Source organism: Chelmon rostratus, chromosome 12, assembly GCF_017976325.1.
Source record: "Chelmon rostratus isolate fCheRos1 chromosome 12, fCheRos1.pri, whole genome shotgun sequence".
Taxonomy (NCBI): Eukaryota; Metazoa; Chordata; class Actinopteri; order Chaetodontiformes; family Chaetodontidae; genus Chelmon; species Chelmon rostratus.
The window spans coordinates 15,900,323-16,042,933 of record NC_055669.1 but is presented as its reverse complement, the minus strand read 5'-3'; the positions used below and the strand labels follow the sequence as shown (position 1 = coordinate 16,042,933).

Sequence of the window (142,611 nt, the reverse complement as noted above, 5' to 3'; positions counted from 1 at the left end):
TCCCAATACATTTCCTGTTACTGTTTTTATCCTGTGTACATGTTTTCAGACTTGAGGATATTAACATTATGCGTTGTATCTCTTTTGCATCAGGGTCAGTGTGCAAATATAAATGAAGAATTGTATCGACAGCAAAGGAGCTCAGAGCTAACTAACCAAAAGCTTCAGAAAGAATTTAAAGATGCATCCTCAGCAACAAATGCTCTGGAGACAAAAACTGAGGTACTGATTAAGCTTAATAGTGATAAATCTTTGCCTAAGTTATGATTTTACATCAAAAAAGCAACTGTTTATGAAACAAGGTATTCAAAGTCAACTGCATTTGTGACTAATCTTTGGTTTGAATAGAAAATCAAGAAATTGACAGAAACTTTGGAAAAAATTCAGCGTGAACACACGAACATATTAGACAACCTGGAGAAGGAGAAAAAACTCAAATGTGACCACCTGAAAGCTGCTCAGGTAAGAGAATAAAAGTTAAGGGTTGTATAAAACAATTCTTCTTGAGTCAAAGAATACTCACAAAATCAGATTTACTCTGCAAAGCTCATTGGGCACAAAGCAAGTCACAGCTATTTATCTTGTCATTCTTTTTGCAAAATAATCTCTTGCTCTAAGCACTTTGAACAAAATAAGTTTAACAGTAACATTAATGCTCCTGTTTGTTTACAGGATATACACACCGCCTCTATAAAGAGGCTTGACAACACTTTGGGCAGGATCAGTGACCTTGTGAAGAAGAGTGAAGAATACAGAGATGCTTCAAATGAAGTTGAGAAAATAATTGAAAGCATGCCAGAGGTCATAGCGGAACTTCAGTAAGTTGGTTATACACAGGAAACACTCAATAAGTAACGGGATATTATTGTTAGATGACACTCAACATTTCCTCAGCCTTTTTGAATGAAAATGTATTAGTAATTAAAATACTCAACCTTTTTTCTACAAATGTTTTGTATTTGTTTGATAATCCATTTGATAATGAGTATTTTTATGTTTTTTATGTATTTTCTTAAATGAATGCTATGCTTTGAGTATGAATTTCTACCAGCTGTGATAAGTGTATCAGTGGGAGCACTGATGCAGTAATCATATATTTATGATACTCAAAAATGATTTTAGGATTATAATATAATTTTGTGTGTTTGATTTCTACTTCCAGAAGTGTTTTTGATGTGGTGGAATTTAAAAACAAATCAGCTGCACTCATAATGAGCACCTTGCAGTCTGATATTAATAACTGCCAACAACGAACACAGCGATCCATGCAGACACACACTGCTCATGTTACAGCAAGAAAAAAAGAAATGGAAGACACCAAGGTAACAAAATGTTGCTCACTATAACTCTCTGTAAAAACATGCCTTTTTTGTGTCAAATTCTGTGCAATCAGAGACAAGCTGTAAAAAACATCTCATTGTTTATTTGTTTGTGGATTAGTGTCAGCACATTGCTTGTCACAATACTTCCCTTAAGATGCAGAGAAAAGAGCTGTGTGCAATTAAAATTACAAGCCATGGTCAATCTTGTTTAAGTGCTTTTCCCACAAATGACAACTCACTGTTGTTATAGTCTTTTGTCTGGACGAATTTGATGATGCGTGTCGTGGTGAGATGCGGCACCCATTCTGTTACCTGTAGGCCAACATTTTCAATAGCAATTTCAATGTAAGCATACAGCTCACAGCATCGAATACACATATAATCTGGACTTATTTTTTTTAATGTCAGAAATAGGATCATGTAAAAAAGTGAGTGCACTGTGCACAGAACGGCATGTATTTGAACACTCCTTTGTAAGAGAAGCCCCTATTTATTGTAAGGTTTTCATCTGCAGGATTATCAGCCCCAGCCAGAGCCTCTTTGCTGATGGGGGTTTCACATGGCTTATCTAATGTGAAATCGCCATGTGGTATATAGTTTCATTAAACGGTGATCAAGAATGCATTAGTTCAAAACAAGAAAAGGCAATGGAGCTTAAGCCGCCATGCATCCAAGTGCAGCAACTTTAAAGAAGTTGTTGGCGTGAGACAATTTAAGAATTAGAAGTCTTCCTCATAGACACAACTCCCATTAGCCAGATAAAAGTTAGCCATGCAAAAAAGGGTTTAGTCTTTTCACTTGACGAAATACGATGATATAACAACAATACTCCTCACCAAATAAAAAGATCAGAGCGAGTCTGAAATTCGAACGAAATTGGTCACTTTAATCATTGAGACCAATATAAAGCACACATAATGTCTTCATTAGCATAACATAATAAGCAGAGTGTGCATTCAGAAATCACAGTGCATGAAGCAGAATGGTTAGGCACTGAAATATTTTTTAAAAAAGAGATTTCTTCTAAAAATGCTGACCAAATACTATGCTCCTATAACCTCCTGAAGGTTGCAGCTGCTCTTTGCTCTAGAAACTGAGACAGGTCAGTATAACTAATAGCCTGATGGGAATTTGAACGTGGCTCTATTAAATACAGCCATAACATGGTTATTTTTAAAGATACATATACAGGGTATGTCAAGGTGAAATAGGTTGACTTGTTTGTGCTGTGCAGTCCGTGGTCATGTCTATTCAACCCAAACGTATCTGGACGTGTTCTGTCTTTCATACATGCACCTATTTTTTGATTTGATCAGGTCTTGTCGTTTGCCGAGCACAAAGTAAACAATGCAAACTGCCGACGCTATCAGTTTCTTATGGGCAATGAAGTGTAATTTGTTCCATTTACACTTCACAACAGCATCAGATGGGCTTTGTCAGTGCTGCATGGAGTAATTAAACCTGAAATCAATAGCAGGCATTTGTCATGTTTACAGCCCCTCTTTCTGCTGGGTTAAACTCATCACTTTAGTGCTGTTCTGTTTTACTGCAGAGACACACTTCATTATGTCTGCAGGTAGACTTGAGATATTCACCAGCCACATCTCCTGTACTTGGGAAACATTGTTCAAATGAAAAGAGGACATGCAGAGAGACACATACTCACTGTGATTTATTTGCTTGATTTCCCAGAAAAGTGTCCATTGTTGTATGCCTGCTATTTATATATTAAGGAACAGCACAAACACAGAAAGCATATATTGTATTGTATGCACACAAAGCAGGCCAGTGGTGCAACAAAAGTATCTTCTAAGTGGTCACTGTGGTGTTGCTATACAGTATGTACAGCACTGAATATTGACTATCCAATTCCCTTCATGTGTACATAGCAGACTGTGAGTCATGAAGACATTGCTCTATCTTTAAAGATGCATTTTACATCTGTCCTGAACTTAATGCAGCCTCAGCAGTTGCTCTTCTGCCAGTGTAGCCATGGCCTACTGCAAATATTAGTAACATAAATCCATTTTGTGTACTGGTTGGTCTAATTGTAAAATTCACATTTAAGTGTGAGACGTTAAGGTTCCAATCCTTGTCATTTTTTTTAGTAAACTGGTGACAGCTTGGGACATACCATTCAGATACACCAGATCGGTATCAGGGCTGATACTGGCCTTGTCAATCAAGACCTGACTGAGCTACGTTAAATATGGTTTCTTTGTTAAAGTCATAAAATGTATTTTTTCTGATATCAGTTACATTCATTTAGTCACTTGAGGGACACCAACTCAAGTTTTTAGCGCCACAGGATCCTTGGCCTCATTTTACTTTACAGAAAAATTAATCCAGTGAGATTTGCAGAATAAGAGATACAGAGTAGTTTGAGATAAGACGAGCACGATAGCTACAAGTACGTCCAGCCCACCTTGTGCCTTGGTGGTTATTTGATAGCTACTGTAAACTCAGTATTTACCTTCACTGTTTTACCTAAACCTTTTGTTTTCATGTGTTTACAGCAAGCACTAAAAACTGCACTGAAAGAGAACAACCAGCTGTCAAGAGAGTATGAAGGTCTTAAGAAGATCCTCATGGAGGCCAAACAGGAGGCAGTGTCTGCACTGAGCGAGAAAAACCATGCACATAAATCTTTTCATTATTACACACAGGTATGATTTATATAACCTTTTGTTACATTTACTATCTCTCACCCCCTCTCTTTTTAATTATGCTTTATGACTTAGGATTTTTGTGCTTTTATCTTGTGTTCTGTCCCCTCACATTCGATTCCATGCTACTCTTCTTCGCACTAGATAGCTCTTCTTTGCATGGGCAGTAATTTTAAGAAGGTTTTAGTTTGGCAGCCAGTGAGGAGGTTACTGCAGCAATCTAATAATGAGTGGAGGAGGATGATGGATGTGACATAATGTAATGATAGCTATGTAGTTTTGCCACCAAGGGGAGTAAAGAGAAAGGTTGATGGTACATGTAAATACTTTACTTTTTCCATTTTCTTGATTATGGTTTTTGTGAGGTGGTCAGAGGTGAAACGTTTTATTATCAGGGTGTTACAAATTTGCCTCTGCTCACTGCAGCTCACACACACCATTGGTTAGGGATCAGCAGCAAATACAGGTTAGGATCAGACAATGAATGTGCCTTCAGTGCTAAAATAGCATCAGAGGTCTTGACTAGTTGAGGGAGACAACTCAGCACCATTTTTCTGTTTAATCTTTATAGTTTTTGACACTATTTAACTGGAATAGAATTACACATGACAACCATAACACCAGGAAGAAGCCACACTGATTCTTGCAATGAAAAGTACATATTATTTGTTCCAAAAATGACTAATACCTTTACTTGAGCAATTCCTCATCTAACTGCATGAATGTTATCAAGTGAAAAATGCATGCAAAAATAAAATCCTGTGGACAGGATTTTCCACGCTCATGATCAAAGCCTGATTTTCTTTTACTCCGGATTCAGCCTTCACCATTTTTGTTTGTTTCAACTCTACACTTCTACAACAGCAGCCTCTCGGCAAGCATTTTATGCCTGAATTTAGTTTTTATAACAAGCTTATAATCAAAAATGTTTCTGAAATGTAGATGAAGGCCTATTACATCTAATCTGATTTAAACAGGGACATTCAGATACTCTTCTTTCCTGTTTTAAATGTACAATTATCCTTATAATGTTTGCATTTTATGTCCCAGTTAGTACATATACTACACAATGTGATTGCACTTAATTGATTTGTTTGTAACTGGAGGCAATAAGGTAAAAGCATTTAACATTGTCAGGATCATTTGAGAAATCAGAACATTACTGCATGTGTGTGAGGTGTCTCACACCAGTCATTTGTGTGTTTGGAGAGCCTATAATCTCTCTTATTATATTCAACTGAGGGGCACAATGAAAAGCATATCTTCAGTATCTTTTTATAGAAATATGATCCTGACATCTGACATCCCTGACATATAGTTCAAATGACAAGTTTAAAACGACCCTAGCTATGCTTTTAAGACAACCACTATACAGTGCATATTTCTATTATTATAAATACATTTCCATGCAACTTGCATTTTTGAGCAAAACCATACACATCTTAAACAGCTCCACTTTGACCGGCTGTAACAGTAGAATGCTACCTACGTATTAATGCATCAGTAATATTAAGCTAATGATAGAATATACAATGGTTCATTTTTCTTCATAATTTGTGCATTTTTTATTTACATATTGGTAATAATACTTACTATATACAGTATACTGACCAGACTTTTTTCATGCAGGACCTTTACATGTAATGGATTATTTTCTGTATTGCAGTATTATTGTTTTTACTCAAGTAAAGGATCTCAACACTTTGTCCACCACTGATGGTAGTGTATTACATATTCCATATTTATTACCACTGTCAACCAGAACAGGTGCCACCCAATAACCATCATCATTGCAGATTGCAGCTTCAACCACACAACTTAAACGTACTGCACACAGTTTTTAACTGATTATGAAACAGTCTCAATTTAACACTGATGTCTTTAAATGTCGTGGATAAGCCAATGAGACCATCAGCAGGAACGTTGGCGTAACGTTGGCGAGAACATTCTACATAGCTATTCTTAATGCCCGTCACTGGCACGATTCCCCGCGAAACCAGACAATAAAGGAAGAGCCCACATTTATATTTTCCCAGTCAATGTTTTGCAGTGAGTAGAAGCCAGTTAAAAGGAAACAGGAGAAAATGTTTCTTTTAAAAAATTTCGTCACATGTGTTGTGGTTATGGCTGATACTGCGGCAAGACCAACAAAGAAAAAAGAAAAGTATTGATTCCTTGATTATTGAAGGAAAACAAGCTAAAAGGGACAGTGGTAGAACACTGGCCTGGCAGAAACACAAGACAGCCCAGCTCATTCATTCAAATGATAGAGAGAATTGCAGGATTTGAAGGGATTCAAAACCAATCCTGAATTTGCCCTCTTCCTCCTCGGCAGGTATGTAATATGGGGAATTTTGATAACTTTAGCTGTCTCAAAAATTACTGAGCTACTGAATTGTTGTTGTAGGCTTACATGTAACAAAGTTCAGTTTGTTTCACCGTCCTCATATTACAGTTACTAATCTTACATAACTACAAATACATGCATTACCTCATTGCTACATGCCCCACAAACCGATGTGTTTAAAAAAGAAAAATTGCAGTGGACATAAGGTATTTCTTTCTTTCACTCGCTTCCAAAACAAACATAGATGTTTACTTATAGATCTTTACGACGCGAGGCTGTGGAAACACTACCATTTTTGTCCACAGGGGCTGCCAAAATCCACAGGAAATTAAAGTTTCTTGTAGTTGCTTTAAAATGTATTTATGTGGCATACAAAGGCTTTGCCTGTCTGTAGTGGAGAAATAATGTTTGATTTATTCATTGTCCAATCAAGACACACTTTAGCTGTTTTATCTAATATTAGAGCTATTTCTTTTCAAGGAGAGGTGTAGTAATGTTAAATGTGTTTGCATTAGGATACTTCATCAAAACTACACTCAAATAAGCAAATTCTAATTTGTAAATGAAAAAAAATGCATGATTAATCAGCATCTTATACCACTTGCCAGTATGTGCCTCTTATAAAGATCCTTTTGATTCTACTGTACATGTAAGCATTGCTTTGTTTATATGGAGGCTTTCAGCTCTTGGGTTTTAACAGGGTACACCATAAAGAGCATTCTTGTTATTGTCTTTTCTTCAGGAGCTGATGACTGAGCTAATTCGCTTTAGTTTTCAATGCACTGGGGAACACATTGCCAAGCAATGATAAGCTTTGTAGGAAGAGTAGAGAGATGGAGGGGGAAGAAAAGCAATGGCATCTATCAGAATTTAAACCTCTTTGCTTGAAACTGTGTTCAAATAATAAAGCAAGCAGCATGTCTTTCCAAGAGACTAGGAATAATTTCTGGTTTCAGTGGGGGGTTCATGACTCTGTGTGTATGTGTAAAATATGTCTTGAGGGGATTGGTATAAAGTTAAACTGGGTGAAGTAGAAATATTTTACTCATCAGCTTTGCAGTCACAGAGTTTGCCTCGGCTAGAACAAAACTGCTGAAGCATTTAGAGAAAATTAACCCCCCATCCTGGCAGCCAGATGTGACTGGATTCTGATGAGTGCACACGAGTGGGCAGAGAAACCAAGAGACTGTGAAATTCCTGTCAGGCCCGTGTACTGCAGAATGGGCTATTGACTGCTTTCTCTATTCCCCTCCATCATTCTTCTTGAACACTGCCATTAATTTCCTCTCCTGCCTTACCAATTCCTTTTCTCTGCCTTCTCTCCCCCTAGCTCTCTTTGTTGCAGAAGAGGATGCACAAAGCTTTGGTGAAATACTTCAAACAACGCAGCCTCTACAGCCAGGCTGAACTGGACCGGTGCCAGGCTCTTTCTCAAGAGACCGACCAGAAAATAAAAACAGCCCAGGTATTTGTACATATACATGTAAAACAGGCTGGAAAACTTCACAAACTGTCACAATTCATTTAAATGGTAAATCCCTTTATTCAACTTTTATCCCAGTGTAGGTATTCTACCAGATGGAAGCGTATTCTTTTGCATACTACAGTAACTCCATGTTATGCTTGGCATTGTTTGAGCCTCATCCGGCTAGTCAGTTGCCTTGTGTCTTCTTTGCCAAGCAAGGGCAGCCAGGCAAGCATCCACCAAGGCTTTGTGCCTCGCTGCTATGGTGGAGTTAAAGACGCCACTCTTACATTACAGTCTATACATTCACTCATCAGATCACAGACCGATGTGATGGATGATGTGTCTGCTAGAGTGCCTATGCTGTGACTCCACGTCTGAGGCTAGCTCTGCCTCTCTGGATAACTCTATATGCACAAAACATTGTGCTTTGGTCACATCACATTAACATTTGAGCCTCTTTAGCCATTTAGCAGGGGCATTTGTGACGTTTACGGTTAATTCGGAGTGAGTTCATTGCACCACATGGAAGATATCTGTGTTGCAGCCTCTTCTTTGTGAGCAGAATAACCTTCTGTCTGTCTGGCAGAAGAGTAGCAGCATATTCTACAAGGTTGAGAAGTAAGGATCTTCATTTAGAGGATAATCGGTGTCTAATCTGTGCTGTGATGTGAGATGAGGTCAAAGCGGACAGAGAGACAGTGATGAATCTTCATGAAATGTCCTGTCCAGCATTACCGCAGCGCCAGGTGGCATGTAACCATGCTATGAACTACTTCCACCTTTTTTACTTTTTCTTTACCTTAACACTGGGACATCCCAAACTCCTAACTACCCATGTCATACAGTCGCAATCTGTGGTTTTTACATTTTTTTTGTGGATTTAGTTTTTGTTTACCAAAAATTTAATTCAGCGTCAGTAGATATGCTGGAGGCAAAATATGCTCCGATTTGATTAGAGATTTTCTCAGGGAGTGCCCAATGAAAATACTATTAAGTGGTTTCCTACTCAGTTCCTCCTCCTCTGACTGCTGACATGTTTTTTTGATGGGTCTGGTCCAGACATTACAGGGAGCAGCCATGTCTCACTGGCCCAGCCTCAAAAGGCCCCAGCAGATCACAGCTCAAGGCAGGGAGGAGTAGGGCACAGGGGGAGGAGCTATCAGAGAGCTGCAGAGTGTGAAGGACAAAAGAGCTGGTGTATTCAAGCGCACCACACCGTCACCCGTCACAGCTCAGCACAGGGTCCATCAGAGCAGGCAACACTCACTTTAAACAGGCTCCTCGTGAACAGTCCAGCTCGGGGTCTATCCTCCAAAATGTGCACATGTAGAAAAACCTTTATGAGAAAAGAACAAAACCTTTATTAGTTTATACAAAGGCATAACCACACAATTTGCATGATCACCTAAATATTAAGATCTTTAATGTGATCCACACTGACAGTATGCAGATAGTGATAATGCATGTAGTATTTCAGTGGATCAGTGCTTAACACAGAGATTTACAATTATATGATACACAAATTATCAGTATGGTTGCCACTTTGTAAGAAAGAATCGAAGGAATTACAACTGATAACTGATATTGTAACTGGAGTTAAACCAAGCTGAATCCTGACGAGGCCTATACTAATCCATCATGTCCACTTAACCCCACAAGAAGAACATAAGAGAGGTCAGGTTAGTGCTTTCACGGCTAACGCGTACTTGAAACAGACGCCAAATGGCAGTTCTCTCAAAAGTAGCTTGAGGGGAGGAAGGCCGGGGAACCCTAGGGTGGGTGAGTGGGTGTGGGTGGGGGGTTGGGGGTGGGAGTGGGGGGCGGCGGGCTGTCATCCTGTTACACTCCTGCCAGAACTGGCAGTTCAGTTTTGTGTTCTGCGAGTTTACACTAGGGATGGCATAATTGACAATGGCTAACAGCGGAGAGCAGTGCAGAGCCTTGTTGAATGGCCAGTAATGATTGGAGCAGACGCCCACTGCCCCAGTCCCAGGGGACAGTAATCCAAGATCCTGTTGCTGATATAATTGTTAGTCAGAGAATTTCTGCATGGCTAGGCCGGTTCAGATTCCCAAGCTGGTTGACAGTGCCAGGCAGTTTAATAGAAAAACTGGATGCTGAGGTTTTTAAAACAGAAGAGCACTGAACCTGGACGTGGTTCACCAGGAGCCTCTTGTTCTCCTTCCCCACAAAAATAAGAACAAGATGGTAACTTTACTCTCACAATTGCAGACCCACCATCAGCCGTGTGTGTGTGGGATGCACGCAGAGTGAGCAGTTTGTGTTACTGCCTCCTGACAAAACGCAGCATTTTCTTAATTAGCCTGTTTCCATTTATTGTATTTGTCCCTTATTTAAACAGGAGGGGTTGTCAGAAGAAATTCAGCTCATCTCTGCGCTCCTGCAATCCTTGACAGATGAGTCTACTACCACTGATGATGCCGGGGTGAACAAACAAGCCAGTCCAGATGCCACTGGATCGAATGAGTAGATGCCTTCACTTCAAATAGCAGTGTAATTGGACATTCACCTGTACCAGACAACTTACTTACCCTAGCACGCTTCACTATTCCCCCCTCTTTACTTGCAGCAAATCCATAACAATGAAACAGGTGACTTTCATGCTGCTGTCAGGACTGATCTAATTTTAGCTGGGTGAATGATTGCAATTGGCTTTGCCTCATCAGATAATTAATCTATGTCACCATTAATTGGAAAAGAGAATAATTACAGGCAGTGTTGACAGAAATTCTACGCTTCTCCAGATTTCAAGATCTAATTACAACTAGTGAAACCCTGTGACCTTAACTAGCACTTAGTACACCTTGGCCACCTTGACCATGCCCATGTGAAGACCACTGTCTCTTTGAAAGACCCTGTTTTTGTTATCACACCCCACACTCTTCACTCACCTCACTCTCTGAAAGCTGTCTCCCTCAATCACTTTTCAATATTCAATCTTAATTTTGTGGAAGTTTAGCATTTTCAATGAGCTGGAGATGAATGATTAATGAATAAATTTAAATGCTTCATTTTGTCCATGGATCATTAGTTAAGTCCTTTGTGGGAAGGACCTGAGAAAGGAGTGAAAATTATTGAGACATTAGCCTGAAGCAATCCAGGGGTAAATAGTGTGCACAAAAGGATGTTGTGTGTGCACTATCCACTGGCTTTCTAAAGAACCCTGGGGAAACACTGTTTTCAATTTGGAATCTTAACTGAATCACATTTAGTACTTGTACAAAATTGATTTTTGTTTCATCATATCAACAATGTCATACTAATGATGCACAACCCAAATGCCAGTTCCATGTAGACTTAAAAAGTTAAGTAAAATGTTTCTTGCTGAACAGTGCTTGTCAAAATCTTTACATGCTGGTTACATATTTTGAATGTAGTAAATAATAAGTGTTGTATAATCACATGCTGTTGATTTTCTGTGCAGTTTTACTGGTCTCAAGGTTGATGCTTAAAGGCTGCTCCTTAGAAATATGTGTTGCCCTCTCCTTCTGTCTGTGTCTGGTTGATAGAGATGCTGTTGTTTTGTTGATATGCCAGATGCCTCTCCAATTCGTGGGGTCAGTAGGGGGCAGTGTGAACACAACAACCTTAGCAAGACATAATTGACTACAGCATGGTCCAGTTTAGTATCTTTACATGGCCTTAGCATTCCATCTCAAATGAAGGATTACTATTATTCAGTCGATTTGAATATACAAAATATTTTTTGTTGGAAAATGAAATATTTAAACTTTTATAGTCTCTTGTCTGAGTAAAAGTTTTCTGTAGCTTTGAATTAAATATCCAAAATTATATCATACATTCACAAACATGCAAGCATAATGGCACAGACACGGCATCTCATATCGACTACTAGCAAAGCCACGATGCCACTAGATCTCCAAAAGCACCTTGAAGAGAAAAATGTTCGGCCCGTCTCATATTCCTTACTGACTATATGGTAATATCTCAAACGAAAGTGCCTCCCCAACACATTTATCTACTCTCTTTGCATCCAATCAATCCCCTAAATAAATGAAAGTGAGCCACAACTAGATGTCATCACATTTATCTGCAGGCGTGCCTCAAAGTGCACACACCTAAATGCTGCTACTCTAAAAGCGGGTGGACTGTGGAAATACTGATGGGGTTATTTGACAGCTCAGATGTATTTTTTTCTATGTTAGATGTTTGTTTCAGTATGATGAGGATGGAAAATACAGCACAAGTCTAAATGTGTTGTTGAATTCTGTGATACATCAAAGCTGGTTTAGAAGATTTTTTTGTAGTTTTGTATAAAGGTATATTTTGCAAGAGGCATGTTGGGAAAATCTGATTTACAGGCAGCATGATTCTCAATTTCAGCCTGGCGCCACCATGCAGACGATGGGCCCGTTTCATTCGGATTCACCTCAGTGATCGCTTCTGATCGCTGACGTGAAGCCAAGTGAACGCTCTGTCTTCTCAAGCTAACCAAAATTCTGTTTTGAGATCTTTTTAAAAGCAGGAATATGGAGGTGTCCACTCTAACCGTCCTGTCTTTGTTCATGAGCAAGTGGAGAGTTGAGCCATGGAGCTGATGGAGTCAAGGAAAGAATGTGAGTGGAGAGAGGTGCTACTGTGTCTAAAATATCAATGAGGGAGATGCTGCCAAGTTTTGGAGTACACAAGAGGGAACAGGTCCTCTGTTAACATAGAGTAGACCAGGCTGTTCTGCACTGCTTTATATGGTCACTGATAATATCTTTTATCTTATGCAGAACATTTTATTTTATTTTAACTGCATTATTTTAAACAGTGTACTGTTCAATCCCTTCAGTATTTACATGCTGCAGTTGGTTATTAGGGAGTGTGTTCCTTTTAAAGTTTGGGTGACTACAGCATCTGTCATTCAGTCATACAGCACAGCTTAACAATACACTGGAACAGTGTGTTTGCCCAGGTGAGTCTTTAATGTGGAACTCTGCAGAAAACATGCCAAACAAATTCATCAGTATAACAATACATGTTCCTTGTGTTTCCACACTCATTTGATTTCAAAGATATTTATCTTAACAGGATAATAATTTGTGAAAGTCTCTGACATTTGTGGCTAGCTAGCATGATAATAAATCCATGGCTTGGAACATTTTTTAGTTAATTAGAGTCAATCAATCCAAACTTTGCTCACTTACCGGTGTGAAACCGGAGTATAATGAGCAGAAATCAGCATGGTGATTGGAAAACACAAATTACAGCTGTTAAAGAGAAACTCATCCACTTTTCTTCTGTTGATGCCAATGCCTGCTGCGAGGATTTAAAATTAGCATGGCATTCCTTTAATGGATGTTAGGGGAATGTGCTCCTCTATAATTAAAAAAAACCTGTTAATATCCTCACAGGCTAAAATAAGAGGGGTTAGTATGATTATATGACAAAAGGACATATCGGTCAGCTGATTGTTGAACCAAAAAGCATATATGTAATTTTGTCTAGACTAGTGTATGTATTAGAAAAATATACACCTAAATTATAAAACACTGCTTGCATAAGGTACATGCTATTTGTGTGATGTAGTAGTTTTCCTGTTTATGTGTATTATGAGCAAATGAAGTGACACTACATAATGGTGTGTGACCATACCAACGTGGTGGTCAGCACTGCTGCTTCAGTAAGATCATGTGGCATATTAATGAACTCCCCTTATGGGACAGTCTTCTTCTTATGGCTCTGTGTATCAGGGCTACATTCATATTATTCTTGACATATTCCATGCACCTTACATTCATGGTGTAATGATGTGAGTAATAACCTAGTGATGTTAACAGCACCCTACCTTTATCTATAGTATGATGTGACCCGGCTGCTAGTGGCCACAATGTATATGACCTCACCGCTGGATGTAATTTCCTCTCAAGAGCTCTTGGAAAGGGAGAGCTTATGTTGTTGAGCTCATGTCGTCGGGGCTGGTAACAGCAGCTTGCCATTGTATTAATTATTGTCAGGGAATCCAAGGGGTGTAGATAATACAGAATGCACTGGTTGGTCCCATTTGTTTCACTTGTCAGTGGAGTGAATAATTGGGAGTGCTGACCATATTAGACACAGAGAATTTCTAAAACATACGACTCAAACAGTTGCAACACAAAAGTATGGCTGGGAAATTAGAAAGCTTAATGTCTGAGAATTTCAAATCAGTATGGAATAATTTGCTGGCTTCCCATTGCCAAAGGAATTTACTGAAGTTTAACTCTGACAATAGTCGTTCTGATACACTTTAGAATATTATGCTAAATTAGAGAAACCTCGTTTATCATTGTATTTTACATGTTTTTTTTCAAAGAGGGACTGTACATAGTACTTCAGCATTATATTTCCTTTGTTAAACATGACATTTTAGAGCCTGCTGCATTTGCTTCTCAGATAAGTGTCAGATATTTCGCACCCCAACTTCATTCTTTAAAGGCTTGAGAACATTGATACAGTTTTCGTAGAAGGGGGTTGCTAATACAATGGGGCTCATCTTGCAATTCTCCCAAGGAATAACTATCAGTCCTGCTACAGCAGCTTCAGCGTCCCTAGGTGACCGCGCCACTGAGCCCGTGCTCGCTCCATCGCACCCCACTCCACGCCTGCTGCCACCCTGAAGGTAGATGCATCACGCTGGGGAGACTGCGCAACAGCAGCCCCCTCTCCCTCCAGCCCCCAAACCTCCTCCACGGCACAGTGGCCTCCTGCGGCCCCTACACATCTCTGGGTCTCCACCGCAGCCATGGTCCCTACAGTCCAGACTCTCCCTCAGGTGAGTCTCCATACCACCTCCATGTCTCCTCCCACCTGAATGGCACAACTGGTATCCTTTTGTCATTTGAGAAATGCCACACACACACACACGCTCCTGTGCTCACTCTGAAGGGGACACCGCCTGTTCCTTTCTGCTCACCTCCCGGCTGCCGGCTGACTCTCTGAGCCGTGTCTGTGGTGGCTACGCCATGTGTGGGGATCTAGGGGTTTCAAACAGCAGGCCTCCCATACTCCCTGAATGGCAAATATAAGTGCCTCCAATTTCTTACACTGTGGACGGTTTATGAATTATCTGTGACTAACTTTGATCTGAGATGACAAGCAGGCGGTGATCAGTCACAGCATCAAAATTTACATCAGAAATATTTCATCAAGTAAGCACGTGACTGCGTCCGTTCACATTTCCAGATTGATCAGGATAAACCGCAGCTGCTATGTTGCACTTTAACTGACCCTTTCACTTCGTCCTCACCTCTATGAATTAAACTCATGCTTCAAGTGAACTCATTTGTTCCTTTCATGTCGAAACTACAAGCTGGTACAACCGCTGCCACGAAAAGTTAACGTTACAGTTTTACTGGGAGTCACAATCACAGCCCCTTAAACCCCTGTTTCCATATCCAAAGCAGTCAGATCACATTATAATATGATTTCACACATAATTGAGAACTCTTCTACAATCATATGAAATACATGACAACAGATGTGGACTCAAAGGAGCCCTGCTTGTGTTTTGAGATATAGTTAACTGGAACGGGGGAGGGGGTGTCTTTAATGTAAATGTAACTACTGATATAATGCTGCATTATAATTTTGTATTTACTGTAAGATGCAGTTTGCATTAATCTTGTCTCTTTAAAGATGCTTCCTGCAGCATCTTCTGCATCCCCCCTTTATTTTTTTAGCAGACAAAAACCTTTAAACTAGAACAGTTTCACTAACACATAAATTCCAACTTTCACTTTATAGGTTGCCATACCACACCACACTTAGTTAACAAAATATTTTACAAACAAGATGATATCACCCTCTCCATGATATTAATATGATATGTTCTCTGATCTGTAAACAGCTGGTTATCTTGCTTTTCCACGATAAGAGAAAGTGCTGAGGATTTACGCTTGGTGAGCACATTTGGGCTGAATCTTTCACACGTCACAAATTGCAGATGGGAAGCAGTGATCTTGAACAGCCGATCACATTTCCGTGACCATCTGACACCTTCCATTTAGGAAAATAATACTTTCTATCTTAGCATACCCCTCTGCAGCAGCCAGCAAAAGGAATTATGCCTGGTAGACTTTGCTTTTCACAAGTTTGGAGCTTCTCCTTTTGTTTTGTTCTGTTACCCTGATTAGATTAAATGTTCACTGTTTAATCAGTTACTCAGAGCACCGAAATGTCTATGGTTTGTGTTGTTTAATGTTATTTTTATGTTATAAACAATGATATATTCATGCTATAATGTAAGCATTACACAGGAAGTTGTGTAGTAGCTGAGGGTAAAATAAGGAGCTTATTATAGCATTTCACTGTACGCAGTAGATAATCAGTGGCTGGGATCTATGTGTACCCTTTTTTTTAGCAGCTGTGTCTTTGAAAACTCATGAGTGAACTACAGTATTTAAATCTCATGCAAGTGTTGTTATTTACTCTAGTATCTTCCCCTCTTGTGTCTCCATAATGTTGAGGACAAAAAGACTTTTTACCCATAGAGGTAGATATGGTATCTGAGTAATATGACAGATAAATATGAGTCGGGTTAACTGGTACAGAGAGTTGTAAATCACTGTGGTGTGATTCTTTGTCTCAAAGGGTTTAATTAGTCTAGAAATTCTTCTCTTATCTGATGACCCCCCCCCCCCCCCCCCCCCCCGCCTCCTCCCTCTGCACACTGCAACAACTTACAACCATAAACGCCCTGCAATCTGAAGACCAGTGGCCTCAGGAGACTGACTTGCTACAAAGAGCTGAAAGAGTTGGAAATGGTCATTTTATTGCGTTAGAATAGCTCGCTCGAGACTTGGGTAATGTAGTGCTAACTGAGTGCTAGCACAGATAACAGTATGTGACTCCAAAGTGAAATACAGCAGACTACTGTCATGCTCTGCCGTGTCAAGTGAAAATGAGGCAACACAATAATAGTAGTAAACAGCAAATACAAACTAATACTACAGTATTTTAGTTTTCCTTCAGTGGTGATTATTATTTGAGATGCAGCACACAATCTAATCAGTCATCTCACAGAGTTCATGTACAATGAATTTGCTCAGTGCAACTACAAGTGGGGGATGTGCAGGTTGCGTGCTTGTCAAATACTCAAACATCAAACTATGTTCTGGTTCCATCTATTATAAATGCTACCTATATGTGGCCTGTTATTGCTTGACGCTAGCATGGTGTTGCTCTATTTCATAGTACATGAACAAACCCATTTATCCCTATCTGTCATTTCATAACTTGTGAGGTATCTGTCACTTGTGGTCCCACGGGAGTTCTGTATGGACGCTTTTTTTTTACTCTAATTGAGCTCTTTATTTAATTGACAGTTTAGTCTTTCCTAATAAGTAATTCCTAACTGTTGGTATTGATTGGATTTGCCAGAATGTTATTTTATCTTATTTTGAAACTGCAACCATCCGGTGTCAACCTACTAATGATCAGGATTACATTGCCTGATCATTCATGGACAGGGTCATCGGAAGGATGCGGTCTTAATTTAGATAATAAGATTACATGGCTTTGTTTCCAAGTTTTTAATTGTCAGCGTACGACACGTCAAGCCTCAGTTTGGAGCAGGACAGAACTGAAGGGAGTTTTTATACTGTGGTTGAAGTAAATGAAGCTCCCGTAAAGTATTATGACAGTAACTACATGTACAGGAATGGTGCCTTGGTTCTTTTAGTTTGTTGGTTGTTTGTGATAGATTGTTATGAATTGCACTATAAGATCAAGTGGGCATCCACATAAGACAACAAGGAGCCTTTTTTTCATTATTTCATCAGTCAACTTGTTTTAATGGATAAAGGCCTGCTGTGTGGGCTTTGTGGGTCTGCGGAGGTGCAAGTGTGAAGCCATATGGAATTTAAATATGCAACCAACACTGCTGTGCACTGGTGGAGGCTGTATTAGGTTTCCAACCTTTGTGTTTGCAGGCCCTCTCCTACACCTCAGGTAGTGAAACAATGGGCTGATCAGATAAGATAATAGTACATGAAAACAAAGCATGTTATATCAGACTTTATTTTTCTGCTTTTTTCTGTTTTATGAGTTCACATCACTTTGGGCATGGGTCGTGTGTCATGGTGATGCTTTTGTAACACAGGAATGAAAAGGGGAGATTTTATAGGCTTTAACTCCACATTATAAACAAGGTGTGTACATTATAGTGCATATGCTATTTATGATGCAGATGCAAAACTTGAGTTTGTGTAGAGCACCTTCTTTTGAAGGACTAGCAGGAGCAGAATGAGATGAGGGGTTATTTTGGCGATGGAGATTAAGGCAGGGGCTTTTTGTCATTTGTGCGAGACAAGCCATTCATCCATCCAGTTCACAGCCAAAAAAAGGCTGGTCCCAGAAATTAGCAGTTTCAGCTCAGCAGCAAAGTCGTCGGGCTGTGAAGGCAGAGAGAAATTGACTAATTAGCAATGCGCACTAAAACTTGACGGTTCTCTCTATAACAGCGAGGGAAAGACTCGGTTTTTCTCCCCCTTTCTCTTTTCTTTCTTCCATAGATGTTTGAAATCGCAGTCATTTACGCTCGACAGTTTTTACAATAGCCTTGAGCCATAATTTTGCGAGTCTCTCCAGCATCCATACCCCTGCATGGTCTCTCTCCACCGGCCATGCACGACCGTTTCTCTCCCCAACCGTGGATTTCCTATTACTCTCGTTACGACTCACTGAGCCCCAGGCCCAAGGATAATGATGTGTTGTTTCTTGGTAGCATAATTTGTCACACGTATATTTCTTCTTCTTCTTCTCTTGCAGAAAGCACAGCTCCCTCTCACACACTCACACACTTCTTGTTAATTCAGAAGAACAAATGATCAACGTCAACAAATAACCTGAAATAGTGACTTTATGAGTTGGAATCAATGGTTATTTTGAGCCGCCACCGACCATAGACTTTAAAGGAAAGGACACTTCTTTTAAAGGAGAACAAAGGAAAATTCAAGTGAGATTATTTTGGGAACCTGGAGCTTACTTTCTTTTTTTTGTGTGTCAAGAGCTCAAGTCAGGTAAGTTTGGCTCCTTCTCAGGCGAGCTGCTCACATCATTTAGTTGTGACAGGCGCTTTTAGTGAATCTGGCGACAACGTTACAGCACGCTCGTGTCAAGTTTACACACACCACGCACATAGAAATAGCTTTTGTAATGCCTATGAAACAATCGATCTGCATTTTACATTTAACTTTGCCGAAAGCTGCATTTCAGTGAATATTTGTCGATACTCACGTCCGCGTAACTCAGGCACTGTCGGCTAAAGGCGAAACGCGCCCGTGCTGCTGCTCGGAGACAAACTAATTGCTTTTGTATGACTCCGTAAACCTGTGCGATGTGTAATGTCCTCATTGTGGGGGGTGTGCAGCACGATAGGAGAAGGGATAAGTGTTAGCTGAATGCTGCATGTTATCCGTCCACCGTTGTCTCTTTTTTCCTCATCCGACAACTTCAGCCGCGTTACCGAGAGGGGGGGAGGACGCGCTGCAGCATCTCCGTATCCTCGTTTTGTTTTGACAGCGCCCTTCAAAACCTCAGCCTCCATTTAAATCACCTTTCTCTTGAGTTGAGAATGAATAAGAGTGGCACGCTGTGGGAACTACTGCGTTTTTGTTTGCTGCTTTACGACCAGAGCTCAAAGTTGAAAGCGACTGACGCCGTGGTGGATGTCGATTCTCGCCGGCAGGCATGGCATGATGGTTATCCCCCGCTGGATGGACGCGAGATCCGCTCTATAACTTACTCGAGAAATCGTTTGCTTTTGTAATAGTTGACTGATAGCGTCTGTAGGCTACGTGTGTTGTGCAAATAAATGACCTGAGGTAAATGGCTTGCATGGTTTATTTGTTGCCTAGGTGGCGTTCACAGTCAGGAAGTCATGTCCAGATCGGGTGATAGAACATCCACCTTTGACCCAACACACAGTGACACCCTGCTGCACGGGCTCAATCTCTTATGGAGAAAACAGCTTTTCTGTGATGTGACTCTCACTGCCCAGGGACAGCAGTTCCACTGCCACAAAGCTGTGCTGGCATCCTGCTCCCAGTATTTCAGATCTCTCTTCTCTTCCCATAATGTAATCAACAATGAGGGGAGCAAAGGGGACCAGGGCAGCAGTGGGACCCCCTCATCCTCTCCTGACGACAAGCTGGTGACCCCTAGTGCCAGGCCCATCAATAACCTGGTCCTCCAGGGCTGCTCCTCCATTGGACTACGATTAGTACTGGAGTACCTGTACACTGCCAACGTGACTCTTTCCCTGGACACAGTGGAAGAGGTGCTGTCAGTCAGCAAGATCCTCAACATCCCCCAGATTACCAAGCTCAGCGTGCAGTTCCTCAACGACCAGATCTCCGTGCAGAACTACAAGCAGATCTGCAAGATTGCTGCACTCCACGGACTGGATGAGACCAAGAAGCTGGCCAACAAGTACCTGGTTGAGGATGTGCTGCTGCTGAACTTTGAGGAGATGTGTGCCATGCTAGATGCTCTGCCACCTCCGGTGGAGTCAGAGCTGGCTCTGTTCCAGATGTCAGTCCTCTGGCTGGAGCATGACCGGGAGACTCGCATGCACTATGCGCCGGACCTTATGAAGAGGCTGCGCTTCGCCCTCATACCTGCTCCAGAGCTGGTGGAGAGGGTGCAGTCTGTTGACTTCATGAGGAGTGACCCTGTGTGCCAGAAACTACTCCTGGATGCCATGAACTACCACCTAATGCCCTTCAGGCAGCACTGCAGGCAGACCGTGGCCAGCAGGTGAGGATGAGACAGACAAACATACACAGATACAAAGAGACAGATACACATATATGAGTTCACCCACACACACACACACATAACAGCAATGAGCTGTGTGAGAGTGGACGGAAGGCGATTAAATGCCTCCCACTTGTTAAATTTGAACAAATTGCCAACTCAAGTATTGCCCACTCGCTCAGATACTGGTCCCGCTGCCTGTGTAGTCGAGACCATGGAGGTGGTCAGTCAGAGATGTGTGGTTTGAGGCCCAGCTAATGGGGATTGTGGGGGTTTTCCTGTACAAGAATGCCAGCTGCCAAGGGGCTTGATCTACTCTATGCTGCACTGTACAACGTTACCTTATGTTTTAGTGAAGGAAAAACAACTCTTTATTTCTTCACACATCTGTGTAATTGCTCTCTAATCAGTGTAGACAAGATGCAGCAAACTAGATAAAGGTTATGCGTTCGATGTGTAACAGCTCTCATGAATACAATTTGAAATGCTGTAATTAAATTGTTACCAGAATTACATGGTAATTACTTAATAATTCTGGTATAAGTACAAGGATACTCCAGCTGTTGAGGTCACAATAAACAAATATTGGATACAGTCAGAGGGAATTCAATATTTCTTGGTGTTTACTATATTTGAGAAAATGCACAATTTATCAAATAAGGGACAATTCGACATTGCTCCCAATGTTCAAGTTAGACACACGTGTCTCACACAAAAACAGGCCAAACTGCATGTCTTAATTCCATGTTTGTCCTGATCAGCACTTTAAGGAGCTGGTAAGTAGAAACACATGGTCAGTAAGTCGACTGATTGACGGTGCTGTTATCAGGTTTTGTTTACAGAGCTGACTGTACAGTCAAGGCTGAAAGTCTTTTAGTAGTAATGGCATCAGTATTTGAGTATTGAATTCACTGCATACATCTTGAAAGAGCAGAAAATTAGAGCCGTGACACTGAGCATCTCTTTAAAATCCAAATTTTCAAAGAATCTTAAAGTGAAATAATTTGGCATGTATCTATTTCCACTTTGACCCAATAACATATTTATCCCCACATGTGGACCTAAATGAGCAAAGAATCAGGAATCCTCATAATTAGTTTCACATGCCACTGTTTCTCTCCTCTCTCAATTAATCACCATTATCTATGTCCAGGGGCTCATTTGCATATGAATAACCCCCAAACACTTCAGAGTGGGCCAGTAGCAGAGAGAACGTAGCAACGCAACGGTGATTTTCCCAAGCATAAAAAAAATAAAACATGAAAAAGGAAAAAGGTGAATGTGACTGAATATAAAGGCCAGCTACTCTTAATCTTTTTACTGCATATTGTGATTAATTGCTAGATTTGTTATGAAATCCATTAGGGGCCAGATAATGGTCATTAATGTAAAGTAAAGTGTGCAGCTTTTAGGTTATATTTCATATAGAAACAGCAGGAAATATCTCACAACTGGCTCAGAGATGTCACATGAATCACTGCAGCCAATGAAATGGAGACAGTGTATAGGCAGGTTTATGTACTCAATTGCGCTTTCAGCCTCCAGCATGGCACCCTGCATGACTGTCCTCGCTTCACAGCTAATTGAAAAGATATCTGTAGAGTACAATAACCATTCAGTAACACATCAAAAGGATAAGTACACTGTTGAACAATTGTTTTTGTTAATCATGGTAAAACGTGCCCACATATTTCTTGATTACTAGTCTCAAGTTCAGAACTTGGACCCAGACAAGGAGCTGTTATTCATTTAACCATGCACTTGTTCTTTATTTCATCGGCTGATTGTTTCATTCATACATTGTGCATTTTCAGAGTGAAAAATCAAAACATGCTGGGTAAGTGCTGTTAATGCTATCAAAGTAATTATGTAAATGAAGGAATTAAAGGTGTCTAGGTTCAGGTTGTGCTTATTTTGGCCTTTGGGTGTTTATTCCAAGCCTCAATACCTGTTTTGTTCTCTGTTTCCTAACACTTGTTCACACACTCACATTTTTGACATTACAGAATCCGTTCCAATAAGAGAATGCTGTTACTGGTGGGTGGTTTGCCTCCTGGACCTGATCGTCTCCCCAGCAATTTGGTCCAGTACTATGACGACGAGAAAAAGACATGGAAGATCCTCACAAGTGAGTAGCAAAGCCTCTGCTGCCTTTTTTTTTTTTTTTCCTGAGGCATCTTGTGTTAGTGGCTTTTATGATGAGAGGAAGTTGTTCCTATGGATGACTTTAACACAGGTTAATTTCCACAGAAAATGAGGGGAAGGAGTTCCCTAAATCCTTTAGGTAATAATGTATCACTATCACTTTTAATATAAGTTTTTAATCAGAGCGTGACTTCACAGCACTGTGGAGCTTCATGCCCGGTTTCCCTTGTTTTTGCTGAAATATGCTGGCAGGATGCATGATGAGATTTACTTGAATCTAATGATCTATTGTGGCAGATAGAGAACAATAATGAATGGCGTCTTTTAAAAAGTAGCTTTTAAATGTAGCTTTATTATACGCTCACATTGATCAATACATGAGACTGAATTACCCCAGACTAAAATGCTGCATGGAATTAGCCTGTTCCCCTATGAGTTAAATACCAAAGAGATGGACGGGGTCAGTGGAACACACCAGCTGTAATGTTGATACAAACATTCACAAGCAAATAGATGATTTTAATTGACTAAATAGCAAAAATATAAAAAATAAAGACATATCCTATAACCTGCAAGAATTTATGCTATGGTACAGCTTATGATATTGATTTCATGTTGCAAGTTGTCATAGTTTCCCCCCAAAAAACTGCTCCATTTAAAGAGGACTGTTTATATAGAACATCTTTGGAGCCTCTGTGAGTTTACCAGACACATTCCTGCAGCACTCACCTCTGTAAAGCTCTTTTTTCTCCCTGTCTTCCCTGACCTTTTAAGGCTCACCACTATATTGTTGCCATATTGCAAAGGTCAAACAAGAGCTAATGGGAAACCATATTTGTGCTTTGCATCATCATTGCCAGACCTATTGAGTTTTTGTCCTTTTGTTTTGGTTGCAGCCATATCTCAGCAGTGTCTCTTCATTCGTACATATTAGCCATAGGGTCTGTTTTCTGTCAGCTTGGTACTGTGCAGTTTATGTTCTCACTTTACGGCACAAGCTTTTAATGAATCTGGTATGGTATTTCGCTTGTTGCTTCTTAAAATCATAGAAAGTTTCTCCCTCTGCTCAAACATTTATTGGCAGTCGTTTGCTATTTTAGCTCATGTTTGACCGGATCTGTCAGGGTACATTTTCACAACAGGAGCCATGCATAAACAGCAGCCTGAATCTCTCTGGTGTTTATATTGTCATTTTCTCATTTAGCTCACACTCATGGGAATAAACCGCAACAAGCAAAAGGTCAACAGGGATTTCCATCACTCAAAACTAAAAAGTTAACACTCAAATGGTCCGTGGCCAAGTGGAAGGACAAAACTGCAAAATCATCCCCTTAACACATCAGTGACCATCTGATGTAGCCTCCACACAATGGATGTGGAATAGAAGATTATTAACATTCAATCATAACTTTTCAATGAGGCGAAACCTGAGAGGGACAGCCTTTGATTAAGACATTCATCAACACAATTTGGGAAGAATCTGATCCCTCTCGTTGTGTGGGATATATCTACTGCTCGCTGATTCCAGTGTAAAGTTTGCCATCTAGTGTACCCACAGCAGCGTGGACGAACACAAAACAAAGGCAGGCGCAGGCTCAGCAGGCTCAATGCTGGACTATTCTCCCCTCGTTCTTTAAACCAACCTGATATTGAAATCTCCCACATGGAAATGGACCTCGTCCACACAGCGTGGCCTAGAACAAAGGAATTCAGCTCAGTGGGATGCAATTGTAATGGTGTTAAAAGCACGTCAGAGCTCGAGCAGCAGTGGTGCATTAGCTGTGGAGTCATTCAACCAACCCCGACTGTGCCTCTATGCAGAGGTTTCTGACTCCCTCTAGTGAGCCCCAGAGCTCACTGTAGACTGGAGTGATGGCGTCCATCTCGTAGAGGACATGCTCATCCTGCCCTCCTATGGCTGTTCACACCCAGGGTTAGTGGAAGTGGAAGATTTCAGGGACAGGGGACAGATAGGTAGATTAATTTCTATTACTCATTCTCAGGTTATAATTATCAGTAAATTCATACACATTGTAGAAGAAGAAATAATTGATGTGTGTTATTATTTTCACTGCACAAGACTATTACAGTGGTCTTGATTATTATTATAGCTTGCCACTTATCCCACTGTTCACCTGTATCTGAGGGACACGTAGAGGTACGGCAAATGTCCCAAATCCTCCCACAGCACTCCTCATACTGTAGCCTGTGACATACTGTAAAGCCGTAATCTTCTTTTCACGTGGGTACAAGATGATTTTTAGTATGAGTACAAGTCGCGAGACATCAAATAAAAAGCCGCCCATCCGTGTCCTATATACTGCTGACTGAATGATAATGTAAATAGCATGTAAGGGAATTTGGCAGTCATATGGCACTCGTCTTTGAGGTGCACTGGAGGCAGGCAACCTAATCCCCTCGTTCGAGATAAAGCTGTGTTTAGTGTATGTAGTATTAGTTCCTATCTGAGACTCCCCTCCCATAGAGGACCGGCACATGTCAGCCAGCCAGAGTGAGATTGCAGGGAGAGGCCAATTGGAAAGAAATGAGATTCAAGGCTGTCTAATTTTGCAGCAACTGTGATCCATCAGGCGTTGTGGAGGTGACAGTGGAAATGACTGATGGAGACAGACAGGTGGGCTTTAACATTTCACTGATTTGTGCTCAAAAAGCACCGGGCCTGAGATTTATTGAGTGAACACGATCATGTTCATTATGACTGTCACCTAAGACCATTTCTCTACATCTCAATGGGGTCACTTCAGCAAAAGAAGATGGAGAAGAAGGGGGAGGGGGGCACAAAAACATACACAAGGGAAAAGCCCCCACAAGGTGTTGTGCTGCAACTGTGGGCTTGTAGCTGTTTATGCCAATGTGTGCTAACACAGGATGAGGAAGGTGATACGTAAAAGATCATATTTATTGAATGTGCTCTTGATATTATTAGATGATAGCTGCTATGGCATAGATAGATAGATAGATAGATAGATAGATAGATAGATAGATAGATAGATAGATAGATAGATAGATAGATAGATAGATAGATAGATAGATAGATAGATAGATAGATATTGCCGGAAACAAACTGCAGAATGTGTTACTCAGCCTCATACTTTCATTTGTTCCACTTTAAGAGTCAACAGGCTTGATTCCCCACAAGAAATCACTTCCTGTAGATGGATGAATGGAAGGTTACAAAACAAAAGCAATGAGGAGGGGAAATAAATCCTATAACACGTTGGCCTGTTGTGATGAGTGCACTGCAAATTAAATCAATCTTGACATTATCATGTACTATGAGCACTCCTTGTCAAACAATAGGACACGCAGCGCAACAACATGAAAATAGTCAGTGACTGACAAACACCGCCAGTGCAAATATCGCTTATTGAAAATTAAGATAACATTTAGTAGATGTTGTATAAATAATTCATTGTTCAGATCAGGAGACTTGTATCAGGGATCAGCAATTACTGTTCAACCAGCGCTCGTTTTTTGAAGCTTTCTTCAATGTAGTTTTACAATACTAAATAAAATTGATTTATACAACTTTTTTTATTTTTTTAAATATCTGAGGGAAGATGTGTTTTTTTGGTACATTAAGTGCTAACAGAGCTACAGCAGGTTATGTTAATAGTCATTTGACAAAAAACACCCAACTCTCTCAGATTGCATGTTCTGTGTTGCACTGCAAGACTGGACATGTAATTGATAAGTTATCCACACACAATGAGCAGCGGCTTTATTCATTTTATTTGTTTATGGATGAATGAAAATACTGTTTTTGTTGTCCTGTTATATTTATTGGCTTTGTATTAGCCTTGTGTTTATAATGTTATTTACAGTAAATGTATAAGCAATCATATAAATGATATGATGCTACTGACCAACATCATTCCCATGTTTAGTGATTGACACTCTTGATTTTTGTGCCTCATTCAGTAATGCCTTACAACAGTGCCCATCACTGCGTGGTGGAGGTGGAGAACTTCTTGCTGCTGCTGGGTGGAGAGGACCAGTGGAACCCCAATGGTACAGTAACACCACAGACTGAACGTCTTGCTTTCCAGTGACAGCACACAGCACATTTGTCAGTGTTTACTTCATTTAGAGAACACTCTGAGCCAGAGTTGAGTTAAGTTCAAACCCATCATAGTTAATGTAACACTTTGAGATAGTTTCAAACACTCATCCTTGAGCCAGATCAGCTCTGAGTGGACAAACAACACTCCAGTCAACACTTGTCAATAATTGGCACAGAAAAATAAATGTTATTAACACTGAAATATTTGTGGTGTAGAAGTGTCAAGAGTGCTTTTTGTGAAATGGTGGAAACACGCCACCATAGTAAGAAACAAAAACTGTAAATGATCAAAAAATCTGTCTTTTTGTTGTTATTCCATCAAATATCAACAATACAGTGCAACAGTGCTGCACATGGTGAAAGCAGCCGTGTTTATTTAGCTCCATACAACACCATCATCTGAGATCATTTAACATGTTGTAAAAAGAGTAAATTACAAGACTTCAGTCAACACTTGCTAACCAATGATGGTGAAAAGCAGCACTGAAAATCATTGTATGTGTGGTGATTTTCAGATAATATGTTTATATAAATGGAGTCACAGTTTTGCATTTTGTTTGTACTGTATGTAACAAAGAGTTAGCCAATTAGAGCTGGGCACTGCTGTAGTCTGGACTCAGTGGTGGAAGAAGTATTCAGATTCTTTACTTAAGTAAAAGTACTAATAACACAAACAAGTAAAGGTTCTGCATTCAAAATGTTGCTTAAGTAAAGTAAAAAAGTATAAATTGTGGCAGTTTAACCTGCAGCAATGCATCATATCCTGTGAGATCAACATATGTTTGTAGCGTTGCTGTCCTGTGAGAAACACATATCTCTAAAAAGTCAACTTTTCATAAAAGAAAGTCCTGTTTTCTGCTTTGTGACAATGCATTTTCTAAATCATCAGATTTGGAGATACATGATTTTCACTGGACAGGAAAGGTATGAAGAATTGTAATCTGGAAAGAAACTAGTAACTGAAAGTGTCAGACTAATGTAGTGGAGTTAAAAAGTACAATGTTTGCCTCTGAGATGTAGTGCAGTTAATGTTTGCATAAAATGGAAATACTAAAGTACATGAAACTTAAATAAATGCACTTAGTTACAGTTCACCACTGTATGTATTGTCCCATGAGGGCTCACTCAACTAAGTTATTTGAGTAATCAGTGCCATTGATCTTGACTGTATCTGTTTTGCAGGAAAGCACAGCACTAATTTTGTCAGCCGCTATGATCCCAGATTCAACAGTTGGATACAGTTGCCTCCGATGCAGGAGAGGTAAGTTCATTTGTGGTTATTATGCATTATTCATGCACATGTACAGGCAATCTGCACTGAGGGACTGTAGGATTTTTAGGTGTTTTGGAAGAACGGCACAAATATTATTGACTTGTAATAACTCATATATAAGAAAAACAAACAACATTGTGGTAAAATGAAAATTGATTTTTTTTTCAGTTACATAGAGACATTATATAATGCTTTCTATTATTCTATATGTATTGCCATTATACTTTGTATATTTTTGAAGTTAGAATATTAAAACAAAAAAGTCTTATGCAAAAGTAAGTACACCCATTACACTGGCAAAAGAGCAGCTGCTCACAGCTGGTAAGTATGTAGCTAGCCCTGAGCAGTTAACCTATTCCAAATCTATCCTTTCCACCTGACACACAAACTGTGGAAAATCCTACAACTAAACTCGTCATTGTTGGTTTAATGATGTTGTCTGGTTGACACCTCCTTCCTCAGGAGAGCCAGTTTCTTCGCCTGCCGCCTGGATAAGCACCTGTATGTGATTGGTGGTAGGAACGAGAGCGGCTACCTCTCCAGCGTGGAGTCCTACAACCTTGAGACTAACGAGTGGAACTACGTGTCGTCTCTGCCGCAGCCTCTGGCCGCCCATGCAGGAGCAGTGCACAACGGCAAGATCTACATATCAGGTCAGGAGAGAAGCTGTCACTGAGTCACACTTATTATCCAGCCTTCTTGTGTCAGGAAAAACCTGTTGAGCTTCCTGCAAATTAGTTGTCGTCACTCTGCTACGTAATATGTACAGAGCTTTTTTTAATATAAGGTACCTGATGTACATTGCTCAGCATTTGATAAGTTTTTGGCATATCTGCTAACAAGATCAATCAATAATCTTTATTACCACAGTTAGAAAATGTATTGCTCTCATATTAAAGCGGCAGTGACCATAGACAACAATACACACATATGCAGTACAGAATAGTAGAGTGCAACGTACAGGACTTTTATTCAAGTCCAAACTTAAGGTAGCTTTACTTTTTAGTATTTTGGAGAGTTTTGAGGGAAAATATTGTACTTTTTATACCATTACATGTGTTTGACAGCTGCAGTAAGTAGTTAGTTTGCAGATTAAGATTTGATATACACATTACACAGCAGTTATATTAGGTAGTTAAATTAACCTTCACCAAGACCCTTTACAAGATTAAAGTGCTGCTTACAGAGCAATGAATCAGCATTTGTAATTAATTAACGTAATTACCAATTAATTAACTCAATAATAACATAACCCTAACACGATTCATTCTGTGTGTTATGTAATGAGAACTTACTGTTAAATGTTGCTGATAATGCTTTGGTACTTTTGCTTGAGAAAGATTTTGAATGGAAGACTTGAAGTAATGTAATGGATTATTTTTATATTATGGTGTTGGTTTTTTTTTCTCTACACAAATCTAAAACAAGTTAAATATAATTATTCACAGAGAAAAGCGCAAAACTCCAGTATAAGTTACAGCTTATGTTAAATGTTAACATTGCCAAAGTATCACAAGCTGCATTAAAACAGAGTGCACACATATTAAAGACAATACAGAAATATAAATATTGTGTTAAAAGAGAATTCCACCAATCTACATTACATTGTTGGACTCAAGATGGACAGTATAAAAAAGCGCGTCAAAACCGAAGCAGCAGAACCAAAGATATTATCTTCTCTAATTCCACACAGTCTTCTTCTCGACCTCAACATTACACACAATGCAACTTGTCTGCTGACAGAGAGAGAGACAGAGATTCAGGTGTGTTATGCTTGTCGTAGCTCCACACCCCCACGTTTTTTTTATTTCCCAATTTGTAATCTCCAGACCCAATAAATGTTTAGCTCAGCACCATCTGGTTACACAAAAGGCTTTATACAACTTTTTTTTCACATATGCAGCAGTGCTCTTATGTACTTTGATGTGTGAAATCAGTGGCGTTCCCCTTAAATCAAGGACAAGTGAGCACTACATCTTTCCATCCTCTGTCCAGGCACCCTCCAGCCAAACACCAACGTCCAAATGGCAGACTCCTCTCTGAAAGGCTGGACGGAAAAAAGACATGATTTAACCCCTTTTTTACCCTTTTGATTTGATTCTCACAGGGTTTCTTCAAACTCACAGGTTGAAGGTGCCATGAAAGTACAAAGGATTTGAAACCGACTCCATGTAACTCCGGTATAAAGTCTATAGCAATACTTCTACTGTCTGAAATCTGTAATGATTTCTCTTGTTTCAGTGACATTCAGATCAGTCAAAGACTCATCACACCAACACAGAAAATCATAAAGTAAAATCCCCCTCCTCCAAAACTCTATCACTGAATCATCTGTGAGCTTTATGATGTGACTGTTGTACTGTATTATGCAGCGCGCCAGTCATTACAGTATGAATCTAGAAGGAGGGAACAAAGGCACCAACCTTGAGTGGAACCTGTGTTTGAATAGAGCCGGTTGGAGAAGGCGCCATTAACTCTGACGCACTGCGATCTATCAGACTCCCTCTCACCCCCCCAAGAAAAAAAAAGAAAACAAAACGTCTCAGCAGTGATACAAAGAAAGTTAAAAAAAGAGCCAACTTGTAGAGAAAGAAATCAATCTATAATTATTAATCATATGCTAAGTGATTTATGTGTTACCATCGTGTTATCATTTTACAATATATTTCAACGTGGGAACCCTGGTAATTGAGGTTTAGCAATAAATCAGTTGGTTTTTTAAAATGAGGACTATCATTGATCAGCATACTCGTGGGTCAGTTTGCCCTGCAGAGATATTAGATAAGCAGCCAGTGTGTCACAGTTTTAAAGGCATAGTTCTGTGTTTCCCTGTTGCAGGAGGAGTTCACAATGGAGAGTATGTGTCGTGGCTCTACTGTTATGACCCTATAATGGATGTGTGGGCTAGGAAACAGGATATGAACACAAAGCGCGCCATTCATGCTCTGGCTGGAATGAACGACCGCCTATATGCTATTGGTGGAAACCATTTGAAAGGTAAGTACTCGAGCATTTCAGGAAATGAACAGAAAACAGGTCAAGACTGCTACTTTTTTTTTATTACAAAGCTGCGTGAAAGAGATGCTGCCATTATGAGCAGGCAACAACGGCCTTTATTATACTACCATAGCGACCCATAGTCCCTCCTCTCTTTCACACATCATTCAAGGTACAAAATGAAAAAAACTGGACTAACAGCTACATTGCTGTTATGTGTTGTGCATTTCGGATTCGATCAGCAAAACTCAATGCTGCCATTCGAATGGGAATTACGAAAAAGATTAATATGTTTCTTTGAAATGCAGTCTTTCCCTACTAATTTAAAAGACTGTTAAATGTACATTTACTGTACATGGTGTACAGTTTGCAAACTCTAATTGGCTTTTCACTGCCACAGATTCAAATTCAGCACATGCAAATGTTCCACAAGTGCACTGAGATCTGTCATCACTCTTGTCTCTGCTTTGTTTTTGTGGGGTGTGGATGTAGGCTCTTTACAGTGTGGGTGGGTGTTTGTTCATTCATTTCAACGTAAAGCACATTGAGTTCATTTATAGTGAAATGAGCTATATTAATAAAAGTCCTCGCCTTCGTTTTTTAGCAATGCTCAGGTACTTTCAGGAAAGGCAGACGCATGTAAATATGATCGAGCCGTCTTCAGAGGCCCTCAGAGGAATGAGGAAAGAAAACAAAGATTCTTTGGACTGATCCAGATGTCAATGTTTCATCTCCTTTTTTTCTCCTGTATTTACCTGCATATATAGTGGCTATTATGTTGCTCTATATGTTGAGCAACAGGTTTAAAGAAACAGGCAGTATATTAAACTGGACCTACTGTACAATGACAGGACACTGCACACGATACACTGCATTCAAAACTTGAATTCAAATCATAACTATTACTCTATAACAAGTGAAATCAAACAAATTGAAGTTTATCACCATTATTAAATCTCAGCCAATCTGCTTCATCAGGACCTTGCGGCCGTGGTTTGAACAGATTTTATTTGTGGTTGCCTGGCAACTTAAGCAAACACACGACCCACGGCTGCCTTCAGATTTTTGATTCAAATGTTTTTAAATCCTGATTGGTGCACAGAGGTATGTGACCTCACCTTTTTTCCAACCGGGTCCCACTCGCCGAAAAAAGAGGAAGAAGAGTCCATTAAAGTCAAACGGCTTATTGCTGCACCCCGAACCTACAATTACAGGGCATATTAACTGCATGTGATACACTGAGGTACTGACATTTTCAGATATTTTTCCTCCTCTCTCACAAAGGTTTCTCCCATCTAGACGTAATGCTGGTGGAGTGTTACGACCCGAAAGCTGACCAGTGGAACATCCTGCAGACACCCATCCTGGAGGGCCGCAGCGGCCCGGGCTGCGCTGTTTTAGATGACAGCATCTTCCTTGTCGGGGGCTACAGCTGGAGCATGGTATATTCTTACACATCAGATTACATTATTTTAGATTACAGAATAAAGCTGGCAAAATTCTATATGTTTGTTATTATGAACAAATCCCCTGAAAAGACTAAAACCAACAGTGTGACCTTCTGACTCCTCTACCCTGTCTGTGGCTCAGGACAGGAATATATACTTTCACTTCTTAAAAAGGCTAAATACTTTTCTTACACACCTGGACACTGTTACTTAAACAGTAATAAGAACTGGATTTATGGTCTATGGACTATTTCAGCTGCAGGTTAGGACACATTTGGCAGGATGGTATATTTGGGACTAACCGAAAATAAACTACAGTGTGTGCGTGTTCATGGAAATGAAGGAAGGCGACCGCAAGTACAACACTGTGGCTCATTGATGTGTTTTTAATAATGTTTGGACAACAGTGGAATCCGTTGCAAAGAGCAATAAGATATGTCCAACTTTGGCTGCACTCAATACGTGTTAGTTTTGGTCTTTTTATGGAATTTGTAGACAAAAGAAAAATCAAGAAAAACCCCAGACTTAGTCTTTAAACTTGTCCCTGCTGTTTTTGACTACATGCATTCATATAAAGCAGAGCTTTTCCATTCCACACTTACCAAAACAGCACGAAGAGGAATGAAGAGAATGACTTGATTTTCTTTTCTTCCCCCAGGGGGCCTATAAGTCTTCTACCATCTGCTACAGCCCAGAGAAAGGAACATGGACAGAGTTGGAGGGAGAGGTGGCAGAGCCCTTAGCAGGCCCAGCCTGTTCCACTGTCATACTGCCTGCCTGCCTTCCCTTTAACAAATGACAACTAAGGGCGCGTGAGGGCGAGGGGCAGCAGAGGGAATGGGGGGAGGACCATCAATAAGCAAAACAGTTGTCAACAATTTTGTGACAAACCCTCCGGTCAGACGACGGGGGTGTGTATAAATTATTTTTTTACAGGTTTGACCAGAGCACTTTCGTTATTCCCAACTGAAGGTTTAAAAAAAAAAGAAAAAAAAAAGAATAAGAATTGTGTAGCTCATGTATTTAAACTCATCTGTGTTCTGAGAAATGGTCAGTTTCATATTTGATTTAAACTGGTAGTAAGTGTTTTTGGCTTCTCTTCTATAGCACGCATAGTGTTGAACTGAATTATAGCTTTCAAATCCATTGTATCTTGTATTCAGTAGAGGCATAATTCAAGCAAAACGCAGTGTTGTTTCATGGGCTGACACTGGGAGGAAAGGTGATCAGTCCCAGATTGTCATGGGGTTATGTTAAACTAGGGCTGGGTGAGTTACATTAACCGTGATGATCAAAGTGTATAAATATTCCTCATTGCTCATGTTACAACTCATCTTTCTCTGGCTGGACTGTGCACTTATCCTGCTGCATCACCTGGTCACATCATTATGCAGCCGTTTTGTTGTCTCTCTGAAAACAAACATATTTACATGGTTAAGCATTTCCAGAACCTGCATTTGTCATTATTCAACAGACATGGTATGAACAAAAATACAGTGTGACAAGACCTGCAAGCAGAGGTCCAAACACTAAAAAAGACGCAGTTACACACTGATCTTTATGAGGATGTCTCCATGGAGCCCAGCCCTAATTTTTAACTAACTATCTTCAGAATTCACACCCAAACTAAAGTCGTGTTTCTGTATAACTTGTTGAACAGAGAAAGTTCCTCACAGGTTATCTGCTTGACAGAAAAAATCTTTGCCAAATGTTTGTGGCTACTGTTCTTCATGCTGCAAGCAAAACAACTTAAGGTTCACCACTGATCCTTAAATATTCATACAACGCACTAATGTTCATATTAATTATACAATGATGGTACAATCAAATTGTAACTGCTAGCCAGTGTATTTATGGGTAGCATGTTGGGGTAAACAGACGGAGAGGACGTTAGTTTGGTTTGTTCTCTTTAACAAGTTAATGCCTGAAGGGTTACCTTGATGGGAGTTTAATCTTTAATGTATGAAAAACAAACAGGCATACAGTGGTCCTTAATGCACTAGTAGTGAACTTTTAATTCAGCACTTTTAATTCACTAAAATGTAAATTAATGAATGTGCTGTGTTTAAAATATGATCATCAGTACAAATGAATCTAAGTCCAGTCTAGTCTACGTTATTAGGTTCATAAAGTTGACTCTAAATATCGATGCAGTACCTGTTGAATTCTGTAAAGATTTGTTGATTTCATTCTTGTACATAATCGCTTGCAGTGAAACATTTTTGTGCACTCAACCTTGGATTTATTCTCAAATCCTGTTATGTCCTTTGCATTTTAGAATATGAAAATAAATTGACTCTTGATGATTAAAATACATTTCTCAGTTCTTTGACGTGTTAGACAGAAAATAAGATAATGTAGAATCTTGTGTGACTAGATGTGAGCGTGATTGATTTATTTATGGGAACAGCTGAGGCCTGAGGCATTATGTGTTCAGGCTGTCTGTCTATACATGCGTAGATCCGTTCCATTCTTTCGAACATAGTATCTCAGTAACACCTGAGGGAATCTCTTGGACTCAAGGGTGAACTGATTAGATTTTGGTGGTCAAAGGTCACACTGACCTCTCAAAATACATCTTTTGGCCATAACTCAGAAATTCATATGGAAATTATGACAAAAATTTCACACAAATGTACATATAGCGTAAAATGAGCAAGTGATGACATTTTATAACCAAAAGGTCAAAGGTCAACTTCACTGTGACATCATAACGTTGCTGCTTTTCTATCCATTCTTCATCACCATAACTCAGGAACAGAAGGGGAGATTGTGAACATAGTTCACATTTGGTCAGATATTGAATTGGTGACACTAATTTTGGGCATCCAGCTTCAAAGATCCATATTTGAAGCACTGTAGTCCACCACAAGCTCCTTGGTTCTGCTGATACTGAGGTTCAGGTGGTTGTGATGAAGCTCTCTATCAGTCATCTGTACTGCATGCTTCTCACTGGAAATTATTCACTGGAATCACACATGTCAATATAGAGATAACCTCCATGTCAGCAAACGGTACAGTTCAATACCTTCTAGTTTTGAGATAATTCAGCATCTTTTAATTAGTAGACATACTGTGACAAAACTGACTTTGAGATGGACTTATGACACAGGAAAACATACTTCTATCACCACATTTTTCAAATGATTCTAAATTTTTTTGGTACTTTTCTCTGAATATTTTTCTGCCTCAAAATGTAATCACATGAAACAACCCAGAGGCAAAGTCATTCATTGGTTGAACTGTTCACCAATCAAGCAGGAACTGCTTTAATTTGAAGGAGTTGCGAACGAAAACGTTTTAGAGGCAGATCTGTGTAATAACTCATCTAAATGATTAAAACACAACGCCACACTTTGATAGAATGAAGCTCAGACACGCAGCGAATGCCAAGTGTTCACAGCTCGTACAGACATTTGAAATGTTTCGATACATGAGCAGGAACATTTTCCCCTCCTGCTCGCCGAGTACTGAGCTTGCAGTTGTGTCAAACTGCAGCCAGACTTCGATACTCCGCTGCAGTCGACTCGACTGGACTGCAGGCTAATTAACGTCAACACGAGTTAAAGAGAGATTAATTGAACTTTGAGCTCACCTCAGCAGCCCCTAACACATAGACCGACTGTTGTGGATGATACCAATCTAGACTTGGCTCCACACTCTGAGCCTACAAAAGGTACAGTTATTAATAAATCTCACCTTGAAACACCTTAAGATGAGAAAAACACAGCATTACACCAAGTGGGAGTCTGTACCAAGCGAACCTGATGTTTACCCTCAGGGCAGCCTCTCATGCCAGACCAGATTTGATTTGCCAACCATTTACTACCAACTGTCTCATGCACCAAACAGCATGCTGCCCCCCCACACACACACACCCCAACCACACACACACACACACACACACACACACAAACACCTGATGGTTTATTTCTAACGCCTTTTTTTTTCCTTTCAATGGCAGCAGTTTCTCTGCTTGGCGTCTTCACTTCATGCATCCGCTTGGCCATGTGCCTAGAGGATAAGACGGCAATTATTTCCTCACAGAGATGATTCTGCTAGATTACATAAATCCATATCTAATTCAGACAATATGGCATCGGGATGTTGGAAAACAGTCTTCTTCGTGTCGCATAATCTTCAGAGACGTGTCTGACAAACGCCACTGAGACACTGCAGGGTGTTTGAATGCCTCATCTAGTCAGTGGTAACTGGACTTCATCACTACAAACAGCTGAGGGGCACAAAGATTTGGAAAGCCGGGATAAAAATCAAGAGGTTTAGACAGAGAAACTGAGACTGGAGTCTGTGTGGATTTGAAGTCTTCATTTACCCTTCGGTGTTGGTGGCGGCAGATGGTTTCTGCTCTGCTCTCAGTCCCACTGCTAACACCTTTTCCCCAGCTTAGGGAATAACAGGATTGGTTAATATGAAGACGGCTGGCCTTTTAATTAAGTACACGGGCCGTCATGGCTCTGTTTTAATCACAGAAAAAGTCCTTGGCGCTAGTTTCATAATAGTACACACAGGACCCACTTTTTGTGGCCTGGAAAGGGCTGAAGAAATTCTTATCTATGGAATTTATGTCTCTTATCATATAAACAGAGCTGGAACAAATAATTTAATAACTTGTTTTCAACACTAAACAGCTGCATCAGGATCACCTGTTTTTCTGGACAAAGATGGATTTAGTTTTATAAAATGAACTTCTTAATTCACATTATCACAAAACCTTTATGTTGCATCTATTCCTGATAAGGATGTAACATCAGATTGCCTCTCCTGATGTGGTAGGATCAGCAGCCAGAGCCATTAAGCACACAGCATGAAACATTAAACTTAAATCCCACTGTACTTCACCTCCCCCAGCATCTTCTTTTTAGCATTAATTTGTATGATTTTTATCCCTGCATGCAGCACCTCTCTGATCTGCGTTCTGCACCTCTGATTGTTTGTCACTCCACTTTTTCTTCCGACTTGCAAAGTTCTCTGAGAGGGAGAACAGACTTAATCTTACTTAAAGTTTACAGAGAAAGAACTTCAGATACAGAGACTGTTAATATACTGAAGTTACAAGCAGAAATGTGCTATAATCAAACTGCCTTGATGATTGTCGATGGTACTTTTGTGGGAAAGTGAGCATCTTCCGACCTTTTCATCTTGCCTTTTACTCAAATTCACACATTTTCTACTAAAAGCTCAAAGATTTCTTATGCTTAAACTGGAACGTGAGAGCATCTCCTGTAAAAAACAGTTTCATGCATCTTCCAAATCAGGAACGCAAGAAGAGATCGTTTACATACAGCAGTTAGATCACTAAAAAACAATCAAGTGGAAAATATATGCCAATTTTAGGGGGGATGCTCCTTTGCCTAATGATGGAAAGTAGTAAAGCATCTTTTAATGTTCATATTTTACTTGCTTTAAAAAAGAAACTACTGAACATGCGTGAAGTTTAGGTTAATAAAGTTGACGTTAATTTTTGTGCTTTATTTTATTTACGTGGGTTCAGGTGATTAATTCCAAAGAAATTCTAAACCAGATGTAGAGCAGACCAATTTAGAGTTTTGTAGGGGAAAATGTACAGTTTCTCCACAGCCAAGCATTCATCTGACATACAGGAATAGCACTACTTACAATAATAAAAAAGAGATGAATGAATACTCCTTTAAAAGGAGCAGCTTTTCATGGAAATTCTGCTACAAATGTCTTAAACTCAACAAAACTAATCAAAATAGCAATCTATGACTTTTAATATGTTATTCTTTGGTTTCATCACTCCTAATGTCTCTAATGTTGTAGTATATCCAGTCCTCTTTTTCATTTGTTGCAGTACAGCACAAAGTAACAAAGTACATTTACTCAAGTATGGTATTTGTGAATAGTTCTGAGGTACTGTACGTATACTTTACTTTAGTATTTACTTTTTTACAGTTTTTGGCCTGAACCAGGTTTGACGTTAAAGTGGCACTCTGTCAGTTTAGCTTTCTGGTCCAAGGAGCAAAAAATACTTGCACTCAACTATATTTCAGCGGCATATACTGTATTTTTTTTTTCCACCACTACAAATATTTAACAACTAAAGTCACTTTACAGATTAAATTTTTATACACAAATATCATGTTATTGAATATACTGCTATAGGCTGCATGACCCAACAGTTTAGTTTGGTCATAAATGATTATGCACTTTTATATTAAGCACTCATACATTTGAATGTATGCATATTGTTGGTATTATTATTATTATATTAATATATTATGACATAATATATATGACATTATAATATAGAATCTAACACAGACAGAAGCCATTTTGCTTTCAAATATTGTAAAAAATATTGTATCTAATAATTTAAAATGATGCCTTTTACTTGTATAATTGGGCATTTTCACTCTGCTGTAGCCAATTCCTTCTTTTAATGAACAAAGAATCTGACTACGTCTTATTTGCTGTTTATTTATGTTTGTTGGGGGGGGTCAAAGAAATACCTCAGGTCCCCACACAGGCTCGTGCCGGCCCTGCTATTACACAAACAGATGCGCTTATATACTGAAGAACCTGCAGGAGACAGAAATATGAAGAGCAGGTGAGGCTGAAGGTGAAACCTGCGCTGTTCACCTTTGATGTCGGTGCAGTTCTTTGTCCGCTGAGCCCGCGGGGCGTCAGGTATGCGGCTTTAGTCCACCATCTAGTGGATAATTATATCGCAGCCAGTGCATCTGCGCTCACACCACACCGCCGTCTGAAATGAGCAGCGTGCGGACCTGTTGCATTCATCATCCTCAATAAAACCCGCCTGGTCTCTGCACAGGTAAACAACTTCTCAGCCGCTGAGGAATTGTGCGAATTAAGTCATCAGACGAAGTTTTGAAGGAAGAAGCCATTAATCCTGACCCACATAAAGTGACTCATATCACCGCAGCCAGCCAGTGAAGATGGTTGGGATTACTTCCATGCCTCGCGCTTGTCCCCATGCCTGTTTACGTTCACGTGAGCTACACTCCCCTGGCTCCCAGCCACCCCGCGGTATTTATAGCCAAACAGCCCTAATCATCACTCAAGGAATCCTCGCGAAATCCTCCTGCAGCCACTGAACTTGGGACCGAGTGCTGACGGGCTGAATTTGGGATCCACCTGATCGGGGCTCTGCTGACGATGAAGGAGCGCGCGTCGCCTCGAGGTAAAGCCGTCAAATTCATTAATCATTTCATTGGTTAATTGACATTTTCTTTTGCTTCCTGTCGCGCGCGCCTCATCCACGCGCTCCAACATTTTTAGCATCTTGTTCGTCTGTTTCCACTCATGACCGCTGCTCCGTGTGTTGTTGTTGTTTTTCTTTGTTTCTTCACTTGCGTAAAACACTTAACTCCACCAGAAGACAAGAAGCAGCATCCTAACGAGTGCTTGTTAACAGGCCACTTAATGTATTTGTAAAACGACTGCAGACCCGCAGCTGAACCGCACAAATGAGAAGAGGGGAGTGTGTGTGTGTGCGTGTGCGTGTGTGTGTGTGTGTGAGGGGGTCCGCCTGTTGTTTCCTGTAGGCTCTATAGTGGTTGCACTAATTAAAGCAAAGGAGATCACAGCCTGGAGCTGAAATTATTTGAATTTAAAATAGAATAGCATCTCCACTAAGGTGTTTGAACTTTAATGAATTACACAGCGAAGGTGGATGCCTCTTGCAGCAGTAATTACTGCCTGTATGCACTCTGCTGTTGGCTTATTGATGCTCTTTTCCATGCAGCAGCCTCACCAGCGCTGCCATTCGTGCTTGATTCCATTTGTCTGAATAAGTCACCCAGATGTGATGGGTTCGCGTCGTCTGCGCATGCATCCCAGCTTGTTTGCCCTGCTGCTGTTTGAAGGTGCGCCTGGTGATACAAGCGCCTTGACATTTCAATTCCCCCACAGCTCCAGCTGCAAAACCCGCCAGATAATTCAAGGCGCCACGAGGCTTCGCATATCTTTTGAACCCGGCCATCAAGCCACCCGTGTGAATGTGTGCGTTGACCTTGCAGCCTCTCCCGCCTTTCGGGCGAGCTGCGTTTGAGGGCAGAGCTCAGCTCAGACTGTGTCCAGTTCATGTCTGAGGAACCCTGCCGCTGATGAGTGACTCACTGTGCCTTTGCTTCAGCTCTCCCACACTCAGTCATCTTCCTTTCAGCTGCGGCTCAGTGGAAACAGAATTGTTTCGTCTGTCTCTGACTGTCTCGCCTCAAACTTGCTGTTTTCCAGCCTTGCCACATCATCTCCCTCATATTTCCCTCTCTCTTAGTTACACACGTCTACGCTTAGCTGGACAATGGCAGCAACAGCAGGATAATGGTTTAAAAAGGTCTGTTGTGTTGGGTTCAGGTTTCTGGAATCATGAGACTGATTAAAGTGAGAAATTATAAACCGTGGTCGATGCTTTTTGGATACAGAACATCTCACCTCTCTGAATGTGCCCTCATTACTTTTGCTAGAATCACTTTCTGTACAAAGTCTTATTCAGCTCAGCTCGTGATTACTGGTACTATTTCTGGATGGCTGCTGATTCAAAGCTTTTGTTCATCCACTCACATGCACTGCTAGCATCAAAGATCCCAGTGGCTGCGGTGATCATTTCGAAACAGTGCAGTCACTCTGAATTTAAGCTGCACTGTTTAGTGGGAAAATGCAGTTTTTGTTATCGGATCTGTCCGTTTATCTACATCGTGTGTCACACTCAGATTCTACAGTCGTCCTTTAAATGATGGCAGTTTGCTTTATAGAGAAAACCAGGAGTGTGCAGCCATGCTGGCCGTTCTGTGAGGCTGTACTTAGGCACAACTGTGGTTTGAGTTAAATTCTAATATCGAAGTGTTCACATGCTCACAATGATAATGCTCACATGCTGACGTTTATCAGGTTTAATGTTCACCATACAGACTGTCTTAGTTAAGCTCATTGGCATACTAAGGTTTGCTTATCAGTGCTAAAAACAAGGAGCAGCTGAGGCTGATGAGAAGGCTGTTAGTATTGCAGATATTTCATCAAAGTATTTGACAAATATGAAACTCTGACCTGGTGCTCGATGAAAAGTGAAGGCATCAACAAAGGGATTACATTTTATGCTGAGGGAGCTTGAACGTCTGAACCAAATGTCATGGCAATCTGTCCTGTAGTTGTTGAGATATTTCACCTAAAAACATCTGCAGCGAATTTTATGCCAATCCATCAAGTAGATGTTGAGATTTTTTTTATTTATTTATTTGCACAGTACAAATAAAGCAGCAAAAACACAACAAAGGAGATATGCAAATTGTGCAGGTGAGATTTAGTTAAAAAAAAAAAAAAACCTACAGGCTTATAGAGGGAATCTCTATCCAATCTACGAAAATGAGAAAACAAGCGACCAAAAGATCAAAAGACAAACATGCAGCAGGCAACATAAAACAGCAAAGAGTTAATAAATAATGTAATGAGGGTGCGTGTGCTGTAGCGTATGTTTGTGTGCGGGCGTACTGAAGCACACTTGTGTTCTGTCAACTCATTATGAAACACAGAGAGAACGGTCAATCATAGGCAGATATGATCAGTTGGGATAGTTTAGTTTGGTCCATCAGACCGTTCTGAAGCCTGGCTTTGAAATTCATGAGAGAAGCAGAATGAGATGCGGTTTGAATAGAACTGTTCCATAGCTGAGCCCCCTTGTCTCAGAGGTATTTGACTGGATGTGTGATGACTCTGACCTACAATTCATCCGATTCAGATGAACATTCATCTGTCTGTACAGAGTTCAGAGCAATCCATCCAATCACAGCAGAGATATTTCAGTCTGGATCAAAGTGGCGGACTGACCAACATTGCGGTCCCTGGAGCCATGCCGCTATTGTGGCTAAAAATAGACAAACAGAGAGGGGACATGCAGGATGTGAAGTGTTTTCTGAGCAGTGTTTCATGAATGTGTTTAACCACCATTCAGTCATAATTTTTCCGCCTCTGTACCCTTTTTTTTTTGCAGCATTATGGTGAAAACGCCAACTGTCCTCTGCAGAGATGCTCACCAGTTCAGACCAGTCCCTGTCCCACTCCCTCACACCCAGCCGCCACTCTCCGTCCAGCTGTGGTCCAGGTGCAAAGATGCACATCCAGTCCTCCCTCTCCCTCCCCGAGCCTGAGGCCTGGAGGAAGTCCAGCCCCGCTGCCCGTCACGGCCTGGCGCAAGGAGCCCGCTCCAGCTCCCTGCAGGTCCCTCATGCCGTCCCGGAGTACCTGGGGCTGCCCCCTCGAGCAGCCAGCTTTGACGTGCCCAGCGGTCGCGAGGAGGGCTCGTCCGATCAGGGCTCGGGGTCTCTGAGCCCCCACGGCATGCTGCGGCGGCGCGGGGGACTTGTGGAGCAGAAGGACATCATCATGGCTCACCAGGCTCACAAAATCCAGAGCACGCCGCAGGCCCGCAGGAAGGAGTGGGAGTAAGTATAAAAGAGATGAAGAGGCAAACGATTCCTCTTAAATTATATGTGTAAAGATGATAAATCTCCGTGGAGGAGGATGAAAGTGCCGGTGTAGAAGAACACGCATACTCTATGTGCAGTGTTGACTGCTCAACCTGTTGAACCTCTTTGGTGGGTCCGTCATTACAAATACATCCTGTGAAGCCACAGACCTTTATGTTGAATGTTTAACGCGGTCCCAAAGCTTGTAAAGGGATAAAATCATCATGCTTGACTCACATGGAAATGTGAAGAAAGTGATGCAAAAGGATGCAGAATTTTCAGAAAGCAGTGACGCTGTCATGCAATAAAAAATGGGATCTGTGATGTCAGTATTTCAGTCGATAAAGCTTTTTCATGGCAGGCACTTCGACTCATTGGGTGTAATTAATAACATTAATGATGGCTCCATTCCGTCAAGCCTTCTTTAATGTTATTAATTACGCCTGCTATGATGGTTCAGGTACTGTCTGTTGTGAAAATGACCCATAGAGGTGTTACACACTGTAGCTGATGGTTTTAGGATTTAGGAGGTAAACGGCCAAATATTTCCCTGATGATTAGGTGGAGACCAAAGACAGAGCTCGAGAGAGTAAATATTGAACTGACTGAAAGTGTAAATAAGCAACAAAAAAGAAATAAACACATTAATTGACTAATATAGCTTGGAAATTAGAAATATTTTTGATATTAACATTAATTACACCATATGATGTAAAATGGTCAGCTATGCTGCTTTCAAGTCATGGATTGGTTCTCCAGCCCACAAAGTGGCACAGGAATCCTGCCTTGAATGTAATGTAATGTGAACAGTCATTACCAACCTGTTCTCATCCCAAGAGCATCAAATATCGATACATCTGTATGAGATGTACTAACTCCAATGTAAACCTGTTCACAGCAATATTAGACACCCAGAGCAACTGCTGTCCAACACGTTCTCATCCCAGCGACACACAAAACATGTGGTGCCAGAACTACTGTGTTAGGTTCAGGAAAAGATCGTTGAAACAGCAGCGTCCTGGGTGAAAGTTTCTTTGACCCATCCATTCGCCCCACCTTTCTCTATTTATGGACTTCTTGCACTTTATACTACATCACTTTGCTCTGAGGGGGTGTGACAAGGCGGCGGTTTCTGACGCTCTGGGAATGACACCAGGCTCCTGTTATATGAAAAGCAAACACCTGAGCTACTGCCTGTCATGGAATGGCTATAATCTAAAGTAATCTAGAGGCTAGTGTAGATGGATAAACCTCTAACAAACTAAACACCCCCAGATATTTACTCTGGAGCTAAACTCAAGTTGCTGTTTGCTTGCTACCAGTTTAAACCTATAATAACAACTGTATGTCAGGCTTTGAGTCTGTTATGCCCCTAGTGGTCAAAGCTTGTGTAGCATGTGTAAGGAAACAATTTAAAGGTAACCTGAGGAGTTGTTTCTCAACAAAACATGTGTGTATCCTTGGGGCCTAATAAACATGTTGAATCCATTCCTCATAAAACAGTAGCAGCGCTGAATTCTGGAAAACCCGCTTTGGTGATTCTGTTTTCTTTCTAGCAGTCTTCTTCTTCCTCGTGTTTGTTGGTGCATTGCTACATTTCTACACTGTCCATCGGCGGAATAACGTGAAACCAGAGGCTGAACTGTCATCGAGCATGTGATACTAACCGGCTCTTAATAACATTGTTCCAAACTGCTGCTGCTGGTAGAAAAATTCCTCGATATTAAAAACACAGAGGTTTAGCAGTTCAAATGATTAACCATAATTGTATCAACACTTATTATTGTTGTTTTGTTGCTTAGCTACAAAGTGCTTATTTGAAAGAGTGCTCCATAGTGGCAATACATATGCAGATGCCTTTGTTTCCTGCATTGTTATAGTTCCACCAATGAATCACCAAATCAGTTTGCACAGCTTTCATCAGTTGATTTTTTTTTCCTCTCCTGTGTCACATTATTGGCTGCAGTTTACTGTAATCAGATACAGGATAGCGTTATTAATGGCGAGGCTGAGGGTGCTTGCTTGTGAACTTCTGAACTCTGGAGCCACATGGCTCTGATTGTCTGCTTCCCACCACTTGAATGTGGAGTGGCACTCCATCAGCGTAACTCCCAACCCACCAACAAGCTCCCTACCTCCTCCTCCTCCTCCTCCTCCTTCCTCCCTCCATCCTCTGCTTCCTCTCTACTGTACCTCCACCACCCACTCCACATCCACTTTACTGTCTATTGTCATTCTGTCTCTGGCTTTCCATCTTTTCCTTTCATGCACAGACACACGGACACAGGACTGAAGTCACTTTTTCTTCATATTTTCTTCTCTTAAACCTGTAAGTGTTGACAGCATGAGCAAATAGAGAACATAAAAGTACAAAATATGAAACAAGGGACTGAAGAATAATGGCTGAGCACTGATTTCAGAGCACCACTGTACATGTATTGTGGTTATTTGTCCATTAGGGGATGCTAGGGATTCAAAGTAGAGTAGCAGCAGGGAAGCGGGCTGTGATGTCTCGAGAGCTGAGCAGCAGAGTTTAGACATTTTTGAGTTTTCCTGCACTACTGAAACATTAACAATATTTTGTAAAATTGTAGGATGAAGATCAAAATCAGTGAGTGGTATTGAATTTCTGCATAATGGGACTTTTGAGAGCAATAAAAGCTTTTTTTTTCTCACAGCTGAAACTTTTTGAGTTGCACTGATGATTTAGCAGCATTTTGAGCTTTTTTGTTGTAAGTCTGAAAGGTTGTAAGACTGCCCTGAAACCACAACCATAATGTAAACATGTTTCAAGGGGAACTGGCGCGGTGTCACACCAATCTGCGATGATATAGGCGGCAGTTATTGGTCCAATAAAACTGACATAACTCAGTACTAGAGGATGTCTGTTGCTAGGGAACAGAGAGAAAAATAAAATGCTAAAACCACTCCAGTCAATGTTGGATGAAAGCCTGTCTGCAATTATATAAATGCTCTTCAGAGTTCTGGCACAAAGTACGCCCATTAACGTTTTAACTCTCAGTGCATGTCACCTGCAGCCTCGCTTCTTCTGTCTTCCTCTATACGATAGGGTTAGGGCTCTAAAGATGTTTTTTTTGCTCAGCTGTGGGAATAAAAATGCACCACAGTCCACTGTGGCTTTCACATCACATCTTTTGTTCATAAATTAATTTTCCAGTCCTGCAATAAGGTGCTACGTAGGCGATTTGAGGAGGGGGGAAGAAGGATGCCATACGACTTGTTGGCAAAATGACCGAAATGCATCTCCTTGTTAACCCGCCACCCCTCCTCTCCATCAACCGGTAGCAGAGAGAGAGCGTAGGGGCTGAGGGGTTGTTCAGTCGAATAAGTTAATTGATCCTTTATCCTGAGGTTTGTCTAAGTTAGAATCTATGAGCTCGACCGCGGCTCTGTGTATTGATAAATCCATGGTGCTGTCTGTGGTGCTGAAGTAGCAGACAGATTTGTTTTCATCTATAATATTCTCTAAACTGTATGCTATAAATACTCAATTCTGCACTATATTGTAGCCTCTGTAGGGCAGTGTCACCTGAAAATACGCCCTCAGACCAAAACACCTCTGTCTCAGAACAGGGTTAGCCAAATAGGGGCCGTCCCGCCTGTTAAAAATGAACAAATCACCGACTGAATGTACCCCTCATTCAGCTAACCCTTTACTCCAAGTCCCCCTTATTCAAAGTTTGCTCATGGGCTCAAGCAAACTGATATGAGCTTTTCTGCTTTTTCCGCTAACAGTTCGCGCAGCTATTTTTAGAAGGCTTTGAGTAGGCTGTGAGCGAGAGCAGAACAAAAGCCAAACACTCTTAATGCAGACTACATCTGGTCATCTGCGACAGCGAAATGGATCATCAGTGCAGTGAGGGCGCTGCGCAGGAGTCTGTCAGCTCATGAGGATGTCCAGTGACCTTGATGGAGGGGAGGCGTGTGTGTGTGTGTTTGTTTGTGTGTGTGTGTGTGTTGGGAGAAGCAGATTTCTGTAGGAAGAGGTTGCTCTATTGTGCAACATGGCTTTTGTTGGCAGAAATGAAAAGCAGGAATTCAAGAGAGCTATGTCGCTATGGAAACAACAGCATCGAGAGCGCTAGAGACACAGAGATGGAGAGAGATATGTGCTGTTTGCAGAGATGGACAAATATTTTTGTTGGACAACATACAAGTAGATGATGTTTTCTTGGTAATGAGTGCTTATGTAAGACATTCTTGAGTGGAAGGTGGAGATGAATGTGAGGTACAGTGCAGATACTTGTATTAACAATCCGCTATTTTTACGTTCTGCTCTCAGTGGGTTAGTGTAGCCTTTGTTGCTCTCCTGCTTTGCATGGAGTGACACGCCCGGCTGCCTCATGCAGATTAGGAAGAGGAGGTAGCAGAGTTTTTGGAGCTCAGTTAGGGACTTATTCATAGATGCTGTTAAATCATTTTTTCCCTTCTCCCCCAGATCTCGACTTGTTTGCCAAGCATAAATTTGTCACTCTCTCTTGGCTTGCTTTCGCAATCCCCCCGTCTGAGCCCTGCCCGTCTGCACACTGTGAAACCTGCATTGTGCCGCTGCACAGTTGAGTCTGTCAGTCAGCGGCGGCAGAGTGATGTTTCATGTCAGGATTTCAAGTGGACCGATGCCGTGGTGGATTTTTGAGACAAATACAGCGGCTTTGGGCTCAAAGCGTGCCACGATTGAGTGACATGGTATCTGTGGGGGCTGAAGTGGTCATCTTCAGGAAAACAGTGGGGAAGGGAGGAGAGCAGCAGATGGAGCGAGAGAGCCCAGTTGCCTAATGAGGTCTCACTTGTGGCACTGAGTGAGAAAAAGACCCTGCTTTCTTCTCTTCTCCCTCAAAAAGGGAGCAGCCCTAAGATCTATTTCATGCTCTATTTTTACTCCTGACTTTTACTCCAATATTAGCACAATGGCCTAGTTTTTAAATGTTTTAATAGTACGAGTCTGCCTCCATTAATGAAAATATGACAATGCTGTCTGACTATCAAATGGTGAAAGCATTTAAATGGGGGAAATGAGTCAGGCTCGTGTTCTATAAATCACCTTTAGGTCATTTCTTCTCTTGCTCACTCTGTCCACACACTTGTTGCCTTTTTTTCCTGTGCATTGTCACTCCTACTAGCATTAGTGTTAAACGCATATTTTTCACACACCCCTTCCTTTTGCCACTGCACCCACTAACATCTTTACATAATTGTTTTTGAGCCACATACCCACACATCCTACTGTATATAGGCTGCTTCTTTTTTCTTTTTTTAAGGAAAGTGTTTTTGTTCATCCTCAGCAAACTCTAATTGCTATGGTAACAAAATATATGTCCCTCCTCTCCATCAGCTTTCATTCAGATGGATTTTGAAATCGCCATCATGAAATGTGACTGTGGGAGGGGGCTGCCGGTGCTTATGCGCTCCTTGGCTGCGCGATCATTTTCCAGCAGGTGATCAGATTTGTGAGATACGTCTGATCTAGCGGATCTCTTTCGGCTGATCACTGAATAATTCCGCGCGCAGTTCTACCAAGAACCTGGTTCAGACGCGTAAAACGGGCTTCCTTTCACACCAGATCTTCCCTTCGTCAAGTTCACGGGGTCGAGAAGATGCGTAAAGTTTGCGACCGCTTCCCTCGGATCTCTGCAGCTAATGAGCAGGTAGTTTTTGATCACGCAGCTGCGGATCACGAGCTTGGATGTTGATAGAAAGCTGCGAGGTGTAAACTCGGTGGATCTTTTTCCGCCACCGCTGCCCGAGTTTAGAGACGCGCACAAAGTTGTTCAGAGCTGATTGGACCGCGCTGTGAACCAGATGGGATAACAGAGACGCTGAGGGTTTTGCAGTTCGTGCACCTGTCATTGAGTAAATGGATGATTTTTTTTCCTGAAATATAAGCCAGCTGAATGATAGAATCCCCTTTTTCTCGTGGATATGGAGTGATAGGAATCTGCAACTTCTGGGGAATTCTTGGCGCTCGAAAAGCTGTCAGTGGATTGAAGGTGGAATCCTTTTTTTTCCGTCTAGCTCCACTTCACATTTTTCTTTTGTAGAAGTCGGCCTGTAGTAAAACACTCTAAGCCGGGCGGTCTCCTCATCTCTTTGTAGAATGGCTCGGTTTGGAGACGAGTCGGCTCCCGGCGCGGTGGACTCCGGGGATGGGGACTTGGAGCGCGGCGGGGACGGACAGGACGCGGCGGCGGCGGTGCTGACGGCTTCCATGAAACAAGCCAAGGCGCAGCGGGCCCGGACCATGGCTCTGTACAACCCCGTCCCCCACCGGCAGAACTGCCTCACCGTCAACAGGTCGCTCTTCATTTTCGCAGAGGACAACATCATTAGGAAATACGCCAGGCGAATCATTGAGTGGCCATATCCTTCCATAAAAAAAACAAAAAAAAAACCAATAGAGTTCTGTTAAAGTTGTCTTTGCTTTTCTTCCAGTTTCCAGTCAGAAAGTGCATGGTGGGCTGCTGGCAGGTCAGCACCATAGACAGCTGCAGCAAACACGTGAACACCTCGCTCCTGAACGTTACATCATGTCTAAAAAGTGCCTAAAGTGCACTTTTTAAAGCCTTCTCAGTGCTGTCAGTGTGTTTTTGCATGGCTGCTCATGATTTTCATGCTCCTTCACAAACAGGGAGCTGTCTTACACCTTCTTTGTACAGTGCTTGTCTGCATAGCCTGCTCCACCATTCCCAACAGTAAGAGAGACCACCAGTTTGAAAAGGAGCTCTTTAATTCATTCCCCCGCCAACCTCCTCATAATTTTGCTAAGTAACTCGCCCTGATTTTATTCATCTGTGGGCTCCATGTGCTCCAGTGCTGGCACAAGACGGGAAGTTAGCATGTGGTGATCATTAGAAGCAGCTCTGCTCACTGTGGGGGTGGCATGTAGGCACATCTCTGCTGCCTTAGTGCTCATTGGAATATGAACCTGGCCGTGAGTAGGTGTCAGTTCAAATCCACCAGGCAGCATTTCTCTGCTTCCTGCTGCAGCTAACAGTTTTCTCCTCAACTTCTTCACATCTAACAAAGATTAGCGGGGAAGTTATTTGTCCTGCAAATGCAGCAAATGCATGTAATGTAAAGCACAGAGTAGGCGATATGTGTGCATCATCACATTCACAAACCGCAGGCCAAACATAAGGACCCATTCATGCTTCTTTTCTTGTTCACTTAAATCTGTTCATTTTTATTTACCGTAATCGCGTTTGAAGTGATAAATCGAGTACATATTTTGACATTTTAGCAGCATAATCAGTTCAACAACATCACTCAGTTGCCATATCTACCCACTGCTCCTCCTGTCTTACACCCCCCTGCAGTGCAGCGTGCCAGTCTCCCACTGTTACCTAACCACAGGCTCTGTGTGGGAGTGGGGCTAGTGGTCAAGACTAGCTGGCCACTGGCAGCACGGTAATGTGACTGTCGGTATCACAGAGGCAGAGGTATGTGGGAGAGAGCTGGCCAGTAGTACTGTGGTGGATCGTGGGCTGTAAAAGCAGCACATGTCAGAGTATTGACTGGGCGAGACCCAGATTTTTGCAGATAGCGTCCAAGTTCTGAGCTCGCAAGTGAAAAACAGATTCATATGCATTCATAGCAGTTGTACTTTTCTTTGAATGCATCTTTCTGCACAGGAAATTGGAGTGTTACTGCATGACATTTCTCACAAGTTGAGTAGTTTCTGGGACTTTTGTTGCCCAATCTAGGCTAAAGTCTTTGCGTCATAGAGTCAAGTTAAAGGACCAGTGTGTCTAAAAAATGAAATTGTGTGTATTAAAGGTGCAACAATTAGTTGATTAATTGATTAGCTGACAAAAACAAATTCATTTGCAAATATTTCTCAGTTTTTAAGAAAAAAACAACAAAATTATCTGTTTGCACGTTCTCCAATGTGAATATTTGCTGCTCTCCTTTGTTTTATATCATTCTAAACTGAATATCTTTGCGTTTTGGACTGTTGGTCGGATAAAACAAGATATGGGAAGTTGTCACCTTGAAGTCTGGTGGGATATTTTATGCTATTTTCTGATATTGTAGAGATTAAACACTAAAATGACAACATACATTAATTTAGAAAGGAAGCAGAAAAAAACAGTCATAAAAAATGATTATGATGAACTCATCATGATAAAATAATCCTTTATTGTTGCCGATGTGTATACTTTACTTCACTGCTGACCATTTGTAAATGTACGGTGTGCAAGTTCAGATTTTTAATATCATTTTTCTCCCTTTCAGACAGAAAAATTAGCAATTAGAATTAGTTTCCATTCATTTGCATAGAACATGAAGGCCTCCTAAAGCTTTGTTTAGTTATGTAATCCATCACGCTCCATTAATTACTGTCAAAGTTACATTCTTAATGTACAGTAATTAAAAATAAAGTGTAGACTGCATCTCAGGGGAGTTTTAAAAGTCGGTTTCAAATATATTTTTATTGAGCTGCTTCCTTCACCCCCCCATATTAACAGAATCAATCAGCCAACAGACAGAAAATTAATCTGATAGTTTTGAAAATCAGTTAATCATCAAGTATCCCATAATTCCAGCCTCTCAGTTGTGATGATTTGCTAAAGATGCCATCTTGAGCTTCAGGAAACTGTGTTGGAAGCATTTTTCAGTCATTTGAAGACATTTTATAGACCAGACAATTGATGTATTAATCGAGAAAGGAATTGGCTTCAGGGATTGATCAATGATGAAGATAATCCTCAGTTGCAGCCCTACTGTGGCACCTATTGTTGCTCAGTTTTACATCATATTAAGATGGAAGATGTGTAATGAATGTCCATTGTTAATCAATCAGTAAGTGAAAAACAAAGCAATCATAACAAATAGATAAGAATAGGCAAAGTAGAGCTCAGATAAATGTGTCTTGTCACCATATTTCACGTTTCAAGAGTAAGCTGATTGATTTTCATACTGCAGCAGTGCAAATTTGAGTCAGTGGCTGCTTGGAAGGTCAGAGAAATCTATTATCTATTATATAAATATCTAAAAAACAACAGCAGGGTATGCAAAATGGTTATATGATTTGTCCTAAATGCTCTAAAACATGCATAATCTCTGGTTTGCATGGTAACAGGTAACAGGTAGTAACAGAGTGGGCGAGATTTGTTAAGTATTTCCCACTTTAGCTATTTTCAACTGCTTTCAATGGCAACAATGTGGACTTGTCATTGTGAGTCAGTATGGGTCCCAGAGGCTCCCATCGCAGCGCTCCTCTGTGAGTCAGTGACCCCATTTCTCTCAAGGCAGGAAAATTAATAACAAGAAGCAGCTGCCTCATGGGAACTCCAAGGGACTGAAAGTCACAAGCACATACAAGTGTTGGGGCGCGTATAGTCGGAGCAGTGCATGCTGGTTCTCACACTGCACCTGGAGGGGCCCGTGCATGTACACACATACATACAGGTGTTTCAGCTGTGAGAAGGGAGATACTGCTCATGAGAAATTATTGAGCTTCGAGAAGTAATGAGAACTTTAGACTTAATTTAGGCTTATCTTCTGAATTTGGAGTCACATCAAGGAAATAGAAATGTGCAACATAATTGCTCTCGTTTCCAAAGTGGCAACTGCACGAATCAGTCTGGCAACTCACAAAACGTGTCAGGAGTCTCGCTGCAATTCATTGTTGTTGAAGCTGCATGTTATTTTTCATTCATCATTTGGTCTATAAAATGTCAGGAAATAGTGAAAAATCCCCATCATGATTTCCGAAAAGTCATGAAATCGTCTTTATGAAACATGTGAGAATGTGTCAAGTTCAGCTTACAAATTTTCTGTATTTCCCAACAGACTCGTATTGTTTCTACTGGTTCTCAGTAGATTTAGCATTTTATTAAGCCTGCAACTAATTATTATTTATTTATGATAAATCGCTTGGTCTATAAAATGTTAGAAAACAGCACAAAATGCCAATCACAGCTTCCCAGAGCCCAAGGTGGAATCATCAAAGTCTTATTTTTCTTGTCCGACCAGCAGTCCATATCAATTTACGCTGATCTGAAGCACAAAGAATCAGGAAACAGAGAAGAAGAATGAAGCATGTTTATGATTAATTTTCTGTTGACTTATCGTTTCACCATTACATAATTTAAGCAGTCACGAAACTCTAGTATCTGTTTTTCATTTCTATGTTGAAACTGAATGAACGAATGTTTCGATGCTCCCATTGTAATATCAAGAATTTAGCAACTGTCTGCTTTTTGAAACCTCGAAATCGATCAGCTGGAAGAGTTCAAGATAAAACCTTGAGAGGTGACACCTCGAAGGTGTGAGTTTGAAATACGGGAAGACTGAAGCTGACATACAGACTACTGTGGTGTCAGCCGAACGCAGTGGAAGGAGTTATGACAACTGTTTGCTGTCGTTAAACCAGTCAGGCCAAGGTGACTTCACAGCGCTCTCTTCCTCCCTCCCAAACCCGCTTTCTTGTCATGAAAAGCACTTTTAAAAGCAGGTTGCCATGGATACTGCAATCTCTCTAACAGATTGCTTCCAATACCAGAGAATATGAACCATGCCATAATTCATCTGTCATTCAATCATCCGTCCATGTTTTTCTTCCTTTCCACTGAGCCTCACTCATGTGTACTTTGAAATATCTGTGGAATTCAAAACAAGTGCTTTATGTGTGGATAAAGTATACAACTAATAGTTACTGCTGTCAGCGCATTGAACATTCTTTCAGCTCAGAATGTGCTGATCTTCTAGTATTGTAAAATAGCACCTGTTTGTAGCAGTCATATGCCTTTAGTGCTGATCAGCATTTGTTTGTTTTTCAATGTTAGTTTTGTGCTTGTGTTGTGATGAAAGTACTTTCCTTAACTTTGCGGCCTTTACACCATTTGAGTACATGATCCTGGCGACCATCACTGCCAACTGTGTTGTCCTGGCCTTGGAGCAGCACCTCCCCGGAGAGGACAAGACCCCCATGGCAAAGAGACTGGTGAGGACAAAATCTGTTTTCACATCCTCGCAGATAGACGGGCTCGTGTTGTGAGGTTATTGTGAGATGCGCACACGCAGGCGGGGACACAAACGAAGCCAAAGTGAGAGTTTATGGGAAGACCAAGCTGTTTTTGTCCTTATAAAAATCACAAAAGTGAGTTCCATATCCCCAAAAGGAAACCTCCCTCTCAGTTAAGGGTGTGTACTTGTTTGATCTATCTATCTATCCGTGTGTGTGTGTGGGGGTGTGTGTGTGTGTGTGTGTGTTTGTGTGATAAATATAACACTCTGAATGGGGCCAACGAGTACTTTTCATACTTTATGTACATTTTGCTGCTAATAATTCTGTACTTTTACCCAAGTAAGATTCTGAATATAGGACATTTAATTGTTTACGTGCTGCTTTTGACTTACCTAAAGGACCTGAGTACATGTCCCACCACTGTTTACCTCTAAATGTCCATATGTGAGCTATCATGACATTATGGTACTATGTTTTGTCCCCTACTGCTGCACACACTTCCTCAATTGTGAATGGGATGTGTGTAATTGTGGGATTTTTTGTGTGAAGCCTGTGTATGTTTTAGTGTTCATCCGCTCAGCTGAGACTCTGCTGACCTGTGTCTTGTACATTATTTTCCACAGGAGAAGACAGAGCCATACTTCATTGGGATCTTCTGCTTTGAAGCGGGGATCAAACTTGTGGCACTCGGTTTTGTTTTCCACAAAGGCTCCTACCTGAGGAACGGCTGGAACGTCATGGACTTCATAGTCGTGCTCAGTGGGTGAGTGACATTGCTTGGTCTCCATGACAACCTGAAATTTTTCGAACAAAGTGGGAAATGTTAGTTTTAAATGGACAGATTGCTAGGTTATTATTTGCCAAGCATACTGGTGAAATGTGTTTTTGGAGGAGGAACAAATATGAGTTCTCTGTAACTAACCGACTTTTTGACTGTGAGCCAGTCAAACCAGAGCAGACTTTTAGGCTTTGGATTGGCAGCATGTCAATTTTACTTATATCACAAATAAAAAAATTGCCTCAATTTGCACAGCATGGCACCCTCTGTCTCTAGAGCCTTGATGCAGATAAGGGAAAATAACCTTTAAGGGAGGAAAACTGGAAGGAACCTCAGGAAGAGCAACGTATCGCTCTCCCAGGACATATAATAGGTGTCGTGTGTACAGAATGAGCTAATGTAAAATCACAATATGGCTAATCAGGTTTATAATTTATAACTCAATGGTAGCACAGAGTCTCAACTTCTTTCAAAGCTTTCCTCCTGTTTTGCTTCTGTCTTTATATCTCTGTCTGTAATAGAGCAACCATAGCAGGAAAAAGCACAGGTGTGACGAATTGAATTAACGATGGCTCACTTCCATCAAGCATCCATGTAAGTGAGCCAGTATGCACAATACAGGACCCCAGAGCTGGCTCACCCAAATGGAATGCAGCCATCGTTAGCATTAGTAATTACACCTGTACTTGTCTTATTATAGCATGTGAAAATGTCTGCTGCGAGGCTGACCTGTTAGACTTCTGCTAAATGAGGATTAAAGTGTTATTTTGCCCTCACTATTGAAGTTGTTGCGAATTGTGGATGTTCTGATGGCTCGACTTCCAGTGAGGCTAAATTTATCCCAATATAAGCATTTTTTCTGCTAGTTCTACAATATGTTGTTTGCTTTTATGAAGCAAAATCACACACTAGCTAGAATTAGCTTGCAGTAGCTCTGTCAACTAGCTAGCTATTGTACCATTAGCTGCTTTACAATCACTATCAAATTTACGTGATATTTTTTTAATTGCTGGTGACAGTGTTGGATTTGAAAAACACAACAAACTAGAGCGTTACGCAGTCATTCCCGTAACATTTCCTTGCTAGCTTCTGTTCCGTTAGCTTCAACAACGTGCTTTCTCATGCAAGGTTTATTTTATCTGTCACTCTGAAAAAATGAAACATGATACTTGGTATTTGCATCTATATCCCATAAAACAATTATTATTTGCCTGAAGTAAACAACATCTCTTATTAGTCGTAGACCCAGAAACCCTGGCAAAGCCTGAGAGAGTATATTGAGCAACAAAAGCTAACGTAGCACAGAAATGGAGCCTGGCTCTCTGTACAAAGGCAGGTGACTGACTGGTGGGTGATTGTTTCTCTGATGGATTGCTGTGTTTGCATATGGCCAGTAGTGTATTTCCAGTATTGTATGTTTGATAAAAGTAGCAAGTAAAATGTAAACCCAAATCTTTAACTTTGTACTTAATCAAAGCCATTTCTCAGCTCTCACTGTTAACTTTAAGGATAAGGCTGCTTTTACTCTGTATATTTCTGACTGGTAATTCAGCCATGAATTAATACATTTGGTGCTCTAGTGAGTATTTGAGGCAGCAGGCTGCTCAAAATAAACTACAGTGACCGTGTTCTTCAAAATGAAGGAACATGTCACCCATGTCACAACAGTGTGGGTCATTGATTGTCTGTGGCACAGAGGGATAAGCTACAGTGTATCAGGGTGTGACTACACAGATGATACTAATATCAGACAAGAAAAATCTAAAATGTTTCCAGCAGCTTTTTGAGATTAACAAGTCAAATGTCATCATAACAGAATTGGGTCTGTATGTGCATATGTTTGTTTGGAAATATGCCTCCAAATGCTCTCTTTTAATTTTGAATTCGGTTGAACTCTGTGATGAATTTCAAACTTCACTGGTTGTACGAGAGTGAAAGAAAGTTTTAAATGAATGCTCGGCAACTGGTTCTGCAATTAATTCTGACAGAATTCGTTTTTACTTTACCAGGCTGCGGCTGGTGAAGCAAAAGATTAATTTCAAGACACTGATTGTCAAGTTATGTCGGAGCATTCATGCACGCGACGCTGCTTGTGTCGACGTTTATCAATATTGTTGCCGTGCATTCTTGTACATTTTAAAGGCTTCTAATCCCTACGTGCTGCGCCTCGTGTCTGATGCACGGTAAGCAATGGCTGACCCCATATGCAGGTCTTTATTGTTGATACGGTGATGTTATTTTTCTCTATAAGCATATACATTTAAACTCCACAAACATCCACAGGAAAACACGACACATAAATGCAGGAAAATGTGTGTTTCCGTGGCACAGCCAGGCTCTGCAGTCAGCAATAGGTGGGTGGATAAGTGGATTGGCTGTTGTGTCTAAAACCTGCTTCGGTTCGCCCCCAGGACCTCTGTGAATTGAATGTGAATGCAGCGCTGGAGATGTTATGCAAAAGTGTAGAAAGAATGGATGGATGGTAAAGAGAAAGCGAGAAGAAAGGACAGGGAAAAGGGGGGAAGAAGAAAGATGGAGAGATGGACCCAAGAAAAAGCATAACGAGAGAGTTCATTTGTTCCCCTTAAGACTGGGGTTTAGTGACTTAATTGTGCAGGAGTCAAGCATTGTTACCACTGCTGTGCTGCTTATGGCTAAGTGTACAGTATTCAGCATTCAGGGAAGATTGCTGTTGGCGTGTTGACATCTCATTTCAACCTGACACCCACATCTTTATTTTTCTCAGTATCTTATTTCTCTGTCTGTCTTTCCATCCCGCTGTTTCTCTCTCTCTCTCTCTGCCTCTTACATAAAAGGCACATCAGCATCACGTTTGCAGACCAGTTAGTGCCGGCCTAAACGGCTGAACAGCTGTGTTTCTGACAGATTTCCATGGAATTCACAAGATATTAAAGAATCGCTTTAATAGTCCGTTTTGAACAGTTGTTACCGAACAGCAGTGGTTGCTTCAGTGGGATGGTTTAAAAAGTCCCTCATTAGGCATCCGTCAAATCTTGCAACATCACATTTTGCTTTCAGTTTCAATAAATGGCTCATTAGCCAAAAGAAAGCACTGTTTGGCACAAAGTAACAGCTCATTCTTCACAAGTCTTTGACTGGTTGTGGATCTTCAAGTCTTCACACCCATTCAGGACAATCAACAAACAACTGATTATAAAATTAGCCTGTAACGTCTTATAGTAATCCACTGATTGATAACACAAAATGATCTTAGCAATGGGTAAAAATAGTTTTAATACTTTCGGCTATGAAACCATTAGAATGCGTTGTAACTAACCAGATGGTGGAAGCTGCAATTTTCCAAAGAAGGAAATTGTTGTCTTTTACCAGCGAACCCATAAAGCCCACAAAAAGTGTTGAGTGTTACTAAAAATAGAGATTTGGCGTAGGATGTCACTTGAAGGCCAGTGGTGGAAGTTGTGTAACAGTTTGATGGAGTTCAGGGAGTTGGGAGCGAGCTGTGGTGTGGGCGCAATTAAACTATTTTTTCTCAATTAACCATACGTTTTTTAATTAATCATTTGGTCTGTAAACTCTATAATAAAAGTGATTCATAATCAAAATGGTTGTCAGTTAATTTTCTGTGGATCGGCAAGTCAGTGAATTGGTTTATCGTTTCAGCTCTACTGTGTGTTTGTGATGCTCGAGAGATGCATGAATTATAGCAGACAGAGCACATATCATAGTAAAGTTTTAAATCTGCATTCTCTCCAATGGCCAGCAGAGGGCGACTCCTCTGGTCGCAAACAGAAGTTTAGTTGTATGTGAGCTAATGAGAAAATGGCCCTACTTCTTACTTGATTTATTACCTTAGTAAACAATTTCCTAATGAGTTTCATTTTGCAAATTATGCTCCCATTTAGAGAAAAACAGATGATAAAGCAGGGTATGCTTAAGGGCCTGGCTACCTTGTGATTGACAAGTTGCTACGATGGCACGTCCTTGGGTTCTCAGTCAGATCCAACCAGAATAGAGGCGTAGCAATGCACATCCTTCCCAAGCTCCACCCTTTTGTTCAAATATGGCCACTTCTGGCTAAAAACAATAACAGGATGGTGACGGCCATAATGCCAAACTCAAGGCTTCAGAATGGTGGTCCACAAACAAGTGGGTGATGTCATGGTGGCTCCATCCTCTGCTAATTATACAGTCTATGGTTTTCATGTCTTGGGTTGTGTTTAATTCCAGTAATATTTATGCACAATAAATTTAGACAAGTAGTCTTCACATAAGAGCTAAAAGAGAGTGAATGTTGGACTGAAATTCGTCAGAGGGCCAAAAACACAACTCACAGTAACTGCTGGATGTGTAAATGAACAAATGTTTGCTAACAAGTTCCCTTTATCAACTTTTTAATCAACAATTTATTGAAAAGTGAGTCAGTGATGTTTTCGCATCTTGTTTGAGTTGCTCCCAAAACACAGTTACTGCAGTTTTACATAGTGGTGTTAACACCACTAAAGAAAAGTAGAGGTTCAGTGCCACTCTGGTTTTAAGTCTCAAGCCTGCTTCACCTCTACACCTAGTCGCACTTTATGTAACCACACCCGACAGTGAAGTTGCACTTAAAAATGTGACATTGCAGTGATTTCTAAAGACTCAACTGTTTTTCCAACGCAACTGAAATCATGTCACATACGATATAAAATGCACAAAGTCGTCAATGTACTTTCTGCAGCGCACAGATCATCTCGTTCAAATCCAGCCACAGCTGGTTGGTGACTGACGACCTGGTTTCCTGCCACCTATCTGACACATTTTCTGGTAGCACATATGCCGCTCTCCTCTCTCTCTCCCTCTCAAACACGCACACACAAACACACACACTGTGACTCTCTCCCACTCTGGTGGCACAGTACAAGTAAGTCAGACTTAAAAGAAAACACACATGTGTCATAGAGGCCGGTTGGGAATAAAATCGAGGCCACTGGGCCAGTGCTGGCGGCATTCATTCCATTTCATATTAATGAAATGCTAGAAGCGAATCTGCTGGGACACTGAGCTCAATTAAAATCCTTAATCTGAGTGAAAGAGTGTGTAGCAAAAAGGACCACAGCTATAACAACTTACCCACAAACCAATTTAATTCACTGGGATTCCTAAAATGGTCAATTATATCCCGCGGCAAACAGATTGGCGCAGGTGGACATGATGCTTTGATTAGCAATAAAACATCTCCCAAATGACTTGGGCATGCGTGTGCTTGTTACTCCATTTAAAAGGCTGAAGGTACAGACTGTTGCCAGTGAACCTGTTGCCCTTATGTTGTTAAATTAGTTCTGACAACCCCCTCATCAGACCTAAATGATATTTATCCCCTGCTGTGCCTGCTCACTTAGCCCTGTGTGAGTGACTCTCAGCATCCCATCGTGTTGTATGAAGGATATCAGCTTTCCTTTGTTGCGCCCAGTCTGCTGTCCCTCTTACAGAGTGTGACTCTTTGCTAAAATTGTTGCTCTTTAGACACGATGAATAATACAACTGGGTGGGAGTTGGGAGTGATTCATTAGCCATCTGGCAAAAAGACAGACACATAGGAGTGAGGAAAGACTTATACTCTTCTGTGTCTGTCTTTGCACGCCAAAGCAGTTTGCATCTGTATCATCTGATGTGCGTGTGCATAAATGGCCAGATGAACCTATTAAAGGGCCCCATGGCAAACATTTGCTGTCCCCACATCCTCAACTATCTCCTGTGCGTTGTGTACGCACCCTATCATCTCCTGTCCAGTTTCAGAGTGCCCAGCGGTATATGCAAATCTTGTCACTTGCCTAAAGATGCTTAAAACAACCCGTGCTGGATTGCTTCTGCCTGGCCTGGCTTTTTCTGTGCGCTGTGTTCATTTGTGGCCTTTTAATTAACAAGACTTTATTTAGGAATATGTGCAGTGTCAACAAAATATAAACAAAATGATTACAGTCTTTAAACTAAATTTTCTGACAGAGTGCCCACAAATTTGCATTCAATCTAAAACCGAATGACCCTCAGGTCCACTGGGACCCTGGAGCCAGTTGCTCCAGCCGTTCATAAGTTCAAGCTTAGTCTAGTTGCAAGACAAGTATTTAGAGATCTGAGCACAAAATAAACGGGTTGCACCACACAACCTAGTTCTTAAACAATGATTACCTGTTACGAAATATTTGCAACCAGCAACTGTCTCAGTGTGGATTCTTAAACCTCATAATGAGCAGGTGGCACCATTGTATGAATGTGTGTGTGAGTGGGTGAATGCAAACTTGTGCTGTAAAAGTGCTTTGAGTGTTCATCGCACTAGAAAAGTATTCTAACATTTACTTGACATTACTGAAGTTTTAAGGGTGCAGCTTGACAAGCCTTGTGTCCTTCTGTACATGTTGGTAAATTAGTCTCATCTCTTTGTATGTGGACCATGTTTGGCATTGCACTGACCAGTAAGCGCCAGTCCCACTGCACATCTGAACCTCAAAACTCTGCGTGAAATTGCAGACGAAAGTGCTTCCAGCCATGTCAGTGACTTAAAAAAACTAACTCAGAAATTAAGAGTGAAACTTCAAGATCTTGTCCACATCATTTGCATTATTCCAGGAGTTGTAAAGGACAGCTGCAGTGGTCTCAGTGCAAATTTTGTTCTCATAATTGAACTGAACAAACAATAGCTTACAGTCCCATGTGGTTTTTCTTTGGGAAAACATACACCCAGCCATTTATTCTATGACTAATAGTGAACAAATGTCTTTTTTTAATGTAATCCCAATTCAACAGAGCAATATTAATGTCGCCATTACACGCGTGGTTTACGTTTTTTCCAGGTTTAATTCAAAGCCATTAATTTGTTGACGCCCTGTGTTGATGTTGAGTCAACTGCACATTACCATATGCAGAGCTGTGCTGAAATGGTGAGCAACGTGATGCTGCTGATCACTGTAGTTTTTGGTGGTGTTCTCAGTGTAGGTGGAGGTGTGTGGGAGAGGCCGCATTCTGTGCATGTAATGAATCCAGCCTCTCCAGAGCCAGTTCAGTACAATACTGTGCAACAGTGCTTCACTTAAAGAGCAAACGAGGAAGAGATTAACCTCTCACTATGCACATTAACTTGTTACAGTTGAATCTGTAGAGGGGTGTGTGTGTGTGTGTGTATGTGTGTGTGTGTGCAGCTGTCCTCTGTCCTGTAGTGTCTCTTTACTGTACTGAAAGCCCTGTTAAAGTGATTGTGGTTTGTGTTTCTTCATGCCCAGTGGATTTTCACTCCTATAAAACTGTATTTTTTAAAAAAAGGAAGGGAAGGAAGATTTAGCTATATAGAACAATGCATGCAAACTAAAAATGAACATTAAAAGAGCGAAACAAGACAAAACAAAATAAAATGTGAACACATGCATTCTCAGAAAGTCTTCAGGGGACAGCGATATGTAAAGCCATCATCTACATAATTATTATGGAAACATTGTTACTGTGATTAGTATGAACTAGTGGAAGGATATAGATTAAATAAAACAGGACCAAGAATTGAACCCTGTGGAACCCCAGATGCATTTGTTTAAACCACTTTAGATCTGTTCCCCGTTGCTTCACCCAATTTTCAAGTTTATGAAACAATATTTTGTGTTTCCAAAGAGGTTGGATGCAAATTTGTCCAAGCAGCATTGCAAGTAAATTGTATTTATCATATTGGACGCTGAAAGACAACAAAACTGTTGATTGCATGATTACTGATTGTGTCAGTGAATTTTGTCTCTGCGTGAAAACAATTTCTAAACTAAACAAAAGAAAATGGCCACTGTGTGTGTGTAGGGATGATTCATGAGCTGCCACAAGCAGACAGAATATTTGCTTTAATTTTGAGGAAGCCTCCGCTGAATTGTTGCGCTCAAAGTGCAGCCTTGAAGGAACTGTGCTGCAGCCTGCCTTTGTTCAACGTGTTTGGTTTGAAGGCTATTTCCACAGACTCCCACTCCTCTGCTCTGTCTCAGTGTCTCTCGCTGTGTCATCTCTTTGTCTCACTCACTCAGTCACTCATTTACTACATTGAAATGCACACTAAAGCCCAATTACTGCTAATAACCACACTGAAGTAATAGTGATTGTTTGGTATCCTCACTGGTGACACAAAATAGGATAAAGCCGAATAGAAAGACTTCATTTGTGTTCATTGTTTGTCGTGTCGATTAATTTACATTAGGCATTTTAAGTAGGTTTACAGTCTGCTCAAGTTTCAACCTTAATCTGTTTAATAGATATTTGTATGAATTTTTTCGAGCATTTAAATGCATATTACACTTTATTTTCATGAGGAGTGTGCTCAGCCTTTTATTCAATTCAACTTTATTGTCATTGTACTAATACTCAGGTATACAATATAACAAAAAGCATATGCACTGGTCTCTCAGTCGCTGTACAACATACAGCACATACAGTACATACAGCAGTGCGGCAAAACAGTGCAAAATAACAACACAGTGCAGGACAACAGTAAACAACTGCACAATTGTATTGTATAATGAGGTAGAATGGTAGTATGTGTGAGTTAGCGTTAAGTATACTGGATGGGTGCCAGTAAGGTGCAGTATACCCAATGTGACAGAGTGCAGTGCAGTAGTGTTCACTGAACCAATCATTAGGTATCAGCGGAGATCCAATGGATAAATAAATAAAGTAATAATAAAATATAATCATGTTATTGTGTCTAATAAAATACAACCACTACTACTATGAATAGTAGTAATAGTCATAGAACAATAACATGAATAACAATGTACGATTGCAATGGATAATAACTAATGCAACTTAGTAGCACAATATACAACAATGCAATACAATACAATATACAATAATGATAATAATAGTAATAGAATAATGATAGTGTAATAATGCATTTATATGATAAATGCAATCGTGCAATATAATAAATAACAACAACACCAATATATACCAATAATGTTGTGTGATCTTTGTCAATTCTGAGACATGACTGAGAGTCTGCAGCTGCATTAACAGCTCCATGAGGCTGCACTGAGCTAAATGCACATGTCAGCATACTATTAATCACACAGTGACAATGTTGCTGTTGATGTTAAGCAGGTATAATGTTAGCTATCTTAGTTCAGCATGTTAACATACTAATATTTGCTTATAAGCCCAAAACACAACTGAGGCTGATGGAAATGTCATGTCTATCAGGTATTCACCAACTGACCAACCAATCAGCAAAGTGCCATTGCCATCCTTAGAGCCAAGCTGCTAGCATGGCTAAAATTAATCCTGATGATGCCATATTATCTTGACTTATGCCAGGCTGCAGATTTATAACTTAAAGGCTGTATAAGGAAAGATCAGTTTTATTATGGAAAATGTAGCACTTTGTGAGCTTGACCCATATTCAGGCGTGAACATCAGCATATCTTGGCCTCAGCTGGACTGATTCTGACATCTCTCCAGAGTCCCTCAGCTTTACAGAAGTGCAACCCTAATTCCTGCAGAACCTCTTTAATACGTGTGGTTCTATATACACTGTTTGTGATGGAAAACTGATCATTTTTCCATAGAGAAGTTGGCCTACAGTAGAGAGCATGCTCCTTAAACCAACTGCTGCTTTTAAAGGGGGAGAAAGAATTTGATGTGATTGGTCATTACAGAAGCCACAACTCTACCTGCTCAGGTGATACTGCTGAATTCCTCCTACGAATGTAATGATCCTACTTCACTGCTCACTCAGTCAAACGGGCCATAACTAGTGGCCTTCTGCCTACTCCAAACCAACCAACAGCGCAGGACAACACATGGATTTACTGGACTGTACTCTCAACTCAAAAACTTACATTGTCTGCCATTAGAGGCATATTTGGGGTGTTTTATATTGAGTTGTTCAGATTTTGGGCGTCAAGATCAGTTTACCTGTAATGGGAAATCACTCTGCAGCATCTCTCGTGTAAACCCACGTTTTAACTTGCAAAGTACGAACACACATGGCGATCTCTTGATGTGATCCATGTTTTTAGATCATCTGGAACCGTAGCATCAGTCGTCCTGCACATGCTGTCGCACAAACGCGGTGGTAATGGAGAGTGAGCTTTTCACCACTCTGAACAGCGCTTTCAGGTTCATCCGCAGTCGTGTGAACGTGGCCTCACTCATTCACTCGCTCATTCGGCCTCTCTCCCTCCCACTGCTTTCAGGAGAGATTCTGCGTGGGCTTACACTTGAGTTTCTGCCATGTGCTTCCTACCCCTTGTTCACACACACACGCACACACACATTTACCCTCCCCCACATTTCCTACCACTGGCCAAAGATTTTATGAGTTTGTATATTTGCATCTCTGTGTGTAACAGAGAGATGGACAAATCTGCAGAATAATTATGATTTCTTGGATAGTTTTCACATCTGAGTTACAATATTACTGAGCATATTAGCTGTGGACATTGACCCTCTCGTCTCATCTCTGATTACGGGTCATCAAATTGGCTGGTTTGATATTGACTTGATTTGCAAAATGTAGCTCCATGAAAATGTTTTTGGACTGCACTACTTGTATATTGTTTGATAAAACATGATCTTTTTCTTATTATAAAAAAAAAAACATCAAATCTGCTTTCGCCATGGTTACAAGAAACATTCAGATGTGATTTCTGGTGCGCGTTGGTTAGAGATTGCCTGTCGGTTGCCGCTCCTGACGCTGTTTTTCAGTGTTTGTGTGTAGGTGGAGGGACATCAATGTGTGCGTGGGCAGATGTGAGTAGAGATGCCTGCCAGGTGTATGTGGCTGTGCATTCTTTGTCTCTCACCATACAAGCGTGCTACACTAAATGGATATACTGTACCGCTGCGTGACATCAAATCAGTCTATTTTTTGCCTTTTTCCTTTAAAATGACTCATCACCAAAACTGCCCTTGAATTGCGTCCTGTTGCCTTTTACCTATTTTTGTCATCGAATTTGTCCAACACCGCAGACAAAAACCGTTAATCTCGAGAAGGGAAAAAGAGACTTTGTACCTAATTTAGCCACTAATGGGTGTTTTTCATATGTCCCTGTTGCATTTTCTCTATTATTACCCAAATGACTTTCTCCTTTTCAGGCCATCACAACTAATACCTTTTAATTTAGCTTAAAAAAATAATGGAAGATAGATAACAATGTATCCAACAGTCCTACTATGAAAAATACCTGTGAATCAAGTAAACAAAATCATGTATGTGTGTGTGTGTGTGTGTGTGTGTGTGTGTGTGTGTGTGTGTGTGTGTGTTTTTCATCAGGATCCTGGCCACTGCTGGTGCCCACATGAACATCCCAGTCGACCTTCGGACCCTGAGGGCTGTGCGAGTGCTGAGACCCCTCAAACTCGTCTCCGGGATCCCCAGTGAGTCTGTTGTTGACCTCTAATCCTTTGCTGTAAGGTTGAACAAAGTGGTGTAGTACTGCAAATAAGAAGTGATTTATTCTTTGTAGGATTTTCGGTTCACAGATCTAGTCGAGAATGTCTGAATGAAGTAAGTCTCGCTTTGTGCTTGTACTTTGTAGTCCATAATTTCAAGGTTCAGGGTTAATTTTAAGGCCCTTTTGAGCTAAAATCATATGAATTTAGCACTGGCACTGGAGTCATTCTTTCCATTAAACATCTTAAACCTATGTATTTGCCACATTCAGAAGCTGCTGTGTCCTGCGAGTCATTGGCACCTTTGTTTCATCAAAACCTGTGAAAAAACAGCTTAGACATGTAGAAACATGCTGAGAGACATGTTGAAAAGCACGTGTCCTGCAGTTTCTTGCCATTGTTGACAGCTAATTGTCACGTGTATAGTAACAAAGTTGCATTTTTTAAAATCAGTTATGCATCAAATAACATTTAGGTGAACCAACAAACAGTAAGATTTACTTACAAATACATGGTTGGCGTTGGACTTTCATTTACATTAATGTAAGCAGGAACAATACTGTGCTGTTATTCTTTAATGAGATGTCTTTTTCTTTGTAAACTCTTTAAGGCCTGCAGATTGTGCTGAAGTCCATCATGAAGGCCATGATCCCGCTGCTCCAGATCGGCCTTCTCTTGTTCTTCGCCATCCTCATGTTTGCCATCATCGGTCTGGAGTTCTACAGCGGGAAGCTTCATCACACCTGCCTGCCATCTGTCGACATCCTCGGTACGGTCCATGCGCGATGCTAGCAGTCCACGCACCACGTGCATTTTTGTTTTATGTTAGTTTCTTGTTTGAACAGCATGAAAGTAAGTAGTTAGACAGCTTTGCATCTGACCCTGCCTTAGTGCAAGTTTTTTACCAAAGTTTTCACCCTCTAGTTTTGACTCAAGAGAGGCATTATGATATCCAACAGTTTGAGTGTATAAGGATACATTTTGGCTTGACCACCTCGCCATCTGTGGGCACCTCCTGTCCTGAGGTACGACTGCTTTTATCGCAGTTGCACTGCCTTTAGAAGATTATAGTCATGCTTTGTTTTTGGCTTTTTTAAGATGGCTTTACCAGCAGGTATACCACCTATGTGGTTTACTCATTGTTCTCAAACAGGGGGTGTGAACACATTTGTTTGAGAACCTGAGGCTTTCGTAGATTACAGTAGCAGCGAGCTCAGAGGTATTATTAGAGTTGTTGCTGGCTGATTTAGCTACTGCTTAATTAGTCAACAACTACTCTCTAATCACAGGCCACACCACAGCATTTACTGTCATCTCCCAACGCAACTCAAAAATGGATTGAGATAAAAAGCTGCATAAGTTCTCAGCAGCAGGAAAAGATATTTATCCCTTGATTCTCAAACAGCCCCCAAAACACAATGTGCAGATATAAAAATACTGTGCTTTGAATAGTAATTTGAGTCTGGTATGTTTTTTTACACAAAACGTTACATATACAGCATATATTTACAGCCACTTCTTCTCTTTCATTGTAAAATATGCAAATATTGTTCATTTAACTATTGGTTTGCACATCGTACTTGTGTTAGTTGCATGCTCATACGTGCACATTTTAACTAATTTAAGGTGAGTACGGAGAACCTTTCCCTCTTCAGCCTGCCAGTGTCAAACTCTGCACACACATCATTCTGCACAGTGAAGTAACAGTAAGCAAAACACATACTTGAGTGAAAGGGGGCCTTAAAATGTATTTCTATTACATGGAATGCATAAAATGCAATTAAGTGCTTATTTAGTTGAACAGCAACATGCATGACCAATGTAATCAATGACAAGAGGTTCAAGTATGGTGGAAAGCCGAACATCAGGTGAAAATGGTAATACTGCACGCATTGGATGTTATGTTCTTTTTTTGTAGACAATGAGACTGTTGACTCATCAGAGTTGGCATTCGCCTGCGGAGTGAGGAAGTGTCCAGAGAGGTACGACTGCAATGACACCTGGATCGGGCCCAATGACGGCATCACACAGTTCGACAACATCCTGTTTGCTGTTCTCACAGTCTTCCAGTGTATCACCATGGAGGGATGGACAGCCGTTCTCTATAATGTGAGCTCAAGAGTTCAGTTCTGAACCATGAAGCAATCCCGCAGTTGTTGTTTATGTGTAATAACGAGTGAATGAATGTCGTGAATTTCAGACCAACGATGCCTTGGGTCCCACATGGAACTGGATGTACTTCATTCCTCTCATCATCATTGGCTCGTTCTTTGTGCTGAACCTGGTGTTGGGTGTCCTGTCAGGGTGAGTGTGACTCTTCCTGTGTGTATAACATTGGTGTTTCCGTCTGGATTAAGCATCATGATGGCGGTTTTTAATGCTTCCCTCTTCAGAGAATTTGCCAAGGAGAGGGAGAGGGTGGAGAATAGGCGGGCTTTCATGAAGCTACGCCGCCAGCAGCAGGTGGAACGAGAACTGAACGGCTACCGAGCCTGGATAGACAGGGCAGGTACTGGGCAGCAGAGCAACTTCACATCCGCAGACACACACTTGTTGTTTAGTATTTATCAGTATACAGCAAGGAAGAGGCTTGCAATGAGTGAGCAGGCAGCTGTTTGCAGCTGTTTGCTGATAAGTGAACCTGTTAGTTGTGACTTGTGAGAGTTGTACTCATCACTCAATCACCTGAACTACCTCTTAAGTGGTGCTATCAGTCCAGATGCTTTTCAGCTATCAGCATTTAAGGGTTTGTTCACAACAGACAAAATCTGAAAAAAGACATCTGACAAGCAAAACAACGTTTCCAAAACGTTTAGATGGTGCAGAAATGATCTAAAATTATAATGTTGATAAGAGCTGTGAATGATATTGAGCCTCAAGTTTTACAACTCTCAACTCTTTTAAAATTGTACGAAGAAGTCAAAAGCATTTAAATTTTTTCTTGCACAAAAATCCTGTAAAGCCACAACTTATTGTTAGGCTTTGGCTTTTGTACGGATTAAACAAACAAGATATTATGTGTCAATTAGTGAGTTTTAAAGGTCTCATTAAGCGGATCTGGTTATCTTTGGCTAGAGCCAGGCTAGCTGTTTCCCCCTGTTTCCAGTCTTTATGCTAAGCTAAGCTAACCGACTCCTGTGGTCTCATATTTAACAGCCATGAGAGTTGTATCACTTATCTTGTATAACTCTCAAAAGGCAAGAAAGTGTGTTTCCCAAAATGTCAAACTGCTCCTTTAATCTCAGGACAAATTAAATGTTATTATTATTTTGTGAGACAGAATTCAGATGTACAGAAAGTGTATGATTACAATAATTCAACATCAGTCTCTTTTCTGGCTGGTTTTGTAAAGCAATCACTCTGCTACAGACACTTTCAGAGTTTTTGGACCTACAGTAGAGTAGCTCCGTTGAGTTGCGCACACACACACACACACACACACACATATACACACATGCATGTGCGCACACACACATACACACACACACACACACACGCACACACACACACACACGCATGCATGCGTGCACACACACACAGTGCTGTAATGGCAATCTACATTGCTGCTCTCCCACGCAAGTAGAGGGTGAGAAAAAGGTGACACTGACTCACTAACTTAAATTTGTGTGCATTTAGGTGTGTGCGCGTTCACATGCATGTGTGTGTGTGAGAGAGAGAGCTGCGGTGCATATTTATGTGTGCATGGATGTGGGTGAGTGTGGGAGGAGAGAGAGAAAGGGGAGAGAGAGAGATATTGAGAGAATGTAAGAGAGAATAAGAGCTCTTTATCTGAGGAAGGTCACACTGGCCTCTCAAAGCACACGTTTAGATCAAATTGGCCTCAGTTCCTGTAAATGTTTGCAGACATCCTAAAGAATACAAGCCTGCACTGTATATGTGTCTGATGGTTGAAATTGTGCTATAATGAAAACAAATACGTCTGTGTATAACCTCTGGCTGTTTTGTATTACAGAGGAGGTAATGCTTGCAGAGGAGAATAAAAATTCAGGGAGGTCACCGTTAGATGGTGAGTTCACACACTTTAGACTAATCACACTTACACTGAGTGCATCTATGGTTATCACATGTTATATAATGGCCACAAAAATACTCTGTCTGATTGCATTAATCAGTGTCTGTTTTAACTGCACGTGGAAGCATGTCAAACCTTGTACCGGTCAACAGTTTAACCACATCTGCACTGTAAGTCATTGTGCAAGCTGCAGCTGGTAACCATAGCAACAACACTAATGCTTGTTTTACCAGTTAGTCTCGCTGGTGTGACGCTAAAGCCCCTTTCAGACATGCACCTCGCTACATAAACACGTTGGCAATTTAACATGTCGGTCTCATGGGTCACTCTTACGTAAAAATCTGCAATCTGAGTGCACCTTGTGTTCGGCCGTATTGAGAGCGCTGTATGATTATTTATCACTCAGTTACTTGTGCTTACTTCAAAGAAGATGAAATCGTCTTAATAAAGAAAGGAGATATTGTGCATGAGTTGATGACACACAATCATCATCAGACCAGCAGCAGCCCTCCTTATATTTTCAATTTTCATTCATGCTAGCTGCATGAGATCCAACAAATGGCTTCACACATTGCAAGTGAACGAATAGGAATTAAACAGCTTGTCATGGCTGTGCACTGCTGGACATTGTAAAACAGGCAGTAAGGTTAAATGCAAGTCATAAACTGAATTAACGGCTGATGAAACTGACAAGCGTTGTGAGTGTAAGTGTTGATTATTTGTTAATTCAGGCATCAGTGGCAAAATGAGTTTTAAAATCCATCCCTGATTTATCCTGTGAGAGAACCAAGAACGCTCTTCATTTCACCTTTGTTCTCCAGCAGTGCCACCGCTCCCTCTCAGGCAGGAGCTCTCCGGATAAAGCCATAACAAACATTTCCGCAAGCGAATGATAAAAAGCCATCACTGTAACCACACTGACCCAGGGGTTAAATCGACCACAAACGCAGCCTCTCTTTGCTCTTTTGCCAAGTGGCCATGTTAGTAGGGTGTTAAATTTAAAATCAGAATGAGTCACTTTGCTTTGACAATTGTAGATATATTTCTTTCTTTGGAAATTTATTGAAACTGATTCAAATGTTTCATAATGTCAAGTTTTTGTGGAATGTTTTTAGTGCTAAAGAGGGCGAGTAAGAAGACCGGCGCTCGGAGAGGAGCGCCAGGGGACGAGAAGTTCACCGACACGTCTACAGCCAGTGAGTGAAGAACTTACTCTTACAGTTACAGTTACGCTGTATGCGTACATGTGAACCACCTCCTCACCCTCCAGCCGTCTTCTCTCCGTCTGTCTCTCTCAGGCATGTCACGATCGAGGATGAACTTCCGCAGCGGCCGGCGTGGCCCCGCTGCCTACCTGCGGCGTAAAGAGCGCATGTTACGCATCTCCATCCGCCGCATGGTGAAGACAGACACCTTCTACCTGATGGTGCTCAGTCTTGTGGCTCTCAACACCATCTGCGTGGCCATCGTCCACCACAACCAGCCCGACTGGCTGACCATCTTCCTCTGTGGGTTTTTTTTGGTACATTGTTCTATGGTTATGTCTGATGAATGCGTTCTTAGTGGCAGACAGATGCCTCCTTCTCCTGATTGCTTTTTTTGTTTTCTTATTTGTAGACTATGCAGAGTTTGTTTTCCTGGGGCTGTTTTTGGCTGAGATGTTTCTGAAAATGTATGGTCTGGGCTTCCGGCTCTATTTCCATTCATCTTTCAACTGCTTCGACTGTGGGGTGAGGTCCTTCGTCTCTTATTCTGACTCCATATCACAATAGAGAAGAAAAAGCAAAATGGAGCAAAATGAGGAATTTGGATTATCCTGATTAACTGACACTTGCCACGTCAACTCTCATTTAGTCCAGATGACAAAAGAAGGTTAAAAAAAGGTATATCCTGTAGGACATGAGTCTTTGTTGCATGGCTTTGACGTGTTTTGCAGGTCATTGTCGGCAGCATCTTTGAGGTGGTGTGGGGCTTCTTCAGGCCTGGCATGTCATTTGGGATCAGTGTGCTGAGGGCGCTGAGACTCCTGAGAATTTTCAAGATCACCAAGTAAGTGAGACAACAAGACAAAAGCAACACATTTCAGCTAACATGGGCCTGTAGGTTTTTACAGAGCTCTGTTCCGAAAGTCAAACAGTCTGTGATTTCTTTCTGTCAGATACTGGGCCTCTCTCAGGAACCTGGTTGTGTCCCTCATGAGCTCCATGAAGTCCATTATCAGCCTGCTTTTTCTTCTGTTCCTCTTCATCGTGGTGTTTGCTCTGCTGGGGATGCAGCTTTTTGGAGGGAGGTGAGTAAAGCCCGTCAGAACTGACATCCTCTCAGCTATCGAGGACAACTTTCCCCTCTGTTCTCAATTTGTGGAGCTGATTTTCAGAGATCATTTTGACCTATATAAGCGATCGTGAAAAGGTAGCTACGCCCTGCAAACTGAACAGCAGATTCATTCAATGGCGTCTATGATGAAGAGGAGAGGAAATGACATGTCCGGATGAAAATAGCTCTGCATCCTCCTCCTCCTCTTCCTCCGCCTATTCTTCTTTGGTCGTATCTGACCCTGCTTTCTATCTGCCTTCCCTCTAGGTTCATCTTTGAAGATTACACTCCCACCAACTTTGACACATTTCCAGCTGCCATCATGACAGTGTTTCAGGTTTGGCTCCCACAGATCCCCTCGTTCTGCCTGCTCTCCATGACACATTGCACCCTGGGATATTTCTCACCCCAGGCGCAGATTAAACAACTCTGCTCACTCGCTCTCCACCCCCTGCCTCCGCTATCATCCCACACATCCATGCACACATATGCGCACATGAATATCAGAACAAGTCAAACGTGAACGAATCCACATCAGATCTGCTACAAAACCAGTCACACTGTGAAAGAGCGTTTTGATCAGCGCACATAGTAATTACTGATGTTGCTGCCATTTTTAGTACCGCATCTTGAACTGGTTTTGCAAAAAGGGCGTACATCTGCTGTTTAATTCATTTTTAGGCCAAAATTTCTCTTGAATCAAATATGAGTAGTGTTGTTATTCATGCTAAATATTCTGTGCATTTGCCTGCAGATTTTGACTGGGGAGGACTGGAACGAGGTGATGTATAATGGGATCCGCTCGCAGGGTGGAGTGCAGTATGGCATGTGGTCATCGATCTACTTTATAGTGCTCACCCTGTTTGGAAATTGTATCCTTATTACTCTTCAAAAGTGGTTAGAGAGCTCTGACATACAGAAGCGTCTAAACCTGCGCAGCGTCACTATCAGAAAAAGCAAGAGTACTAGTTAACGTTGCTGGTAATTTCAGTCGTTAAATTCATAACGTCACATCACATTTTATACAATGATGATTTTTAAGGAAAATCTTTCAGGAATAGCTCAGCAGTTTGTGAATCATGCGTATTCGCTCTCTTGCACAGAGTTAGATGAGACGTTTAATACCACTCTCATGTCTGCATGGTGAATGTGAAGCTATTTCAAGCAGCTGGTTGTCTTAGCTTAGCATAAAGACTAGAAACTGAAGGGAACAGCTAGCTATCTCAAAAACCATCTTTCAGCACTTTTAAACCTCATGTATTTGCACCTTATATCTGATTAGCTGAACCTAGCAAACATTGAGTGCTGCATAGTCCAGAGTTGTAACATTTGTAGTTCAGTTAAGTACAGGGGATCACTGTGAAGGGGTCAGAGGTCACTGACCAGAAGTCAGTGGACATCCGACACCAAGCACCGTCATCGTACAGTTTTTTTGACCCTTCTCACAATTGAGTCCATGCTATCACGTGACTGACACTCCATATTCGGGTCACATGATGACACTTGAGCCATATCATATCGCTGACGAAGACCATGAGATGCGATTGGAAGTCCCCAAAAAAGAAAGCAAATGCAGCTTGAATCGAGGTTATTCAACATCTGTTTGTATCTTTGAAAGGGAGAGGGGAGCACAAACCCTGATAGGTTCCCACAGTTTGATGCGCTCTTAACTGCCTTCATGACAGACACTCTGCTGAACGTCTTCTTGGCCATCGCTGTGGATAATCTGGCCAACGCACAGGAACTGACAAAGGTTTGCACTGTTTTTATTTTATACAATAAAATATATTTTAGATTTCTTTATGTAGTGCACACCCTCAATCATGTTTGTTACAGGTGTAATATTCAGTAGATTTATGCAGTTCTGGTGTCATAGTACATCAAATGTGTGTATTCATTTTGTCTTTATCAGGATGAAGAGGAGGAAGAGGAATTCTTCAATCAGAGATACGCCAGAGGCAGAGACGGCCTGATATCTGAGTAAGTTCTTGTTCAACAGCTATCAAGATGAATGTTCAAGGATGAGATACCCAGAGCTTTCACAGCTCTTAAGTAGCTCTTAGCTGCTGGTGCACGACTGTTTCTCAGATCAGATCTCCTCTTGAGCAAATGGACAAATCAGATTGGGCTGAACATTTGTCACGATTCTTCAAATTGTTTTGTCTTTTCGTAGCAGATATGTAGCAATAGTGGAATCAAATTAAGACTTTTGATAAAGTATGGATGCTATGGGAGAATCGCTGGTGGTCCTGAATTTGATCAAAATGCTACTTCTGTGAAAGGAGAGAAGATGTTTAAAAATCAATAAGCTCTAACCAATAAGGTCATTTGTCCACAGTGTAATTGATTGTGGACTCTCTGAGAAGCAGCTCCTTCAGTTGCATGGTGAATGCAAGGTTAGAAAGGCATGTTTAAGGCATTGATGACATAACTCTGAATATTTACTGAATGTGCCTGATTTAGAAGCATGACTCCCTTACACAGTGATTTTGCAGCATTACAGAGACTCCTATGAATATCTCGGCCTGTGATTGGTCATGGGCAGCCTCTTTTGTTAAGGAGAGTAATTCATCACTCATTTCCTGCTCCTCTTGGTGACCTGGTGGCTTTCCCACAGGTCTAATGATCCAGTAAGTCGGGAGGAGGAGGAGGAGGAGGGCGGAAGGTATTTTTCAAATATTGTTGGGAACAGCGGGAAGTCTCAATGTGGCGCTCTACTGGGAGCAGGCACACTTCGGAGTGTGTCAGATTGATCTGACCAAGATTCCCCACTTAGTATGACTCTGTGTGATCAGTGTCGCCACTGTGACAATGGAGTTATTGTAGTGAGGAAAAAACTACTACAGTACATGACACATCGGAGACGTTACTGACCCGGAACGACCGTTTCCTAAAACAGCGATTGCTAAAGAGTGCTTGAGTGTACTGCTGGGACACATTAAGTGTCTCATTCAGAGCACTGGCCTGGCTTGATTAGGACTGTACTCATTTTGCATGTTTTACACCATTAACTGCAATCTCTGGGTATTTCCATGACAGGCTAGATTTTCCAAAATATACCCTAGGATTATAGATTGATGAATGTGTTTTTCCTGCTGACTAGGTGGACCTTTATTTGTAGTTCATGCCAGGACAATATGAAGATCAACCCAGCTTGATATAAGTAATTCATCTCAGTGATTTTTTGGCTGGTTCATGTTTTTCTTGTCAACGCTGAGTGATCATGAACTTGAGTACAATGTTGTTTAAAAAGTGCTTTTTATATGGTGTTGCAAACATTTAACCTGGAAGACAATTTATTGCTACTGTGGAGAAGATAATGTGAAAATTGTTGCTTTTTTTCACTTTCCTGCATCAGATTTTCATGTCTTGTTTGTCAGAGGTCCAAAAAAAACAAAAAACAGCCACATAACACCAACAAGAAAGTGTTTCAAAACAAATTCTGCTCTCAGCTACACTAATAAAATAACTAGAATGAAAAACCAAATGTTCACTGTGAAGAATTACTTATTCCAAGTGTTTGAAGTCTCTGCAAGTAGATTTCTTTTAGACGATTTGTAAATGAGACAATGCTGACTTGAAGGCAGGATATCAAACATTTACATCACTGCAGACAATAATATAAATGTTTACATGATTGGTAGTTAAACATGCAAAACCCCTGGTGAAATGGTTAATCCTCACTCCCTAAAATCATGATCATTATATCATAATAATGGTAACACTTTGTATCAAGTTACCCATATTTACAATTAACTAGGTGCTGCTAGTCTGCTTATAGGCAACATAGTGGCTTTTTATTAGTCATTGTAAAGCACTTATTAATGCCTTATTCTGCATGACCATTTCTGCAACTACAAGGCCATCAAAGGTTTTCCCTCCTCCATCTCCTAATTGCTGCTTATTGATAATAAAGAGGTTGTTGTACATGAATTACGATATTAATAACCTAACTCTAACCCTTAGTTAATTAGTGCTTTATAATGACTAATAAATAGCCAATATGCATGCAAATAAGCATCTAGTTAATGATGAATATGTGTTCCTTAATATTAACTGTTACCATAATAATTCACGTGTAGCAGGTTTCTTAACTAAAGTGCATTACAGAAAAATAAAAATAAATATATATTAAATGAATAATCAGGTGCGTACCACTGATCAATGACAGGTAACACTGACACTGAATGTATCATTTGTCTGTTACATATTTGAATGTTAGTCTCGTATGTGTTGCAGCTATCAAGATGCTGATTTTGATGTGTATTACAGTGTTCTGCTGGTTCCATCACGTTGTCTTGTTTTTATGCCTGTTATGTGACACTGACCAAAATGTGACCATCTGTCAGCTTTGGAATCAATTTGAACCTTAAACCTAAAATTCAGAACGATATTTAACAGAAAGGCCATAAAATTTAGAGCTTCCTTGAATAAAATCTCTGCTTTGTTCATCTTCTGATTTCAGTCCATCTAAACATGTGTAAACTGGTTAACCTTCATCCTCAGTTTGTGGCCACTTTACATATTTTGTTCTGTGTCACAACAAATGTTCTGTGTATGTTGTAAAACACTAATGTCTTGTTTTCGAATAATCACTCATTGATTACATGGACAACAAAAGAATCTGAATGCCAGTAAGTATAATTGTATGCATCTCTGTCTCACAGAATTTCTCCCCTGAGTTTTCCTACTCAATTATTGAGATTATTTTCTAGCTGTTACACTCCGTTTGTACTTAAACCCCTGCACCTTACCTTCCTTTTGTTCTCATGGTTTTTGTTTTTCTCTATTTCTTTTGATCTGTCCTTTACCTCTCGGGTAGTTTCATGTTTTTTTTTTCAGTTTTTGGATGTATTTGCATTTGTTAGCTTGAAGTATTTTGCACATTTTAATCATGGGAAACTTTTTGTGTTTTAATCAAATGACATTGTAAATTCACAGAAAAGGTCTGTCCTTTTCTTGCAACTTTTACTTTTTTAATGTTCTTTTCTATAATTGGTTTGCTAAATGGACAATAGTTTTGATGTTTCTTGTCAACAATTCCTTACATTTAGGCCTGTTGCTGCCCCTTATTGATATGAATCATATTATGGTCCTTAGTGGGAGGAGAAGACCCTACCTATACAGGAAACGAGCCATCCACAGAGGCCGACCGAACTTCCCAGAGGAGGCCGAAGGTGCAACAGGGGCCGCAGACGAACAGCCCCTCAATGGCTCCAGCGCCTTCTCCAACCGCCGCGAGAGGAGGAGGAAGGTTAACATGTCAGTGTGGGAGCAGAGAGCCAACCAGCTACGCAAACGTCGCCAGATGGCAAGCAGAGAGGAGCTGTTTGGCAGCCCTACGGAGGACACCATCGAAACTCCCACTACCACCCACCACGCCACCACCCTCTCCCCAGAGGCCAGCCCGGCTCACCTACCCGAGTCTCCCATGTCTGTGGGGATGCCCCTCCCCGAGCCCCCCATGTCCATCTCCATCCCCATCCCTGAGCCTCCGGAGGCCGAACCTCTGGTTAACCTGGGTGAGGAGAAAACAGGAGGAGCTAACCACCGGACGACAGGCGGGGGCAGGCACAGGATGGCCCGCAAGTTCAGACCCAGCCAGGGGCCGGAGGAAGGGGCGCGACACAGACGGCACCGTCACCGCGAAGCTCGCCCCGAGGCCAAGAGTCTGGACTGTGCCCAGTCGCCCCATGAGGTGCCGCAAGTCAGACGGTCGCTCAGCCAGGAGAGGAAGATACTGGACGAGCGGGAAGAGAAGGAAGAAAGAGTGGAGAAAGAGAAAGCAGAGGGAGAAGGAGAGTCAGGCCAAGATGACTGTGGAACATGCATCATCAACCCGTATGCAGAAGTTGGAGAAGACTGTAGAAGGTAAGGCTGTTCTCATGTATTCCTCAATGAAGAGATTTCTGGAGAGGAATTACTGTATGTGGTTCAACACTCTACCTTTATATTTTATGCTATTATGATATGCCATTTTAGCTGAAGTGTCACTGAATATAGGCTTTAGAAGTCTTGGTTAGACAAATTGAGCAAGTGTTTTCAAATGTTACTGCCTTTTTAGTACAAAATATCTCCCTTTTTTTCCCTTTAAGGATGTTAGAATCACAAAGAGGGAATTATATAAAGCGGTGCAGCTTTCAAAGACATACACTTCTTTTGTTCAACTGCTGAGGTCTCATATCAGCATTTTTTAACAGAGCCAGGACGGTGGATCTGCTACTTTGTGCTCAGTGCTAACAGTGGCATGCTAACAAGCTAGTGACAGTTCTGACATGCTGATGTTTAGCAGGTTTGATGTTTACCATTTGTTCATCATCACAGTGTCGTATGTTGGCATGCTAACATTAGCACTAACCACAAAGTACTGAGGCTGATGAGGATGTCATTAGTTTTGCAGATGTTTGGTTGGACAGATTGAAATTTTAGGAAAACATGTAAATCATCCTGAGGGGGTCATGTGCCTCTGCACCAAATTTCTTGGTAATCCATTCAATAGTTTTTGAGACATTTCAGTCAAAAATGGGCAGAAGTGGTTGACTGATCAACCATGCTGCTAAAAACAGGGAGATTTTCAAGGGAAGATGCACAATAACATTTTAGAAGAAATGGACATTTAGCAGATAGTTATACAACAAGAAAAGAGTTGAGTATACTAGAGATTTTGAGAGATTTTGTACAGTAATTTCCAAAAATTCCATGTTTCCATCCCTGTTTCAGAACTGCCCTGCCTGGCGCTGACATTCCCGATCCTCCTCAGTGTAAACAGTTGGACTGTACCTGGTCCGAGCAGGGCGGGGGGCACACAGACCAGAACATCCCAGTTGAGCCCGCCTTAGAGGCCACAGAGTTCACTGTGAGGGCCATGGAGTCTGACAGCCGCCCGGTCTCCATCAAACGTAACAAGTCCAACCTGGAGGGAAGCGTGGCGATTGAAATGTCTGCACAGCCGCTACTGGAGCTCACACCTATGACAGGTAACACTGTGACCGCCTCTCACTGCAGTCACACTCCTTTGCTGTGCATCACAGAGTGGGATTTAGCGTCAGTATCACTCTGGATGACCTTGTGTAGGTGTTTCTGACATCTGATAAGAGTGCCACTCATGCAGTCTTTTTCTGATGTGTCCATTGTGCCGGTGAACGACTTTGTTCTTTCTTAAATTCAGCTGTTCATGTACAGCTTAAACATTTTATTCTTTTCTCTTGGGCCTCTGTCGGGGTTTTAGTGAACAATAAAGAGTTGGAGGCATACCACTCTGACCAAAGAGACGAGGAGACGGAGGAGGAGGAGGAGGAGGAACCTCCACCTCCCCCCAAACGTGTAGCTCCAGACAGCATGTTCATCTTCAAAGCCTCCAACCCGTAAGATGCCATGAAATCCACTAAATCACTGATTATTAATGAAATGCAGCAGTATTTGCTTTTTGGGCAATTTGTGCGTGCTCTTTCATCAACCCCAACAATTGACATCTTCCCCTTCATTGATCCGCAGTATCAGGAGGATCTGTCACTACGTGGTGACTCTGCGCTACTTTGAGATGACCATCCTCCTCGTGATCGTGGCGAGCAGCATTGCACTGGCTGCCGAGGACCCAGTGTGCACCAATTCAGACAGAAACAAGGTCAGATCAAAATACATCTCTCTTAGAAGTGTCTGTATGATGTCACAGTAAGCAGAAACCCTTTACCAGCTGCAACAAGATCCTACTGGAGTGCATCGTAGGTGAGTTAAAGAGCTGTTAGACTAAAGGCCAGGGAAGGCTCAAAGCACTAGATGAAGTTTGTTGACGTCTTTGTTGTTAAATAACTGCCATTGCCCATGAAAATCTGATGTGACTCAGGCAGAAATAATGTTAATCTATTCAAGTTTTATTCACATTAGGTTTAGTCATGTTCGCTGGCTTCCTTCTTCACTGTCTGACATAGCTGTACGGAGCAGTTAAAAGGTGGTTGGAAAGCCTGCCATCATAGACAAAGACATGGCGTATTAATTGTTCAAATGTGGGTAAAGGCGCACGGTTTTAGGACGGTCTCTTCTCAAAGCCATTCCTAGTGTTGCACTCATTTCTACATTGTGTGAGGAATCAAAAAAGATAGCTTGAGAGAGAGGTTCAAATAGTCAAGATAATTTTATGTACAGTATAGAGCCTAATATCATAAATCACAGATTTACCTGAAGGGTTAGGGTTAGGGTTAGAAAAAATCAATTCAAAATATGAATTTGCTCATTGAAAATTCTCCCGATGAAATTTTAGCTTTCAGGTTTACTGTTTGATCTCAAGTTGACATAACACTGCCAGCAACAATGTGTCATGACACATTTGGTCTCACGCACATACAAGGTGAGAATCGGCAGCTTTGCCTGGGAAATAGCTGTGCAGTTTGTTTTTCGCAGCTTTTCACGACTCAGTATCATGGAAAGTGTCAAGAGTGACCAAATAAGCACAGACCAGTAAACTACACAGTGTCTGGCTTTAGAGTGAGAGACAGACAGAGTGAAGATCGTCCGCTAATGCTATTGCTATAGTTAGCATCCCTGGCTGGCTACTCAGCGCAGACGAAAAATATGACGCATTAAAGGACACCGTAAAGTCACTATCAACAAATCCGTGTCAAAATCAGCAGCAGAAGAGCTAGTTTGCTGTTAGCTCTTCGCAGCCAGTGGGTAGCAGAGTCTCGTGGTGAGTTTGGCTAACGGAGCTAATGTGACCAACAGAGCAACGGAGCCAATAAAGCTACAAGGGCTAACAGCTAAGGGAGCTAAACATACAGTAGGACTGTAAGATGAATCATTTGATTGGTCAAAATAATTGGAAGCTAATTTTCTTGCCATCAACTAATTGATTAATTGTTAATCAGCTCTACTCAAACCAGGCAGAATGCAAGTTTTTTGGGGATAAAGGATCAAATCCTTGAAGAGATATTTTATGTTCTCTTTGTAAACCTTAACTGGAAGAGACAGGTCTCTTTTATATAGAGGGAGATATTTTCATTCTATCATTTCCTGTTAGCATTAAAGCGGCTGATTTTTACACAGTGAGAATTCGTATGCAGAACATCAGTATAGAATTGTTGGGCTGTAATAGGGATTTAGAACACACAGTATGCACCCTCAGTCTTTTTTGATAGATAATTTTTTTTTTGTATGTTATATGTTTGTAAATTATGCAGGTCCTGCGATATTTTGATTATGTCTTCACTGGAGTGTTCACCTTTGAAATGATCATCAAGGTACGTGACTGAAACGTATATTTTCTCCACCTCGACAAAATCACATCCCACTTTGAAAGAATTCAACTTGCTCGAGACATACTCGGAGGTGCTTTGGTCCCTGTGTGTATTTAACGTGTCCGTGTGGGCGTGTGTTTGTCCTCCAGATGATAGACCAGGGTCTCATTCTGCACGATGGCTCTTATTTCCGAGACATGTGGAACATCCTGGACTTCATCGTGGTGGTGGGAGCTCTGATTGCCTTTGCTCTAACGTGAGTCACTATATATTGCTGCCTGCCGATGACTAATGACTGACTCACTGCAGCAAATCGTTTTTCTGAGCATACAGTATTGTTATAAAAGACCTTCCCTCCAAGTCATTTGAAATTGCGGTCTGCTTCATTGACAAAGGGGCAGTACAAAAACTGCATATATGGAGGCATGTACGGTCCTGTGCAGCGTGTAACTCAGATTTAAATGTCACCACTGTCCTACAACAAGGGAAAAAGATGGATTTCTGCGTAATTCTGGGTTAGGTGTCCCGACTGATGCTAAAAACCTCTTCAGTATTTCTTTCTGTTGTTGTTCGTGTGACAGATAACTTAGCAAACCTTTCGTGCCTATCGTTGTACTGTAGAGGACTGTACTGTATGTTGATTTCTCTGTTGTGAATATAGCTGTGATCCTCTGAGCTTTGCTCACGGTGTATCTCTCTTTATGCCTCAATTTTTCTCTGTTGTTCCTGTGGATTTTGTCACTGTTGGTGCTACCAGGAATGTGATGGGGTAAAAATTTCAGTCACACTAAATGTAAACGTCTCCCATAAGCTTCTCATATATTTCTTTTATTTTCATGTGTGTGGTTTTTCATTGTGTCTTTGAGATCTCACCAAACTGCGAAGTCTGTCAGGTATCAGGGTGGAATGTCTGATAATTAGGGCACACTAATAAATAATTTCTGCCCTTACTTAATGATATATACCTTCATATTACCTGGTTTGTCGGCTCAAATTATTGATTTTTGTTTTGTAATTCATTGAAAAAAATCTCTTATTCTGTAAAATGAACACATTGTTGTGTGTGTCCAGGTATTTTGGTTCAAATGACACACATACAGCTCAAGATTGAGTTTCATACAAGGACAAGGACAAATAGAATGAATACTATAAATCATTGCTAAATTTGGTTATTTAAGAGCAGCTTCTCAGAAAAAACAGCTTCTATAATAATTAACCAGTGAAAACCTAATGCTATTAGACTAATTTGATGGAGTTAAGTAATATTAAGGTGTAATTTCATGATTTGAGAACACTAATTATAAATGCAACTGAATTTATTACACTTTCTTTGCTTGCAAATACTTAAATTAAGGGTACAAATTGCACAAATTATCAACATTTTTACTTTTGACACCTGCGGGACTCTGTACAAACACGGTCCAGGTGAAGTTCTGTGTTTCAGTGTGTTTTTTTGTTATGCACTTGTGTTGACATTTTGCTTTTACTCTGTTATTCCTTTTTCACTGTTTTAAATGTATCTTTGCCACATGTCCTTGTGCGTAAGTTGGAGTGCACAACTACGTTCCCAAGCGCTGTATTTCAATGTCAACAGAAACAACAAAGGCCGAGACATCAAGACAATAAAGTCCCTCAGAGTTTTGAGAGTTCTGCGGCCTCTTAAAACCATCAAGAGGCTTCCTAAACTCAAGGTACGACATAAACATCTGCAAACACTCTCCAGTATTTTGGTTTTTGGTGTTATTTCACAGATCCGTGACAGATCGTGCTTGCTTTGCCGCCCCTTCTGTCTTCTCTACAGGCTGTTTTTGACTGTGTGGTCACATCCCTGAAGAACGTCTTCAACATCCTCATTGTGTACCAGCTCTTCATGTTCATCTTCGCTGTCATTGCGGTGCAGCTCTTCAAGGGGAAGTTCTTCTACTGCACTGACAGCTCCATGAATACAGAGAAGGAATGCCAGTAAGTGGATAGTATATCTAAACCAGTGGTGGAAGAAGTACTAAAATCTTTTACTTCAGTATAAATAGCAGAACCACAGTGGAGAAATGTCCTGTTACAAGTAAAAGTCCTGCATTCAATATTTTCTTGAGTAAAAGTACAAAAGTCTTTGCACCAAAATAAAAGAAAAAGTCCTCATTATGCAGAATGGCGCATGTCAGAATGATTTGTATTATATTGCCTGATTATAATTAATGATGCATTAATGTGTTCATCACTTTAATGTTGCAGCTGGTAAAGGTGGAGCTGATTTTAATCACTCCATGCTCTGCTGGGTAGCTTGTGAATTTCCCTCTGGGGATCAATAAAGTTGGATCTTAATATATAATAATACATAGTCATCATTTATTTCTTAATTATATTTTGTATTAATGATATGAATCTGCAAAGTGACTAAAGCTATCAAATAGATGTAGTGGAGTAAAAAGTCTAATTTTTACCTCTTAAATGTAGTTGAGTACAAAGTATGAATAAGCTCCTGTAAAGTTCCACCGCTGATCTTAACCTCTCTCACAGTTCAAGCCTCTCAGCACCTTTGCTAGTGTTTGGAATAATTACATCCCTAAATATCCTCCATGGATCCAGTCCGACATGTACACTACACTAAATGACAAGCTTAGCAAAATAGCTTAGCTTAGCATAAATACAGGAAAAAGGTAAAAGTAGAAATTCACCTAACAGCACCTCTAAAGCTCACTAATTAAACGTATCTTGTTTCTTTATCCACCTTTATAGAGAACTTCAGTGAAAACCCAAACAACTTGCCAGCCTGAAGTAGCAATAAAACCAAAACACCTAAATCAAATTACTTGTACAAAAAAATTACATACATAAACATAAAAGACCGGAGAGCAGGAAACAAAGGGACATTTCTCTTTTCTTAAACGTTCTGTCAAGAAATTCACGACATTTCAATACAACTAAGGAATAAGTAGATTCAAAAAATGTAATTGATGTATGACGTACGTAAGAGAGGTGACAGATGGACAAATCCTTGCTCATGATGCAGAGACTCTGAGTGTGAGCAGCAGCTCCTCAGTCTTGATGTACAGTAGCAGCAGATGGCCTGTGATTGGCTGCAGATCCCCAGATTCACCAGTTAATAGTACGCGGGTTAGGGATATATCTTCCTGTTCATTAAAACTGCTGGTTCAGTCAGTGAGTTAAGTGAATCTATGACCTCTGGGCCGCTCTGTTCCCTGCAGAGGCTACTACATTGACTACAGCAGAGACAAAAAGGAGGTGAAGAGGAGAGAGTGGAGGAGACACGAGTTTCACTACGACAACGTCTGCTGGGCCCTCCTCACGCTCTTCACCGTCTCCACTGGAGAGGGATGGCCTCAGTAAGTAGACTTTCACTCAGACCAACAGTTTCAGCTCCAAATGGTCTTTTTGATTGGATTATTATATAAACCACTGAACTACACAATTTCCCCCTTCAAAAATTGTCATTTCAGGGATGGTAATGTTAGTAATTTTGGTCTTAATTGCCTAAAAAGATAACTGAGCTCTCCGTTCTGTTTTCCCTGCCAGGGTCCTGCAGCACTCTACCGATGTCACAGAGGAGAACATGGGGCCGAGTCGAGGGAACCGGATGGAGATGTCTGTCTTCTACGTGGTCTACTTTGTGGTCTTCCCGTTCTTCTTCGTCAACATCTTTGTGGCTCTCATCATCATCACCTTCCAGGAGCAGGGCGACAAGATGATTCAGGAGTGCAGTCTGGAGAAGAACGAGGTGCGGTGAGCGGTGAAACGTTCACACACACATATTTGTGTATTTTTAAAGATCTTCAGCTCTACGTGTATGTTTCGTTGAATTTCTCTCCATCAGAGGGCTTGCATCGACTTCGCCATCAGCGCCAAGCCGATGACCCGCTACATGCCCCAGAACAGACAGACCTTCCAGTACAGACTGTGGCACTTTGTGGCGTCGCCATCTTTTGAGTACACGGTGCTTGTCATGATCGCTCTCAACACGGTGGTCCTCATGATGAAGGTAGAGCAGCGCTCGTTCAGCAGTAGTGGAACAGTAGACAGACGACCTTGTATTTATCATGTTTGCATGTTTGAGTGCTTGAGATAAATAATCCATGACAATAAATCTTTGGTCTTCAGACAATCTTGTTTGTTTTCTTCAGCATGCAGTAATTTATTGTGAGTAAAGGATAGTTTTGTACAAATTCAGCTTTAGTCAGGGCTCTGACTCAACTCGCAACTTTTTTGTGTCGTACTTACGATAGTTTTCACACTATTTGTTTTTCCTGTTCAATGAGGAATTATGAGCAACATTTTGGGTGAATTCACTTTAGGTTTTACCTCCAAACAAAGTGGTTTAGGTCATCGGGCTAAACTGTTTAATTCTTAATGATGTGCGGCTTTCCTTCCTAAGAGTAGGTGCTCTTTTAAAAAAAATCTGTCGTGTTGCGTTCAAAGACACCACCACATTAGAGACTTGAGACATAAATCCTAAAAACAAAACATTTGAGGCAGAGAATCCACAAAATTACCACACTTCTTTTCACAATAATCATGTTTGTGTATTGTTTGTCAGAGGTTTGATTGACACCAGACTTCCCACCAGAAATCATGCTTTTTTCTCACAAATCATAATTACTGGAATGTCCAAGAACAAACAAGCGAATCTGTCTTTATGAACGGTGAAAGTGTGCGTGGAAGTCATCTACCTAAATATAATGAATAAATTCAAAGTGGTCAGTAACAGTGGTGTCGTTTTAAATGTTTGACCCTTTGTTCTCTTTCCCGTCAGTACTACTCGGCCCCAACAGCCTACGACACCGTCCTGAAACACCTGAACACAGCCTTCACCGTCCTCTTCTCTCTGGAGTGTATACTCAAGATCATGGCGTTTGGTTTTGTGGTGAGTATTAAACACAAGTGAGCTGAAATCACCTCCAGCTCCAACAATAAAGCATGTGTCTATGATCAGCCAAATGGCTTCAATGATTTTCTTTTGCTGCAGAACTACTTTCGAGATACTTGGAATATTTTTGACTTCATCACTGTTCTTGGCAGCATCACGGAGATAATTGTGGATTTACAGGTAAGTTACTGCCAAGACACCAGTCGTTTTTCACAATGTTGTGATCCTCAATAGGAAAGACACAAATAAAAAGCTTCAAACGCAGCATTTTTTTCTTTCCGAGTTTCCTTGTGTGTTACGATCCTTGCCTCTAGACACAACTTAAGTCATGTTGTGATGATTTTCGCCATCTGTGCGCTGTGTACATCCCGTCTCTCCCGTCTGTCTGACACTCTCACCCTCCCTCCCTCCGTCTCGTGTCGCCCTCTCTCCATCCGTTTGCACGTTTGTCCCAGTCGGTGAACACCATCAACATGAGTTTCCTGAAGCTTTTCCGAGCGGCCAGGTTGATCAAGCTGCTCAGACAGGGTTACACCATCCGTATTCTGCTGTGGACCTTCGTTCAGTCTTTCAAGGTCAGACATTTTGACAATCGTCTTTCTCATCATTTAATTCCTCACACGAGGATGATGAAAGTACTTTTCAGGTAAATTCAGATTGTTGCGTTTGTGAGAAGTTTGAATTTTTGCTGTCTCTCCTTCCAACAGGCCCTTCCTTACGTCTGTCTTCTCATCGCTATGCTTTTCTTCATTTACGCCATAATTGGAATGCAGGTATCTTTTCATTCATTTATCACAAACAGCAAAACAGATCTTTGTAAATATCTGCTTATTCTGAATTTGATGCAGCAACACATTTCAAACAAGTTGGGACAGGAGCAACAAAAGACTCCAAATGGAACATTCCACAGGTAAACAGGTTGATTGGTAACAGGTGATAGCATCATGATTGGATATGAAAGGAGCATCCTGGAAAGCCTCAGGAAACAGGAAACAATTTGTTTGCAAATGACTGCATTCTGTTTTTATTTACGTTTTACACGGTGTCCCAACTTTTCTGGAATCTGGGTTGTAGCTGCACTGTTGCACATTCTTCACCTTTATTTTGTGAATATTATATGAGATAATTTAGACCATTTATGTGTGTGGTATTGATTTAGATCAGCTGCTTTCTTTTATCTATTTTTAATGTTTGCCTTTTTTTGAATGTATGGACCTTAGATTACAGCTGCCGTGGCAGATGCAGGTGGGGTTCCACTGAAATGAACAAAAGTGATTATTTTACTGAAGCCACCTGTTTTCTGCAGGTGTTTGGAAACATCAAGCTGAACGACGAGAGTCACATCAATCAACACAACAATTTTAAGACCTTTTTCAGTGCGCTGATGCTGCTCTTCAGGTGGGCTTATCAAAAAATATCCTCCAAGCTTGATGCCTTCAATTTCATTTGAGTGAAGGAGGGACGCTACAGGTGAAAATCTAGATTTTGGCCTAGAGAGCGCAGGTCTGTGATATCTATTAGTTAAATTTTTACCGTATTCGCCTGTAGCCCTCTTTCTAGACTTTTTGCCTAATGGATCTTAGTTTGACATCCACTGGATGTTTTTGTGTTTTTAAACCTCCAGGAGTGCGACAGGGGAGTCCTGGCAGGAGATTATGCTTTCGTGTCTATCGGGTCAGGAATGTGAACCAGACCCCTCCATCGCCCCCCTCACCATGTCTCCGGACCATGAGGGGGGCTGTGGGACCGACTTTGCTTACTGCTACTTTGTCTCATTCATCTTCTTCAGCTCCTTCCTGGTCAGGACTCAAACATCATTCTGTTTATGTATTTGTCAGTTTTTCTGCTTGATTGCACACCGATTTTCTTCTCATGTCCCTTTTAGATGCTAAATCTGTTCGTGGCTGTGATCATGGATAACTTTGAGTACCTGACAAGAGACTCCTCCATCCTGGGTCCCCACCACCTGGATGAGTTTGTTCGCATCTGGGGGGAGTATGATCGTCTGGCATGGTGAGATCGTATTGCTGCTGCACTTTTACATTTTTGCTTGCAGTTTCAAGCAGACCTGATCAGCATTCATGTTCCGTCTTTGACCAGCAGGGGGCCGTCAAAGAGTGTGAAATGTTACTGCACTGCAGTGAGCTGTCATGTTTAGCACAAGTTGATGAAATTCAAATCCAAAAGAGCATCCAGAGTTCACTGAGCAAAAGCCAACTTTCTTTTGCAAGAAAATGTCAGATGTTGCATACCAAGTAGAAGAAAAGGGAACTCGCTGTTTGTATCGTCTGTATCAGATCTGAGTTTTATTTCATTAACCGCTCCTCCCTGTGCTTCTGTTTCTTTGTATCTCCTCTCACTTATCACCTCGTTTTTGCCTACAAAGTGGTCGTATCCACTACACGGCCATGTATGAGATGTTAACCCACATGTCTCCTCCTCTGGGCCTGGGCAAAAAATGTCCTGCCAAGATCGCCTACAAGGTACTGAAAACTTTCTCACTTTTCTAAACACACAAGGGTTAGATGAGATGAAAAGTCAAGTGAAATCTTATTTATATCATATAAATCTATTATATTTGCTACAGAAAAGAGCAATACAAATGATAGATGGTGGCTTCAAGGCAACCAACAGACTTTTTATCAAGTCACGGGTAATGAAACCAAACCACTTAGTTGAGTTTTAAACTTTCAGTTGTGTTTACAGCCAAAAGCAAGCAGCATTATTGGTGGAAAATGTGCAGAAGCTGTTTCAGTGAAGATCAGCTGATGATGATCACAGAAGGGAATTTCATTTTAAAGCTCATTTTGCATGAACTGCATTAAAGCAGACGTGTGTTTGAGTGCGTCGAATCAAACTGTGGAGATCTCTGGGGAATCATTTCAAAGGTTGTTCATCAGTTATTCAGTTTAAGAAAATGCATAGACACCAAATAACTGGACGATGTGAACTTAATGAGTGAAGTTTATGTTTGATCTGCTTAAATGCTGTTCAAAGTATCAACAGACCATTTGGTGATTCACTTTGATAAGAAAATGAATGAATGAATCTCTCCTTGTTGTCTCTCAGAGGTTGGTGTTGATGAACATGCCTGTGGATGAGGACATGTCTGTCCACTTCACCTCCACCCTGATGTCACTCATCCGCACAGCTTTGGACATCAAAATAGCTAGAGGTCACTGATAAGCATGTGATGATTGTCATATGACATCTCAGGCTGTAACTAACGATTATTCATCAGCTGATTATTTGTGTGATAATCGATTAGTCCTTTGATCTATAAAATGTCAGAATATTGTGAAAATGTCCAAGGTGAAGTCTTCAGATTGCCAGCAAACCAAAACTCCAAAGTATTCAATTTGCTTTCATAGAACAAACTCATCAGATCCTCACAGTATGCTTGAAAAATGACTTAAATGATGAATCAAATATCAAATTATTTGATAATCAATAATCGTCTAATAGTTTCAGCTTTGATGGCAGAAATATAGCGCATGCTGTTTGTCAGAGTGGCTGAATGTGGATGTTTATCACAGGTGGTGAGGACCGCATCGGGCTGGATAGCGAACTGCAAAAAGAGATCAGCATCATTTGGCCCTATCTGCCCCAGAAGACCTTGGACCTACTGGTACCTATCAACAAAGGTCTGACTCTAACTACGGAGGAAATACTCAATATAATGCAGAGAGACAGGCAGGAACAGCTAATGTTGCATCTCTGCCCTCACAGATACAGACATGACAGTGGGGAAGATCTACGCCTCCATGATGATCATGGACTACTTCAAACAGAACAAAGCCAAGAAGCTCCGGCAACAACTCGAAGCTCAGGTCAGCCCTGCATGCTGCTATGAACTTTCTTGCACCTAAATATATTTCTCACACCGTTTTGCAGTTATATATTCAAAGAAAAAGAGATACGTGATAAATGATATGTGATGAAATAACAGTCTCCGTGAAAGCAATGTCCATCCTCACATGACAGGGTCTGCTATAATAAGTATTATGCCTCACTTTAAAGGCACAGTTTGATTAATTATATGAAGAAACAACAAGAAAACCTCTAAATTGGTAGATATAATAGCCATGATAGCTAGCAAACAAGCACAACATAGAAAGAAAAAAAAAGAAAACTGCATGGAAAAAAGGAAAGTTCCCCCAGAGCGGTGTACATACAGGGAGGAAGTGCAGGTGTGTTTCCTTGATGTCTTCTTTTGGCCCTAGACTCTATTCTTATATTTGGCCTGTGCGACATGAAAATTAAACTGAAATGAAGGCCTCTGACCTGCGTTTGGCTTGTCATGTTTTCATTTCTCTCATCTCAGAAGAGTAACTTAATGTTCAAGCGTCTGGACGCCTCCACCCTCCCCGAGGACATTCTGTCCAACACCCAGACGCTGCCGATGATGGCCCACAGCGCTGGCTCGGCCCTGTGAGTCCGTGCACCTGTGCAGATTTGTCGCATTTGTTCTCTCTGTTTGCGTGTTTGTTTACTTGTTTCTGTCTGTTCGGACACAGGACCAGGGGAGGCTTCGTGGCTTTGAGCCCCATCTCACCCCAGGAGCTATTTCTGCAGCCCATCAGCTCCGACATTGATGCCAGTGAACAGCAGAATCCGGTGAGAAAGCAGAACTAACATGAGCACACAGCCATTAATACCATCATCGTGTCTTACGGCAGTGGTTCTTAACCTTTTTTTACTTTTTTTACCCCTTTAAATTAAGCACTGTTGAGTCGTCGGAGGTTGTGTTCAGGTTGTGACCAGTTAAATGAAACAGCAAATTTTCCTTCTCAGAATGGTCTTTATTTGTTTTAGGGGTCAAATTAAAAAAATAGACATACTTTCACATTTATATTACAACCCTTAAAGCGCAACACACATCTGCGGTCGGTATCACCGTAATTGATAGCCATACACTGGGTGCATCATACAGACAGAAGAAGTTGCCATAGTGTAGAGAAGGGATGAGCTGGTTACTCTGATTTGATTGTTACAAGTCGTTTTTACAGATAATGTTTTTTCAATTGCAATTAGAAAAGCAAACTGTGGTGCGAAAACAGCCCGAAGCCACGTTTCAATATTCTCTGTGAGACACACACACACACACACACACACACACACACACACACACACACAACGTAAATGCTGTGCTAGACAGACCATCATTATAAAAAACACATTCAGCGCATCAAAAACATGATTCTGCTCCTCTATCAGCCGATCCATCATGGTTAAGCATCCCGCCCTGATGCAGGGTAATAGTAGGCTGCTGTGGATGAGGGCTCAGATGAGTGAGTCCACTTCAAATATGAAGTGCAGCTTGCACCAGGCGTTAGTTAGCCAATGTCACGCAAGCACAGACACTATCGCTGAAATCTTGCCCTCCGATGGAACGCACCAAACCTTCTCCCTTCTCTCCAGAATATTTTTACTACGAGATAATCATCCAAAACAGAGCCGTGACCAGCGGGTGTGCCCAGCCTGCCGGTGAAAACAGTGTGCCGCCGATGTGTGTTGCCCTTTAGAGTTATCGTGTGATCCCGTAACCATTCTCTTATAAGCGTTTATTGCAGTGTTTAACCCCACAGAAAAACGGTGTGGTCGTGCTTTAACGGATGACGTTGCTGTGACTTTTCTCAGTGCCTTGCAGAGCACGGCACCGCTGCTCCCTGTGCTCCTTGTCTTTCAGTCCTGTAGATGGTTGGAATAGCTAAGACAGATTGTCAAACTGTTGGTGTTTCGCTGTGTCTATGCTGTCTGGTTTTACTAGTCTACGTTGCCTGCTAGATGAATGATATGAAATGATTCTGAAATCCCCTCATGTTAGTGTTTGTTCTTACAGAGGAATGTGTCCGGGCCCTACACAGATGTTGTGCGGCTCTGTTTGTGTAGCTAAGACCTGAACGTGCATGATTGAATGTCCCTCCTAGCTGAAATATGGATTCCATCTTTCCCTGTTAACTGTCGTGTTTCTCGTCTACTCTCGCTCTTCTTCTCCACCCTTTGCTCCCCTCAACCTCACACTCTTTCTATCTCCTCCTTAAAGTCAGTTTTCCTGTTGCTAGTTGTTAACCTGTCCGTTTTTGGCTGGAATGGCTTCTGATTGGATGGCGATGGTGATGGCTATGATAGATGACCCTCAGTGATGAAATGGCTTGTCTGCCCTCCTCTCGCCTGAACTGGACCCTTCGTATATATCTATATAGAGGCAGTCCTGGCAGGGACGAGCCTGATTGGTGCGCTGTCTCTCCTTGCCCTCCTCTCTTGTTTCTGTACTCACTTAGGTGGGCGAGTGCAGTAGGGGGATTGAAGCCCCACTGGAGCTTCCGCTAGGGAGGGGCCTGTGTGTGCGGGCCTCTTCCATGCCCCGTCTGGCTGTAGAGTCACAGGTACACTCATCTTCCACGACACGGCCTCTGTGCTGGACCTTGAGGACTTCAGTGGCTGCATGGGCTGTAATGCCAAAGTGCCTTGTTCCTTACGTGCACGAGACCCCGAGAAGTTTAAAGCAGTAGAGTTTTGGCTTGTTTTTGCTCCTCTGGGAGTCTGATTAAGGCTCAAAGAACTGTTAAGATGGGATGTTTGAATGCTGATGTCTCCCCTTCTTACTTTGATCTCTTTTATCTCCAGAATAGAGGAAACTAAACCTAACAAGTCTATGAGGATGCAGTTTGTTTGTTTGTTTTTTTTTGCACTAACTTAAGCATGATTTTTTTTTTAAACTCTCTGCAATGGTCCACTTGTTTCTGCATTAAATAATCGGACAGGAATGACAGTATGTGTAATCTTTTCATTGTGTATGTACCTTGTGCTTGCATGTCTGTCTGTTTTGTTGCTGCATGTTTTTACATGAAAAGCAGGCGGAGGTTGCAAGTGGCTCCATGAAGCGTTCAGCCTCCACCGTCGCGGATCAGCGGGTGAACGGTCTTTGGCAGGAGGAGAAAAGCCCCGAGCGACTTTATCGACCTCGTCACAAGAGCTACAAGGCTGCTGGTTAGTCTTGCTCACCCGTTATTATCACATCAGTTTGTGTGCACGATATGTTGACCCCCCCCATATAATTTTTATAATGATGTTATTGGGATATTTTTCCCATATGGTGGAGTATTTATTTTATTTTTTACAATTAATTTATTTCCATTTACTTGTGTGGTTAGAGATGCTCTCCATACACTGCTATTGAGAAATGTTAATTGGCTGCCAGGCCGCACCTATTCTGGTCACAATGCCAATAAGAGGGAAATGTGTGTATTCTTGGTTTGTTGATGACACTTCATCCTAGATACTAGAAAGAAACGCAAGATGCTACGAGCCGTCTCTTTTTCTCTTTATCTGTCATTTTACTTTGCCTCCTCTCCTGAATGTCTTCCTTCTAGTTTCTCGGTCTGAGCACTGGCAGCATGGCGACAGGGAGCGCGGCCGGTCTAAGGAGCGCTGCCACCTGCTCTCCCCGGACACGTCTCGTTGTAACTCGGAGGAAAGAAGCTTGCAGCCCTCGCGATCCTCTAGTGCAGAGAGAGCTCACGCCCAAGATAAACAGGTAGGACAGGAAAACTCCGTCCAATGAACTGATTCAAGGACTTGGACAGCAGTGAAGAATAGTCAGAAATGAACAAGGCTTAAGAAAAACTAGAAAGTCTATAAAAGTGAATGCGCCAAATTTCCCCTACAAGTAGATTTTTTCGCATGTCAATCAGACTCTTCGCATTGTTTTATCATGAGATATGAGTATTTTTCTGATATCAATATATATCACAATCATTATGCATTCATTCATTCATTGACAAAAGGCCTTTGAAACTCATATTTAGCTTCACATTACAATTTGCAGGGAGTCAAAATCAAACAAAAGCAGCATATTATCATTATATACACAGATAGTGAATTGCAGCAAACTAAGAAATGTAAAAAGAATACATGTGATTTATCTGCTACATCTGATTTATGTCAAGAATAATGTTTTGCAGTACATCACTAGCTAAGAGTACTTGCTCCAGTTCAACTTTATACCTCAATTTAACCCTAAAACTACTAGTTAAGAGCACAAGTTTTGTAGTTCCAGTTTTCCAGTTGCCCTATCAAAGACAATCCACGACACCATTGTTTGTTCCATTTTTTCCTTTATACATGTCTCCAGGGCAACAGCTCGGACAGTCCAGTACCCTCCACCTCAGAATCCAGCACCCCCAGCGGCCGTCGACCTTCATCCCAGACCCCGACCCGCTCTCGCCCTCACATCACTTACTCCCCGCTCGTGTGTCGCACGCATCCCTCTGTCGGCGAAGACGAGGACGAACAAGGCAGCCCGGAGCCCGTGAGGCGGGGCAAGCCCACCTGGGAAACCCAAGAGGGGGGTGCAGGAGAAAGGGGGTGCGAGGCAGGCAGACACCCATCCCCACCTCGACGCTACCCCTCCGAGCCGTTCCTGGCCTCCCAAGAGGGCGACCACAGCCCAGACCCCTCCGGGCCCATGGAGACGTTGACCTTCGAGGCGGCCGTGGCCTGCAGCCTGGGACGCTCAAACACCATCAGCTCGGCCCGCCCGCGCTTGCGGACTGGCTGGCAGGTCCCCAACGGACATTTTCGGAAGCGCCTGGGGCAGACGACCTCCGTTGCAGGCTGCGATCCCCTCAGCGACACAGAGGAGGACGACAGGTGCTAGGGACAGGAGGCACAGCATGAGGGAGGAGGGGGAATCCCAGGGAGATGTTAGAGGACTCTGTATGCCTGTGCAGAGTCAAGGTTAATGTGACTCTTTTTGCATCAGTGCCATGAGCCCTCTGGATGTTGATAAAATGTGAACCCAAAACAAACGAAACAGAAAGAACAGTACTTCCTGAAACTGTAGTTGTCAATTCACACAGAACACTGACAATAAATAAGGTCTATTTCCTGACTTGTACTTGATGATAGAGAGTAATAATACATCTCAAATAGTCGCGGGATGCAGAAACTAAATGAATGGATCAAATTATGTCATTTGTGTCAATAGGTATTTCATTTCTGAAGATGTTCCTAAATGATTCAGTGTTGCTCTTAACAGTATTTATCTGTGGGGTGTGTGAATATGTAACTACATTTTCTTATAAAGTAATTGTTTTGTAAATACATTGTGATCATCACACCATTGCCATTTATGAGACCAGATCAATACAGGAAGCCATCACAAAGAGGCGATCTGATACTTTACCAGACAATGTGGATACTTATAAGTAACACTCAATAATGCTGGATTTTTTTACAGTATGAATGAATGTGCTGGGGAAAAAACTGCCTGATTTTCCCCGTCATTTTTCTTTTTGGTATTGAACATAATAAGTTGTGAGATATGAATACGGTAATAGAAAAGCATAGAAAAGATACTTATTTGTTATTTCACCCCGCGTTATTGTTAAATCATGCCTCCAACACACCTCAAACCTTTGAAATTTCTTAATTATCCTTCAAAACAGTCTGTTTTATTTTTATTTGCAGTCTACACCCTTTAAATGAGAATTTTCCAACAATTATATCTAACATTTGAGTTTGAGAGTTGTTGGGCATGTAATTTTAGTATGAACTGATATGAAAACAAAACAATATTTCATCTGTTTTCACCTTTTTCTTCCTTGTGAATATTGTATGAACCATTGCAGACAATGACTGTAGAAACACTGTAGACACACCATGACCCATTTGCTTCACAAATTAACATTACTCTATTACTTACTAATAATGTACAGAGAAATTATGCTGTTTGTAACATTTAGAGAAAAAAAAACACTCTCAGCTGATGAGCTTTAAAGGTAAAGGTTTAAGGTTTGTGTTTTTGTTTTATCTGCCTGAAGAAGGCCAATTCTGTGAAACTCACTTAACCAAAAACATGGAGATTTGTATCATAAGTTCCTGGAATGCAAATACTTTGTGGGTTTTTATGTGTATAATAGCTGTATATACAAATAAAGGTGTTCCCAAGTTGCCACTGTTAGTGGATGTCTTTTTTCATATGGTCTGGAAAAACATCAAAAACCACTTAATGCGCATTCAGAAATGGACAGTTTGTGCTATTAGAGAGGTGGCAGATGGTGGCATCTGAAAGACATGGATATTCATCTACATAGAGTTATATACACATGTCAAAACAAGTCTCTGAAAATGGATTTTCTTGTGGATAGTCTATCTTTATATATTTTTGAAAGGAGCAGATACACATGTCCGACACCGGTGTTGGTATTTCACTTTTTGTGCTTGATTAAACCTTTAGTCTCTGGGGGTGTGCAGACTGTGCTTTGTTTTTCACCTCCGAAATTATCTAGTAAGAAAAGCAGAGGTGTTTCTGAGGTATGGATTCGACCCACCTGTGTGGGTGTGCAGGGCCTTTCATGTCATTTTAAAGAGTTCAGCAAAAACTGCTGTGTCTCAAAGGGGAATAGTGAACATACCTATGTATTCTTCACTAAAAATTTTGAGATCATAACATTTACAGTAAGATTGATAATCTTTTGCAGTGAAGACACTTTGACCTCTTGAACAGACAGATTTAATTTTCACTATTATTGTTGAAAATGAAAAAAATCTTAGAAATACATGACAATGACATTACAATAGAATAAAACATGAGGTACATGGTTAATTTTAGCAAAAATTACAATGTCTTATATATATCTATACTATGCAGGATTTTTAAAGTCAATCTCTAACTGCCTTGAATATACAGAATTTATATGGTGATAATTAAGTTTTATTAACGTGTATTTTAAATCCTTAGTAAATGGATTCGATTTTTTTCCATGCAGCACATTTTTAGATTATTCTATTTTTATATATTTTTTATTTGATCGTAATTTTGAATTAATAGTTGCTCAATAGAAATAATAATTCAGCAATTGGTCAATTAATTAATATATCAACAAATTAACCATGAAGTATTAATGAGTGATTATGTTATTTATCAGTACTTTTAATTATTTATATTGTATTTCTATCATTGAAAGGGGTGGGACTTTGGCTATCGCATGTGATACGTAAAAGGAATTATCCAATCGCCACGCAGAATTACACCCATACGTCATATCCAACGGACCGATAACATGTCCTCCGGTTGAAGAAAAAAAGCTAGCAAGGAAGCAAACTGTTAAATGTTACTCACGAAGTTAAAAGGCGGAAATGTCGCTACAATCCAACAGTCAGACCGCTCAGTGTTACAGCCATAGTTGCCGCTGAAGTAACTATTATCTGGAAATTGTGATTCCTTCAAAGGAATGAGCGGTAGTTATCAAGGAAGTCGCCCAGCTGGCTAGCGAAAAAGTAGCTAGCTAGGCTGCTAGCTGTCGTTAGCAAAGGGAGTTCTTTGTTTTGTTTTTCAGGTGGAAGTCCGTGTAAACATGAAGAGAAACTAGTGTGGACATTAGCTTTAACGTTTATGTAGAAGTTTGATAATCATGTTCATGGTGTCTTTGGTAGTGGGTAGTTGAACTGCAAATTAATGGTTTCTTAGATATTAGACAAAAGTAACATTAGCCACCGAGAGCAACTTTAGCAACAAAGATCTGATTTTAACGTCGGGCAGGACAGGACTGGAGACACGAAGATATGGGCAACTGTCTCAAGTCTCCGACATCAGACGACATCTCTCTGCTTCATGACTCCCAGTCAGATAGGGCGAGTTTCGGCGATGGGACAGATCCAGACCTGGAGCCACCTCCGCCGTACCAGGTGAGAGACTGCTAGCCCTCAACTTCGAGTGTATTCATTCAGATTTGTTTCTGCCACACGTAGGACAAGTGAGTATAATAACAGTCGTTGTCAGGGGCATGAATTTAAATATACAGCAGGGTAGGTTCGTGAAAATGTGCCGATTTGCATTAGATAATAATTCATGTAATGATTTGTAATTCATGACAATTAATTTCCATGTCTGTGGCCTTTCTGTAAGTCTGCATCGAATCCAGTGCAGTCAGTATAACTGAGTGAACAAACAGGTTTTAGAGTCATCCACTAACTGGACTGTCAAGATGTTTTCAGTTTAACCCCTCACAGAGCCTGACCAGCCAGACCACTCTCTACAGACAAACAGAGCTGATGAAGCAGGAAGCAGTTTTTCATTTTGGAATTTCTTCTCTGTTACCAGGAGCAGGCTCACATGCCCATGTACCATCCCACGCCTAGTCAGGCCCGTCTGGCCACCCAGCTGACGGAGGAGGAACAGATCCGCATAGCTCAGCGCATCGGCCTCATCCAGCACCTCCCTAAGGGTGTTTATGATGGAGGGCAAGACGGCTCAGAGAAGAAGATCAGAGAGTGAGCGTTTTGTGTTTTTGCATGTATTTTTTACACAGAGGAAGGCTGCAAGCCATCAGAGCTGAGCCGTATTTGCCAAGACATAGTATTTGTACTCCTGACCTCAGTATCCACACTGTGACACTTTAAAATGTGAGTAATATTTAATCCAGGATGAGGATGCATGATATGATCCATGCTAAGCAAGGTATTAGTTAAGTTTGTTACATTTTACTTGTGCTGAAGAAAAGCTTATTAATCAAAGTGCCAAATGACACTGAATTTTGATAATCTATTAATTGTCTGAATTGAAGGTGTCGTACATTGTATATCTTGAGCCCTCAAAAGCAAATTTGTGATGTTCTAGGCTATATAAGAAAAATTTACTTGACTTGAGAGTCAGTTGTCAAGTAGAAATGCCAAACTTTCACCGGTTTTATTTTCTAAATGAGAGGATTGGCTGCCATTTTCTGTTTTATATTATTTTAAATTTAATATATTTGGATTTTGGACTGTTGGTTGCACTGTTGGTAAATGGTGGTGGTAACTTTTGTCCTATTTTCATACATTTTTAGATTAAATTGAAAAATCATAAGGTTCATTGATAATCAAAATAATCATTGGTTGCAACTCCAATATTGGTAAAATACTTTGTAATGTGGAGGCTGGAGCCAGATAATAGTTTTATTTGATAAATTGAGTTACATGCTTAATTGATTTTCAAAACAGTTTCCAATTATTTTTTTGTCAGTCACATAAATTGACGAATCGTTTCGTTCTGCATACCTTTAGTGTATCTGTAGAGAATTGGTGGTTTTTAGTCTGTTGTCACGAAATTAGCCGGTGTGTATCTAAGCTCTTTATTTCATTTGTGTGTTTTCAGATGCGTGATCTGTATGCTGGACTTTGTATACGGGGATCCCATCCGGTTCCTGCCGTGTATGCACATCTACCACATGGACTGTATAGACGACTGGCTGATGAGATCCTTCACCTGCCCCTCCTGCATGGAGCCTGTGGATGCTGCCCTGCTCTCTACCTATGAGACCAACTGATCTTTCACCCTCCATTTCCCAAGCTTAGATCAGCACAGCTCCTGCAGCCCCAAACACAAACACACAAACCCACACATAAACCCAACAACTGCCCTCTTATAGAGTGAGAGGAGCTGAAACATGTGTTCTCTGTTTTCTTGCACTAGGAAAAAAAAATCAAAATTTACTCACCTAACGTTGGCCTTCTATACCCCCCACGTCTAAATAAGCTGGTCTTAAACATCAGCTACACTACTCAGTAAGAAACTACTTCCAGACGACCCCTCATGATTGTGTTGGTGTATGTTTGTCATGCTGAAGCAGCGTTCAGTGTTGCTGCTGACGGTGAGCACAGGGGATGTGTGGGGGTGTGTGCGTGAGCAGTTTGGGCTGTTTGATGACTGTGTATTTCCACTTGAGCCGGCCTCAGTGGTCTTTCTCCCTCAGCTGACCCCAGTTCACCTTCATTCCCAGTTAGTCCTTAATATGGATAATTAGGTTGACACATTATTGACCAAAACGCAGTGAGGTGTTACTAGAAAATTTAGTTTTCTGTGGCAACAGTAAGCAGAGACTTCCTCAACATATTGATCTCCTAAACATGCTCTCACATTAAAATGGCCCGGCATTTTGGAGATATGGGAATACACAGCTGAAGTTTACAGAAATTGCTCTCCAGTTAGTCAGCATTACAGAAAAAAATATGCACACACTTATCAGAAATCACCCAAAGTTTATAAATACACAGTGGAGATCAAGGCTAGATAATATTTGGCCAGTCCAAATGGCCAGACTTTAAAGAAAATGCTTTGAGCTGGAGGGAAAATATGTTGTGTAACGTGAGTGTTTCACTAGGCGGTGTGTAAAGTAGCTGACAGCCAATATAAAGGGCTCATTTGTGCATGGGCAGGTGGATCAGTCGGTCAAAAATTACAAATGCTTGCACACACTTTTCATCTGATCCAGAGATTTGCACTTTACTTATAGGACAGTATCTAAACAATATATTAATATATGTACCTTATAACCTTGCACTATCAATACTTCATTCCTTTTTTTTTTCCTCCTGAGATGCAAAAGTTACATAGCTGATCAAGATATTTTCAAAGCTGTCAGTAGTCACTTATCATGTTGAAGTAAGCCTGAAGATGTATTTCATGAAATCTGTGATTCAGTAGTGTGAGCCTCCACTTTGTTCTGCCTGATTTTTGATTCTTGTGTGTTTTGTGTGCAAGTGAAGGGACAGAGGCTTGCTTCAGTTTAAAGGAGACATTTGACATTTTGGGAAATACTCTTTACCGCTTTCTTGTCAGGAGTTAAACGAGAAGATTGAGATCATTCTAAATTCTGTGTGTTAAGTCAGGAGGTCATTAGCTTAGCTTAGGTTAGAACAGCTAGCCTGGCTCTGTCCACTAGCACCTCTAGTGTTCATTAGTTAACAAGTTCTTCTAATTTGTTTCACCTGTACATAAATGGGAGTTACATGCTGGTGCAATCTGTTGTTGAACAGCACTTAACACCCTGTAAAACCACAAGTTACTGAGCTTCAGAGGTGCCGGTAGGCATATTTTTGAGCTTCTGAGCCATGCTAGTGGTTTCCCCCTGCTTAGTCTTTATGCTAAGCTAAGCTAATTGCCTTCCTCGTCGAGCGTCTTACTTAGTGTACAGACATAGAGGAGGTTTCAATCTTTTCATCTCTTGGCACTGTAGTGAATAAGCTTATTTCCTAAAATGTTGAACTGCTCCTTGAAGAAAGAAAAGAGGTGGTCTTGAAACTTTACTTTTAAATCCACATTAGTATGAAGTCACCTTTATTTTTTCTTTTCTTACACTATAATTGATGCTTTTTGTTGCTTTATTTCCATTCACTGTAGCAGTAGTTCCAGTCATTGGCTTCCTTTGATTTGTGGCATTGTTTGGTGATAGTGTGCCTGATTTTTTTTTTTTTTTTTTCTGTAGTTTATCTTCTACCGTTACATTATTTGTCACATTAGTGTGAAATCCACTGTGTTTTTAGGACAGAAAGTATATAACTGTACACTGGTTTAAGCCTGACTGAGCAAACCTCTGTCCCAAATGAATTTCAGAGCGTGAGAGACTTCTTTTAGTTACAACTGAGATACCAAGTTTTCCATTGAGCTTTTCCTTTGCTGTGTTTTTCATCTTAAGTTTATTCTGAAGATTAATATTTCCTGTAATCTTGTTTTATTTCTTTCTTTTTGGGAGGCTGAAAAGCCATCATGTAAAAAAATAAACATAAAAAAACATGTATTTTCATTGTTTTTTTTAAAATTAAGAACAGGCAATCACTCCTTTTAAAAAATCTGTTGGCATCAGTCTGACGAAGTGGGCTGGATTTGTGGCCCTATGATTACCAAAATAAGAGATTACAAAATACACAATTGCAAAATATTCCTTTGAGCCTTTCATTAATGCGATCCTAAAATCTGGCAGTGGAGTGGAAAACGTGACCATATAATCAGGGTTCTCCATTTGACTGATGCAGCAAGCGCGTCCAAGCCATATTAGTAATGTTTAATGCTTTGTTTCCTCCGCTTGCATCAGCTAAGGAGGAAACACGTGAATCAAATTGACTGAAAAGCCTCATCTGAACCCATCCGCACAAGATCAGTTCGAACCAAGCGGATGCCTTGTTTATGTACATGAATCTTGTGTGCAGTGATGTGAGTCTAGTGGACACATTGACATTGTATACAAGGTCCACACATCCATCTTTATGCACATAGAATAATTGATTGCAACATGCTCTTTGTTTCTTCGGATTAAGCAGTGACACAGTTAATCAGCTTTGCAGTGGTGCAAGACCTGCATGCTTTTACTTTTTAGATCAGATTCACTGAGCAACACACTAAGGACAGACACGGAAAGGTCACCTGTTCAACTATAATAAGATTTTGTGTGGCAACATATTAAATCTCCACAAATATCTTAAGAATTTAGGCTGAAGGGTTATTTGTAGTGTCAATTGATCTGTGACATATCAAGAGAAATGCCTGTTTGTTTGAAGAAAACACGACAAAAGATCATTTAATTATTTTGACCATCCAAAAACATCTAGAACTCAAAGAGGCGTCATGTTCAGAAGTATTTAAGCCATAACCATGCTACCTAGTAAATAGCTAATGAACATACCACATAACAGAAAAATACAAAACAATGGTATCTTTGATTTTGTCAATTTATTTATTTATCCAACCATTAAATATTCACAGCGTGTGAACCAATCCATGCTCTTTCTAATTAAACCAATGCTGACAATTCAGGGTTGGGACACCCAGACTCCAAAAGGCACATAAAGTCACATAATTGTATTGCAATCTGTCTAACAACCCACGTCAGCTGCAATGAGAACGCACAGCTTGGTGTATTGTGGTTTTAATACTGAATGGCAGTTTATAACCCTGTAATGGAAGACTACTGTTTAGGGTTTGTACATCCCATGAAAGGTGACGGGAATGCTGCACTCCACCTCCGCCCTGGCGATCTCAGACAGATCCTTGGCATTGAGGATGAGGAGGTATCCTGGTCTCTGGGAGCCGGGAGCCACCACGATGGTCAGCAGCACTCCTGAGGGCACAGCACTGCGTTATCGTAAAGCAATTCCTCTCACAGTCAGTGTAAACGTATTGCGTTTGTATTGCTGTGCACATACCGTCATCCTCATCTACCCCATCAGGGGTCTGAACAAACAGGGGCTCAGAGGGGTAGGAATCTGGTTCTTGCCATACCCAGGTCTCCTTGGTCTTCACGTTCAACTTGCAGATCTACACATGATGTAAAAAACAAAACTAGTTCATGTTTTTTGTGTGTTTTACACACTCTGTGTCACTTACAGTTGAAGGTATTTTGTTAACGTACCCGGTCAGGTATGAAATGGTTGAGGCCCAGACCGTAGGCGAATGTGTAGTTCTTTCCTGCGTACCTCTCGTAGTTGATCTGAGGGAACTCAAAGGCTATGAACCAACATTAAAACGGTTACCCAATGAAGATGCTTCCAGTATATATATCCAAAATTAATGTGTCCAACACAAGTGAGTAAATTAAATGTGTTTGCACCTTGGCGAGGCCCGGAGAACAGCACCTCCGGCTCCAGCCAGATCGTCCCGTCAGCGTGCATCACCGCTGTGGCTGTGGTGTACGGCAGGCTGACAAGGTTCTTCCCCTGCTCCTCCTACAGCAAGTCCACAATGAGACAAGAGCAAATAACAGGAGGCTGCATACCTGATGGTGGCTATTTGTCTCCTCCCAGTGGGTAGAGCAGGTGACTCACCTTGTGGACGTCCAGGGGAATAACGTATCTGCGGACCTCCGGCTGTGGCGCCATCATGGCCGCCTTCTTCACCTCTTCCCAGTTTGCTCTCAGGTTGGCCAGCCAGAGGTAGTTGTAAACGAACTCAAACCTGCACAGATAATGAACAACAATACCTCTTCATCAAACAGAAGATGTACAGGATTGTTTCAGTAAAAATCTGACATTTAACACCCCAGTTACCCTTTCCATCCGCAGAGGTCAACAACAATGAAGCCTTGGTCCTCATAGGTGTTGATGTGATGAAACATGCCAATGGCGGCCCCTTTGAACTTGTGATCAATGTACTCTCCTGGGTCTTTCTTGGCAATGTGAAACAAGGTCTATAAAACAGCAGATATCATGAGGTTTCGGGGCAGAGCCGATGCAGATCATAATAGATATCAATCTACTCTGAGTTCTTACTCCTTGGCTCTCATTGGACTCGAAACAGTCCATGTAGTTGGAGCCGCGGATGCTCCAAGCACTCAGGAACTTCAGCAGGTTGATTTTCACCGGGGTCTCCACGAAGACAAAGTAGTTGTCTGACATGCCGAAGCTAGAAAACGTCAAGGAGAAAACGTCAAAACTTTCCGTGACAGAGCACCAGACTGACAAAAAACCGTGTGAGTCTACACACACCTGTGCACATAGGACGGCTTGAACCTCTCAGCACTGGGGAACTGCACCACCACCTTGGACTTCTCAATGGGATCAGACTTATCTAAGGAAAAAATATAATCATAATTTCACAATTTCTGACTAAAAAGATGTGTGTGTGTGTTTGTTAGTGTGTGTGTGTGTGTGTTTGTGCGTGTGTGTGTGTGTGTAGTGACGCCAGCACTGATCCGAACCTTTCTGTGTGGGTGGAATCCTCACAATGTTGTAGGCCAGCGTCGCTCCTTTTCCCATGCAGTTTCCAATGTTATACACAGTCCCATCTCTCTCAATATGAGGGTGGGCTGTCACGCCATTGATGTTGATATAGTTGCACATATCAACCTGGAAAGAAAATAAAGGTATTTTACTGTGCTTTAATACGAAGAGATGCACTGTTCTGATGTTGAAAAGTGTTCAGATCATCTTTTTTTACACCCACATTTTGTGATCTGTTTGTATTGATGTACCTTCTTCAGTGTCTCCAGGGTCTCAGTGTTTACTTTAGTGATGTAGTTGGTTTCTGTTACAGCATAAAAATCCTCACCGACAGGGTAAACGTTCACCAGGCAGTTGTCTGTGACCTCAACACCCTTAAAGTAAGAGAAAAACCTGCAAAATGAAAAGATTACATTTCATGTAAAGATGTTGTAGAATATAATGTGTATTCACTCAAGTACTTGAAGTACTTTAAGGTACTGTACTCTACTTGATTCTTTTCTTTTTATGCCACTTTCTACTTCCTATACTAAATAAATCTGATTTTTTGTTAAAAATTAAACTACTGTTTTAATAATAATGTATTTTTAATTACTTATTTGGATTTTGTACTATTGGCTGGTTAAAACAAGCATGGTGACGGTGTCATTTTTGGCTCTGGTTAATTGTGATTTTCACTATTTTCAGACTTCTTCATCTCCAAACAGTCAATCGATTAATGAATAAAACAAGCAGCATCCTGCTTTTATATCAATACATGGTTAGGCTTCGTAATAATCTAATAATATACAATAGTGTGACAGTCACAGGGCCAATTTTTCTGCACAAGTTGGACAAAATCTGGTGCACTTCTGTGCGACCCACCTGGAGAAAATATTTTTGCAGGGATCGGGATACGCAAAGGTGCCAAACTCAGTGATCACCACACGCTTCTCTGTGATGGCTCTCACATATGCATCTGTTCTGACAAACCTACACGGAGGACAGAGTGGAAAAGAATGTCATCCCCCAATGTAAATATTGCTAGTTGTGATACAATTTCATGTTGTTGCATGAGCAGCTTGATTATAAAAGTCTACACAGCTATGCAGCAATAACATAAAAAATGGAGACTTGATGCACACACATTCTCAAGTTTCAAGTCTCTGCAGGTTGATGTTGCTACATGGCGGTAATGGAAATAATGCATATAGACTGAAAAATGGCAAAACTCTCATAATGTCCTTCAGGCCTTACTTTCGGTAGTAGGTGACCTGGCCGTTCTTGAAGTCGAATTTGTGCATGAGGGCCTGGCCATCAAAGAGGTGATAGAAAGGTTCATCTCCAACCTCAAAAAGCCCAGGACCCAAACGGAGAAGACTCCCCTTCAGAAATGAAGGGATCCTACCTGTAAAACACCAACACAACCAACATAGATCAGTTTTAAAAATGCTTCCAGATCCTACTTTGCATGCTGGCTCTGTGTTCTCTGCTGTCAGTATATGAAAAAATTATTCTCAGTCTATTTCTGTCTGAACTATGTAAACAGACCTGTGACTGTTGCTGGGAGAGGCTCAGCCAGCTCCTCACATGTCTCAAAAATCTTCTTGTAGCCGCCAGCTGGGTGTTCAAATCTGTTATCAAAAAGCAAAGACATCAGCCAACACTGCAGCCAAGTAAATCAAACTTAATCAAATTTCCAGCAAGTTAAATGTGTGGGTCTGTTTGTTTAAGTCACTAGAAGTCAGAAAAAGTAAATTTCTAACAGGTCATGCAGGAGTTCAGCATCAGCTTTTAAATCCTTTGGTAGCTTAATCAGCTGCAGACACACTCAGTATGTGAGTCACAGGATCAAGTTAAAGAATTTGTCTGGACTGCATTATAGAATTTAGCAATTTATTAAAAAAAGCACTCTTTTTTATTTTCTTTTTACCTTATGTTCATCAATAGTAGGTGAAAATGACATTTGGAATAGTTGAAATTTATCAGAAACTCACCGGCTGACCATGTTTCCTTCTTGTTGGGGCACCACACAAAGCAAACTCTTAAGAAAACCTCTGGTCACTGCTGAGCTGGAACTCTCTGCCCTCCCAGTGGATTTGGGGTATTTATTCGTCTAGTCCCCCTCAAGGTCACTGCAATCTTGCGCTGTAAACCTTTGTCCTGGCCAATCATTTCGCAGCGTGAACAAGAATCCCATTGTGCCAATATCCTCTGCTGGATGACTCAATGGCCACTGCTCTGAAGCCGGATTTATAGCAGAGAATATTTATTGCACAGAATTGGCAAATGTGTTGCAATGGTGCATGTGATTTGAGCTGTATCGATTGTTCAGATTTTGTGCTTTAAGATATAGTTATGCTGAGTCACATGAAGTACAGTATGTTTTAGAGTATGGACGCAATGTGTAGGGCTGCCAAACAACATGGAGCGAGTCAACAGAAGTAAACAGATAGACAGACAGATAGATAGATTAATAGAGTATAATAATAATAGTACTTTATTGATCCTCTAAAGGGAAATTGCTGTTTTGCCACAGCAATTCACAAACACACTTAATTTACACTAAATTGACCTGAGGTAGGTAAGAAAAACACTATTTTAAATATATATTGCATGCATATAAACTACTGTATTAGATAAAAAAAATGGAATAAAAATATATCAGAATTAGGAAAAAATAGGCTTATAGTGCAAAATAAAATTGAATGTGCAAAAAGTTTTTTTTAATGAAACAATTGGGATTAAATTGGTGAAAAACCAAACCTATCAGTATTCCAGGACAATTTAAGGTTGAATAATACAATAATAGAATGGATTCGTTGTGAAACAACAATAACAGTGAACCGTCACTGCTATTATTAGGTGATCTTGTACAATATGACGATTACAAACAACGCTGATTGGATGAAATGGGGCCAGTGTTTCTTTGTTCTGAACACAAAATGCCTTAACTTGCTTGTCTCGGTGCCACTATAATCCAGGTGTAGGGATTATGCTCGACGTAGCCTGAAGACAAACGCTGCATTGTTCCTCCTGGGAAAAAACACCATTAGGAGAGAGAGTTTCACCAGAGGCAGTTCTGTCAGTGGCAGTGTTGTGATGTGGCTCCTCCGGCCGACACATGGCCTGACTTTCATTAGCAATGGACAACATTTATATGACAATTTATTGATCAAGAAAGAAAGAACGATCATACATCTTACATTCACATGGACTGCAGTTACTTTCAGTTAGGAAGACAATGTATATACAGCTTGACAAAACAACCCCAACTCAAAGCCCACTTACTATCTTTTGGCTTTCAACCACATCACATGGTCCTCATCAGTGGACTGAAGTTGCTCAGTTGTCATTAAGTTTCTGAGCATTTATGATATCGTAACAGCTACAGATCTGCAGATCCATCTCCACAACAACAAACACCATCCGCTGATGAAAACTGGGTGATGTGGTTGAAAGCTCCATGAAGTGCATAGTGAGCAACTGTGAAGTGAATCTGAAATATTCTTGCCCGGAAAATTTAGGCATGATTTAAAATCCGATGACTGATTTCTCTTTCAAAGTGGACTTTAAGATGGGATCGTTTTGTCTAACTACTATTTCCAAGGTCATGAATGAACTTTAATGTTTATGCAGAGAGCTGAGAAAGAAGGACATTGTCCAGATTATACACGTCTACCAGCAAACAGATGAAGCTCAATCAAACTCAATCTGTGAGAAGAAACCCATATAATTTATCATAATGTTACAGCTATGGCAAAGATACAGATGCTTTACCTTCCCATTATCCTTGTTTATATCGTCTATAAAAGCGGAGGGAGACCTCTGTTGGTTATTGATTGTAGTTCAATGGCTACAAAACATAATATCAGTGTCACGGTCGCTGCTGTACAAGACTAACATTACATCGATCGATTAAAGGAGGCGAAAATAAATTAATCAACCTGATAACCTGTGATGTTTCAAGAATCTTTGTTATTATCATACAAGACAGAGTTTAACTATACGCATGCGCAGTTCGTTCGGGAGTTACAATATGGCGGCGGAATGCTACAGTTGATATAACGTCAGTTGCTTGCTTACACCTAGCCTACTAATTTCCTAAAAACAGCCGGCTTTAATAACAAGCTGATAAACGTTTCTTTAAATTAAGTTTAGCTGTTAACGGTAGTGTTGCTGTTTGAACTGTTTCGTCTGGAAAATGAACTACACCACGAAGGTGGTCCAGGTGACCAATGTGTCGCCAAGCACAACATCGGAGCAGATGAGAACACTGTTCGGCTTTTTGGGAACCATCGAAGAGCTTAAGTTATTTCCACCAGAGTGAGTTGAATAGCTGATGATTTACTCGTTAATTTTGATGGCGATGCAGTCACAGATGAACTGTCTGGTTTTCCAAACAGGCTACCTTTGTAGGAATTAAACGTAGGCCCAACATGATAAACAGAATTGTAATGCTAGCTAACAGTAACTTAATACACCGATGTTGGCTAACACCAACTGATGCTACATACACATTGAGCAACGTTTGACTTGTTGATCATGTCTTGCACACGTACACAAACGTTTCTTTAAATTGTAGCTGATGATGGAGGTCCAGTTAAGATATTTGTGGCTCAAATTCTTAAATTAATTCGGGTTGTAACGTGAAGTTGCTGCAGTATTTTGGTTTTTGCCATAGTGAGATCAGACAAGTATGGAAGTCCAGGAAAAGGAAAAAAAAGTTAGGAATGACGAGAATAAAATGCTCCTGAGAAGTCAACACAATGAGACCAGTAAACATTTTGATCCATTATTTTCTATAATGTCATATAAACAAACGTTTGATTTGTTTTGTTTTTTTCAGTGTGACAGGTTTGGCTTGCTATCTCGTGATTTTATTTCCTTACTGTCATTATTTAACTATCTGCTACTTAGTATCTTATAATTTCGACTCACTAACGAACAGAGAAGGGAGATTGTAATGATGGGACTCACCCTGCCTAATATCTGCAGTATACTTTAATAATGCTAACAAATGTGTATCTGTTATCATTATTATAGTATAGTGTGTTATTGATATCCTGATTTGAATGATGCACTGAATGCAGATTTTCACATTAAATTGTGAATGTGCCAAATCCTCAACTCTGTGCATAACAAAGCGTGTGGACATGGTTGGACCACTTCACGTTGTCTAAACAAACAAATAAAGATGTATTGCAAGATTGCAATTTTGTGCTATTTAATGTAATATTTTTTAACTTCCTCAACAGTGATTCTCCAATGCCGGTGACGTCGCGGGTGTGCTTTGTGAAGTTCCAGGAGCCAGAGTCTGTTGGAGTGTCTCAACATCTGACCAACACTGTGTTTGTTGACAGAGCGTTGATCGTGGTCCCGTTCGCTGAAGGTTTGTCCCTTCGTTGTTCTCTTGTATGAGTGGTCCATGTTGACTGAATGGCATGAATCTTGAATAGCGGAAATGTAAAACAGTAAAAAGATTTCCTTTGTTCCGTATGTGAATGGCACAAGTCAACTCACCTCAATCTGTTTATATGAGCTTTTTCAGATAAATTGAATGATACTGGTACTGCCATTCCCTCCCATTGTCCGAAAGAAATGTTTAAAGCAGACCTGTCAGATTTTTGGTATACTGTTGTAGCACATCCCATATCTGTTTTGCCAAAACAATGATACTCTCTTCATAACCTGCATTTTATTTCTGTGGAAAATGAATATCAAGCTTTATGTCTATGCCGAAAACGATAACATGTTCTGTATTCAGAAAGCACAGTATACCAAAATCTGCTTTACAGACTAGGAGTTGAACACTCCCAAGCTGCGGGCGCCACAGACACCTCAAAATACAGAAGTGAAGTTGTTTAAACTATTTTCTCCCCCATATTGGACTATCCTCTGTTAAACTTCTCTCTGTTATTTGTGTGTGTGTGTATGTGTGTGTGTGTGTGTGTGTGATTTTTGTAGTGAAGAAGGCAAAAGCAGCCCCCTCGTTGATGGCTGAAAGTGGTCCTCTGCCTGCCAACAGGGGATTATAGACATTTGCAAAGGCCAGCAAGCATTCAAGTCCCACCCCACTCTTTTTGTGTCCTCTGTTCTTTCTCTGCCTTTTCTTTCTCTTTCCTTTTATTTTTTCTAGGTGGTTTAGTGCAAAGGTCACATATTGGGGACATACCCTGAAACAGTGCTCATTTTGTATTGTTTTGCAACACTTTTGAACACTGCTCAGCCATTCATTTCATGGCTTAAGTATTGTTCCTTAATGGATGAGGCTGGCAGTATTTTTCTTTTTTTATGTCAACAAATCCCATAAAAAGACTAAAAGAGCGTTATTGTCCTAAAGCTATATAAAGCACATCAGTGAGCCACAGCGTTGCACTGGGTGACATTGCACATGGACCGTCCTGCAGCTGTTCATACTCACCAGGACAAACCTAATGTGTATTAATCCGCTACTGAAAATAGTCCCCAAAAATGCTTTTTTTTTTTTTTTTTTGCTGTATAGAAGTCAGAAAGTTTTGAGAGAAGAACTACCATTGTTGGTTTTGATCTTTTCATGGGATTTTTTGAGAGTACCCAAAAACTAAATACCGTCAGCCCTATCCTATGAAAATATGTAAATAAGCCCGAGAGAGACACTTTGAAAGGTGGTTATTTGGGGCTGGTGGCAAAAGGCTTTCCAAACATGCCGGTTGTGAATAATCAGTTGTGCAAAAACTGACCCTGCACACACAGAGTTACTTAACAGCTAGTTTTGGGACTTAAGAAGGACAAAGCTATTTGATGACTGGTTGTCTTCTATAATAGTCTTACATCGTCTCATCATTAGTTGTCTAAGATGCCCACCCGACATGACACAATGTTGGTGAAATATATTCTCTTTAACAGTGGTCTTCTTTTGTTGTTGTGTTTTACAGTTCTTTTTCCTGGCTCAGCCAGTCGTGTATACCAGGCCCTGCAGAAAATACCATCCAACAGTTTTGTCTCCTGCAGCAATTTCTCTCTTCAGTGTGCTCTTTTATTTAAATGTTGTCATTGTTGTGTGTCCGTTTTAAGGTCATGTCTTTTTGTGAAAGAGTTGTTTTGGGGGTGGATATGAGGTGGCATATCACAAATAGAGATGATAAAATCATTTTTAGTTGAACTTTGGTAGCGCAGATTAATCGAACCAGTTGTCCTCTGCCTTGGTTTGGTTAATTGATGCAGTGGCAGGTAAGGATACTACAACCCAGATTCCAAAAGAGTTGGGATGCTGTGTAAAATGTAAAGAAAAACTAAATGCAATCAATGGTAACCAAACTGAGTTTACTGACAAGTTTTACAAAGTGTTCCTGAGTCCATGTAGTAACATCCTTTATACAATCATGTGTTCACAAAGTGGTGAACCTCGCTTCATCCTTGCTTTTGAGCGACTGAGCCTTTCCAGGATGCTCCTTTCATATCCAATCATGATACTATCACCTGTTACCAATCAACCTGTTGACCTGTGGGATGTTCCAAACAGGTGTTTTTGGAGCGTTCCACAGCTTTCTCAGTCTTTTGTTGCTCCTGTCCCAACTTGTTTGAAACGTGCTGCTGCATCAAATTCAGAATAAACATATTTTTACAAAAATCAATTAAGTTGATGAGGTCAGACATTAAATATATTGTCTTTGGACTTTTCAATTGAGTATATGTCAAAAAGGATCAGCGAATGACCACATTATGTTTTATGGTTTACACAGCTTTCCGACTTTTTTGGAATCAGTCTTGTAGAATAATGATGTAAAGCAGGCACGCTACCCACCCTGAATTCTGCTATTGTCATTTAGTATATCTGACATTTGTGTTTTTGGTAAGTAAACACTGATAGCCTGTATAGTGTTCTTGCCAAATCCCTAAAATTCTCTCTGTTGTGTGTATCTCGATTTTTCTCTGTGTGCTTTTAGTAGCGAAGCCGCCAACGTGAGTCGCTTGTTTCAGTAAACGTCTAAATGAAAATTGAGGGCACACCCAACTGGAGAAGCAGCTGTGCTTGCTAACGTTTGGTTCATGACTTAAAAAACACGTTCAGGTGATATATTCTTGGCAGTGTTCATTGGAGTAGTGTGATATATTCCAGCAATCTGTATGTCACTGCAATGATTATGTTGAATTAAGGGAATTCTTCTCTGATCTGTAAGGTAACCAATTTGTTGAACCTAATTTGGAGAAATGCAGTGTGAAGACTGTTTTTTTTTTCTTTGTCCAACATGTGTTCTCTGTGGTTGATGTCTGTGAAGTTCTCTCCTAATGCCTGTTTTTGTTTTCCTGTAGGATCTATTCCAGATGAGGCTAAAGCTTTGTCACTGTTGGCGCCCGCAAATGCTGTTGCAGGAATTCTGCCAGGAGGAGGACTTCTTCCAACGCCCAATCCCATCCCCAATCCACCTGTAAGAATTCACTCTCTGGCACAAATGCTCTGACTGTGGGAAAGTATATAATCGAGTGCACAAAGTCACAGAATTACAACAACTTCATTGTGACATCGTGGTGCGCCGTGCATTTTAGCAGAAAGTCATGCTCCCGATGATTTGTGATAATCTTGTTCTGTTCTGCTGACCAAGATGATTTGCTGTCAGCATGCAGAAGCAGGGATGTTGAGTCACATCAGATCTTCCACAGATGAAACAATCTCGCCTCAAAGTCCATTTAGTAGCAGGTCTGGAGCTTTCGATCATTAAGTTAATAATTGACCAGGGAAACAGCAGTTGACAAAACAGTTTCAGCTCAAGCCGAAAGTATTTTAAAAAGTGGGTGAAAATGAGGGTAAAAGTTACGTCTAGAATGTCGGAAAAGAGGGATCATTTTCAGTGTTCACAGTTTTACTTTGTCAGTTGTCGATTGTGGGTGATGTCTTTTGTGTGATGGTGATTCAGAACTGAAACAGTGATCATCTGTCAGAATATGGAAATGATGATATTGACACCAGTATGAGACCATGAACACTTGTAAGATGTCGAGATCTCAACAATAGACTAGCATTACAAAAGCGCCTTCACATGCTTGCTTGTGTTTGTTTTTACTCCAGATGGGAGGGAACCCTTTCGGTGCTCCGAACATGGATGCAATGGCTGCGTTTGGATTTGCAGGCCCCAATATGAATCCCCAGGTGAGAGATTTTAATGACATGGACAAGGAAATCTTTTCCAAAAACGTAAGTTAGACATGCAGTTTATTTGACAAACCTTCTCCCCACTGTTTTTACAGGCTGCGGATCAGCTCTTAAAGTTCATGACAGATCCAAAGTAAGTCAGTATAAAGCTTGTTTGTCCTCTGAACATTGTGTCTGAATGCAGTTTTTGTAACTGTGGAGTAAAGAAATAGATGTGTTTGTAGTACTGATGAATCAGCTAATTAATATTCCTTTGTTTAGACTGAATCCTCTGGCTGCAGGCTTAAACCTGAATGCAAGCCTGAAGGCTGACGCATCAAACAAAGAAATCGAAGAGGCCATGAAGAGAGTCAGAGAGGCCCAGTCGCTCATTTCTGCTGCAATCGAGCCTGGAAGTGAGTGCACCAAAGCTGCATTGCAGTGCTCAGCAGTCATAAATCTTACTTCCCTGGTTTTTGCCTTTTTGAAATGATCCTTGGTACATTGTACCTTAGCAATATTTAGCAAGTTTGTTTTTTTCTGTCCTGCAGATAAGGAGAGCAATAAGAAGCGCACTCAGTCTCGGTCCAGGTCCAGAAGGAGGAGGTCCCGATCACGTTCGAGACACAGGTGATTAATACTGCTGTACAATATCTGAAGAGTTGACATGGAGATGATTTTGTATTTTGAGAATAAAGTGAAATGGTTTAAATGTGTGGTTGCAGGAGAACCAGGAGCAAATCCCGGCGACGGTCGAGCTCCAGAAATCGGAGGCGCTCCAAAAGCCCACGCAGGAAGGGCACCTACTCTAGAGACCGAAGCAGGCGATCTCAGAGCAGATCCAGGTGGGTTAATCTTTAAGACTGCTTTATGATATTCATGGATAAAAATCTGATTGAGGCTGTCTGAGATCTTAAAAACAAATTTATCTACAGAGATAGAAAGAGAGATGATTCAGGGAGGAGAAGATCCAAAACACCACCAAAAAGCTACAGCACTGCCAGGAGGTCCCGCAGCCAGAGCCGGTGAGTACAGCAAAGGTTTTCCTCTTCTCAGCAGAATGCAATTGAAAATGTATATAAACTTTAATTCTGGAGCCACCCGGTATTCTCTGGTGACGTTGCAGTATGCCATTCTCAGCTTTTTTGTCCTCTTCTGCTACATAGGAGGCACAGGAGAAGTCGAAGCGGCAGCCGCTCTCCTAAAAGGAGAAACTCCAGGTCTCCGTCTCCTCGAAGGTTGGTTATCACTGCACACTGAAAGAGACTGCCTCACACCTATGCTGTTTAAAGCTGAAATCTGGCACAGTATAATAGGACCAAGAGCACCAGAAAAGGAGAGTCTTGGTCCACTTTCAGTGGAGAACGAAAAGGCAACAATGTGTGATTTCTTTCTCTTTGTTCAGACCAAATAAACTAAATGTGCTTTTGTGCGGCTACATCTGACTCTTCCTCTCCTCCTCTACAGACACAAGAAGGAAAAGAAGAGGGATAAGGAAAGGGACCGCAAGAGTGATAAAGAACACAGTCGCGAGGAACGTGAACACTCCACCAGCAAGAAAAAGAAAAGCAAAGACAAAGAACGAGAGCGGGAGAGGAAATCCGATGGCGAGAAGGGAGATGTCAAGGTTGGTATAGTATATCGAACACTCAGTCTTCATGAGCTTGTTCGTGAGCTTTGCTGTTCTGATGTAAACCAGACTAGGGGGATATTTATGCTTCACATCCATTGGTTCTTTTCACAGATCACCAGGGATTATGATGAAGAAGAACAAGGCTACGACAGCGAGAAGGAGCGCGAGGGCAGGAAGGATTCTGACGACTCTGCTTTGTCTCCTCAGTCTGTAGAGGGAAACGGCACAGCGAGGCCTGTGAAGGCCAAGGTTAACGGAGCTGACGATCACCATGAAGAGGACATGGATGTCAGCGATTAAGCAGTCTGTCCTGCTTTGCCCCACATTATCCCTCCATTTTAGTCGTGAACATGTTCTGACTTTTTTTTCCCCCCACTGGGGTAAATCTAAAATGTGAAATGAGCGTTAAATGTATTGATTTTCCGCAAAGAAGAGTTGTCTAGTCCTTTTGCAAATATACAATGCAGAGTCGTCATTTTTGCCCAAAGACATTGTCTCGTTGCTTTACAGTACCCGTAGCCTTTTTGCCTCTGCAGTTATAATCAGTTAAAAATTGAAGTAGGCTTCACTTTTCTTGAGCTTGTGTTGTCAGGTTTTGTCACTTCTTCAAGTATATTGAATCTTTATTTTTGTTCAGTGTTGTGTGTTGCTCAGGCCTGCTCCCCGCTCTCTGGAAACAGTTAATGCGTTTGCTCCTTGTTACTTCTAAGTGTTTTATCAAGGATTTCTTTTATAATAAAGCCTATTTGGAGAATCAAGACTTTATGGTTCTGCATGTATGGATGTGTTTTACCTCCGGCAGTGGTGGCGATATGGATGAAATCCTCCACAGTAAATGTAATTCTACATTGTGATATTAATGTTTCAGGAAAACCTATTGAGAAACTGAACACAATAAGACAAGAATGTCTGTTTTTCGAAAATCCAGTGAATTAAATGCCTGACAGCTGAAGGTACGTACTTCATCACAGTAATGCAAGAATAACATAAAAATCCAATACTGCAATAAAGCAGTCCTCCTCATCGTTCTGCAACACTGGCCGCGCTGGACTAATGCAGGCCACGATGCTGAGGGGACAGATAGCAAAGTATATATAGTATGACACTGAAATCAGCCAGCCCTGACCTCAGGCATTTGGAAGGAGGGGTGGGGTAATCTGTATAACATCCTCAATCACAGCAACAGAAAAACATTTTCAAGAAAACTACTGAAAAAAGTGAACGGCTACAACAACCAGACGAGAGCTGAAATGATTTGTTGCTTATTGGAAAGTCAATTAACAGCAAATTAATCAGCTATTTTACAATCAACTGTTAATTTGTAGTAAAATTTGAAACACTTGATGGTGCCACCTTCTGAAATGTAAAAAAAACCTGCTTCGATTAGAGGAAACTGAATACTTTTGGGCTTTGAACTGTTGGCCGGAGAAAATAAGACATTGCAGATTAACTGAAAATAAAAATAAATATGACAAATGTCTTGTTTTAGCTAAACTAGCAAATATACCCGATAGTAAAAGCACATCATTGATGTAAAAATCATTTAAAATCCAAAACTGCCATAAAACTGTCCTGCTTATTGGCAACAATTAATGAAGGTGATGCCCAACATAGCAAAATATAAGACAAATGAATATCGCCCACTCTTATTCGGAAGCCTCATATACAACACTGTCTTTTTATTATACTTGCACAAAGTCAGTTGAAACATGATGCTGGTGCTTTATTTAAAGGGATGTGAAGTAGGTATGGTTGCAGTACATACTAGCTGAAGCCAACTCAGACAACTCAATGGATCAGAATATTTCCCATCTGGACAGTTTTGGGATATCCAGCAATATCAACTTCACAGCTTAGTTTACTCTCCTTGGATTAAAAAAAAAAAAAGAAAAAGAAAAAAAAAAAAGAGGAAAAATATGCGCAGACTACCACAAAGGAGAGATTTTATGAGCACTAAAAGGTGTTTCAAAGTGTTAGTGTTACAATTTTCAGTTTTTGCTCGATCTTAATACCGACAAGTCTGCAGGTAACGAAACAAACGCTCAGAGAATATATCTTAAAGATGCATGTGATCCAGTAGGCCAACACAGCCATAGCATGCCTTAAATATACTTAATATCAGTGCATTTTTAAACTAAGAACAGTTTACCTGATATCCCATCTGGGTTCTCCCACACACAAACGTACACACAACAACCCTTGGTACAGTACAATTATTCACTCACACGGAGCACAGAATCCATACGATCACGACGAACATGGAGACAGCTGAGAGGTAACATGAGCGAACCTGAAAATGCAGGAGATTGCGTCCTGCACAGGGGAAAAGGCTTGGATATCGAACTGTTTAGAATGCGTTTTTATGCTAAACCTTCTCCCAGCTGGTTAAAAACATTCTTAAGTACTGGAAATGTATTGCTACACAGTGTTACTCCTTTGAGTATATATATTTATATATAGTACATCATTTATAAATGGATATTAAGCTCAGTTTGAGGATATAGCTATATTTGTGATTCCTTTTTGCTATGAATTACAGATGAGATGTGAAATATTTACAGATGAGGGTGTCAGTGCAGCTTCAGGAATGAGAATTCAGGTGTCAGTCCTTGGGTGAGGGGCAGATATTAAAATAGTGATGGTGAAAAGCCCAGACTGTGTCTACTGACAGCTTTCACAGGAGAGAAGAGCAGCACAGAGCAGCAGATTTAGCTGCTCAGGAGGTGAACAGCGAGTACGGTGAAAGCGTTCACTCATTTCATACACACACACAAACACACATACAAAAAAAAAGACTGCCGATAAGCATCCGCAAATGAGATGTAACAACTGTTTGCATTGATTTGCTTTGGATCCATCAAGAAAATGAACGATAACTGATCAATAAGACCAGTTCCCCCCTTTTTAAACAGATAATATATGTGTGGAAATAAACAATACAGGATTTCTCATCTTTGTTTCCCACCTCCCAAACATATCGGCTCGCCCGCCGTTTCCTGTTTGTGTCAGACGTGTTTACAGGTCAGAGGTCGGGGAAGCGACTGGGATCTTCTTTGTACTCGTCGGGGATGAAGAAAATAGACTCTTCAAATTCGTCGTAGCGGAATTCCTGAAATGTGACAGTTGCTGTGATGGTGGGGAAGACGGGGATGTCTGCGAGGGAGCAAACAACAGAGGAAAACGTGTTATTTTTGTGATCGCTCCCCTCAAGCTCAACCACTCACAGGAACTCAGCGGTAAGTCGACACACATACCGAGCTTGACTGGAAACCCGGGCGGAAGTTTCATCTGAACAAACTCTCGCAGTTTGTTGAAGTGCTTGAACGGGGCTATGACCTCTAACACGTTTAGTAACCTGGAGGCAGAGGAGAATTAATAAGCAGTTTTCTTTCACAGTCTTCTCTTTGCCAGCTCTTCCTGTTAGGTACAGACAACCTCCCAGAACCGAACGGGAACAAGAGGAACATTATGTTCCTCTCTTAGACTGTTTCACTTGAATAGATTTTAGTGTTTTACAATAAAAAGGAAATTATTATAGAGAAGTCAGTGAACAAGACCAAGTCTACAGCATTGCTTACAGCTCAATGCGTCTGTATTTAGACACAGAGATGCTTTGAGCTAAATCCTAATGTCAGTATGCCAACTTGTTCACAATGAAAATGCTAACATGTTGATGTTACACAGGCATAATGTTTACCATCTTAGTTTAGTGTGCTAGGATGCTGACATTTGCTAATTATCACTAAACGCAAAGTACAGCTGAGGCTGATAGGAATGCTGTCAGCATTACAATTATTTGGTTAAAAAAAACAAAGTATTTGACACATTGAAATGACCTGGTGGTGGCGCTATGTGATCAGTAAGGGATCACCAAGTCACTGGAATGCATCCTCTGGGCACCATGATTTCCAGTATACAATTTCATGGAAATCATAGTGCCCAGAGGAAAAGAGTTCTTGATAATATCAGTCTGGAAAAAAAATAGTGGAGCGACAGACCAGCATCGCTACAAAAATGTGTAACAGAAGTGTTACTAACCTGTCAGACATATCTTCATCCCAGTTGTATAAGATAGTTAGAATGAAAACTACTGGGTCTGAGACTAAAAAACCACCAGTGCAATAAAACTGAGATAATGCGATCTTCAACAAAATACAATTTCTCTATAATCACTGGTCTTTTTGGTGGTTAGAGACATTAAATTGAACATTTACGGAGCAGCAAGTACATGATTTTAACATTGCAAATGCAAAGGGGAAAAAACAATATCAAATTAAAAAACCATTAGCTATTATAAAGGGCGGGGTTTTATTGCTGGCTCCATTAAGGTTCATTCAGTAGAGAAGATAAAGCAATTTACTACATTAAGTCCTGGTAATATTTTACAGCACTGTCTGTAACCCATTACAGGCAAAAACAATCCCACCTCCTCATCTACTTAGCGTAACATGCCTCTCCCTTACATGATCACATGACTGCTCTTGGCTGCATAAAATAAAAACTCAAAATTTTCCTGCATATACATAACAAACAGGAAATCAGGCAGATATATTGGCCAATATTAGCTCATTGCGGATACATCAGCATCAAAAAAATCCTGAAAGAAAGTGACAGAGATTTGTTTGGAGCAGTGTTACCATTAGATAGCTTGTTCACCAGGCAGCATACGTTTGTTTTTCATCTGTAAAATGTCCTGTGCAGTACATATCCGTACTGTGCTGTATTTGAAAATTTAACCCGAAGGACACATTTAACTGAAAACAAACTCCACAAGCTTGCAGCAGCATGAAGTAAGGCAAGCGTGCATAGGAAATGAGAGAGAAATAAGTGGATTTTTTTTCTTCAAACAGCCCAAGCATCAGTTGCTCCCCCACAAAATCAAAGGAACTGTTGTGTCTACCTGGCCCAAATATCTGATCCAAATTATTTCATCTCTACGCTAGCCTTTTTCTAAAAGCCCAAGTGTATCCATGTGTGTTCATTCAGGATCAATCTGCGCAGAAAGCTTTGTAAATAGATCTAAGGAGGAAAGGATGCACTTACGACTCGATGCCTAGAGGGAAATCCTGGCTCATGGCTACAGTAGCTTTGAAGTTCTTCTTGCTTTCCTTACACACAAGCTCTCGCCCGAGATGAGGTGGCCTGAAGGTGGAAAGACACACAAACACATGAGACATTGATTTTTTTTATAATCCATGATGCCTCACATGCATTTTAAACCTGAATTCACTTGCTTTTACTTCTAATTCCGACAAAGACGGATTAAATGTAAGAAAATATTAGATTCTTACTTTCCGTGCTCTGCAGTGATGTACTCTTCCCAAGAAATGGTGTTGGGCGCAGGAGCTGTGAGGGACTGCCTTCTCGCAGGCTGGACACGAGAAAATATCAGTCAGTGGCATATTCACAGTCCTCAGGGTGGTGTTACCATTTATCTCCGGCAGACAATGCAAGAACGCCGAGCTCTTTTTCCCCTCACCTCGAAATTTTGTTCGCTGATGCTGCCTCCTTTGCTCAAGCTCTCCATGATGGCTTTGTTCCTCAAGATGTCCTCCTCACTTAGGTGTTCTCGTCGCTTCCGTGACTCGAGCACCAGACCGTTCACTGAATAGAAGTCAGCCAGGAAGTTTCCAACCCTCTCCTGTACGGAAAAGGACAAGCAGATGTTGAGAGATTTCCAACACGACTGCTGATTGCTAAAAATGTGCTGTAGTGCAGCCTGAAGGTAAGACCGTGAGACAAAACACTGAAATTCCCTTCTTCTCTCATCACCATGGCAAGACAAATCTCTGAACAGCTGAACAGAGCGATTCAGTCCACACAAGTGTTTCAGATTCATAGTGCAACAAAACACAGGCTGTATAAAGAGGTGTGATGGATATTTTATTTGCATTAGGGAACGTTTCAACAGTGGTTCCCACTTGGGAGTAGTGAGATAAACCTGACGGGGTCATGAGATGATTTACAAGACAAAACATACAGGATTACATTTTTTCTATCCTTGATCTCTGAGTTGGATACTTTTTCTCCTTCAGGACTCTAAAAATGATTCAAACAAAACAATCTTTAAGATAAAAATAACGCTGGCACTCTCACATTCACGCGACATGTGACGAGGGTTAGCAAGTTGACAATGATCCATTTTAAGGGCTCATAGGGTAAAAACCACTGATCTGAACCACGAGGCCTCGGTCCCATTATTTGTTTGGGAGACATTAATTTGCAGAGGTTAACAAACTGAGAGTCTTTAAAAGTTGTGACTGAAAAACAACGTGCAATAAACAATGAGATGCCTTTCAAACACACCTTTACGATGTGCTTACATGTAATGTTTGGATATTTAACACCGTTTTGGTGTTTCTCAATGTTTGCCTTTATTTTATATATTTTATCTATGCCTCAATCCATTTGTTCATAAATTATTTTGTAAGCCCTTAAAAAAAGAGTTAATGTAAACATATAAAACTAACTTTTATAGTTTCACACAGTCTTTTAGTTTCAGCAGTTTCAGTAATGGTTTGTCCCATAAAGCTTACCGTTTTATCCTCTCTGAACAGCCAGCCAATCTGACTACGAGAGAAAGTGATGGACTTGGTGGACAGAGTTGCAGAGTAGACGTCACTGCTCATCAGAATGTCCACCTCTTCTTCGGTCTCCATTTCTGACTCCTTGGGGGCGAGACAGTGGTGGTTAGGCAGCGAAACGGCTGATGACACGACATGCAACTGCTCACAGCACTCGGCCCCTCACTGGCTCACCTCGTGGTGTATTCTTTGGTACACTTTTGCTTCATTGTCCAGAACCACAAAGGACTGGGAGGGTGTAGCATCGCCGTTGAAAATGAAGCTAAGATCTCCGCGCTGACACTTCATGTCAGTGAAGTCTATGAGAGTGGTGTCAAGTCTAAATCAAGAGAGAGGAGAGGGAGCGTGTGATGACTGTTACGTCCTACTTTTGAGATCTAAAACAAGTCCTTGACCTGGATATCGACCATTTGCTGCTTTTAACAACTCAGTGAATTTGACTCTCTCACAGGTGCAGCCTTAATCTACTATACTTAATAATAGTTTTTGACATTTCACCTGATATTAATTCCCTGCTTGTAGATTTTACAAGCATCAGACGGAAGCATCCGGGACAACAAAGGCACTAAAATACAAAAGAGAGTGTGAATAAACTGAACTGTGGCTGATGAACAAGTGTTTCACACTCTAGTTTTGCACTGACAGGGAAAAAAGCACATAAACAACTTTTTTGTTGTGGTGTGAAATATGAAAACTCACCCCAGCTCTGGAAGTCCCAATGCAGCTCCAGATAAAAGTCTCCAAGCTGCAGAGAAGATACAAAAGCATTCAACGAATACTAATACAGATGTGACTTCATGGGTCAGACGCAAAGTACAGTACAGTGAAGACTTCACATTATGCATTTCAGCATTTAATATGCACCCTCAAGGACAGGCGGAGTAGTCATTAATGCAAACCAAAGCCTGCAGAGATTATGAAAATACAATGAAGTCAGAGTTTAGTGATGCAGGATGACGGCAGTTGCAGACAGAGTTTAGTGTGGCTCTGTGGAAGTGAAGCCAGTGAGATTCTCACCTCCCTGAGAGCTTTCAGTAATTTTGGCCTCTTATCCTCCACGCTCTCCCTGGACTGCTGCTTTAACTTCCGCAGTATTGCTGTGACTGAGGAAAAGAAAAAGAAAACAACTCGGTTACAAGTAACACAAATGTACATCCAAAGTTTTTAAGTATGACGTCAAATCTTTTACATTCCCTTTGAATATAGCTACTCTAAAAAAGGTACACAACTTGTATTTTATGCCACTCATCTTGAGCACAAGGAATCTGAAATATCAAAACAGTTTACATGGTACACATTCTTATCATATTTTAAATTCTCAAATACTGGTATCAGCCTCAAAAGGGCTCAGTCTGTCAGGCTTGGCATGCTAATGATGAAGAGATGAGTGTCATACATATGCTGCCAGCCAGGTTCTTTTCTGCCCTTCCCCAGCACTATACCAGAGACCTTCCAGCTCCAAGCCACCCATCCAAACAGTGTTTGTGAGATATACAGTTAAGGGTAGGGCTCGTTTGGATTATCAATTAATCTGCTGATAATTGTTTCGATTAACTGCTTAAATGCTTTGTCTATAAATTGTCCTAGGTGACATCGTCTCCACGATTAAAACAAAAAACAAACAAAAAAAAACCCTTAAATGTTCAGTTTACAATGATATAAAACTAAGAAAAGCAGCAAAACTTCACAGAGAAGCTGGAACCAGAGAATGTTTGACATTTCGTGGGGGGTGACTGAGGAGAGAAGTGCTGATGAGGCGCTTGCTGCACTCGGGCAGCTCGTCATTGCACACGCAGACAACCAGCGAGCGAGCTGCTGACGCAATACGAAATGTGCACATGTGTAAAAGTGAAAGATGATGACTGATGACAAGACCGCAGTGTTTCATGAAAAGCTGTAACCTACACTTCTGATTTTAAGCACAAATTATCCTCTATTTGTCCCTCGCACTAAGTGGTAGCCAGCTGTTGGCTGCACGTTATTCAGATCTACATCTAAATAAAGCCGTGCATTTCTTTACATGTCCTTGCTGATGGTGTGAATGTGTACCCAACCCCCTCCCTGCCTCCCCTTTACCCTTTAGAATAATAGATGCAGATTTTTTATTTAGATTTTATTGTCCCAGAGGGATATTTGCTTTCATAGCCAGTTCAACACCGAAACACAGATAGAAGGCAGACTGGGACGTCGCAGCAGAGCATCCGCTGAAAAGAAACGATTACTGTGACCTTCTCTAAGCGAAACGCCGGTTCCCAGTCCCAAGCCAGCCTGCAACAGCAGGCACAGAGAGTCGGGACGCATACTAACAAGGTTGGGGGTCATTTCTCAAACTGCTGGGCCTCATAACCTCCATCACAAGCAGTATAAGAAGCAGGTGCTAATAATTCACTGTTTATCTGGTTATCTGTACAGATAGTCAAATAGCAATAACATAAATATGTCAGCTCAGCTTTGTCACAAAAACAGAGATATATAATGAAGTATTCAGTGCCTTTAATAGATGCTTAGCCTGACCTTTATCTTTCTTTTATCCTTAGTTAAGTACACAAAATTAACACCACACATGAAAAAAGGACAGAGCAGTGAATTCATCCCAAAGGCATTAGCTGGTGCCTTTCACATGTCATTCGACTCATTTTCACTGGATGTCAGATCTAAAAGCAGGGGCATCGTTAAGCAGGGGAGTGACCACGCTATGAGCTCAGGGCTTCCTAAAACTAAGCCATCATTCAGGCTGCGTTCCAGCCCATCTGGATGACGAGTGCTCAGAGAAAATCCTCACCTTTAGCTTTTTAGCTGCACCGAGCAGATAGCAGTTGCCGCCTTCAAGCAATTAAATGACTCAAACAGTCACACATATGCCGTGACCTCCAACAGTATTTAGCCCCTGCTGCCTTTTTCCCCACAATTTTCAAAAAACAAAGATGAGGAAACTACAATTTGTCAATGAAGTACACATTACTAACCTTAATATGGAAGTTATACTATTCAGGGTTTATCAATTAAAAATGAAAAACTAATATGTCACAATTCTTTCTTCTGTCATCTTTACTTGTTCTCTACAACTTGACTAGACTTCAACAAATACATCAAATGTTTCTCCCATATGAGAGAAGAAACTCTGGGAAGAATGTGCTCCAAATCCAGAGATGCCAAACTTGTGCAGAAGTCTCTGAAAAGACTCTAAAATGTACATAATACCGGGAAATGTTTCTGCAAAGCACAGACTCCAGAGATTTCACTTACATTGTGATTCCGTACTGTATTTTATTAACTATAAAAGTGAATAAAGAAATACTTTCCTTTTTCATAAGGAAAATGTATTAATTGTTCAGTCGGCAATCCAAAGAGCAGAGCAATTCAACCAAATATGCTACTTACTGAACATACTAAAACCATCAAGCTGACATTTACCACTATACTGCTACAATATTAGCATTCATAGAGGAAGCCATTCCAGATGTCAGACTGACTAACCGACAAACACTGACTGAAGCCGACATCGGCATGAATCCATTAAAAAATATACAGACCCATCAGACAGAGGCAGCATTTAACCTAAATATGCTAACAGCGATTGTATGATTGCAGGTACGCCACGGACATGACATAAACACATCCAAACATGAAAGCTTGAGGAGCAGACAGCTATTAAAAGCAGTGCTGATGCAACTTACTCATCTGCCTGTCGCCGTAGCTGATGGCTTCTGCTAGAGGACTCCATCCCTGTGCATTCTTTATCTTTACGGGAGCATTATGAGCCAGCAGCAGGAGGGCACATTCTGAATGAAAAACAAAATTATTGTTGTCACCGCTATTCATTACGTGTTGTTTTGAGCAGTCATGCCAAATACAAAAGATAAACGTTCATATTTTATTATTAACAGAGTCTATATTAAAGATGGCAATATTTAAACAGACTATTGATTTTTAAGTAATGACACATTTCAGATCATTCATTAAGGGCAGTATCAACATTAGCACCAGCAATGACTGTTTCTGTACTGGAAGAGCCACTACAGCCTTACTATGTACTTACTGTTTTATCCCATCTCTTCAGAGGTCAAATAAGACATGCTGAGTGCAGCAGGAGCATGGAGGCTACTCCAAAAAGGAAGAACTGAAGTGCTTTAAAAAGGCTTTAATGAGGATGTCTAGTACTCTTTAATAAAGCCACATTATGACAGATGCAAGGCCATCATTTTCTAGGGTCAAAGTGAGGCTGGTAGATTACCCTCTGAGAAGCTTTTTGTTAATTTTGGTTAATCCTGTGTGTGACAATAGGCTGTTAAGATTAACAAAAATGAGTTGAATAGATGTTATTACTCTGCCATCTTTACCTTTGTGGCCCAGCATCACAGCCAGGTGCAGAGGTGTGTTTCCTGAAAGAGAGCCATGTTAGATGAGCTCTTGATTACAAGTAAACGTTAACATCAATCATTCCACATGTGATTTTTACAATCAGTTTTATAATGCATTTGGACAAATTACTTAAATATCAGGTAGTAGCAGAAAGCTTACCGTGTACATCTTTCTGAGAGATGCTGTGGGTCCTGATGAGAGAGGAGAGCCGACGCACATCTCCCTTGAAGACGCACTCATGAACAGGGTACTCTAAGTCCTCACTTGTCAGGATTATTGGGTTCTTGTTATTATCGTTGACAATAGTGCCAATACACGATGAATTGCCGTTAATGTTGTTTGCATTGAGCTGCTGTTGCTGCTGCAGTACCGAGGTTTTGACTGATTTCTGAAAAGCCTTGTTTGATTTGAAATGGTTAGTGGTGCCGTTAGGGATAGTCCCATTTGAGGTTTCATCGTACGTGTCCATTATCTCGTCATTTTTGTTTGGTTTGTTGTGGTCCTTTCGCATGGTGCGTATCTTTTCACCTGTCATGATGACTACCGTTACCGTGCGTTACAAGGATGGTGAAGATGTGGCATAAATCTGTGAGAGCGTTAGCACGAACAATATCCGCAGATATGCTTTCAAATAATCTTCTTAGCAATTTAAGACAGCCGCGAAGCTTTCTCGTAGCTGGCTACTCTCTATTCAAATAACGCTACACCTGCTCCCCTGCTCCAAACATCAGCGTTAGCTCCCAGCAAACGTTAGCTAGCTAGCCCACAATAAAAATTAGTATGGTGGGTGCGGCGATGAAAACAGAAAATAATGCTAACCATAACCAAACACACACGCACTAAATCAAGATACAGCTGTGAATGAGAAGAACCATCAAACGACTACATCGTTGTCGCTTCTACCGCTCCGTGGATACACGTTTCAAAATGGTATCGGTTCAGTTTCCTTTGCGGCAAAATTCAGGCGAACGGGAAGGTACAATAAGCCAGCTGAGCTAACATCTCTGCTAGCTAGGTGCGAGCGGTAACTCCCGCGAGACTATCCTACGACCCAGTTTGAACGCGACTTTATGCAGTTTACGTCATTTTCATGAGACGCACTTTTACTTCATCGCAAACAAGTAGCCAGCTAGCTAACAAGCTGCATTGTTTTCAAGAATGGCAACCTCTAAGAAGGGGAAGAAAGTTGTAAATCAAGAAGAACTCCGGCGTTTGATGAGAGAAAAACAAAGGCAAACAACAGACAAGAAGCGCGTCGAGTCTCCTTTTGCTAAATACAACGGTCTCGGACACCTCAGTTGCGTCCTGTGCAATGTGCAGGTGAAGTCCGAACTATTATGGCCAACTCATGTTCTCGGAAAACAGCACAAAGAGAAAGTTGCCGAGCTGAAGGAAGCAAAGAGTCAAACAGTAACACAACAGAGTCAGCTAGTGAAAAGGAAAGCACCGGACAACGAGGACGTCAACGGAAAGAAGGCGAAACCCTCATCCAGTGCAGGCCAGTCTGCGCCAGGGTTGTCAGGAGATGTCTTTAAGAAACCCAGCGAAAAGGATGCTGTTCCTACTCAAAAGTCTGCTGGCCTGAGTCTGTTGGCTGGGGTCTATGACGAGGACGATGATGAAGACGATGCCGAAGAGGGAGATTCCACAAACCCCCCTCCTCAAAAGGCTGAAGTTGCAGGATTACCGACTGATTTCTTTGACAGCAACCTCCCATCCACACCCGCCATCTCCCATTCAGGATCCATCCTCAAAGCAGATGTGCAGGAGAAAAGCACAGAAAAGAAAGATAACATGGCCGAGGCACTGCCGGAGGGCTTCTTCGACGATCCTGTAAGGGATGCCAAAGTGCGCAACGTCGACGCACCCAAAGATCAAATGGACAAGGAGTGGGAAGAGTTTCAAAAGGAGATCCGACAAGTGAACACAAAATCAGAGGCTATCGTGGCGGAGGACGACGAGGAGGGCCGACTTGAGCGTCAGATTGACGAAATTGATGAGCAAATTGAGTGTTACAAGAGGGTGGAAGTACTGAGAGACAAGCAGGATGTGGTGAAGAGCAAGCTTCTTCCCAGAAAAGACGAACATATGGAGACAGATGCCAGCAACGACGAGGAAGAAGAGGATGAAGAGGAGCTGCTGGGGCTTTTGTCCCGGGACTGGAGGGCTAAGGGGGCTCTTGCCTAGTTTTCTCCAGAGCTGTGAGAAAGACACCATGTGTGACAGACCTCAGTTTTGTCCAGAATGCTGATAAAACTGGTTTGGAGAGGGATTTTTTTTTTTTTTTTTTGTCTGTCACCAATTCAACAATTGTAAATATATTTGTGGATGTTCACCATGTATTTTTGTATGCTTCAGATGGATTTAATGTGATGCAGTGATGCGCAACATTCTTGTACAACTCTGTTTAGTGCCACTGGAAGACACACTTTCTCAGTTCATGACTTAAACACCAGATGGACCAAAAATCAAACGTTTTAATTGTGTGTTTATTCATTGGTGCTCACACAAAAACACATTCATAAAATCCCCCATGTACAGTAGCAGCATGGATCCAAAAACCTATTTCATGATGGCCAAAGCTGTTACAATTTGAGCTCAACTAACCATTGTCCTGCAAAAACAAGTAGTCGACTATGTTAGGTTTATAAATAATTGGTTCATGTTACATTATAAGCAACATGCAAAGCACAAGAGAATTATTTTAAAAAATGTACAATGTTAAGATTAAGACCGTAAAGTAAATCTTACCAGCTCGACCCCCCCCCACAAGATAATCTGAGAATACATTTAAACCATTTGTACAGAATACAACAATGTTTGAGTATGACAAATCTGTTATGTAAATACACCATTATTAGGCCCATAAAAATGGAATAAAATGAATCAAGTAGAGAGTGATCAGTGCTTCTTATACTACCTGTTACACATTGTGAGCTAGGTGTGCCCTCTGTCTACTGCAACTTTAAACAAGCAATATCTATGTCATTTTGTTATTGCTACATATGTCTCATGAATTACCACTTCAAAATTCTCTCTGAATGATTCAAAGTGTTCATAGCCCTTCGAAACTTGTAGAACTTAAAACTGCAAAAATATAGATAAATGTACAGATGGACTAAACACACAATTTCAATCAAAATGTAGCAACGAACTGGAGATAAATGAAGGAAAAAACAACAAAATCTGAAACCCTGTTTAGCTTAGAAGTGAACAGTCCTCCCTCCTAAGCTCAATTGTGTGTTTCAGTGAAGTTAGGAATCTGTCTAAAAACCAACCAAAAGACACAAAAATTCTGTTTCTAGTAGTCATTTGTAAACATTCACTGAATTCTATCTCAGGTTCTATAAATAAGGTTCAGGTGAGTTGTACCAGGTGTTTGTGTTGATGGGTGGGGACATCTGCAAAGGACTGACAATTACGGCCTCCAGAAATGCTAAATACACAAAAACTTCACATCAAGAAGAAACAGATCAGTTGGGGGGGGGGAAAAAGCAGGTACAGGAAAACAGCAAGACTGAGAACTGAGGGTTGAAAATGGGACTCAGAATAATTCCCAGCACTTATTTCCATGGTTTCCTCATACTAACCATGGGATTTGTTAAAATAAGAGCTGAATATTCTGCATACAGGTACTAAAATGGATTAACTTTTAAAATCTAAGATCGTGTTTTGTGGAAGAGGTTCTTTTGATGGACCAAGGAGGGGGAGTGAGTAGGGGGCATGCCAGCGCCACTGTTCCACAATCAGTATGATAAATATTCAGTTCACAAAAGTGCAGCAATTACAGAAAAGGGTCGGGACCTCTGAACCCCCCAGACCCCGCTGGGTATTCCAATACTGTTCAGTGCTGTCAGTGATACTGTGCTCACAAACCTACAGCAGCTCTCAGCTCCATCAGGGAGTACCTCCGATCCCCGTCTCTGTCAAAGCACTCCATGGTACGAGCACTAGGAGTTGACGTTCCAAATACTTTGCTCAGAGAGTGGTGGGTCAATCCGGGTGAATTATATCCAATGCCTGCCTGCTGGAAGATGTCTTCTAAGTCTATGAAAAACATGGTTTTAGTCAGAAATATGCAAAGACAGGTTTGTCTATGAGAGCACAGCAAAAATAAAAATATCCATGCTACTGACAATACAATTTGGAGCCTTTAGTTCAACATTTTGGGAAACCTGCATTTGCTTTCTTGCTGAGAAATTAATGCCACTCTCATGTCTGTTTGTTAAATATGAAGCTACAGCGTCGCTGGTGGCTCAGCATACAAACTGCAAATGGGGTAAACAGATAGCCCCGCTCTGTGCAAAGTAAAAAAACAAAAAAAATCCTACCAGCAGCTCTAAAAAACTCACTAATGAACACATCAAGTGAATAATTGTTAATAATTTCATATTTTCAATTGCAACCACATAATGATAGATCAGGTTCACAGCACACTCTGAGCAATTTTTGATGCACAAACTTCAAGATTCAAGTTTTTTGAAAGAACTTAGAATAACTTCACAGTATGAGTTTGACTTTAAACCCAAACTGTAGTGAAGACTGTTGTTCTCAACTTTTTTTATTTTTTTATTATTAACAGTGTTATGTGGCCAGTATTTTCTGGCTTGAATCAGTAGCTTCCTGAAGTCTTTTCATCACTGTGAGATTGCCAGGCAGCCAGTGGAGATTTAATATATCATAGCCTTATTTTGACTGCACAGACATGAAATCGGGCTGGATATGGAAAGAACAAAGCAAGAAGAAGAAAGCAAATACGTGCATTTCTCAAAATATCAAACTATTCCTTTAATGAATGTTGAGATATAAAACTTGGGAGTATTAATGCGCACCTTTCAGAGAACTGACACCAGGCAGGAACACAGTCCTTGGGCACCTTGTCTCAACATTTCTCTTAGAGCGATTTGGAGTTAAGAAACGTGGACGTCTGCTTGCCTGAGGCTCTGTCAGTGGTGTGGACATCTCTATGTAAAAAAGGGGGGAAAAAACATTAAAATGTAATGTAAGGCAAACAAAACCTCTGCAGGAAACTGCTTTATCATACAACTCACCTTGCATATCCCCAAGTGTTGCTTTGGTTGTAGTAGCTTCATTCACCTGCTCGGCTGCTGGACTTTCACTGGTGACTGGCAGTTGAGTTGCAGCATCATTGTCTTTTGACTGAAAAACAAATGTGAAATGCATTACGTTGTGGAAAAAAATTGTGAAGTAGCTCAACAAATTTGAAAAACTGGGACTGAAAAAAATAAAAAACAAATAAAAAATCCATAAAATATATCCACATTTAGCCACAAAACCTGAATATCACATGTTTCAGGCGCTTGAAAACCAGTTAGCAATCAAACAGCGATGTTAAAACAGTTAGCCAGTTAATAGCGGGCTAAAAATAAAAGATAAATAACTAATTTATATACTATATAGACAGGTAAAAGTAATGAATAAATAATTGGAACAGACAGGTACAAGCATTGGATAAATAGCTGAAACAGAAACAGAAAGTAATGGATAATGGTTAGAATAGTCAGCTAAAAGTAGGCTGATGACAGAGCTGCAAAAGCTCAAATTTCACAATGCAAATAAGTGTGAAGCTTCATATTACTCACACTTTGCTTTGACCCATTCTCTAATAACATCACTCTCTGATGAAGATCTGCAACCGTAGAGAGGAGGATGTGGATCTGCTTATCGGCCTGCGTATGGTGCAGCTCCTCCGTCTTGTTAGCCTCACTCACAGCTTCTCTCAGGTCTGTTATGTCCTATGACCAAAATGAAAAAAATAAATCCATGTAAAGCAACATGCAGTTTACTGTTTGATGAAGACTCTCGATCATGTGGTTTCTAACACAAAAGCACGTAGGAGACATCAGTCGTGAATTAAAAGAATGGAGATTTGGATGTGTGATCAGGTTAAGTGTCCCGGGAGGTTAGGCAAGTAGACAGAAACCAAGGCTGTACCTCATAATCCAAAGTTACAAGACTACAAGACAGCTGGCAGTACTCAGCCAGCTATTAGTATTATTATTATTATAATTATTATAATTACTATTATTACTCAGCCAGCTGGCAATTCATCACTGACCACACGATTATAGAGGTCACTGTATAAAAAGTCAGTAAAACAGTGTGATTTTTTGCTGATGCTCTTTTCCAATCCAAAAAAAGTGAAGAAAATATTCTGCAGTTGTCTTTGACCTACTTCTACTCAGCAAACTAAAGCATCTAAGCTCCCAAAATAGATTTCTACTTGTTTCATGTATTATGTATTACGTATCCATCGACGCATGTATCCAAGCAATGACGGGACCTTCTTAACCCAACGACTCTTCCAACGTAAGCCTGACAAGAACTGTGAAAACATCCAGGCATACCGGGTAAACAAATAAACAAATTAATCTGGCAGTGGCAAAGTTCAACGCAGCTTCATGTTTGGATTCGTGCCACAGTTAAGCAGATCAGCCGACATTTCATCAACAGAATCATCTTGGCCATATGTAAGTCGATTTGAGACAAATATGCACAAGCGCCACTGCAGCTAGGAACTGCGAAGACACTGGTGACTGGTGTTCTTCAGCTATTTCACTTGAAGACAATGCACTGTTAACCGGTTTTCTGTAAACACTGCTCTCCACACATTCATACATATACATGATAATAGATGAGAAACGTGGCCTTGGGCAATACTTGCACTGAGTGTAGAGAAAAGACAAGCTGTCATGCAGAATAAGCGAAATTCAGCTTTGACTTCGACTCATGAAAAAACCATCACCTTTGCTCAAGTGAAATACTAGAGCTTGCAGCCCTATACTATTTACAGCACGAAGGAACACAGCTCCAGATTCTTCTGTGCAGTTTGTCAGCTGTCCAAAACACTGTATAGACATTTTAGTGGTCGAACATACAGCTTCCATTAGTTCAAAGAGCATCTATTGTTGCTGTGAACACTAGTCACAACTGTTGATACATTCTGTTAGAAATGGATGATCAAGTGCATACAAACGTGATGTAAATGTGTTAAATATGCAACAGCTGCTCTGCAGGACCAGACAAAATAAAAGATGAAAATGAAGCCAACAGAAAAAAATTAATGTAAAAACGAGAGATCTAAACAAAAGAGGATGAAACTTGTGCAGGCGAAGGCCTACACAGTCTCAAAGTAAGCACGAAGATGCATATTTGGAGTCCTGGAGGACATGTTTAGGTTTGCAAGCCTTAATGTCCCATTTAATCTGACCATGCTATCATACCAACTGTCAAAGTAAGAAACTATTTCACATTTCACTGGCTTGAATTTACCATTGTCTTCTTCGAGTCGTCATCTTTCTTCTGAGTTTCAAGAGCAGCCTGCATAGTCTTCACATCGTGCTGAACACTTGTTAGTGTACTGCCAATTGTAGCGACACTCTGGAAGAGAAAAATCCTCCGAAAGGTCAGATATGAAAATAGTACACTCACAACTGAAAGTTAGAAAGTGGTACATGTTTCTTTTTATTCCATTTTGCTTTGCCGGTACCTTTTGAAGCTCTTCAACTGTAGTGGGAAGACTGACTAAGTCAGCGGCTGATTTCAAGTTGGCCTTTAAATGGTTTACTGCGGAGTCCAGCAAACTGATCTGTAGGGGTGAAAGGACACAAGACATTGAGTTGCATCTCTTAGACAGAAGTACCATCTATCTATGCGGCCACATGTTTAATTGTCACACACACAGTAAGTCAATGTATTACCAGCTCTAACTCTCATTTTGGAATAAAACTAATGTTGCCATTTTAAACAGAGTCAAATTACATGCTCAAATTATTCCACTGGAAACCCAAAGAAAACTGTACACTTTCTCAGCTAGTGCTCTAATTGCCGGAAGGCAAGGAGACTTGATTTACTACATTTACATAACACTGTTATTGCAGCGTATGAGAAATGTACTGCTCATACTTTCACTTTTGATTCTTAGCTTGCACAAGATTACATTAGTATGTAAATAAATGTCAAGAAAAAAGTCTTGTAGTCTAACTACTGTTAGAGTAATTTCTTCTCTTTGTGTCACTGTACAGTATAATGTATTTAACAGGGTTTCTCAAGTGCAAAGTATCAAAAGTGTACCGTGTGTGTACCATGATCTGCTGGTCACACTTCAAGTAATTGCTCTGGCTAGTGTGTGACAGTGTGAATGTTAAGGTGGCTTCAAAACCTCTGGGAAGATGAAAACAACTGACCTTTCTGTTCATTTCTGTTAGGTTAGACCAGAGCTTGCTCAACCCCTTGTCCCCGTTTTCAATGTCATCAAGCTTTCTCTCTTTGTTTTTCAGGTCCTCACTTAGTTTTGGTATTTCACTTGATGACACCTTCTGGCTGGACTCCACTGTTATGAAAACAATATTGTTAACAGCAGTGGTAAAGACAAAGGAATACTTGACTGTGCAATTGGGACAAAACTGGTTTATATTTACAAAAGGCAGTGAGCTTTTAATGTCTGTCACAAGGTAACTGTGTGTGTGACAGTAAGCCTTACTGCTGTGTAGCTTTTCTTTTAGTGCATCTAGATCTTCTTTCAGAGCAATCTGCATCCATATGAGTCCAGCACAGGCCATAACACAGGCAGCTAGTATGATGAACAGGAACAAGGGGTAACACACATTGCAGCACTGCGTGTAGCTTCTTCTGTAGAGACAAGAAACATGAGAGTGTTGGACATTATAACTGCACAGCCTCTTTCATTATTAATAAAGGAGATATTTTCAGAAGACGGCATGCTCTGTCCTCAGAATTATGAAGTGTACTGATAAATACTGGTGCTTGAAAATATGGGCTGCTGCATATTATATCATATCATACTCATGCTGAATGTAGTATCGATTATTTCTAATTTGGCTGCTATCAGGCTTCTGAAAAAAGCCTGACCGTCCTCTCAGTGTGCCAGATGTATCATGTTTTCATCTGAGCACAGATGAAGAGAAAGTAGATTTATGTGGCAATATTTATATTTTTCTTTCTTTTATTGTCTGCACAATGACTATAATACCAGTGGTGTAGTACTGAGGTAAATGGGACTCTTTTGGTCTTAGAACACTTGTTGCTGAAAAACACAAGATTTCAGATTTTTCATTAGAATTTTTCAGCTCATGTGACTGAAACAGTGTGTTCCAGTAGTAATCTATAGCATTTAAACAATAGCAAAACAACGTATGAGGAAAAAAAAACAAACATTAAACCTAATTTTTAAGCACACATGCTACCAAATACTTAAAACACATAGCTGATGTGAAGTGGTTGTTGTTAAAGCAAGTGCTCTTGAGACCAACTGTTTCAACCTTAATTATCTATTTTACTTGATATCGGGTACTATTGCTTTACCTTTTCTTTTGAAATTTAATAACAGTTCTCTGCAGCAAGTTATTGGCGTTTTTGACTGAGCAAATACACAGCCAAGTTATATCTTACACCACAATACAACGCTGTTCAACAGATCACTCACTTCCCAAAGTTAGCTCCGCTGCTCATGTTGTTGAACTCGTCGTCGTCCGAGCTCGAGTCGGACTCTGAGTCCGGCGGCTCGGTCCGGAGAAGACGGTGGCCGGACCCCTTTTTGGTCTTCTTTCTCTTGCTGTCCCCGAGTCCGATCAAGGCATTTAACTCCTTCCTCTTCTTCATCTTCTTCTGGGGGGTCAGCGAACCCGCCGAGCCCGATTTAAACCCGACTAAATCCAAAGTTTTGTCCAGCTTGGTGGATGTTGTCGTTTATGTAGCAGCTAAGCTAATGTTCTCTTGCTAGCTTGGATTTTAACCACGCAAGGTTGCTAATGGATATAAACACATCGGACGTTGCCGGTTGGTCGCCTTGTTGACTTGCACCTAACACACAAAAATGTTCAACAGCTGGTCGACGTTACGTTACTGTCCCTGACAAAACCCTTCTCTGAAACAACTTTTTCTATTAGCTGCCGGGTTTACACATAGCATACGTTAGCTACATCGGCTAGCATCTGACACCTTGCTAACGGTAGCTAACAAGGGCTGGCGATCGTTACTGTGCTATCACATCGTTTCAACGAGCTTTAAAAATACCTGCCCCGGCGCCGCTCATTTTAGAGGCACCAAGTCTTTGAAGAAATAAACAGGAGAAAACCTATCAAAAATAAAATCAAAATATACGGCACTGTGTATCCAGCGATATGTCCTGATGTCTGTATTGTTTGGGCAGGTCCCAGTAACCTCACAGCTGATTGGTGCAAAGAGAAGCTAACCGCAACTTCCTCTGCTCTGCTCTGTCAGATATCGACACAGAGCGCAACACCACCCGCCACCGACAAACATTTGACACCGCTGCGGCACAAAGTCAAGAAGGATGTAAACTAAGTAAGTAGGATTAGCAAGGGCAGAACGTGAGCCGGATATAATTGAATATGATAGATTTAACTGTTTTAAAACATCGAGAAGGGCTGACGGCGTGCAACAGTGCAATAAAAAATAACAAAGCGAAAAAATGCTAGTTATCAAGCTAAAGTTGACTGTGTTCTAGAAATAGTTGTCATGACAATTGCAACTGCTAGTTCCGAGTCAAAGACTCTTAGGCAGCACATATGTCATTTAGTTCTTTGAATTGTATTTCCTCCTTCCAAAGTATATTTAATTGAGACCTACAGTCCCCTCTTTTTCCCACCTGAATGTGTTAAGTGTTTTGCACTAAGCTTTTCTTCTGCTCATTAGAATAGCCTCAGCAAGGTTTTTTTTAATCATGAGGCTAATTTCAAGGTCCAGTGAAATAATCCAAATGAAAAGCAGGCTATCTTTAGCGTGAAATATTTTCAGTTTTTTTCTATTGGCAGTATTTCTCTTTTTTAATGAGGTGTCTCATACCTTGTTGTGAGCTCATTTGACACATAACAGTGTTGTTATGTATCTGAACTTCATTTAGAGTATTTTATATGGGACTTAGCACATGTTTTCCTTATTCTGTTATATACTGACGTTGAAAAATATCCTTAATGATTCCTACCACGCCGCCAGCCCCAATCAGATCCATTTGTACAAGGGCTAAAACAAACGATTATTTTCATCATCTATCAATCTGTGGATTATTTGTGAAAAATCAGCGCTTTCAGAATTGTGGGTATGTCTTTGTATTGTTAATTAGATGTTCAGTTTACAGTGTCATAAACCAGAGAAGAGCAGCAAATCCTAGCATTTGAGAAGCTGGACCCAGACACTTTCATTATTGAAATTAATTTGAAAAGATTTTTTTATAAATTGACTAATCGATTATTTGACTAAATGCCTCTAATATGCACATTTGTAGCGTACATATTGTTATTTGTATGTGTTATCCTATCCCTGAGGCATTTGTCATCTTTGTGTCATTGTGTTTTGGTGTTTACATAATATTTTCACAAGTGAGGATTTAATTTTTCTGTTTCAATTCGCCTCTTCCAGCAGGGGTCTGCCAGAAATCCAGCTGACCTGGGGTGCTATTGGGCTGACCCAGCAAGACACATGGGCTGAGTGGAAGCAGGGTTGCTGCAGACTGGCCTTTAGGTCTTTTTCACTGAAAATGGACTCCCACTGGTCTGCTTTTGGCTTTGAAAAAAATGTTCCTTTATGTGCGTGGACCCCCATACTACACAGCACAATACTAATAATAATGACACTGAATGAAAATCGTCACACTGGACCAATTTACAAACACACAAAGGAACTGAGATGCTCCTCTGTATCTCAGTATGAGTTTTGTTATTGAGTTGCAAGAAATGAGGCCTACTGCTGATGCTTTATTATCCTCAGAAAAGAATTTCTCAAGGCAATGCTTGTCAGTTCACAATAATAGCATGATGCCACCCACACATACACAAAGCTAATGCCATTATAGCTTAGTCGGACTGATGTGCCTGCCCCGTTATTTAAGTGCGTTAAACTGGGAGGCAGCTACTGTATTGTTTTGAATGCATTTACTGTGAATCCAGCAGCGTCATGTAGGTAGAAGAGCAAAATTCAATCAGTGGCTCGTCTCCACTCAGAACACCTGGTGAGGGGACAAGCATCACGCTGAGGGCCTGCGCAGACCCCCGCCAGCACGAGGCTGCGAATCAAAGCGTCAGAGGTGTTTCATCTCTTCGCTGCTGTCTCAGTTTTTCATCCGGGGTTAAAACTGAAAGGATGACACTTCAACTTATGGCTCCTCACATCTGCGGCCAGGTAGGGAGCATCAGGCATTAGAAGCCCACGACTCTGATTAGTACAAAACACTTGTTTTCACACTTTGTTCACAGCAGGGTTTCTCATATTCTCACCAGGAGTGATTCCTGCAACTGTCGGGCAGGGAGCTGCCTTGGGTGCTGAGAGAGAATGTAAATAGTGGTGGCATGATAGGAAATACTGAATAGAATTGACTGCTAATTGACGGCTTTCATCTGACACGGCAGACTGTGTGAATACAGATTATCATCAGTTGGAGGCAGGGCTGCTGTTAGAATACCAATTTCTCTCACCAGGCGTTTTTTCCCCCCGTTTATTTAGAATCTTTCAGCCATTATGTTGGATGACTCAACTAGCAGACATGAAAATTTCATCATAAAATACTTGCTGACAGGCAGATGAGATGGGACCCTCATGATATTCAGAACTGTGACATATGCTTGAATTTATAAACTTTAATCTCTGGCAGCAGCCGTCTGATGCAAACACACAATTAACAGAAAAGCATGAGTTTAGTTCAGCTGTCGTTGTTTGTTGTTGATCCCTTTTTGTGTTATTAAAGGTCTTTAAAATGCATTTTCTTGAGGAATGGGGACATACACGAACCTAGAGCTATTTCCCAAATTTTTTACAACCCTTTGAGCTCTGTACTATTTTGTGCAGAGGGCTGAAGTCATGGCGTCATGTCCGGGCAAGCCTTCGTTCCACTAGCTCTTGTAACTCAGTGCTATCTCTCATTCAGCCTTTCTGTTGTTTACGTCAGCAGTTGGTTTAAGAAATTGAAACTACCTTGATTTTAAGTTAAATGTTAACTTTTTTGAGAAAAAGCTACAACTGCCGCGCAGGTAGCTCCGCTCACCTCTTCTGACTTCTAGGGCTCATGCCAAGTTATGTTCAGTAAAGGCAGCTGATAAACATAAATATTGAATATTGAATGATAACAGATTTTTTCAAAAACCTAGCGTCCATATTTAAACATGCTTAGTGAGTCACGTGACGTGTTGTGAAAGGCGTGCTTCCAAGGCGGGAGTTTTAGCTGGCGTGGGATGTTGAATGAGATTTTCTTACTTCTGGAACAGGTCCCAGAGTTTCTGGTTTCATTCTGACTGTCTATTGGTCGAAGAAGCAGTTGACCAATCAGATCTTTGTAGGTGGAATTAAGAATGATGATTTCATCTTTCTAGATTGCTAGCGAGCTACCCAGCTATAGCTATGAAAAACCGCAACGGAAAAATGGCGACAAATGTAATTGAGTTGCATTAACTGAGCTTGACGCAGATGGGTTGATGTGAATCATCTTGCATAAATTAGTCTTTAATCGACATACTTTGATCGCTAAAAAAACATTCTGAACTGAAACTTATGCTGGCGGGACACATACTTAACAAAATAGCTGCAACCAGCAATTATTTCCATGATTGATTAAAGTGCAGTTCTGTTGGAAAAAGGTGATGCCACACATCCATGCATGTCAGGATTTAGTAACATTAGATTTTAAATGACGGGGGCTTGTTTGTTTATGTTTTACTTGGCAACTGTCAATCAAATCTAATCAAACCACAACCACTCCTGGAGCAGATAATTTTCAAGTGCTAAACTCAAAATGAGTGGCACTTTGTTTCCAAAGTTAAACTTTGAGTGTTGCTTACTGAATCATGAATATTTAATGTGATAGAAAAAATATTTAAGATTTAAAGTCAATTTTTTAAGGGCTTCAGTGATGCAGTGAGAATAAGGAAGCACTGCTTCAATTAGTATGTGTTTGTTATGTAATAAATATTTATTTCGAATACGAGTGAATTATTTAGACTGCTCAAACTTTATTCTATATTATGTCTCCAGCCGCTTTGGTGCGAGGAGTCCAGCCATGTATCAGCAGCACATCCAGAACATGATACGTCTGCTGCTGCTGACACCAGAGTTGTAAGATGAGAGTAGAGTGACCCCCCCCCCTCCAAAAAAAAAAAAAAAACCTTGTCAAAGCTAAGAGTGATCTGTAGCATTTGAGTGACCCCTTCCCACTTGTCTTGTGTCAGTCAGCCTCTGATAGCATACAAATGGGAATCAGCAGGGGGCAATGTTGACACATCAAACATTCCCAGACATGCAGCATGGAGGCAACACTTGTGTCAAGGACAGAAGAGCTCAGAATCACAGGCTCGGCTCAGTCTAATGGCTGCAATGCAAATATTTTTCATATTGATCGTTTCTGTGCTGTAACGTCCACCGCAGTAACCTGTGCAGAGATCTTGTGATTGTGCGACTGCATAGTTCTCACGCTGCCAACATTAGCCACATACATAAACAGTCTGCTATGTTAAGGCAGCAAAATGCACTTGAGCTCATGTTATCATTAATAATGAACGCGATTGTAACGTTCGCCATTTCGAGTAGCCTGGAAATATTTTCAGTGGTAAAGCAAAGACGAGAGAGGAGACGACAGTTTGACGACTATTTGCAGCTTTCATTGTAGCTCCCTCTGTGTAGGGGTGTCAGTCAAATGCCTTAAAAGTAAGAAGAGCATGTAGAGGACAGGAACATCATGATTTAGCGATTAATTCCCTGTCTTCTGCCAGAAATCAGACTGTGGCGACACTTAACTGCAGAGGCCGCCACTGCAGTGATACAGCAAAGGTCTGATATCATCTGAAATGGATAAAAGGGAATAGATTAATATATTAAGCAAATGAAAGGGGTGAGAGATGAGGGGAAAAAATCAGACAGGGAGGGCGTTCCTTGACTGAAATTTTGTGGAAACTTCAAACCGTATGCGCAACAAATTCAAGAGCCGTCGCAGTTAATTGTTTATCGTAAATCTTGTAAATCGTAAACATGTTTATGTAAATGAACATGGAAGCTCAGCGCTGTTAATAAAGCAGTTGGACTGATAGGTCTCCCATAACACAGCTGAGCATAACGCAGAAATATCAGACGTTTTAAATTCATTGAGATTTAAGGATTGGTTTCACAGACAGGCAACCAAAGTTCTCTTTTTTACTGTATTAGACCAGGATTAGTTTAATCCTTGCCTGTGAAATAGGCCCTTCATTTTCCTGGTAATGTCTTCAGTGCACTAGGTATCTTCTTCTTCGGGTTTTCTTTTATTTGCAGAGGAGAAGGGGAAAAAAAAGAAGAGGAGACAACTCAAATCCACATAATCACTTTTTTTTCCATCTTTGGAAATGGTTTCAAGCAAGTTTACTGATTTGCAGCGCAGTCATAGGATGGCAGAAGAAGAAGAGAGAGACATCAGGAGAAGAATAAAAGGCAAACAGAGGAAGAAGAGGAGAAACAGCTGACATGTAAAGGAAATCAGAAAATGGGGCAAGAGGGAGTGTCGAGCATCTGGGGGGGATGTGTGTGGGGAGAGAAGGGGTGGGGGTTCATTGAAGTTTGGCCGATTAGTTTTTTGATTAAAAACTGTTTATGTGAGTGATTAAAGCATGACAGAAGAGGAATTGATTTTATTGACGGCAGCATATGTGCGGATTGATGCTCAGAGAAGACGAGAACAATGCTCATTTTCCACAACAGCTTCAATAAGGTGGAACTGGATCGTGCAGATCTTGTACCTGTTTTTCCAAGAAACCCCTCAGAGTGCATGGTGGGGGTAAATTGTGGTAAACAGAAATACTGCTCTGGCCTAGATTTCTCTCACACAGCGGCTATTCTATTAAGTACATCCAGCTTGCAGCAGACCAGACTCC

The 142,611-nt window shown here is 40.9% G+C and overlaps 9 protein-coding genes across 12 annotated transcripts in view; 6 read left to right on the top strand and 3 right to left on the bottom strand.

Moving 5' to 3' along the window:
- LOC121615495 (coiled-coil domain-containing protein 178) overlaps positions 1 to 11,141 on the top strand; it is an 18,838-nt gene extending 7,697 nt beyond the window's left edge. The window contains exons 13-19 of the mRNA XM_041949865.1: positions 94 to 222; positions 349 to 462; positions 673 to 818; positions 1,163 to 1,322; positions 3,839 to 3,988; positions 7,666 to 7,800; positions 10,166 to 11,141. Coding sequence (XP_041805799.1) covers positions 94 to 222; positions 349 to 462; positions 673 to 818; positions 1,163 to 1,322; positions 3,839 to 3,988; positions 7,666 to 7,800; positions 10,166 to 10,294 — 963 coding nt within the window. The 3' untranslated portion in view covers positions 10,295 to 11,141. The remainder of the gene's footprint in view (positions 1 to 93; positions 223 to 348; positions 463 to 672; positions 819 to 1,162; positions 1,323 to 3,838; positions 3,989 to 7,665; positions 7,801 to 10,165) is intronic.
- An 8,534-nt stretch (positions 11,142 to 19,675) lies between these two features.
- On the top strand, positions 19,676 to 33,314 carry klhl14 (kelch-like family member 14). Its single transcript, XM_041949885.1, has 8 exons — positions 19,676 to 20,568; positions 22,575 to 22,696; positions 26,656 to 26,745; positions 27,980 to 28,058; positions 28,533 to 28,723; positions 30,909 to 31,067; positions 32,352 to 32,509; positions 33,174 to 33,314. The coding sequence occupies exons 1-8, from the start codon at positions 19,691 to 19,693 to the stop codon at positions 33,312 to 33,314; spliced, it is 1,818 nt and encodes a 605-aa protein (XP_041805819.1). The 5' UTR covers positions 19,676 to 19,690.
- Positions 33,315 to 42,850: 9,536 nt separating this feature from the next.
- LOC121614526 (voltage-dependent R-type calcium channel subunit alpha-1E-like) lies at positions 42,851 to 95,239 on the top strand. Its single transcript, XM_041948436.1, has 48 exons — positions 42,851 to 42,954; positions 49,093 to 49,356; positions 53,839 to 53,944; positions 54,592 to 54,731; positions 65,998 to 66,101; positions 66,727 to 66,885; positions 68,035 to 68,225; positions 68,317 to 68,420; positions 68,510 to 68,625; positions 70,090 to 70,143; positions 71,265 to 71,345; positions 71,448 to 71,657; positions 71,767 to 71,879; positions 72,086 to 72,198; positions 72,308 to 72,439; positions 72,733 to 72,802; positions 73,220 to 73,337; positions 74,151 to 74,218; positions 74,378 to 74,445; positions 77,566 to 78,336; positions 79,186 to 79,442; positions 79,694 to 79,829; positions 79,960 to 80,089; positions 81,639 to 81,698; positions 81,845 to 81,951; positions 82,453 to 82,464; positions 83,290 to 83,386; positions 83,497 to 83,657; positions 84,902 to 85,039; positions 85,230 to 85,431; positions 85,528 to 85,692; positions 86,464 to 86,574; positions 86,677 to 86,757; positions 87,033 to 87,152; positions 87,285 to 87,350; positions 87,884 to 87,975; positions 88,202 to 88,376; positions 88,463 to 88,590; positions 88,964 to 89,060; positions 89,647 to 89,752; positions 90,114 to 90,221; positions 90,307 to 90,407; positions 90,902 to 91,008; positions 91,095 to 91,194; positions 92,862 to 92,966; positions 93,438 to 93,570; positions 93,954 to 94,117; positions 94,715 to 95,239. Exons 1-48 carry the CDS (start codon positions 42,851 to 42,853, stop codon positions 95,237 to 95,239), a joined length of 6,870 nt encoding a protein of 2,289 aa, XP_041804370.1.
- A 2,405-nt stretch (positions 95,240 to 97,644) lies between these two features.
- On the top strand, positions 97,645 to 102,136 carry LOC121615019 (RING finger protein 11-like). The gene is made up of 3 exons (XM_041949150.1): positions 97,645 to 98,271; positions 98,687 to 98,856; positions 99,719 to 102,136. Exons 1-3 carry the CDS (start codon positions 98,149 to 98,151, stop codon positions 99,888 to 99,890), a joined length of 465 nt encoding a protein of 154 aa, XP_041805084.1. The 5' UTR covers positions 97,645 to 98,148; the 3' UTR covers positions 99,891 to 102,136.
- A 924-nt stretch (positions 102,137 to 103,060) lies between these two features.
- On the bottom strand, positions 103,061 to 107,101 carry rpe65a (retinoid isomerohydrolase RPE65 a). The gene is made up of 14 exons (XM_041949522.1): positions 107,031 to 107,101; positions 106,585 to 106,667; positions 106,291 to 106,441; positions 105,919 to 106,026; positions 105,306 to 105,447; positions 105,033 to 105,180; positions 104,821 to 104,902; positions 104,605 to 104,737; positions 104,383 to 104,522; positions 104,161 to 104,290; positions 103,947 to 104,061; positions 103,749 to 103,843; positions 103,543 to 103,654; positions 103,061 to 103,457 (listed from the first exon to the last, which is right to left on the bottom strand). The coding sequence occupies exons 1-14, from the start codon at positions 107,039 to 107,041 to the stop codon at positions 103,312 to 103,314; spliced, it is 1,596 nt and encodes a 531-aa protein (XP_041805456.1). The 5' UTR covers positions 107,042 to 107,101; the 3' UTR covers positions 103,061 to 103,311.
- Positions 107,102 to 109,082: 1,981 nt separating this feature from the next.
- Positions 109,083 to 116,538, top strand: LOC121615316 (serine/arginine-rich splicing factor 11-like). Of its 4 annotated transcripts, none has more exons than XM_041949626.1 (12): positions 109,083 to 109,359; positions 110,292 to 110,425; positions 113,329 to 113,444; positions 114,083 to 114,163; positions 114,262 to 114,299; positions 114,428 to 114,561; positions 114,697 to 114,775; positions 114,871 to 114,990; positions 115,081 to 115,170; positions 115,312 to 115,383; positions 115,613 to 115,772; positions 115,986 to 116,538. In XM_041949626.1, exons 1-12 carry the CDS (start codon positions 109,238 to 109,240, stop codon positions 116,076 to 116,078), a joined length of 1,239 nt encoding a protein of 412 aa, XP_041805560.1. In that variant the 5' UTR covers positions 109,083 to 109,237; the 3' UTR covers positions 116,079 to 116,538. The 4 variants fall into 4 exon arrangements, with proteins under 4 accessions (XP_041805560.1, XP_041805559.1, XP_041805562.1 ...); XM_041949625.1 differs by having other exon boundaries at positions 115,890 to 116,538; XM_041949628.1 differs by lacking the exon at positions 109,083 to 109,359 and adding an exon at positions 112,962 to 113,086 and having other exon boundaries at positions 115,890 to 116,538.
- A 919-nt stretch (positions 116,539 to 117,457) lies between these two features.
- Positions 117,458 to 127,714, bottom strand: LOC121615039 (ankyrin repeat domain-containing protein 13C-like). Its single transcript, XM_041949172.1, has 13 exons — positions 126,884 to 127,714; positions 126,703 to 126,744; positions 126,040 to 126,144; positions 123,380 to 123,465; positions 123,062 to 123,107; positions 122,861 to 122,927; positions 122,537 to 122,681; positions 122,315 to 122,446; positions 121,258 to 121,419; positions 121,070 to 121,149; positions 120,822 to 120,920; positions 119,033 to 119,133; positions 117,458 to 118,931 (listed from the first exon to the last, which is right to left on the bottom strand). The coding sequence occupies exons 1-13, from the start codon at positions 127,257 to 127,259 to the stop codon at positions 118,801 to 118,803; spliced, it is 1,572 nt and encodes a 523-aa protein (XP_041805106.1). The 5' UTR covers positions 127,260 to 127,714; the 3' UTR covers positions 117,458 to 118,800.
- A 102-nt stretch (positions 127,715 to 127,816) lies between these two features.
- Positions 127,817 to 129,807, top strand: znf830 (zinc finger protein 830). The gene has a single exon (XM_041949788.1). The coding sequence runs from the start codon at positions 127,883 to 127,885 to the stop codon at positions 128,909 to 128,911; it is 1,029 nt and encodes a 342-aa protein (XP_041805722.1). The 5' UTR covers positions 127,817 to 127,882; the 3' UTR covers positions 128,912 to 129,807.
- efcab14 (EF-hand calcium binding domain 14) lies at positions 129,196 to 136,925 on the bottom strand. Its single transcript, XM_041949787.1, has 9 exons — positions 136,191 to 136,925; positions 135,228 to 135,376; positions 134,932 to 135,077; positions 134,235 to 134,333; positions 134,018 to 134,125; positions 132,328 to 132,480; positions 131,776 to 131,884; positions 131,557 to 131,688; positions 129,196 to 130,771 (listed from the first exon to the last, which is right to left on the bottom strand). Exons 1-9 carry the CDS (start codon positions 136,364 to 136,366, stop codon positions 130,593 to 130,595), a joined length of 1,251 nt encoding a protein of 416 aa, XP_041805721.1. The 5' UTR covers positions 136,367 to 136,925; the 3' UTR covers positions 129,196 to 130,592.
- Positions 136,926 to 142,611: the final 5,686 nt, after the last annotated feature.

Bases quoted from the DNA above. Each gene is read 5' to 3' on its own strand.
- klhl14 (XM_041949885.1), top strand. From the start codon at position 19,691: ATGTCCAGATCGGGTGATAGAACATCCACCTTTGACCCAACACACAGT. The intron at 28,059-28,532 runs GTAAGTTCATTT...CTCCTTCCTCAG, and splicing joins TTGCCTCCGATGCAGGAGAG to GAGAGCCAGTTTCTTCGCCT. The intron at 31,068-32,351 runs GTAAGTACTCGA...TCTCTCACAAAG, and splicing joins TGGTGGAAACCATTTGAAAG to GTTTCTCCCATCTAGACGTA.
- LOC121614526 (XM_041948436.1), top strand. From the start codon at position 42,851: ATGCTGCGGCGGCGCGGGGGACTTGTGGAGCAGAAGGACATCATCATG. The intron at 73,338-74,150 runs GTATCCTTATTA...CCTTCATGACAG, and splicing joins GCTCACCCTGTTTGGAAATT to ACACTCTGCTGAACGTCTTC. The intron at 79,443-79,693 runs GTAACACTGTGA...TCGGGGTTTTAG, and splicing joins GGAGCTCACACCTATGACAG to TGAACAATAAAGAGTTGGAG.
- LOC121615019 (XM_041949150.1), top strand. From the start codon at position 98,149: ATGGGCAACTGTCTCAAGTCTCCGACATCAGACGACATCTCTCTGCTT. The intron at 98,272-98,686 runs GTGAGAGACTGC...CTCTGTTACCAG, and splicing joins AGCCACCTCCGCCGTACCAG to GAGCAGGCTCACATGCCCAT. The intron at 98,857-99,718 runs GTGAGCGTTTTG...GTGTGTTTTCAG, and splicing joins TCAGAGAAGAAGATCAGAGA to ATGCGTGATCTGTATGCTGG.
- rpe65a (XM_041949522.1), bottom strand. The intron at 106,442-106,584 runs GTCTGTTTACAT...GGTGTTTTACAG, and splicing joins TCTCCCAGCAACAGTCACAG to GTAGGATCCCTTCATTTCTG. The intron at 105,181-105,305 runs GTACATCAATAC...TTTTCTTTCCAG, and splicing joins CCCTGGAGACACTGAAGAAG to GTTGATATGTGCAACTATAT.
- LOC121615316 (XM_041949625.1), top strand. From the start codon at position 109,238: ATGAACTACACCACGAAGGTGGTCCAGGTGACCAATGTGTCGCCAAGC. The intron at 114,776-114,870 runs GTGATTAATACT...GTGTGGTTGCAG, and splicing joins CGATCACGTTCGAGACACAG to GAGAACCAGGAGCAAATCCC. The intron at 115,171-115,311 runs GTGAGTACAGCA...TCTGCTACATAG, and splicing joins AGGTCCCGCAGCCAGAGCCG to GAGGCACAGGAGAAGTCGAA.
- LOC121615039 (XM_041949172.1), bottom strand. From the start codon at position 127,259: ATGACAGGTGAAAAGATACGCACCATGCGAAAGGACCACAACAAACCA. The intron at 126,745-126,883 runs GTAAGCTTTCTG...GCTCTCTTTCAG, and splicing joins CTCTCAGAAAGATGTACACG to GAAACACACCTCTGCACCTG. The intron at 121,420-122,314 runs GTAAGCTTTATG...TTTTCCGTACAG, and splicing joins TGTTCAGAGAGGATAAAACG to GAGAGGGTTGGAAACTTCCT.
- znf830 (XM_041949788.1), top strand. From the start codon at position 127,883: ATGGCAACCTCTAAGAAGGGGAAGAAAGTTGTAAATCAAGAAGAACTC.
- efcab14 (XM_041949787.1), bottom strand. From the start codon at position 136,366: ATGAAGAAGAGGAAGGAGTTAAATGCCTTGATCGGACTCGGGGACAGC. The intron at 134,126-134,234 runs GTACCGGCAAAG...TTTCTCTTCCAG, and splicing joins CAGTTGAAGAGCTTCAAAAG to AGTGTCGCTACAATTGGCAG. The intron at 130,772-131,556 runs GTGCGCATTAAT...TGTTTTTCATAG, and splicing joins TGGTGTCAGTTCTCTGAAAG to ACTTAGAAGACATCTTCCAG.